The sequence below is a fragment of the Oncorhynchus gorbuscha genome, linkage group LG16 (assembly GCF_021184085.1).
Source record: "Oncorhynchus gorbuscha isolate QuinsamMale2020 ecotype Even-year linkage group LG16, OgorEven_v1.0, whole genome shotgun sequence".
NCBI classification, from domain to species: domain Eukaryota; kingdom Metazoa; phylum Chordata; class Actinopteri; order Salmoniformes; family Salmonidae; genus Oncorhynchus; species Oncorhynchus gorbuscha.
Window position 1 is genome coordinate 33,918,472 of NC_060188.1, and position 113,178 is coordinate 34,031,649.

General features: G+C 44.9%; 2 protein-coding genes across 5 annotated transcripts; one reads left to right on the forward strand and one right to left on the reverse strand.

Moving 5' to 3' along the window:
- Positions 1-40,349: 40,349 nt before the first annotated feature.
- On the reverse strand, positions 40,350-49,917 carry LOC124000441 (trypsin-like). 2 transcript variants are annotated; one of them, XM_046306795.1, is made up of 7 exons: positions 49,877-49,917; positions 49,631-49,732; positions 44,932-44,952; positions 44,647-44,809; positions 43,904-44,172; positions 42,753-42,901; positions 40,350-40,969 (listed from the first exon to the last, which is right to left on the reverse strand). In XM_046306795.1, the coding sequence occupies exons 2-7, from the start codon at positions 49,686-49,688 to the stop codon at positions 40,652-40,654; spliced, it is 978 nt and encodes a 325-aa protein (XP_046162751.1). In that variant the 5' UTR covers positions 49,689-49,732; positions 49,877-49,917; the 3' UTR covers positions 40,350-40,651. The 2 variants fall into 2 exon arrangements, with proteins under 2 accessions (XP_046162751.1, XP_046162750.1); XM_046306794.1 differs by lacking the exon at positions 49,877-49,917 and having other exon boundaries at positions 49,631-49,847.
- A 3,407-nt stretch (positions 49,918-53,324) lies between these two features.
- Positions 53,325-99,888, forward strand: LOC123999244 (serine/threonine-protein kinase TAO2-like). Of its 3 annotated transcripts, none has more exons than XM_046304799.1 (20): positions 53,325-53,412; positions 63,024-63,164; positions 63,374-63,445; positions 63,665-63,766; positions 63,845-63,890; positions 64,035-64,131; positions 66,012-66,125; positions 66,279-66,370; positions 66,727-66,820; positions 67,110-67,191; positions 67,312-67,479; positions 68,771-68,977; positions 71,352-71,480; positions 71,769-72,005; positions 77,860-77,988; positions 79,150-79,353; positions 95,279-95,518; positions 95,678-95,899; positions 96,251-96,433; positions 96,729-99,888. In XM_046304799.1, the coding sequence occupies exons 2-20, from the start codon at positions 63,033-63,035 to the stop codon at positions 97,641-97,643; spliced, it is 3,465 nt and encodes a 1,154-aa protein (XP_046160755.1). In that variant the 5' UTR covers positions 53,325-53,412; positions 63,024-63,032; the 3' UTR covers positions 97,644-99,888. The 3 variants fall into 3 exon arrangements, with proteins under 3 accessions (XP_046160755.1, XP_046160754.1, XP_046160756.1); XM_046304798.1 differs by lacking the exon at positions 53,325-53,412 and adding an exon at positions 53,669-54,218; XM_046304800.1 differs by lacking the exon at positions 53,325-53,412 and adding an exon at positions 53,669-54,218 and having other exon boundaries at positions 95,678-95,890.
- Positions 99,889-113,178: the final 13,290 nt, after the last annotated feature.

The window sequence follows — 113,178 nt, forward strand, 5'->3', positions numbered from 1 at the left end:
ACAGTATGGACTGACTCAGGCTCTGCCCTGGCTGTATTTCTGCCTTGTCATTGTGACTCAGCATTCTGGAGTCTCAAGCAGAGACAGAAGAGGAAGCAAGATGTTCCACTCCCTCAATGGTTCTGTTTAAATGGAAGTCAAGGACTAAGCAGACCGCTATCACGTTGGTGTCTGGAGTAACCCCCTTAAGCAGACAGTGGTAAATGGCCTGAGTGAACTTCCTTCATTTATCCACCATCTTTAGCCTGAAAGCCATTCTTTTCCGCTATCACCGTGACAATGGTGGAAGGAGACTAGGTCTCATGACTATTGAAACAGACTTGAGCGGTGATGAGGGCGAAAAAGTGTTGAGACCAGGAAAAAGGGAAGAAGGAGAGAAGAGCAGTAACATACTATGTAACTTACTAAGGCATTTTAAACAAATAGCTGTAATATGGTGTTTTTGATGAATGTTGGAGGGGAAATACACCATCAAATCAAATCAAATTTATTTATATAGCCCTTCGTACATCAGCTGATATCTCAAAGTGCTGTACAGAAACCCAGCCTAAAACCCCAAACAGCAAGCAATGCAGGTGTAGAAGCACGGTGGCTAGGAAAAACTCCCTAGAAAGGCCAAAACCTAGGAAGAAACCTAGAGAGGAACCAGGCTATGTGGGGTGGCCAGTCCTCTTCTGGCTGTGCCGGGTGGAGATTATAACAGAACATGGCCAAGATGTTCAAATGTTACATTTACATTTACATTACATTTAAGTCATTTAGCAGACACTCTTATCCAGAGCGACTTACAAATTGGTGCATTCACCTTATGACATCCAGTGGAACAGCCATTTTACAATAGTGCATCTAAATCTTTTAAGGGGGGGGGGTGAGAAGGATTACTTTATCCTATCCTAGGTATTCCTTAAAGAGGTGGGGTTTCAGGTGTCTCCGGAAGGTGGTGATTGACTCCGCTGTCCTGGCGTCGTGAGGGAGTTTGTTCCACCATTGGGGGGCCAGAGCAGCGAACAGTTTTGACTGGGCTGAGCGGGAACTGTACTTCCTCAGTGGTAGGGAGGCGAGCAGGCCAGAGGTGGATGAACGCAGTGCCCTTATTTGGGTGTAGGGCCTGATCAGAGCCTGGAGGTACTGAGGTGCCGTTCCCCTCACAGCTCCTGTAACTTCTGTAACGGTTAATCATTTATAGTATTACTATCACTTCTGTTTATAACTTTAACTTAAGAACATTCTTAGTTTGCCTGATAAAATTGTAATGCTAAGAGATGGACAAAAATGTACAGGGTGGGTACCTGAACGAAAATAGGGGAGGTTCATGTAATTTGTAATTGATGAAATTTGAATATTTCTCAGTGTTTTAGAATCAGTTGCTTATTAGGCTATAATATCGATGCCCGATTCCACCTGATTCTCTGCTGGGCGTGAAATATGACGTGTGCCTAAAGGTTATTTAGCGTGGTCTCAATCAAATGATTCATAGACTATAGGTTATAGGCAACAAAGTGCACCCTCAGAGAAGCACAGAGCAAAGTTATATTTCTAAGATAGCTGCTGGGACAGCGTAAATAAAACTAGACTGCATTACACACTGCAACGGATATTCCAACCCTGAGGCCTGCTCTGCCCTTGTCACGTTCTGACCTTTATTTCCTGTTTTGTATTTAGTTAGTATGGTCAGGGCGTGAGTTGGGTGGGCAGTCTATGTTTGTTTTTCTAGGTTTTGGGAATTTCTATGTTTCGGCCTAGTATGGTTCTCAATCAGAGGCAGGTGTCATTAGTTGTCTCTGATTGAGAATCATACTTAGGTACCCTGGGTTTCACTGTGTGTTTGTGGGTGATTGTTTCTGTCTCTGTGATTGCACCAGATAGGACTGTTTTGAGTTTTCACATTTATTGTTTTTTTTGTAGTCAGTTGTTCATGTGTACCTTAACGTATTAAAAGAACCATGGACACTTACCGCGCCGTGTATTGGTCCTCTGATCCGTTTCGCCTCTCCTCTTCGGAAGAAGAGGAGGAAATTCATTACAGCCCTTGCTGATCAAAACCTTCTTTTTTTGCTGCCTTCTTTTTTGCTGCAGTTCAGGAGAGTCAAAGAATTCCTCAGAAAAGTATTTTTAATTAGGCCTCGTCCAAAAAATGCAATATCTTGCGCATAGACTAGCCTATGGCCTATGTTCTGTTCAGTTTGAGAAGGAGAGCATTTGAGGACCGGAGGTCAACTATGATAGCTTGCTACTACTATAATTGATTTGAAGAAAAACAATATGTTTCTTGCCCATGATGTATTTATCCAAGTTATTGACATCACATTAAGCCAGATTTGAGTTACTTACATTGTGGTGCTGAAACTTGAAGCAGCAATCGCAGCACAATCAATTGGAAATGGACAGCTGATAGTGCTGAAAATAGGCAAATTGGAGAAGGAATAATTCATTTAAACCGTCTTCATTTAATTAGACTTTACTAACAACAAGAGGGCTTTGTGTTGGAGCCTATTACTTCCTATTTAAGAAACAAGAGGTAGCTCTACCTGTTTGACAGACAGAATTAGGCTATAGGCTGCTATATCCATAGATTTGTTGTTCAATAAAATAGATCCAGTTACAGACAGTGATGTATAACATCGCTTTGGTCCGTTATGATTTATGCTAAAAACAAGCTGAAAATACCCTGGAAAGACATGACTGCATAGGGGAATATCATTGTTTATTTTCTTTGACATTCAGAGTCTGAGCTACAATCTTCTATAGCGGAGAAGGCAAAAAATGTCATTTGCTTGGGAAGGAATCTAATTATGTTCCTTTAGATTGATTAAGCTATTTACTTTCTGTACAAAATATGTTTAAACCCAAACAGCTTTTTGGGAAACTCTTGTGACCTTCTGTTAAAGAAGAGTAGCCATCTGTTGAATCTTACATTTTTCTGAGTCTGTAGACCTACTGTCTGGGGTGGAACGGTAGGCCTAAATTTTGAAAGTGCCAAGCTCAGATTCCTAACAGGGACAGTTTCATTGCAAACAAGACACACTGATTTGGCATTGGAGAAATATGATAAGATCAGTGGCGATTTCAGCATGTAAATGTTGGTGGGGAAAAATGTATTTGCATGCCAGCAAAGCAACTACACCACACCACACCACACGACACAACACTAAACAATACATGTATTGCACTTTCACGGTGCCCAAACTGTTAGGGCCTACATAAAGCTGTTACAACAGCAGGCTCAACACCTTACTACTGCTACACCCGGCAGCAATACAGTTCATTCAGCCTCAATTACTGCCTTTAAAAAAAACACATATTTTGTTATGCAGGTGAGTGAGGACCCAAAACCGACTTAACAGAAACTGAGTTTATTTAAGTCCAAACAGAAATAACATAATCCTCAATCCTTTACAGGAAATGTCCAAACGGGGATAACAGAAATCCTCTAGTTGTAGAGGGGAATTGCAGGATAAGCGGCAACCGACTGCAGGTCCCTTCGGGTAGGCGCGGGCCGTAGCTGACAGAGACACCTGCTCACACGCAGCATCTGAAGAAAAGACAGGACGGAACAAGTACACAGCGAACAGCAAACAAGGATCCGACAAGGACAGAGGCAGAAACCGAGAGAGAAATAGAGACCTAATCAGAGGGCAAAATAGGGGACAGGTGTGAAAGAGTAAACGAGGTCGTTAGGAGAATGAGGAACAGCTGGGAGCAGGAACGGAACGATAGAGAGAGAGAGGGATAGAGAGAGGGAAAGAAACCTAATAAGACCAGCAGGGGGAAACGAATAGAAGAGAAAGCACAGGGACAAGACATGACAATATATGACAATACATGACATATTTGATATGGCTGATTTGCCATATCAATTGTTTCTACTGACAATTGAAAAGTACAAATTATAGCATAAGGGTACGATGAGCAGACAAGAGGCAATCCGTAATATTGATTAAGACATTAATAATGTGAGTGGTATGACGAACGTAGTCAATATAACTATTTATTCAGCACTTTTGAAATGTACAGCGACAGAATTCAGATCATGGGCCATTCTTACAGTATTATCCCTGTGCACCAAGTCAGAACCATAGGATAAATAAAGGGGACATATAAGCAGACAATGAAAGCTCTGACAATATTTGATGATGACATGTCTCTAAAACTGGCTGTAGGCTACATGTGCACCACCAAGTCAGAACAGTAGGCTAAGTTATGAGGGGGAAAAGGACCCAATTATTAGCGGAAAAGACATGGGCTACTAACAGCTTACTACACAACATACACTTGGTATTAACTTCTTAGCTACAGTATGTATATCTTCCTGGCATATTACATAGTACATATTACAGACATATTACATACATCATTTATGCCTTTCTGGACTCACCTGTTTGTGATGTGCTCACATGAACGGGAAGGTGGAGCGGCGGTCCTTCGTGGGAGAAATTTGTCATCAAATTCTGGCATTTTCTGGATTGATGGTGCTTTCAACACAGAGAAATCTACATCAAAAAAGGTTGAATCATGAAGTCAGTGATCTTCAGGTTGAAATCAAGATATGGGTGGCCTGTGAAGCACAATCCAGCTACGCTTGGAAGATGCAAGTCTACACAGGGAAGCTGACCAGTGGGGGCCCAGAGAAGAACCAGGGGATGGGGGTTGTGCTTGATGTGACAGATGAACTAAGGTGGCACAATGTCACGTGTGACAATTTCCTCACCTCTTATGTACTCAGGCAGCAGCTCATGAAGAGGAAGATCACCGTTGTTGGCACAATTAGAAAGAACAAGCCTGAGCTCCACCTGCTATCCTTGCAATAAAGGGGAGATAGGCCTTCTCTTCAAAGGTTGCCTAAACCCCCACTACCACTCTAAAATTGTGGTCCTCCTAAGCACACTGCAAAAACGGCTGAGATCAGTGATCGTGAGAACAGGAATCCAGCCATCATCCTGGACCTCAATCACAACAAAGGAGGCGTGGACAACCTGGGCAAGGTGATTGGAACTTACAGCTGCAAGAGGATGACAGCCTGCTGCCCCCTGGTAATTTTCCATCACATCATTGCTGTGTCCTCATACATTGCCTTCGTAATACGGAACAAGATCAACCCTACATGGATGCCTGATAAGCAGAACAAGAGGAGGGTGTTCCTGGAGCACCTGGGAAAGGCACCTGTAACCCACACAATCAAAGAAGGGAGTGGCTCCCCCGCACAGCAGTCTCTGCAGAGCTTGTGACAGCTGTTCAGGGGGCTGAATCTTGTACTGATCCACCTGAGGCTGCAGTTGGGCCAGGCAAGAGGAGGAGATGCCAATTCTGCCCGCCAAAGAAGGACTGTAGAACAAATTGTTATGCTGGTGAATGAGGACCCAAAAGCGACTTAACGAAAACAGAGTCTTTATTCCAGTAAATGACAAAAGTAATAATCCTGGAACTATCAAGGAGAAAACAAAACAGGAAAAACTTAAATCCACTCGTAGTAACGAGGACTGACTGGAGACTCGACCATAGACTGCAAGTTGCTTCGGGAAGGCACCGACCGTAGCAGACTAAGACACCTGCTCACACGCAGCATCTGAAGAAGACAAAACACGACAGGGCGAGACAAGGACACAGAACAGCGAACATCATACAAGGATCCGACAAGGACAGAAGCGGAAAACAAGGGGTGAAATAGGGGCTCTAATCAGAGGGCAAAATAGGGGACAGGTGTGAAAAGAGTAAATGAGTGAGTTAGGAGAATGAGGAACAGCTGGGAGCAGGAACGGAACGATAGAGAGAAGAGAGAGAGGGAGGGGGAGAGAGAGGGATAGAAAGAGGGAACGAACCTAATAAGACCAGCAGGGGGAAACGAACAGAAGGGAAAGCACAAGGACAAGACAATATATGACAAAACATGACAGTACCCCCCCACTCACCGAGCGCCTCCTGGCGCACTCGAGGAGGAACCCTGGCGGCAACGGAGGAAATCATCAATCAGCGAACGGTCCAGCACGTCCCGAGATGGAACCCAACTCCTCTCCTCAGGACCGTAACCCTCCCAATCCACTAAGTACTGGTGACCACGTCCCCGAGAACGCATGTCCATGATCTTTCGTACTTTGTAAATAGGTGCGCCCTCGACAAGGACGGGGGGGGAAGACGAACGGGGTCGCGAAGAAAGGGCTTGACACAGGAGACATGGAAGACAGGGTGGACGCGACGAAGATGTCGCGGAAGAAGCAGTCGCACAGCGACAGGATTGACGACCTGGGAGACACGGAACGGACCAATGAACCGCGGAGTCAACTTGCGAGAAGGTTAGGAGTGGAAAGCCACACTCTCTGGCCGCGACAATACCTAGGACTCTTAATCCTACGTTTATTGGCGGCTCTCACAGTCTGCGCCCTGTAACGGCAAAGTGCAGACCTCACCCTCCTCCAAGTGCGCTCACAACGTTGGACAAACGCCTGAGCGGAGGGAACGCTGGACTCGGCGAGCTGGGACGAGAACAGAGGAGGCTGGTACCCCAGACTACTCTGAAACGGGGATAGCCCGGTAGCAGACGAAGGAAGCGAGTTGTGAGCGTATTCTGCCCAGGGGAGCTGTTCTGCCCAAGACGCAGGGTTTCTAAAAGAAAGGCTGCGTAATATGCGACCAATCGTCTGATTGGCCCTTTCTGCTTGACCGTTAGACTGGGGATGAAAACCGGAAGAGAGACTGACGGAAGCACCAATCAAACGACAGAATTCCCTCCAAAACTGTGACGTGAATTGCGGACCTCTGTCTGAAACGGCGTCTAACGGGAGGCCATGAATTCTGAACACATTCTCAATGATGATTTGTGCCGTCTCCTTAGCGGAAGGAAGCTTAGCGAGGGGAATGAAATGTGCCGCCTTAGAGAACCTATCGACAACCGTAAGAATCACAGTCTTCCCCGCAGACGAAGGCAGACCGGTAATGAAGTCTATGGTCCATGTGAGACCATGGTCGAGAAGGAATGGGAAGCGGTCTGAGACGACCGGCAGGAGGAGAGTTACCTGACTTAGTCTGCGCGCAGTCCGAACAAGCAGCCACGAAACGGCGCGTATCACGCTCCTGAGTAGGCCACCAAAACCGCTGGCGAATAGATGCAAGTGTACCCCGAACGCCGGGGTGGCCAGCTAACTTGGCAGAGTGAGCCCACTGAAGAACAGCCAGACGAGTAGAAACAGGAACGAAAAGAAGGTTACTAGGACAAGCGCGCGGCGACGCAGTGTGAGTGAGTGCTTGCTTAACCTGTCTCTCAATTCCCCAGACAGTCAACCCGACAACACGCCCATCAGGAAGTATCCCCTCGGGATCGGTAGAAGCCACAGAAGAACTAAAGAGACGAGATAAGGCATCAGGCTTGGTGTTCTTATTACCCGGGCGATAAGAAATCACGAACTCGAAACGAGCGAAAAACAACGCCCAACGAGCTTGACGTGCATTAAGTCGTTTGGCAGAACGGATGTACTCAAGGTTCTTATGGTCAGTCCAAACGACAAAGGAACGGTCGCCCCCTCCAACCACTGTCGCCATTCGCCTAGGGCTAAGCGGATGGCGAGCAGTTCGCGGTTACCCACATCATAGTTGCGTTCCGATGGCGACAGGCGATGAGAAAAATAAGCGCAAGGATGGACCTTATCGTCAGACTGGAAGCGCTGGGATAGAATGGCTCCCACGCCCACCTCTGAAGCGTCAACCTCGACAATGAATTGTTTAGTGACGTCAGGAGTAACAAGGATAGGAGCGGACGTAAAACGCTTCTTGAGGAGATCAAAAGCTCCCTGGGCGGAACCGGACCACTTAAAGCACGTCTTGACAGAAGTAAGAGCTGTGAGAGGGGCAGCAACTTGACCGAAATTACGAATGAAACGCCGATAGAAATTAGCGAAACCTAGAAAGCGCTGCAACTCGACACGTGACCTTGGAACGGGCCAATCACTGACAGCCTGGACTTTAGCGGGATCCATCTGAATGCCTTCAGCGGAAATAACAGAACCGAGAAATGTGACAGAGGAGACATGAAAGGCGCACTTCTCAGCCTTCACGTAGAGACAATTCTCTAAAAGGCGTTGGAGTACACGTCGAACGTGCTGAACATGAATCTCGAGAGACGGTGAAAAAATCAGGATATCGTCAAGGTAGACAAAAACAAAAATGTTCAGCATGTCTCTCAGAACATCATTAACTAATGCCTGAAAAACAGCTGGCGCATTGGCGAGACCGAACGGCAGAACCCGGTACTCAAAATGCCCTAACGGAGTGTTAAACGCCGTTTTCCACTCGTCCCCCTCTCTGATGCGCACGAGATGGTAAGCGTTACGAAGGTCCAACTTAGTAAAGCACCTGGCTCCCTGCAGAATCTCGAAGGCTGATGACATAAGGGGAAGCGGATAACGATTCTTAACCGTTATGTCATTCAGCCCTCGATAATCCACACAGGGGCGCAGAGTACCGTCCTTCTTCTTAACAAAAAAGAACCCCGCCCCGGCCGGAGAAGAAGAAGGCACTATGGTACCGGCGTCAAGAGACACAGACAAATAATCCTCGAGTGCCTTACGTTCGGGAGCCGACAGAGAGTATAGTCTACCCCGAGGAGGAGTGGTCCCCGGAAGGAGATCAATACTACAATCATACGACCGGTGAGGAGGAAGGGAGTTGGCTCGGGACCGACTGAAGACCGTGCGCAGATCATGATATTCCTCCGGCACTCCTGTCAAATCGCCAGGTTCCTCCTGAGAAGTAGGGACAGAAGAAACGGGAGGGATGGCAGACATTAAACACTTCACATGACAAGAAACGTTCCAGGATAGGATAGAATTACTAGACCAATTAATAGAAGGATTATGACATACTAGCCAGGGATGACCCAAAACAACAGGTGTAAACGGTGAACGGAAAATCAAAAAAGAAATAGTCTCACTGTGGTTACCAGATACTGTGAGGGTTAAAGGTAGTGTCTCAAATCTGATACTGGGAAGATGACTACCATCTAAGGCGAACATGGGCGTAGGCTTCTCTAACTCTCTGAAAGGAATGTCATGTTTCCGAACCCATGCTTCGTCCATGAAACAACCCTCAGCCCCAGAGTCTATCAAGGCACTACATGTAGCACCCGAACCGGTCCAGCGTAGGTGGACCGACAAAGTAGTACAGGACTTTGATGGAGAGACTTGAGTAGTTGCGCTCACCTGTAGCCCTCCGCTTACAGATGAGCTCTGGCTTTACTGGACATGAATTAACAAAATGTCCAGCAACTCCGCAATAGAGGCACAGGCGGTTGGTGATCCTCCGTTCCCTCTCCTTATTCGAGATGCGAATCCCTCCCAGCTGCATGGGCTCAGTCTCAAAGCCAGAGGAGGGAGATGGTTGCGATGCGGAGCAGGGAAACACCGTTGATGCGAGCTCTCTTCCACGAGCCCGGTGACGAAGATCTACCCGTCGTTCTATGCGGATGGCGAGAGCAATCAAAGAGTCCACATCTGAAGGAACCTCCCGGGAGAGAATCTCATCCTTAACCACTGCGTGGAGTCCCTCCAGAAAACGAGCGAGCAGCGCCGGCTCGTTCCACTCACTAGAGGCAGCAAGAGTGCGAAACTCAATAGAATAATCCGTTATGGACCGTTCACCTTGGCATAAGGAAGCCAGGGCCCTAGAAGCCTCCCCACCAAAAACTGAACGGTCAAAAACCCGAATCATCTCCTCTTTAAAGCTCTGGAATTTGTTAGAGCAATCAGCCCTTGCCTCCCAGATAGCTGTGCCCCATTCTCGAGCCCGGCCAGTAAGGAGTGAAATGACGTAAGCAACCCGAGCTCTCTCTCTAGAGTATGTGTTGGGTTGGAGAGAGAACACAATCTCACACTGCGTGAGAAAGGAGCGGCACTCAGTGGGCTGCCCGGAGTAGCAAGGTGGGTTATTAACCCTAGGTTCTGGAGGCTCGGCAGGCCAGGAAGTAACAGGTGGCACGAGACGTAGACTCTGGAACTGTCCAGAGAGGTCGGAAACCTGAGCGGCCAGGTTCTCCACGGCATGGCGAGCAGCAGACAATTCCTGCTCGTGTCTGCCGAGCATGGCTCCTTGGATCTCGACGGCAGTGTAACGAGCGTCTGAAGTCGCTGGGTCCATTCCTTGGTCGGTTCCTTCTGTCATGCAGGTGAAAGAGGACCCAAAAGCGACTTAACAGAAACAGAGTTTATTTAAGTCCAAACAGGGAATAACAGAAATCCTCTAGTCTGTAGAGGGGAATAACTGGAGAAGCGGCCACAGACTGCAGGTCGCCGGGTAGGCGCAGGCCGTAGTAGACAGAGACACCTGCTCACACGCAGCATCTGATGAAGGCAAAAACACGACAGGACAGGGCGATACACAATCACAGCAAAAACACGACAGGACAGGGCGAAACGCAATCACAGCATGGTGAATACTAAACAAGGAACCGACGGGACAGGAACGGAACACAAAGGAATAAATAGGGACTTTAATCAGGGGAAAGGATCGGGAACAGGTGTGGGAAGACTAAATGATGATTAGGGGAATAGGAACAGCTGGGAGCAGGAACGGAACGATAGAGAGAAGAGAGAGCGAGAGAGTGAGAGGGGGAGGGGGAGAGAGAGGGATAGAAAGAGGGAAAGAACCCAATAAGACCAGCAGAGGGAAACGAACAGAATGGGGAGCACAGGGACAAGACATGATAATAAATGACAAACATGACAGTACTACAGTATGGACTGACTCAGGCTCTGCCCTGGCTGTATTTCTGCCTTGTCATTGTGACTCAGCATTCTGGAGTCTCAAGCAGAGACAGAAGAGGAAGCAAGATGTTCCACTCCCTCAATGGTTCTGTTTAAATGGAAGTCAAGGACTAAGCAGACCGCTATCACGTTGGTGTCTGGAGTAACCCCCCCTTAAGCAGACAGTGGTAAATGGCCTGAGTGAACTTCCTTCATTTATCCACCATCTTTAGCCTGAAAGCCATTCTTTTCCGCTATCACCGTGACAATGGTGGAAGGAGACTAGGTCTCATGACTATTGAAACAGACTTGAGCGGTGATGAGGGCGAAAAAGTGTTGAGACCAGGAAAAAGGGAAGAAGGAGAGAAGAGCAGTAACATACTATGTAACTTACTAAGGCATTTTAAACAAATAGCTGTAATATGGTGTTTTTGATGAATGTTGGAGGGGAAATACACCATCAAATCAAATCAAATTTATTTATATAGCCCTTCGTACATCAGCTGATATCTCAAAGTGCTGTACAGAAACCCAGCCTAAAACCCCAAACAGCAAGCAATGCAGGTGTAGAAGCACGGTGGCTAGGAAAAACTCCCTAGAAAGGCCAAAACCTAGGAAGAAACCTAGAGAGGAACCAGGCTATGTGGGGTGGCCAGTCCTCTTCTGGCTGTGCCGGGTGGAGATTATAACAGAACATGGCCAAGATGTTCAAATGTTACATTTACATTTACATTACATTTAAGTCATTTAGCAGACACTCTTATCCAGAGCGACTTACAAATTGGTGCATTCACCTTATGACATCCAGTGGAACAGCCATTTTACAATAGTGCATCTAAATCTTTTAAGGGGGGGGGGTGAGAAGGATTACTTTATCCTATCCTAGGTATTCCTTAAAGAGGTGGGGTTTCAGGTGTCTCCGGAAGGTGGTGATTGACTCCGCTGTCCTGGCGTCGTGAGGGAGTTTGTTCCACCATTGGGGGGCCAGAGCAGCGAACAGTTTTGACTGGGCTGAGCGGGAACTGTACTTCCTCAGTGGTAGGGAGGCGAGCAGGCCAGAGGTGGATGAACGCAGTGCCCTTATTTGGGTGTAGGGCCTGATCAGAGCCTGGAGGTACTGAGGTGCCGTTCCCCTCACAGCTCCTGTAACTTCTGTAACGGTTAATCATTTATAGTATTACTATCACTTCTGTTTATAACTTTAACTTAAGAACATTCTTAGTTTGCCTGATAAAATTGTAATGCTAAGAGATGGACAAAAATGTACAGGGTGGGTACCTGAACGAAAATAGGGGAGGTTCATGTAATTTGTAATTGATGAAATTTGAATATTTCTCAGTGTTTTAGAATCAGTTGCTTATTAGGCTATAATATCGATGCCCGATTCCACCTGATTCTCTGCTGGGCGTGAAATATGACGTGTGCCTAAAGGTTATTTAGCGTGGTCTCAATCAAATGATTCATAGACTATAGGTTATAGGCAACAAAGTGCACCCTCAGAGAAGCACAGAGCAAAGTTATATTTCTAAGATAGCTGCTGGGACAGCGTAAATAAAACTAGACTGCATTACACACTGCAACGGATATTCCAACCCTGAGGCCTGCTCTGCCCTTGTCACGTTCTGACCTTTATTTCCTGTTTTGTATTTAGTTAGTATGGTCAGGGCGTGAGTTGGGTGGGCAGTCTATGTTTGTTTTTCTAGGTTTTGGGAATTTCTATGTTTCGGCCTAGTATGGTTCTCAATCAGAGGCAGGTGTCATTAGTTGTCTCTGATTGAGAATCATACTTAGGTACCCTGGGTTTCACTGTGTGTTTGTGGGTGATTGTTTCTGTCTCTGTGATTGCACCAGATAGGACTGTTTTGAGTTTTCACATTTATTGTTTTTTTTGTAGTCAGTTGTTCATGTGTACCTTAACGTATTAAAAGAACCATGGACACTTACCGCGCCGTGTATTGGTCCTCTGATCCGTTTCGCCTCTCCTCTTCGGAAGAAGAGGAGGAAATTCATTACAGCCCTTGCTGATCAAAACCTTCTTTTTTTGCTGCCTTCTTTTTTGCTGCAGTTCAGGAGAGTCAAAGAATTCCTCAGAAAAGTATTTTTAATTAGGCCTCGTCCAAAAAATGCAATATCTTGCGCATAGACTAGCCTATGGCCTATGTTCTGTTCAGTTTGAGAAGGAGAGCATTTGAGGACCGGAGGTCAACTATGATAGCTTGCTACTACTATAATTGATTTGAAGAAAAACAATATGTTTCTTGCCCATGATGTATTTATCCAAGTTATTGACATCACATTAAGCCAGATTTGAGTTACTTACATTGTGGTGCTGAAACTTGAAGCAGCAATCGCAGCACAATCAATTGGAAATGGACAGCTGATAGTGCTGAAAATAGGCAAATTGGAGAAGGAATAATTCATTTAAACCGTCTTCATTTAATTAGACTTTACTAACAACAAGAGGGCTTTGTGTTGGAGCCTATTACTTCCTATTTAAGAAACAAGAGGTAGCTCTACCTGTTTGACAGACAGAATTAGGCTATAGGCTGCTATATCCATAGATTTGTTGTTCAATAAAATAGATCCAGTTACAGACAGTGATGTATAACATCGCTTTGGTCCGTTATGATTTATGCTAAAAACAAGCTGAAAATACCCTGGAAAGACATGACTGCATAGGGGAATATCATTGTTTATTTTCTTTGACATTCAGAGTCTGAGCTACAATCTTCTATAGCGGAGAAGGCAAAAAATGTCATTTGCTTGGGAAGGAATCTAATTATGTTCCTTTAGATTGATTAAGCTATTTACTTTCTGTACAAAATATGTTTAAACCCAAACAGCTTTTTGGGAAACTCTTGTGACCTTCTGTTAAAGAAGAGTAGCCATCTGTTGAATCTTACATTTTTCTGAGTCTGTAGACCTACTGTCTGGGGTGGAACGGTAGGCCTAAATTTTGAAAGTGCCAAGCTCAGATTCCTAACAGGGACAGTTTCATTGCAAACAAGACACACTGATTTGGCATTGGAGAAATATGATAAGATCAGTGGCGATTTCAGCATGTAAATGTTGGTGGGGAAAAATGTATTTGCATGCCAGCAAAGCAACTACACCACACCACACCACACGACACAACACTAAACAATACATGTATTGCACTTTCACGGTGCCCAAACTGTTAGGGCCTACATAAAGCTGTTACAACAGCAGGCTCAACACCTTACTACTGCTACACCCGGCAGCAATACAGTTCATTCAGCCTCAATTACTGCCTTTAAAAAAAACACATATTTTGTTATGCAGGTGAGTGAGGACCCAAAACCGACTTAACAGAAACTGAGTTTATTTAAGTCCAAACAGAAATAACATAATCCTCAATCCTTTACAGGAAATGTCCAAACGGGGATAACAGAAATCCTCTAGTTGTAGAGGGGAATTGCAGGATAAGCGGCAACCGACTGCAGGTCCCTTCGGGTAGGCGCGGGCCGTAGCTGACAGAGACACCTGCTCACACGCAGCATCTGAAGAAAAGACAGAAACCGAGAGAGAAATAGAGAAATAGAGAGAAATAGAGACCTAATCAGAGGGCAAAATAGGGGACAGGTGTGAAAGAGTAAACGAGGTCGTTAGGAGAATGAGGAACAGCTGGGAGCAGGAACGGAACGATAGAGAGAGAGAGGGATAGAGAGAGGGAAAGAAACCTAATAAGACCAGCAGGGGGAAACGAATAGAAGAGAAAGCACAGGGACAAGACATGACAATATATGACAATACATGACATATTTGATATGGCTGATTTGCCATATCAATTGTTTCTACTGACAATTGAAAAGTACAAATTATAGCATAAGGGTACGATGAGCAGACAAGAGGCAATCCGTAATATTGATTAAGACATTAATAATGTGAGTGGTATGACGAACGTAGTCAATATAACTATTTATTCAGCACTTTTGAAATGTACAGCGACAGAATTCAGATCATGGGCCATTCTTACAGTATTATCCCTGTGCACCAAGTCAGAACCATAGGATAAATAAAGGGGACATATAAGCAGACAATGAAAGCTCTGACAATATTTGATGATGACATGTCTCTAAAACTGGCTGTAGGCTACATGTGCACCACCAAGTCAGAACAGTAGGCTAAGTTATGAGGGGGAAAAGGACCCAATTATTAGCGGAAAAGACATGGGCTACTAACAGCTTACTACACAACATACACTTGGTATTAACTTCTTAGCTACAGTATGTATATCTTCCTGGCATATTACATAGTACATATTACAGACATATTACATACATCATTTATGCCTTTCTGGACTCACCTGTTTGTGATGTGCTCACATGAACGGGAAGGTGGAGCGGCGGTCCTTCGTGGGAGAAATTTGTCATCAAATTCTGGCATTTTCTGGATTGATGGTGCTTTCAACACAGAGAAATCTACATCAAAAAAAGGTTGAATCATGAAGTCAGTGATCTTCAGGTTGAAATCAAGATATGGGTGGCCTGTGAAGCACAATCCAGCTACGCTTGGAAGATGCAAGTCTACACAGGGAAGCTGACCAGTGGGGGCCCAGAGAAGAACCAGGGGATGGGGTTGTGCTTGATGTGACAGATGAACTAAGGTGGCACAATGTCACGTGTGACAATTTCCTCACCTCTTATGTACTCAGGCAGCAGCTCATGAAGAGGAAGATCACCGTTGTTGGCACAATTAGAAAGAACAAGCCTGAGCTCCACCTGCTATCCTTGCAATAAAGGGGGAGATAGGCCTTCTCTTCAAAGGTTGCCTAAACCCCCACTACCACTCTAAAATTGTGGTCCTCCTAAGCACACTGCAAAAACGGCTGAGATCAGTGATCGTGAGAACAGGAATCCAGCCATCATCCTGGACCTCAATCACAACAAAGGAGGCGTGGACAACCTGGGCAAGGTGATTGGAACTTACAGCTGCAAGAGGATGACAGCCTGCTGCCCCCTGGTAATTTTCCATCACATCATTGCTGTGTCCTCATACATTGCCTTCGTAATACGGAACAAGATCAACCCTACATGGATGCCTGATAAGCAGAACAAGAGGAGGGTGTTCCTGGAGCACCTGGGAAAGGCACCTGTAACCCACACAATCAAAGAAGGGAGTGGCTCCCCCGCACAGCAGTCTCTGCAGAGCTTGTGACAGCTGTTCAGGGGGCTGAATCTTGTACTGATCCACCTGAGGCTGCAGTTGGGCCAGGCAAGAGGAGGAGATGCCAATTCTGCCCGCCAAAGAAGGACTGTAGAACAAATTGTTATGCTGGTGAATGAGGACCCAAAAGCGACTTAACGAAAACAGAGTCTTTATTCCAGTAAATGACAAAAGTAATAATCCTGGAACTATCAAGGAGAAAACAAAACAGGAAAAACTTAAATCCACTCGTAGTAACGAGGACTGACTGGAGACTCGACCATAGACTGCAAGTTGCTTCGGGAAGGCACCGACCGTAGCAGACTAAGACACCTGCTCACACGCAGCATCTGAAGAAGACAAAACACGACAGGGCGAGACAAGGACACAGAACAGCGAACATCATACAAGGATCCGACAAGGACAGAAGCGGAAAACAAGGGGTGAAATAGGGGCTCTAATCAGAGGGCAAAATAGGGGACAGGTGTGAAAAGAGTAAATGAGTGAGTTAGGAGAATGAGGAACAGCTGGGAGCAGGAACGGAACGATAGAGAGAAGAGAGAGAGGGAGGGGGAGAGAGAGGGATAGAAAGAGGGAACGAACCTAATAAGACCAGCAGGGGGAAACGAACAGAAGGGAAAGCACAAGGACAAGACAATATATGACAAAACATGACAGTACCCCCCCACTCACCGAGCGCCTCCTGGCGCACTCGAGGAGGAACCCTGGCGGCAACGGAGGAAATCATCAATCAGCGAACGGTCCAGCACGTCCCGAGATGGAACCCAACTCCTCTCCTCAGGACCGTAACCCTCCCAATCCACTAAGTACTGGTGACCACGTCCCCGAGAACGCATGTCCATGATCTTTCGTACTTTGTAAATAGGTGCGCCCTCGACAAGGACGGGGGGGGAAGACGAACGGGGTCGCGAAGAAAGGGCTTGACACAGGAGACATGGAAGACAGGGTGGACGCGACGAAGATGTCGCGGAAGAAGCAGTCGCACAGCGACAGGATTGACGACCTGGGAGACACGGAACGGACCAATGAACCGCGGAGTCAACTTGCGAGAAGGTTAGGAGTGGAAAGCCACACTCTCTGGCCGCGACAATACCTAGGACTCTTAATCCTACGTTTATTGGCGGCTCTCACAGTCTGCGCCCTGTAACGGCAAAGTGCAGACCTCACCCTCCTCCAAGTGCGCTCACAACGTTGGACAAACGCCTGAGCGGAGGGAACGCTGGACTCGGCGAGCTGGGACGAGAACAGAGGAGGCTGGTACCCCAGACTACTCTGAAACGGGGATAGCCCGGTAGCAGACGAAGGAAGCGAGTTGTGAGCGTATTCTGCCCAGGGGAGCTGTTCTGCCCAAGACGCAGGGTTTCTAAAAGAAAGGCTGCGTAATATGCGACCAATCGTCTGATTGGCCCTTTCTGCTTGACCGTTAGACTGGGGATGAAAACCGGAAGAGAGACTGACGGAAGCACCAATCAAACGACAGAATTCCCTCCAAAACTGTGACGTGAATTGCGGACCTCTGTCTGAAACGGCGTCTAACGGGAGGCCATGAATTCTGAACACATTCTCAATGATGATTTGTGCCGTCTCCTTAGCGGAAGGAAGCTTAGCGAGGGGAATGAAATGTGCCGCCTTAGAGAACCTATCGACAACCGTAAGAATCACAGTCTTCCCCGCAGACGAAGGCAGACCGGTAATGAAGTCTATGGTCCATGTGAGACCATGGTCGAGAAGGAATGGGAAGCGGTCTGAGACGACCGGCAGGAGGAGAGTTACCTGACTTAGTCTGCGCGCAGTCCGAACAAGCAGCCACGAAACGGCGCGTATCACGCTCCTGAGTAGGCCACCAAAACCGCTGGCGAATAGATGCAAGTGTACCCCGAACGCCGGGGTGGCCAGCTAACTTGGCAGAGTGAGCCCACTGAAGAACAGCCAGACGAGTAGAAACAGGAACGAAAAGAAGGTTACTAGGACAAGCGCGCGGCGACGCAGTGTGAGTGAGTGCTTGCTTAACCTGTCTCTCAATTCCCCAGACAGTCAACCCGACAACACGCCCATCAGGAAGTATCCCCTCGGGATCGGTAGAAGCCACAGAAGAACTAAAGAGACGAGATAAGGCATCAGGCTTGGTGTTCTTATTACCCGGGCGATAAGAAATCACGAACTCGAAACGAGCGAAAAACAACGCCCAACGAGCTTGACGTGCATTAAGTCGTTTGGCAGAACGGATGTACTCAAGGTTCTTATGGTCAGTCCAAACGACAAAAGGAACGGTCGCCCCCTCCAACCACTGTCGCCATTCGCCTAGGGCTAAGCGGATGGCGAGCAGTTCGCGGTTACCCACATCATAGTTGCGTTCCGATGGCGACAGGCGATGAGAAAAATAAGCGCAAGGATGGACCTTATCGTCAGACTGGAAGCGCTGGGATAGAATGGCTCCCACGCCCACCTCTGAAGCGTCAACCTCGACAATGAATTGTTTAGTGACGTCAGGAGTAACAAGGATAGGAGCGGACGTAAAACGCTTCTTGAGGAGATCAAAAGCTCCCTGGGCGGAACCGGACCACTTAAAGCACGTCTTGACAGAAGTAAGAGCTGTGAGAGGGGCAGCAACTTGACCGAAATTACGAATGAAACGCCGATAGAAATTAGCGAAACCTAGAAAGCGCTGCAACTCGACACGTGACCTTGGAACGGGCCAATCACTGACAGCCTGGACTTTAGCGGGATCCATCTGAATGCCTTCAGCGGAAATAACAGAACCGAGAAATGTGACAGAGGAGACATGAAAGGCGCACTTCTCAGCCTTCACGTAGAGACAATTCTCTAAAAGGCGTTGGAGTACACGTCGAACGTGCTGAACATGAATCTCGAGAGACGGTGAAAAAATCAGGATATCGTCAAGGTAGACAAAAACAAAAATGTTCAGCATGTCTCTCAGAACATCATTAACTAATGCCTGAAAAACAGCTGGCGCATTGGCGAGACCGAACGGCAGAACCCGGTACTCAAAATGCCCTAACGGAGTGTTAAACGCCGTTTTCCACTCGTCCCCCTCTCTGATGCGCACGAGATGGTAAGCGTTACGAAGGTCCAACTTAGTAAAGCACCTGGCTCCCTGCAGAATCTCGAAGGCTGATGACATAAGGGGAAGCGGATAACGATTCTTAACCGTTATGTCATTCAGCCCTCGATAATCCACGCAGGGGCGCAGAGTACCGTCCTTCTTCTTAACAAAAAGAACCCCGCCCCGGCCGGAGAAGAAGAAGGCACTATGGTACCGGCGTCAAGAGACACAGACAAATAATCCTCGAGTGCCTTACGTTCGGGAGCCGACAGAGAGTATAGTCTACCCCGAGGAGGAGTGGTCCCCGGAAGGAGATCAATACTACAATCATACGACCGGTGAGGAGGAAGGGAGTTGGCTCGGGACCGACTGAAGACCGTGCGCAGATCATGATATTCCTCCGGCACTCCTGTCAAATCGCCAGGTTCCTCCTGAGAAGTAGGGACAGAAGAAACGGGAGGGATGGCAGACATTAAACACTTCACATGACAAGAAACGTTCCAGGATAGGATAGAATTACTAGACCAATTAATAGAAGGATTATGACATACTAGCCAGGGATGACCCAAAACAACAGGTGTAAACGGTGAACGGAAAATCAAAAAAGAAATAGTCTCACTGTGGTTACCAGATACTGTGAGGGTTAAAGGTAGTGTCTCAAATCTGATACTGGGAAGATGACTACCATCTAAGGCGAACATGGGCGTAGGCTTCTCTAACTCTCTGAAAGGAATGTCATGTTTCCGAACCCATGCTTCGTCCATGAAACAACCCTCAGCCCCAGAGTCTATCAAGGCACTACATGTAGCACCCGAACCGGTCCAGCGTAGGTGGACCGACAAAGTAGTACAGGACTTTGATGGAGAGACTTGAGTAGTTGCGCTCACCTGTAGCCCTCCGCTTACAGATGAGCTCTGGCTTTTACTGGACATGAATTAACAAAATGTCCAGCAACTCCGCAATAGAGGCACAGGCGGTTGGTGATCCTCCGTTCCCTCTCCTTATTCGAGATGCGAATCCCTCCCAGCTGCATGGGCTCAGTCTCAAAGCCAGAGGAGGGAGATGGTTGCGATGCGGAGCAGGGAAACACCGTTGATGCGAGCTCTCTTCCACGAGCCCGGTGACGAAGATCTACCCGTCGTTCTATGCGGATGGCGAGAGCAATCAAAGAGTCCACATCTGAAGGAACCTCCCGGGAGAGAATCTCATCCTTAACCACTGCGTGGAGTCCCTCCAGAAAACGAGCGAGCAGCGCCGGCTCGTTCCACTCACTAGAGGCAGCAAGAGTGCGAAACTCAATAGAATAATCCGTTATGGACCGTTCACCTTGGCATAAGGAAGCCAGGGCCCTAGAAGCCTCCCCACCAAAAACTGAACGGTCAAAAACCCGAATCATCTCCTCTTTAAAGCTCTGGAATTTGTTAGAGCAATCAGCCCTTGCCTCCCAGATAGCTGTGCCCCATTCTCGAGCCCGGCCAGTAAGGAGTGAAATGACGTAAGCAACCCGAGCTCTCTCTCTAGAGTATGTGTTGGGTTGAGAGAGAACACAATCTCACACTGCGTGAGAAAGGAGCGGCACTCAGTGGGCTGCCCGGAGTAGCAAGGTGGGTTATTAACCCTAGGTTCTGGAGGCTCGGCAGGCCAGGAAGTAACAGGTGGCACGAGACGTAGACTCTGGAACTGTCCAGAGAGGTCGGAAACCTGAGCGGCCAGGTTCTCCACGGCATGGCGAGCAGCAGACAATTCCTGCTCGTGTCTGCCGAGCATGGCTCCTTGGATCTCGACGGCAGTGTAACGAGCGTCTGAAGTCGCTGGGTCCATTCCTTGGTCGGTTCCTTCTGTCATGCAGGTGAAAGAGGACCCAAAAGCGACTTAACAGAAACAGAGTTTATTTAAGTCCAAACAGGGAATAACAGAAATCCTCTAGTCTGTAGAGGGGAATAACTGGAGAAGCGGCCACAGACTGCAGGTCGCCGGGTAGGCGCAGGCCGTAGTAGACAGAGACACCTGCTCACACGCAGCATCTGATGAAGGCAAAAACACGACAGGACAGGGCGATACACAATCACAGCAAAAACACGACAGGACAGGGCGAAACGCAATCACAGCATGGTGAATACTAAACAAGGAACCGACGGGACAGGAACGGAACACAAAGGAATAAATAGGGACTCTAATCAGGGGAAAGGATCGGGAACAGGTGTGGGAAGACTAAATGATGATTAGGGGAATAGGAACAGCTGGGAGCAGGAACGGAACGATAGAGAGAAGAGAGAGCGAGAGAGTGAGAGGGGGAGGGGGAGAGAGAGGGATAGAAAGAGGGAAAGAACCCAATAAGACCAGCAGAGGGAAACGAACAGAATGGAGAGCACAGGGACAAGACATGATAATAAATGACAAACATGACAGTACTACAGTATGGACTGACTCAGGCTCTGCCCTGGCTGTATTTCTGCCTTGTCATTGTGACTCAGCATTCTGGAGTCTCAAGCAGAGACAGAAGAGGAAGCAAGATGTTCCACTCCCTCAATGGTTCTGTTTAAATGGAAGTCAAGGACTAAGCAGACCGCTATCACGTTGGTGTCTGGAGTAACCCCCCCTTAAGCAGACAGTGGTAAATGGCCTGAGTGAACTTCCTTCATTTATCCACCATCTTTAGCCTGAAAGCCATTCTTTTCCGCTATCACCGTGACAATGGTGGAAGGAGACTAGGTCTCATGACTATTGAAACAGACTTGAGCGGTGATGAGGGCGAAAAAGTGTTGAGACCAGGAAAAAGGGAAGAAGGAGAGAAGAGCAGTAACATACTATGTAACTTACTAAGGCATTTTAAACAAATAGCTGTAATATGGTGTTTTTGATGAATGTTGGAGGGGAAATACACCATCAAATCAAATCAAATTTATTTATATAGCCCTTCGTACATCAGCTGATATCTCAAAGTGCTGTACAGAAACCCAGCCTAAAACCCCAAACAGCAAGCAATGCAGGTGTAGAAGCACGGTGGCTAGGAAAAACTCCCTAGAAAGGCCAAAACCTAGGAAGAAACCTAGAGAGGAACCAGGCTATGTGGGGTGGCCAGTCCTCTTCTGGCTGTGCCGGGTGGAGATTATAACAGAACATGGCCAAGATGTTCAAATGTTACATTTACATTTACATTACATTTAAGTCATTTAGCAGACACTCTTATCCAGAGCGACTTACAAATTGGTGCATTCACCTTATGACATCCAGTGGAACAGCCATTTTACAATAGTGCATCTAAATCTTTTAAGGGGGGGGGGTGAGAAGGATTACTTTATCCTATCCTAGGTATTCCTTAAAGAGGTGGGGTTTCAGGTGTCTCCGGAAGGTGGTGATTGACTCCGCTGTCCTGGCGTCGTGAGGGAGTTTGTTCCACCATTGGGGGGCCAGAGCAGCGAACAGTTTTGACTGGGCTGAGCGGGAACTGTACTTCCTCAGTGGTAGGGAGGCGAGCAGGCCAGAGGTGGATGAACGCAGTGCCCTTATTTGGGTGTAGGGCCTGATCAGAGCCTGGAGGTACTGAGGTGCCGTTCCCCTCACAGCTCCTGTAACTTCTGTAACGGTTAATCATTTATAGTATTACTATCACTTCTGTTTATAACTTTAACTTAAGAACATTCTTAGTTTGCCTGATAAAATTGTAATGCTAAGAGATGGACAAAAATGTACAGGGTGGGTACCTGAACGAAAATAGGGGAGGTTCATGTAATTTGTAATTGATGAAATTTGAATATTTCTCAGTGTTTTAGAATCAGTTGCTTATTAGGCTATAATATCGATGCCCGATTCCACCTGATTCTCTGCTGGGCGTGAAATATGACGTGTGCCTAAAGGTTATTTAGCGTGGTCTCAATCAAATGATTCATAGACTATAGGTTATAGGCAACAAAGTGCACCCTCAGAGAAGCACAGAGCAAAGTTATATTTCTAAGATAGCTGCTGGGACAGCGTAAATAAAACTAGACTGCATTACACACTGCAACGGATATTCCAACCCTGAGGCCTGCTCTGCCCTTGTCACGTTCTGACCTTTATTTCCTGTTTTGTATTTAGTTAGTATGGTCAGGGCGTGAGTTGGGTGGGCAGTCTATGTTTGTTTTTCTAGGTTTTGGGAATTTCTATGTTTCGGCCTAGTATGGTTCTCAATCAGAGGCAGGTGTCATTAGTTGTCTCTGATTGAGAATCATACTTAGGTACCCTGGGTTTCACTGTGTGTTTGTGGGTGATTGTTTCTGTCTCTGTGATTGCACCAGATAGGACTGTTTTGAGTTTTCACATTTATTGTTTTTTTTGTAGTCAGTTGTTCATGTGTACCTTAACGTATTAAAAAGAACCATGGACACTTACCGCGCCGTGTATTGGTCCTCTGATCCGTTTCGCCTCTCCTCTTCGGAAGAAGAGGAGGAAATTCATTACAGCCCTTGCTGATCAAAACCTTCTTTTTTTGCTGCCTTCTTTTTTGCTGCAGTTCAGGAGAGTCAAAGAATTCCTCAGAAAAGTATTTTTAATTAGGCCTCGTCCAAAAAATGCAATATCTTGCGCATAGACTAGCCTATGGCCTATGTTCTGTTCAGTTTGAGAAGGAGAGCATTTGAGGACCGGAGGTCAACTATGATAGCTTGCTACTACTATAATTGATTTGAAGAAAAACAATATGTTTCTTGCCCATGATGTATTTATCCAAGTTATTGACATCACATTAAGCCAGATTTGAGTTACTTACATTGTGGTGCTGAAACTTGAAGCAGCAATCGCAGCACAATCAATTGGAAATGGACAGCTGATAGTGCTGAAAATAGGCAAATTGGAGAAGGAATAATTCATTTAAACCGTCTTCATTTAATTAGACTTTACTAACAACAAGAGGGCTTTGTGTTGGAGCCTATTACTTCCTATTTAAGAAACAAGAGGTAGCTCTACCTGTTTGACAGACAGAATTAGGCTATAGGCTGCTATATCCATAGATTTGTTGTTCAATAAAATAGATCCAGTTACAGACAGTGATGTATAACATCGCTTTGGTCCGTTATGATTTATGCTAAAAACAAGCTGAAAATACCCTGGAAAGACATGACTGCATAGGGGAATATCATTGTTTATTTTCTTTGACATTCAGAGTCTGAGCTACAATCTTCTATAGCGGAGAAGGCAAAAATGTCATTTGCTTGGGAAGGAATCTAATTATGTTCCTTTAGATTGATTAAGCTATTTACTTTCTGTACAAAATATGTTTAAACCCAAACAGCTTTTTGGGAAACTCTTGTGACCTTCTGTTAAAGAAGAGTAGCCATCTGTTGAATCTTACATTTTTCTGAGTCTGTAGACCTACTGTCTGGGGTGGAACGGTAGGCCTAAATTTTGAAAGTGCCAAGCTCAGATTCCTAACAGGGACAGTTTCATTGCAAACAAGACACACTGATTTGGCATTGGAGAAATATGATAAGATCAGTGGCGATTTCAGCATGTAAATGTTGGTGGGGAAAAATGTATTTGCATGCCAGCAAAGCAACTACACCACACCACACCACACGACACAACACTAAACAATACATGTATTGCACTTTCACGGTGCCCAAACTGTTAGGGCCTACATAAAGCTGTTACAACAGCAGGCTCAACACCTTACTACTGCTACACCCGGCAGCAATACAGTTCATTCAGCCTCAATTACTGCCTTTAAAAAAAAAACACATATTTTGTTATGCAGGTGAGTGAGGACCCAAAACCGACTTAACAGAAACTGAGTTTATTTAAGTCCAAACAGAAATAACATAATCCTCAATCCTTTACAGGAAATGTCCAAACGGGGATAACAGAAATCCTCTAGTTGTAGAGGGGAATTGCAGGATAAGCGGCAACCGACTGCAGGTCCCTTCGGGTAGGCGCGGGCCGTAGCTGACAGAGACACCTGCTCACACGCAGCATCTGAAGAAAAGACAGGACGGAACAAGTACACAGCGAACAGCAAACAAGGATCCGACAAGGACAGAGGCAGAAACCGAGAGAGAAATAGAGACCTAATCAGAGGGCAAAATAGGGGACAGGTGTGAAAGAGTAAACGAGGTCGTTAGGAGAATGAGGAACAGCTGGGAGCAGGAACGGAACGATAGAGAGAGAGAGGGATAGAGAGAGGGAAAGAAACCTAATAAGACCAGCAGGGGGAAACGAATAGAAGAGAAAGCACAGGGACAAGACATGACAATATATGACAATACATGACATATTTGATATGGCTGATTTGCCATATCAATTGTTTCTACTGACAATTGAAAAGTACAAATTATAGCATAAGGGTACGATGAGCAGACAAGAGGCAATCCGTAATATTGATTAAGACATTAATAATGTGAGTGGTATGACGAACGTAGTCAATATAACTATTTATTCAGCACTTTTGAAATGTACAGCGACAGAATTCAGATCATGGGCCATTCTTACAGTATTATCCCTGTGCACCAAGTCAGAACCATAGGATAAATAAAGGGGACATATAAGCAGACAATGAAAGCTCTGACAATATTTGATGATGACATGTCTCTAAAACTGGCTGTAGGCTACATGTGCACCACCAAGTCAGAACAGTAGGCTAAGTTATGAGGGGGAAAAGGACCCAATTATTAGCGGAAAAGACATGGGCTACTAACAGCTTACTACACAACATACACTTGGTATTAACTTCTTAGCTACAGTATGTATATCTTCCTGGCATATTACATAGTACATATTACAGACATATTACATACATCATTTATGCCTTTCTGGACTCACCTGTTTGTGATGTGCTCACATGAACGGGAAGGTGGAGCGGCGGTCCTTCGTGGGAGAAATTTGTCATCAAATTCTGGCATTTTCTGGATTGATGGTGCTTTCAACACAGAGAAATCTACATCAAAAAAAGGTTGAATCATGAAGTCAGTGATCTTCAGGTTGAAATCAAGATATGGGTGGCCTGTGAAGCACAATCCAGCTACGCTTGGAAGATGCAAGTCTACACAGGGAAGCTGACCAGTGGGGGCCCAGAGAAGAACCAGGGGATGGGGGTTGTGCTTGATGTGACAGATGAACTAAGGTGGCACAATGTCACGTGTGACAATTTCCTCACCTCTTATGTACTCAGGCAGCAGCTCATGAAGAGGAAGATCACCGTTGTTGGCACAATTAGAAAGAACAAGCCTGAGCTCCACCTGCTATCCTTGCAATAAAGGGGGAGATAGGCCTTCTCTTCAAAGGTTGCCTAAACCCCCACTACCACTCTAAAATTGTGGTCCTCCTAAGCACACTGCAAAAACGGCTGAGATCAGTGATCGTGAGAACAGGAATCCAGCCATCATCCTGGACCTCAATCACAACAAAGGAGGCGTGGACAACCTGGGCAAGGTGATTGGAACTTACAGCTGCAAGAGGATGACAGCCTGCTGCCCCCTGGTAATTTTCCATCACATCATTGCTGTGTCCTCATACATTGCCTTCGTAATACGGAACAAGATCAACCCTACATGGATGCCTGATAAGCAGAACAAGAGGAGGGTGTTCCTGGAGCACCTGGGAAAGGCACCTGTAACCCACACAATCAAAGAAGGGAGTGGCTCCCCCGCACAGCAGTCTCTGCAGAGCTTGTGACAGCTGTTCAGGGGGCTGAATCTTGTACTGATCCACCTGAGGCTGCAGTTGGGCCAGGCAAGAGGAGGAGATGCCAATTCTGCCCGCCAAAGAAGGACTGTAGAACAAATTGTTATGCTGGTGAATGAGGACCCAAAAGCGACTTAACGAAAACAGAGTCTTTATTCCAGTAAATGACAAAAGTAATAATCCTGGAACTATCAAGGAGAAAACAAAACAGGAAAAACTTAAATCCACTCGTAGTAACGAGGACTGACTGGAGACTCGACCATAGACTGCAAGTTGCTTCGGGAAGGCACCGACCGTAGCAGACTAAGACACCTGCTCACACGCAGCATCTGAAGAAGACAAAACACGACAGGGCGAGACAAGGACACAGAACAGCGAACATCATACAAGGATCCGACAAGGACAGAAGCGGAAAACAAGGGGTGAAATAGGGGCTCTAATCAGAGGGCAAAATAGGGGACAGGTGTGAAAAGAGTAAATGAGTGAGTTAGGAGAATGAGGAACAGCTGGGAGCAGGAACGGAACGATAGAGAGAAGAGAGAGAGGGAGGGGGAGAGAGAGGGATAGAAAGAGGGAACGAACCTAATAAGACCAGCAGGGGGAAACGAACAGAAGGGAAAGCACAAGGACAAGACAATATATGACAAAACATGACAGTACCCCCCCACTCACCGAGCGCCTCCTGGCGCACTCGAGGAGGAACCCTGGCGGCAACGGAGGAAATCATCAATCAGCGAACGGTCCAGCACGTCCCGAGATGGAACCCAACTCCTCTCCTCAGGACCGTAACCCTCCCAATCCACTAAGTACTGGTGACCACGTCCCCGAGAACGCATGTCCATGATCTTTCGTACTTTGTAAATAGGTGCGCCCTCGACAAGGACGGGGGGAAGACGAACGGGGTCGCGAAGAAAGGGCTTGACACAGGAGACATGGAAGACAGGGTGGACGCGACGAAGATGTCGCGGAAGAAGCAGTCGCACAGCGACAGGATTGACGACCTGGGAGACACGGAACGGACCAATGAACCGCGGAGTCAACTTGCGAGAAGGTTAGGAGTGGAAAGCCACACTCTCTGGCCGCGACAATACCTAGGACTCTTAATCCTACGTTTATTGGCGGCTCTCACAGTCTGCGCCCTGTAACGGCAAAGTGCAGACCTCACCCTCCTCCAAGTGCGCTCACAACGTTGGACAAACGCCTGAGCGGAGGGAACGCTGGACTCGGCGAGCTGGGACGAGAACAGAGGAGGCTGGTACCCCAGACTACTCTGAAACGGGGATAGCCCGGTAGCAGACGAAGGAAGCGAGTTGTGAGCGTATTCTGCCCAGGGAGCTGTTCTGCCCAAGACGCAGGGTTTCTAAAAGAAAGGCTGCGTAATATGCGACCAATCGTCTGATTGGCCCTTTCTGCTTGACCGTTAGACTGGGGATGAAAACCGGAAGAGAGACTGACGGAAGCACCAATCAAACGACAGAATTCCCTCCAAAACTGTGACGTGAATTGCGGACCTCTGTCTGAAACGGCGTCTAACGGGAGGCCATGAATTCTGAACACATTCTCAATGATGATTTGTGCCGTCTCCTTAGCGGAAGGAAGCTTAGCGAGGGGAATGAAATGTGCCGCCTTAGAGAACCTATCGACAACCGTAAGAATCACAGTCTTCCCCGCAGACGAAGGCAGACCGGTAATGAAGTCTATGGTCCATGTGAGACCATGGTCGAGAAGGAATGGGAAGCGGTCTGAGACGACCGGCAGGAGGAGAGTTACCTGACTTAGTCTGCGCGCAGTCCGAACAAGCAGCCACGAAACGGCGCGTATCACGCTCCTGAGTAGGCCACCAAAACCGCTGGCGAATAGATGCAAGTGTACCCCGAACGCCGGGGTGGCCAGCTAACTTGGCAGAGTGAGCCCACTGAAGAACAGCCAGACGAGTAGAAACAGGAACGAAAAGAAGGTTACTAGGACAAGCGCGCGGCGACGCAGTGTGAGTGAGTGCTTGCTTAACCTGTCTCTCAATTCCCCAGACAGTCAACCCGACAACACGCCCATCAGGAAGTATCCCCTCGGGATCGGTAGAAGCCACAGAAGAACTAAAGAGACGAGATAAGGCATCAGGCTTGGTGTTCTTATTACCCGGGCGATAAGAAATCACGAACTCGAAACGAGCGAAAAACAACGCCCAACGAGCTTGACGTGCATTAAGTCGTTTGGCAGAACGGATGTACTCAAGGTTCTTATGGTCAGTCCAAACGACAAAAGGAACGGTCGCCCCCTCCAACCACTGTCGCCATTCGCCTAGGGCTAAGCGGATGGCGAGCAGTTCGCGGTTACCCACATCATAGTTGCGTTCCGATGGCGACAGGCGATGAGAAAAATAAGCGCAAGGATGGACCTTATCGTCAGACTGGAAGCGCTGGGATAGAATGGCTCCCACGCCCACCTCTGAAGCGTCAACCTCGACAATGAATTGTTTAGTGACGTCAGGAGTAACAAGGATAGGAGCGGACGTAAAACGCTTCTTGAGGAGATCAAAAGCTCCCTGGGCGGAACCGGACCACTTAAAGCACGTCTTGACAGAAGTAAGAGCTGTGAGAGGGGCAGCAACTTGACCGAAATTACGAATGAAACGCCGATAGAAATTAGCGAAACCTAGAAAGCGCTGCAACTCGACACGTGACCTTGGAACGGGCCAATCACTGACAGCCTGGACTTTAGCGGGATCCATCTGAATGCCTTCAGCGGAAATAACAGAACCGAGAAATGTGACAGAGGAGACATGAAAGGCGCACTTCTCAGCCTTCACGTAGAGACAATTCTCTAAAAGGCGTTGGAGTACACGTCGAACGTGCTGAACATGAATCTCGAGAGACGGTGAAAAAATCAGGATATCGTCAAGGTAGACAAAAACAAAGATGTTCAGCATGTCTCTCAGTACATCATTAACTAATGCCTGAAAAACAGCTGGAGCATTAGCGAGACCGAACGGCAGAACCCGGTACTCAAAATGCCCTAACGGAGTGTTAAACGCCGTTTTCCACTCGTCCCCCTCTCTGATGCGCACGAGATGGTAAGCGTTACGAAGGTCCAACTTAGTAAAGAACCTGGCTCCCTGCAGAATCTCGAAGGCTGACGACATAAGGGGAAGCGGATAACGATTCTTAACCGTTATGTCATTCAGCCCTCGATAATCCACGCAGGGGCGCAGAGTACCGTCCTTCTTCTTAACAAAAAAAAACCCCGCTCCGGCGGGAGAGGAAGAAGGCACTACGGTGCCGGCGTCGAGAGAAACAGACAAATAATCCTCGAGAGCCTTACGTTCGGGAGCCGACAGAGAGTATAGTCTACCCCGAGGGGGGGGGTGGTCCCCGGAAGGAGATCAATACTACAATCATACGACCGGTGAGGAGGAAGGGAGTTGGCTCTGGACCGACTGAAGACCGTGCGCAGACATGATATTCCTCCGGCACTCCTGTCAAATCACCAGGTTCCTCCTGAGAAGGGGGGGACAGAAGAAACAGGAGGGATAGCAGACATTAAACACTTCACATGACAAGAAACGTTCCAGGATAGGATAGAATTACTAGACCAATTAATAGAAGGATTATGACATACTAGCCAGGGATGACCCAAAACAACAGGTGTAAAAGGTGAACGAAAAATCAAAAAGGAAATGGTCTCACTGTGGTTACCAGATACTGTGAGGGTTAAAGGTAGTGTCTCATATCTGATACTGGGGAGAAGACTACCATCTAAGGCGAACATGGGCGTGGGCTTCCCTAACTGTCTGAGAGGAATGTCATGTTTCCGAGCCCATGCTTCGTCCATAAAACAACCCTCAGCCCCTGCATGAAGCAGCCGAACCGGTCCAGCGTAGATGGACCGACATGGTAGTACAGGATCTTGATGGAGAGACCTGAGTAGTAGCGCTCACCAGTAGCCCTCCGCTTACTGATGAGCTCTGGCTTTTACTGGACATGAATTGACAAAATGTCCAGCAGAACCGCAATAGAGGCAAAGGCGGTTGGTGATCCTCCGTTCCCTCTCCTTAGTCGAGATGCGAATACCTCCCAGCTGCATGGGCTCAGTCTCTGAGCCGGAGGGAGGAGATGGTTGCGATGCGGAGAGGGGGAACACCGTTAACGCGAGCTCTCTTCCACGAGCTCGGTGACGAAGATCTACCCGTCGTTCTATGCGGATGGCGAGTGCAATCAAAGAGTCCACACTGGAAGGAACCTCCCGGGAGAGAATCTCATCCTTAACCTCAGCGTGGAGTCCCTCCAGAAAACGAGCGAGCAGTGCCGGCTCGTTCCAGTCACTAGAGGCAGCAAGAGTGCGAAACTCTATAGAGTAATCCGTTATGGATCGATCACCTTGACATAGGGAAGCCAGGGCCCTAGAAGCCTCCCTACCAAAAACTGAACGATCAAAAACCCGTATCATCTCCTCTTTAAAGTTCAGGTAATTGTTAGAACACTCAGCCCTTGCCTCCCAGATAGCTGTGCCCCACTCTCGAGCCCGACCAGTAAGGAGTGAAATGACGTAAGCAATCCGAGCTCTCTCTCTTGAGTATGTGTTGGGTTGGAGAGAGAACACAATATCACACTGGGTGAGAAAGGAGCGGCACTCAGTGGGCTGCCCAGAGAAACATGGTGGGTTATTAACCATAGGTTCCGGAGACTCGGAAGACCAGGAAGTAGCTGGTGGCATGAGACGAAGACTCTGAAACTGTCCTGAGAGGTCGGAAACCTGAGCGGCCAGGGTCTCAACGGCATGACGAGCAGCAGACAATTCCTGCTCGTGTCTGCCGAACATTGCTCCCTGGATCTCGACGGCAGTGTTACAAGAATCCGTAGTCGCTGGGTCCATTCTTGGTCGGATCCTTCTGTTATGCTGGTGAATGAGGACCCAAAAGCGACTTAACGAAAACAGAGTCTTTATTCCAGTAAATGGCAAAAGGAATAATCCTGGAAAACTCAAGACGAAAACAAAACAGGAAAAAACTTAAATCCACTCGTAGTAACGAGGACAGACTGGAGACTCGACCATTGACTGCAGGTTGCTTCGGGAAGGCACCGACCGTAGCAGACTAAGACACCTGCTCACACGCAGCATCTGAAGGAGACAAGACACGACAGGGCGAGACAAGGACACAGCACAGCGAACATCATACAAGGATCCGACAAGGACAGAAGTGGAAAACAAGGGGAGAAATAGGGACTCTAATCAGAGGACAAAATAGGGGACAGGTGTGAAAAGACTAAATGAGTGAGTTAGGAGAATGAGGAACAGCTGGGAGCAGGAACGGAACGATAGAGAGAAGAGAGAGAGGGAGGGGGAGAGAGAGGGAACGAACCTAATAAGACCAGCAGGGGGAAACGAACAGAAGGGAAAGCACAATGACAAGACAATATATGACAAAACATGACAGGTACGACGTGCATGTTACAGGTCGATATACTGTATGTTGTTATTCTTGCCAGGAGAACTATCATTTCGACCTGGGGCGATAATTGACTCAACATGAAAGGGCTAAGGAGGTTTATTGGCTGTGTCCTCCTCTGCCATTAATTAATTGTCAAACACTGAGCTACTGCTTCTCACTTTTGGGAATTCCAATACTTTCTCTCCTACAAATGGTAATATGGCGATTTACAGTTACAGTTAGCTGGCATTCTAAAGCCTATAATTTCCATTCCCCTTTAACACCAATGTTCTCTCTGAACTGCACGTGTAGCCCCGAGACTGCCGCGCAGAAATATTAGCCCACAGACAGAAGTACTAGATTTAATTTCACACAACCTTCTAGATCAGTGGTCACTAACTAACTGGTCGATCTCCCAAGGCATTGCTAGTCGATGACCAAACATTTCTGCTAAACGATAAAGCCTGGTGTTCCACTGTTGTCAGTTGATGCACCCAATTCAGAAGCCCTGCGCGCCGGGTAGGAGACTGTTGTCATTTTGAACCATTTCAAGTGTCAATGTAAAACACTGCCTTCCGGGTGGTCAAGTGCCCTATAGGACTACCGCTGGCCAATCGGATGGCTCAGATGACAGTGTCTGCAGTAACGTAGCAGGCATAAAAGAAAGCTACAGCAAGGTTGATACTGTGAGATTTCAAAACGTTTAAAACCATGACTAGAGAGAGACTGTCAACGAATACAAAAGAGATGCTGTTTTTATGAGTGAGTTCATGCTTATGTTCTTACTCAGTTCTGTCAATTCATAGTATTCAACACTTTCATAACCCATAAACTGCTCCTTCTTCCGGTTTCCACCTAGTGCTACAACAATCACTGCAGCAGTAATGAATAAGTAGGAAAGTGTATCTACATGCTTTAGTTGTTATTATTAGCGGCTTGGGTCTTTTTTAATGTGAAGGAATATTTTATTTTCTCTGTTCACAGGAGTAACAACATACATTTGTGCATGAGGCAGAAATAATGCGGTGCGACTTGAGTTTCACCATCATCTGGAAGACGTCCCTTTTTGGTAAAGGAGAGCAGATGAGATGTTGAGAGGCAGACCCTCAGTCTGCTGCTCTCTGCCTCCGCTGAGACTGACCATCAGATGCAGGCCCCATCAGTCCAATAAAATGAAAATAAAAAGCAAATGATTTAAATGTATTCCCAAGTAATACAACAATGGATCAATTACAGGTCTGATCATATAGCCTACCTCAAATTTTTAAATATAATTGAAAGAAATGTCCCAACAACAATGCATTGACAGGGCAATTCAAGCAAAGCCAATATGCGGTGTTAATGTATTGGGCCTATAGCTTACTGCACAAACCTCATTGCTCCAGTACTGTTTTTAATTGTTTAATGTTGTAAAGGCTTACGTTTTTTAAGTTATGTTAAAAAAAAATCTGAGCGGTAGATCTCCGCTTGCATTTTGACTCGGCTTTCAGTTGGTCACCACTGTTCTAGAGTTTTTCCTGTCAACCCTATCAACGTTTCCCTTTACTGTGGTAATTGCGATTGAATAAACTTTCAATGCAACATACCGAAATAAAACTAACTCTGCAAGGGATTTTGTAGTAGGCAGAACGCATCGGATTATATTGCATTAACATGCACTACAGCCCGTACTCTACACAGACCGATGTGGCATAAACCATCAGAGCTGCAGTAGGCTTATATGCAAATAAACCATTGCCATATATGGATCTGTGCCATTGACTTTAAACTGGACTGTGTTGACAGCATGCGCGGTGGTGAGTAGATGCACTTGTTTTGATATCAAAGCGAAGCTGCATGTAGCCACGTGTGCCTATTTTGTTCATATCCTTTGCTAGATAATGAGTTATTAGCCCAGTTGAATCCTACATACGAAGAACCATATGTGTGACATTTAAAATACAATTTAAAAAAGAGAGAGATACATGAAAATCATCATCTATAGTGAACCGGTTTCACAAGCTTTCCATGCGCTAATTAACAATCATTTTAAATTTAAAGATAGGCTCTCGTGGAATAACCGTTTATGTGCACCATTCAGAATGGACAGACAAGCGCACAACTTTTCTGTTGCTGATGAAAATCGACGAAATGTGGGAAAGAAACGTAAAACAAAACTAAAAGAATGAAAAGACAGGCAAAGGAAGATCTTACGGGATGCGGGAAACCCCTATACAAATCGTAAGGGTCAAGAAGAAACTGGGAAAAGCTGTCCAAAAGAGGTGTGGAAGAACCGTATATCAAGCTAGCTAGCTATAGGAGTACAGTAACTAACATGTATGTTCTGGGTTGTCTAATTTGTAACTATAGGGAAAACATATTAGCTAAAGTTCGTTCGCTACTAACTTATACATTACCGTTACAAATGTTATTGCTAGATTACAGAAGAAACATAGCTTGATACCTTTTCTCCGTCCACCGGATGATTCGACATGGATACAGTAGCTAGCTAGTTATATCTAACGTTTCACTGTATCCTGCAGGGACTGCACACCGAGGGTCCATTGAGGTGACAAGCCGCATATTGAAGTGGGTGAAGACAAAATCCACGCCACTTCGCAAACCAGAGGTGCGCAAGTTGATCATCTTCAGTGACAGATGCTGTGGGCAGAATAACAACTGGCGGTTGCTCAATCTGATGTCGATGCTCGTCTCTATGGGTTACTTTACCCAAGTTGAGCAGAAGTTCTCTAGTCAATTATTTTCTTCCTTGTGATCGATCATTTGCCACCATCGAGAAGAGGCGCAAGGTGTCAGTCCTTCATACACCTGATGATGTTTCAAAGATGATACTTGAAGCACAACCATTCAAGGTGATGAGGATGCAATGTGAAGACTTCAGGCACCTCCCAGATTCTGCCCTCAAGCCACCAGCTGGACTACAGATGACCTCAGTGAGGTGGTTAAAAGTCACAGGTATTGCACAGAGAATAGTTTACTAACATCCCATCAACATGCAACATGTTGTTCTAACAATACAATATCTTAATGCTTGACTGTGAAAGTTGTTTATTGATGTCAGGAACATAAAATGTTTCTGTTCCAATTTCAGTTGAGGATCCTTGGAATCTGTACGCCAGACAGAGCCACAGTCTATTTGAGGGATGGAAATCGTGGCTGATCTCCAAACCACAACAAGGAACTACACCTCAACCTCCTGATTGTGCAAGTCCCTACCCTAGAACATATGAGACTCCTCTGCCCATAAAAAAAACAAGTACCAAGATCTGATGACCATGCTCAACTACTTGCCAGATGCTGCAGGCTCTTTTTATGAATCACTGCAGAGTGAATCATTTGTTGTTAAACCAAGCTACATAATTAACCGTTTTTTTCTGTGAGTTTACGATCCCCTGAACCTGTACAGTATGTTGAATCTGAATACATTTCAGAAGACATGTCTCCCATATTGTAGGAAATTAAATGTATTGTAGATGTTTTCTATGTGAATCAATTTGTGTATGATTTGAACCAGCGCAATATATTGAATTCATTTAATTTTAAGATGTTGTTCCTAGTGTAGAAAATGTTATGTACAATGTGTTCTGTTGAGAATTATTTTGTGTGTGATCATTTGACCCTTTTTTAATCTGAATGAATTGAAAACAAATAAGTCGTCACATACAGTATGTGAGTATTAATTTGATCTTCATTCCCTTTTTTTATTCATTACAATGTACAGTATTGTATATTGTCACCACTTTTAGCATTAACACAAAGCAGTTAATACGTATTTACTGCTGTCACCTCAGTGCAGAAGGACATGTCTTGCCTTTAGCATGGGTTTAACGCAATTCAAATCCTAATTGCTGATCATAGTGTTAACCGTAAAGAGGATGTTTTTTTCTGAACGTTTTGTAATATTAACCTTGGGGACCTGCATAATGGACATGCATATTGGCACATCACATTGATCCATATTTGATATGTACAAGTAGTGCTTGTTTTGATTGAATTCATTTAATTGTATTCTATTTTTTGTAGTTATTCTATGGTATGTTCACATCGAGGGCTTCGTTTTAAATGAGACTAATATTTCATGACTCAACTTTTAAGAAAAGTCAGCAGTGCTAGTGTTGATAGACCACCTATAAATGAATCTCCATACAAATTAATTAACTACATATTTGCGTTTAAGTTATTTAGATGAAGGGCATCTGTACTTGAAAGTACTTAAAACATCATATCAGGTGTTAAAAAAAGACATCTTACAAGAGTCATGCAAAATGTCACATATACTGTTCTTCCACAAACTGAGATCATCCCTGGGGATAAACTGTTCTTCCACAAACTGAAATCATCACTGGAAATATACTGTTCTTCCACAACCTGAAATCATCACTGGAGATATACTGTTCTTCCACAAACTGAAATCATCACTGGAGATATACTGTTCTTCCACAAACTGAAATCATCACTGGAGATATACTGTTCTTCCACAAACTGAAATCATCACTGGAAATATACTGTTCTTCCACAAACTGAAATCATCACTGGAAATATACTGTTCTTCCACAAACTGAAATCATCACTGGAGATATACTGTTCTTCCACAAACTGAAATCATCACTGGAGATATACTGTTCTTCCACAAACTGAAATCATCACTGGAGATATACTGTTCTTCCACAAACTGAAATCATCACTGGAAATACTGGAGATATACTGTTCTTCATCACATATACTGTTCTTCCACAAAAATCATCACTGGAGATATACTGTTCTTCCACAAACTGAAATCATCACTGGAGATATACTGTTCTTCCAAACTGAAAAACTGAAATCATCACTGGAGATATACTGTTCTTCCACAAACTGAAATCATCACTGGAGATATACTGTTCTTCCACAAACTGAAATCATCACTGGAGATATACTGTTCTTCCACAAACTGAAATCATCACTGGAGATATACTGTTCTTCCACAAACTGAAATCATCACTGGAGATATACTGTTCTTCCACAAACTGAAATCATCACTGGAGATATACTGTTCACTGGAGATATACTGTTCTTCCACAAACTGAAATCATCACTGGAGTTCTTCCACAAATGAAATCATACTGTTCTGTTCCTTCCACAAACTGAAATCATCACTGGAGATATACTGTTCTTCCACAAACTGGAATCATCACTGGAGATATACTGTTCTTCCACAAACTGGAATCATCACTGGAGATATACTGTTCTTCCACAACCTGAAATCATCACTGGAGATATACTGTTCTTCCACAACCTGAAATCATCACTGGCGATATACTGTTCTTCCACAAACTGAGATCATCACTGGAGATATACTGTTCTTCCACAAACTGAAATCATCACTGGAGATATACTGTTCTTCCACAAACTGAAATCATCACTGGAGATATACTGTTCTTCCACAAACTGAAATCATCACTGGAGATATACTGTTCTTCCACAAAATGGAATCATCACTGGAGATATACTGTTCTTCCACAAACTGGAATCATCACTGGAGATATACTGTTCTTCCACAACCTGAAATCATCACTGGAGATATACTGTTCTTCCACAACCTGAAATCATCACCGGAGATATACTGTTCTTCCACAAACTGAAATCATCACCGGAGATATACTGTTCTTCCACTGTTCTTCCACAAACTGAAATCATCACCGGAGATATACTGTTCTTCCACAAACTGGAATCATCACTGGAGATATACTGTTCTTCCACAACCTGAAATCATCACTGGAGATATACTGTTCTTCCACAAACTGAAATCATCACCGGAGATATACTGTTCTTCCACAAACTGGAATCATCACTGGAGATATACTGTTCTTCCACAAACTGAAATCATCACCGGAGATATACTGTTCTTCCACAAACTGGAATCATCACCGGAGATATACTGTTCTTCCACAAACTGAAATCATCACTGGAAATATACTGTTCTTCCACAAACTGAAATCATCACCGGAGATATACTGTTCTTCCACAAACTGGAATCATCACTGGAGATATACTGTTCTTCCACAAACTGAAATCATCACTGGAGATATACTGTTCTTCCACAAACTGAGAACATCACTGGAGATATACTGTTCTTCCACAAACTGAGATCATCACTGGAGAAATACTGTTCTTCCACAAACTGAAATCATCACTGGAGATATACTGTTCTTCCACAAACTGAGATCATCACTGGAGAAATACTGTTCTTCCACAAACTGAAATCATCACTGGAGAAATACTGTTCTTCCACAAACTGAAATCATCACTGGAGATCATCACTGTTCTTCCACATTCTAAATATTTAAACGGCAATAAAAAAAGTATTTTTTGAAATAACAAAAAAATATCAATCGTTGTTGGAAGATATGGGTATGGTGAATTATTTGTCAACCTAATGTGGTACGCACAATTAATAATATAAAAATAACTTGATTATATTCAAATGGAAAAATTGTCACAGAAATGGTTCTTCGTCTGTAGGATTCAGTTATAGATCAGTTGTAGTAAGTAATAGGGCGCGATTGCTTCCTACAGAGCACAAAACATACATTTCTAGACATCTTTGAAAAGCAAATCAGGTAAAGAGATTTTTTTTATTTTTCTTAAAAGGGCAGTGTTGTATTTTGAGACAGGCTTGAATAATCTAAGTAACCAATAGGCAGAGGGTAGCATTTGTCTGATTCTCTGTAATAATGGTATGGGAACAATAATTAATTGTATTTTGTAAAGTGGTTTCTTGCATTAAACAAAACGTTCAGTCACCTTGTCTGAAGGACATTTGGATAAACAGGTTAATGTCAAGCCCTGCATGTTTTTTTCTTCAAAAGTCTCATGGAATGTAGACCTACACTGAACACCACACATTGGGTGCTACTGTAGGCTGAATTATAGAACAGCTATTTCCATGTTAAAATGTTATGGGATGCATTTTCTCCATTGTTTTTGATGGTAGGCCACTCTGTAGGCCTACATTATGATCAAATAGCCACAGTAGGCTACATGGCCACTTTTAAAACTGTAACTTAAAGTGGGTACAGCCTCAGTGTTCACATTAAACACACGCTGGAAGTTGCACAGAATTTTCGATGTTCAAGTTTTCAAATATATACACTATCATTTAAAAGTTTGGGGTCACTTAGAAATGTCCTTGTTTTTGAAAAGAAAGCACATTTTTTGTCCATTAAAATAACATCAAATTGATCAGAAATACAGTGTAGACATCGTTAATGTTGCAAATGACTATTGTAGCTGGAAACGGCTGATTTTTAATGGAATATCTACATAGGCGTACAGAGGCCCATTATCAGCAACCATCACTCCTGTATTCTAATGGCACGTTGTGTTAGCTAATCCAAGATTATATAATTTTTAAAGGCTAATAGTATAAATAATATATATATAATATTTAAAATAATATAATTTCCAATTTCTTTGAGCAAACAATACAGCTCAGCATTGTTGTTGTTTTTAAATAGCTTAGTATTTGTATTATTTCATTTGTAGTATTTATTTGCTCATCTTTATCAAGGGTGCCAATAATTTTGGATCTGTAAATGTATAAACTCAAATTTGAGTTGATGATTGGACACTTGGTTTTCCACTGATTCATTTATGCATGTCATTCCTTTTATTTTAAGTACAATTATGTGATGTATTTTAGCTAAATATAGATGATATCACCTCTCTGGTTAAGTGAGTTTGTATGACCCAATCCAGGTAAGAGGGTTACCAATTGCGGTATATTCACTAGGAACCAAACAAACCAAACAGAAGCAAACAGAACGGAACGGGACCTACCTGAATTTGTCCAATAGGAACTCTTGTTTCCGTTGCAAAACATTTCCCTTCAGAGTAAACGGTTTAACATGGCCTGTGTGGTCCAGTGGCTACAACCCTGGAACACATGTATGCCAGAGTCGGCATGGGTTTGAATCTATCTCACTGTCCTTTGACTCACCCTCTCACTGTCTTATCTCTTTAATAAAAGCAAACAAATTAGTGGGACTGCCCCACTCCTTAAAAAGTAACAATTAAACAAAGAGTAAATGGTTTCGCAACTGTTTGCTACGGTCTTGGTCTAAATGAATACACACTTGGTATTTATGGCAGTCTGATAGTTACCTGCCTGCCACTCCACCATTACATGATAGGAGATGCTTGTTGAGAGGCATTCTCGGCTCAATGATAAATCGCTGTAGTTCACTATAAAGAATGTATCTACAGTATTTGCAGATACAGTATACTCAAGATGGAAAAATATACACAACTTGTAAAATAATTATAAAAATAGCTTTCCATTTAATCATCACGTGTGATGTCTATGTGTTACTCTCTTAACAATCATGAACTGAGCTCTGATGATCAACCAAATGTAATCCTATAGCATAACACAATTACATTTGCTCTCCAACTTAATTACTTACATCACAGGAAGAAAATATGAGTAGATTCAGTAGATTCATATTCATATTGAATGAAACCAATCACTTATTGTTGACAGTTTTAACATACTATTACAGTGCTTTTCACATACAATTAGAAGTGTAGTGGACATAGAATCCACTTTTAGTGTATGCCCTATAAGAAAAGATAAAAAGAAAGGAGAATGGGAGAGAGGGATAGGAGGAGAGAGAGGGAGAAGGAGAGGAGGTGTGTGGCCCCACCGGACAGTGCAGCACAGGTGACAGTGAGGTCAGAGTTATTCCCACTGGAGGAGAAGGTGACGAAGCCTGGTTGGTCCGTGCTGATCTGGCTCTTGATCCAGGCCTGGTACTGGGACACTCTGGCATACACTCCTGGAAAATTTGGTTTAGCACAGCTTACTCCGAAACTCACAACACCAGACTGGATCCAGACTAAGCCCGATTTGCTCACTAGCGGCCCCCCTGAGTCTCCCTGTACAGAGACAAATGTTACATCAGGGTCAGTGAACAATGCAATTACCAGCAGAAGTTCTCATGATTTTGGTTTGTGATCATTTCTAATTTGTCTTTAAAAAGTTCCTACACAGTCAAAATCATGTTTTTCTTGAAATTGGATGATATTTGGATGAAACCAGAACAAACTATTACTGCTGCTTCTACATTGATGAAGTTGGATCATAAAGTTACTGGTCCCCTCCCCCATGTCAAACACTTGGATTCAGGAGGCGGGATTATTAAGGGCTTTATGTGACATCACATAAAGCCTCTCATTTGAATATGCCAATGGTAATGTATTATTTTCTTACCTAATTGGATCTTTGAAGCAGGGCACCTATTCAAGGGTGTTCTCTGGGGTGGCGCTAGAAGTAAATGCAACGTGTATACGTGAAGAATTGGATCAAGCGGTTGATGCACAACGTCTGGCCCGCATGGCGGATGGAGTAAGCCCACCCCATCCGTTCTAGAGTTTTTCTTATGAAGAGTCTCTGCCTTCTCACATGTATTTGGGTTTTATGAGATACCCTGCGAGAGCCTACGTGACCCAAACCCGAGCAGTGTGATAAAGGCAAATTATTTGGTCATGTGTCATGTGTGTGTAGATGGGAGGCGTATCGTACGCCAGCTGAGCCTAAATGCTGCAATTGTGGTGGTGAAGATGCACCCGGATTTCTGAAGTGTCCTGTTAGGCTGAAGAATGGCAAGAATAAGGGCTGTCTAGAATGTCTCCTATCTGGAGTCGTCAAGAAGAGTGGAAGAAAAGAGTGGAGTTGAAGAAGTAATGGTTGCAGGAGTAGAGACACAAGATGATGTTCCTTGTCAACAGAGGGATCCTGACATGTTGCGTGTTAAGAAGGTGGACTTTGTGGCATTGATTATCAAGTGCACCGCACAAACTGAGAGGAAATCGGAGAAAATAGGCATCATTGTGAGTGCGGCCGAGCGTTTTTTGCTCTGTCTACACAGGCACCTGATGTGATTTGAACTACGACGGAAGGAGTGGGATGGTTTTTTAAATGTATTTTCGACGTATGACGTAGCCCCCCCCCCCTTCCCATAATATAATAGTTTTTGTTTCAAACAGCAGGTGGCGGCAATACAGCAATAGTTGTAGTCTACCATAAAACCTTAAAGAAGAAGATATTCATGATATATGAAGATTGCCTGGCAGTCAATATATATATTTCATTAAATATACCCAGACAGCCCTCACCCTGTAAAGTTTCAATCGAAATTGTCCAAAATTAGTTAGCTAGCTAACTTGATAAACAGTGCTGACAATTCCATTTGGGCTAGCTAGATAAATTATTTAGCCAACATTTGGTCTATATTGATGCTGTTACAATAACAAAATAGTTGGACAAATCATTTGTGAAAGCATGATGTGATGTATGACAGGATTGGATGTTGCATGCCATTTCAATGTTGTTTGAGCTGCTTTGTGTGTAAGCAAATTTGCTTGCAACAATGCTCACCGCGACAATGCTCACTGTATCCCTGTTGCTTGACAAAGATATTTTCAAAGAACCGTCAGCCAAGGTGAGCTACTCGCCCACTCAGACTACTAGCTCCCCACCTGGTCTCTATTTTCAGACTTCCTGGTAGTAAAAAGTAAAAAGTAGTCATACAAAGTTATTTAACCGGGGAATCAGAATGACTGTTCGGGACCTTTAAATAATAGCTCTGCAAACCGCAGCTAAAATACAGCTTTAGCTCTGCAACTACAGTATTTGGAATTAAACACAGCCATGTATCACCTGACAGGAATCCTTTCCTCCTGCCAATAGACCAGCACAGATCATGTTGCCTGTGATTGAACCCACTCCAGCATAGAGACAGGTACACTTCCTGTTCCCCACTATTGGCAGCTCCACCTCCTGTAGGGTCTGGGGTGAGGGCAGGGACACTGAGGAGGAGAGGCCATGAGAGACAGGTCACCTTTCACCGATAAACCGTTGTATACATTTCTGATCCTTTGTGATCTGCTCCAACTGTATTGATACAAACTGAACTTGACAAAAAAGTGACATATATATACAGGTAAAGGTTGTACAGTCAGGTCCAGAATGATTGGCACCCCTGATAAAGATGAGAGAAAAAATACTGTCAAATAATACAAATACTGAGCTATATTGAATGGAAAATGCTAAAACAATTGCTCAGAGAACATGTAATAAAAAATTATCTGAAAAATGAAAATGATTAGCTCCTCTTTTTTTCTATACCTTGCCGTGCAAAAATAATGGCACTGAGCGTTTTTCCTAATATGTTTTATGAGATTTGAGTACAGAGAGAGACAGACCTCTTTGGCCACAAACACCAGTGGTGGTATTGGCGTCGAAATAAGGATGCATAAGCAGAAAAGAACCCCAAACCTACTGTCAAATATGGTGGTGGATCTTTGATGTTTGTTATGGGGCTATTTTGCTTCCACTGGTCCCGAGGCTCCTGTTAAGGTCAATAGCATCACGAACTCCACCCAGTACCCGGGCATTTTAGACAAAAACCTTATTGCCTCTGTCAGGAGGCTGAAACTTTGACACAAGTGGATCTTCCAGCAAGACAACAACCCCAAGCACACATCAACATACACAAAGAAATGGTCAATTGACCACAAAATTTACCTTTTGCAGTCACCGGACATTAAACCCATTGATAACCTGTGGTTTGACAATGAAGGATATCAAGGATCTGGAAAGATTATGTCCGGAGGAATGGTCTGAGATACCTCTCATATTAGGAAAAGGCTCAGCGCCGTTATCCTCGCAAGGTGAGGCATTGAAAGAAAGATTTCTGATTTATTTCATTGTTTAAAAAAAAAATCAATCTTTAATCAAGGGTGCCAATAATTCTGGACCTGACTGTGGCTTGACAATGCAAAGTCGGCATTGGGACCATCAGTTCTAACCTCCACTATTGATATTGCCCCAGCCAGTGACCCAGCTAGTAGTGCCATTGTAGTATGTGCTGCCCCCTGCTGTCAGGCAGACCGGCCGAATGTAGTTAGTGAAGGTGACGGATGACGAGAGCTTCAGCAGACAGATGTCATTGTCATTGGTTGCACTGTTGTAGTTGGGGTGGCGGATGATCTGAGAGACCGTTCGGGACACCTCGTTGGGGTTGACGCTTTTCTGATTTTCCCGGCCCAGGTAAACAAGCAGGCCAGACGTGCTGGTGCTGAGAACGAAGGGAGGGAGTTGAGGCCAAAGATTATAAGTGTGCTTTCTGACACAATTGACCTCATTCTGTCATGTATTTTAGAGAGATAATGTCACCTGTCTGGAGTCACTTATTTGACAATCATCGATAGACCCCCATAGAAGCTAGCAAGCACATACATTATTGTTAGGAAATGTAATTTAAGTTTTTAACTCAAGTTTTTGTATTCACATGGTAGAGTTGTCCTCAAATTACCAAAATACATTATAATTTGAATTATCTCTCTGAATTAAGTGATTATTAATGAATACAGTAGATAAAATAGTACATAGACAAATACAGTGTATAGAGACGTTTCAATCACACATTGGCATAATATACAGGTTGGGGGAAAGGGGGTTACCTAGTCAGTTGTACAAATGAATGCATTCAACTGAAATGTGCCTTCTGCATTTAACCCAACCCCAGGTGGGATAGGTTATGTCATTCTACCTGGCGAAGCAGTGAGCGACAGTCAGGACCCAGTCTTTGTTGACAAGGGAGCCTCCACAAAAATGTCTGCTGGATCTGTGCAGACTGGCCTGCCATGGCCAGCTCCCCGCCACTGCATTAAGACCCCCCACGATCTTTGTGTTGAGAGGAGCTGTGCCGCACACTGGAAGATACAAACCCATGAGAGGTGGCTCATGATAGAACACACAAATCCCTCACATTATAAACAGAGCAACAAAAAACTAAAGCTGATTTGAAGTTCTGCAGTTGTATGTAATAACTTACCATCCAACTGTGCATGGCCACCTGGGTGAGGGAAAGTGGATTGGTGTTATTACATTTTTTTTCAGTTGCCAAGTTATAGTACTTAAATTGACATGCTAATATGGGGGAGGAAGATAATATTTAAATACTATGTAAAAACAAAATCCCTGAACTAACCCTGGCTGGAATTAGAAGGTGCCTGTGAAATCTTACAAAACACGGGTTTGTTGTTATCCAGAATGAATGGAGACGAGGGAAAAATAACAAACTGGTCATTCACTGAAACAGCCCACTAACCAGAAATATTCAGTGGTGTAAAGTACTTAAGTAAAAATACTTTAAAGTACTAATTAAGTAGTTTAAGTATCTGCATTTTACTATTTAATTTTTGGAGGACTTTTACTTTACTACATTCCCGAAGAAAATAATGTAGTTCATTATTTACTGCATACATTTTCCCCTGACACCGAAAAGTACGCGTTACATTTTCAATGCTTAGCAGGACAGGAAAATGGTCTAAATCACTCAAGTAAAGAGAACATCCCTGGTCATCTGATCTGGCAGACTCACTAAACACAAATGCTTTTGTTTGTAAATTATGTCTGAGTGTTGGAGTGTGCCTTGCCTGTCCGTAAAAAAAAATGTAAACAAGAAAATCATGCCATCTGGTTTGCTTAATATAAGGAATTTGAAAGGAGTTATACTTTTGATACTTAAGTATATTTAAAACCAAATACTTTTTAAAATTTTACTCAAGTGGGAACGAACGTCGTCAGGGAAATGACCGGACCAAGGTGGTGAGCGTACATTTTCTTTTTACTTTGAATGTCGCAACAGACAAAAAAATTAAAAAACTTTAAAAAATAAAAAAATAAAAAAAATAACGTGAAGCTGACTAGGTCTATACAAGCCACTAACACAGACAACTACCCACAACACCAAAAGGAAAAAAGTCTGCCTAAGTATGATTCCCAATCAGAGACAACAGATAGACAGCTGTCCCTGATTGTGAACCATAACCGGCCAAAACATAGAAACAGAAAACATAGAAATAAAGAAACTAGAATGCCCACCCTAGTCACACCCTGGCCTACACCAAAATAGAGAATAAAAGCCTCTCGATGGCCAGGGCGTGACACAAGTAGAATTTTACTGGGTGACTTTCACTTTTACTTGAGTCATTATCTGTTAATGTGTCTTTACTTTTACTCAAGTATGACAATTGGGTACTTTTTCCACCACTGGAAATGTTACCCTTCTGTTATCGTCATAGGCAAAACTTGTGGTTTAACTCGATGCATTTTTGCCATACCAACCTCCCTTTGCTCATACTATTCAATGACGCTCAGTGGAAGTCATTCTCAGGGCAAAGGGAGGATGGAATGAAAGAAAACAGACATTTCCAGAATTTCAAGTTTGAACCCTCTTACTTAGAAATCAGTGGAGGCTGCTTAGGGGAGGACAGCTCATAATGACTGGAACGGAACGAATGACATCAAATACATGGGAATCATGTGTTTGATGTGGTTGATCATTTTCCACTAATTCTACTCCAGCCATTACCACGAGCCAGTCCTCCCCTATTAGGGTGCCACCGACCTCCTGTGTTAGAAATATTCTCACTCTCATTATCTTAATATCTAAACCAACAACATCACTGTGTACAGTGGGTGAAGTTCAGCAGTGAATGACAGAAGAATGTGGGCTGGGCTAGACTAGTCTATTTCTCATCGTTAAAGAACAAATCAATCATGACGAGAATATACAACAGTAGATAATATTTTATTTATTCTGTGTGGAAATCCCCCCCCCCCCAAAAAAGTAATTTGAAACAATAGCATCGCTTGGGACATTGCTGTGAAGAATATGATGTTTTAATTATCATACTACTTTTTCAGCTACCAAAGTAGCCGTGCTCAACCTAAACATGTGTAGACAATACAATGTATGAACCGGAATGACATTTACTCTGACGGGTCAACCCAATGTGTCTTCTTGTCACGTTCTGACCATAGCGAACCCTTATTTTCTATGGTAGAGTAGGTCAGGGCGTGACTGGGGGTTAGTCTAGTTTATTATTTCTATGTGGGGTTCTAGTTTTGTTTTTCTATGTTGGTGATTTTGTATGATTCCCAATTAGAGGCAGCTGTCATATTTAAGTAGCTTTTTTCCACCTGTGTTTTGTGGGATATTGTTTGTGTGTAGTTGTATGTGAGCACTACATTCTCATCACGTTTCGTTATTGTTTTGTGCGTTATACTTAATAAATTAAGATGTGGAACCCAGATCATGCTGCACGTTGGTCCGAGTATGCTTCCAGCGAAAGTGCCACTTCTGTCCTGTCACGCCCTGACCGTAGAGAGCATTTTATGTCTCTATTTTGGTTTGGCCAGGGTGTGATTTGTGTAGGCAGTCTATGTTCTATGTTCTATGATTTTCTATTTCTATGTGTTTGGCCGGTTGTGGTTCTCAATCAGAGGCAGCTGTCTATCGTTGTCTCTGATTGAGAACCATACTTAGGTACCCTTTTCCCCCACCTGTTTTGTGGGAAGTTAAGTTTGTCTTTGTTCAGGGCACATAGCCCAAAGCTTCACGGTTAGTTTTTTTTGTTCTTCGTTTTGTCGTCAATTTTGAATAAAGAAAACATGTATGCTTCCCATGCTGCACCTTGGTCCAGTCCTTCAGCCAGCCGTGACAGAACTTCCCACCACCAACGGACCAAGCAGCATGGTAAGGTGGACTCCTGGACATGGGAGGACGTTCTGGACGGCAACGGAGTCTACACATGGGAGGAGATCCTGGTGGGAAGGGATTGCCTTCCATGGGAACAGGTGGAGGCAGCTAGGAGAGCAGAGTCAGCCGGAGAAAGGAACCAGCGGTATGTGGGAACACGGCTGGCAAGGAAGCCTGAGCGGCAGCCCCAAACATTTTTTTGGGGAGGGGGCACAGAGTCAGGAAGCAGACCTGAGCCAACTCCCTGTGCTTACCGTGGAGAGCATGGGTCTGGTCAGGCCCTGTGCTATGGGGTGATGCTCACGGTGTCGAGGCGGAGCATTCACAGGCCGGTGTGCTCGGTGCCAGCATCCCGCATTTGCCAGGTGGAAGCTGGCATCCAGCCAGAATGGGTGGGGCCAGCTCTGCGCTCGACCACCAGTGCGCCTTCACGGCCCAGTGTATCCGGTGCCTTGGCCAAGGAAGAGGCCTCCTGGCCAGGTGAGTCCTGTGTCTCCCTCCTGTCCGGAGCTGCCAGAGTCTCCCTCCTGTCCGGAGCTGCCAGAGTCTCCCTCCTGTCCGGAGCTGCCAGAGTCTCCCTCCTGTCCGGAGCTGCCAGAGTCTCCCTCCTGTCCGGAGCTGCCAGAGTCTCCCTCCTGTCCGGAGCTGCCAGAGTCTCCCTCCTGTCCGGAGCTGCCAGAGTCTCCCTCCTGTCCGGAGCTGCCAGAGTCTCCCTCCTGTCCGGGGCCCCCTACAAAGGTCCCCAGTCCGGGGTCGGTGACGAGGGTCCCCGCTCTAGAGGTGTGCCGAGCCAGAGGTGGAGCGGGATCTACGTCCCTCGACAGAGCCGCCACCGTGGAGAAATGCCCACCCAGACCCTCCCCTATAGGTTCAGGTTTTGCGCACCTTTCCGCACCTTTGGGGGAGCGTTTTATGTCTCTATTTTGGTTTGGTCCGGGTGTGACTTGGGTGGGCAGTCTATGTTCTATGATTTTCTATGTGTTTGGCTTGATTTGGTTCTCAGAGGCAGCTGTCTATCGTTGTCTCTGATTGAGAACCATACTTAGATACCCTTTTCCCCCACCTGTTTTGTGGGAAGTTAATTTTGTCTTTGTTCAGGGCACATAGCCCAAAGCTTCACGGTTTGGATTTTGTTCTTCATTTTGTTGTTTTTTTAATAAAGAAAATGTATGCTTCCCATGCTGCACCTTGGTCCAGTCGTTCAGCCAGCCGTGACATGTCCAATATTTACCCAGCACGGGGTTGTTTTTAACCAAATCATGTCAGTGCACTTTTAATCTATTTTTTTTTATTTGTTTTTACTGAGGCAGTTCACATTACTAAAAATATATAAACACAGTCCAAAATAGATTGTGGTCCTGTAATATACTGTTAAAGCAGTAATATCAAACATATTCACCGTTTTAATCCTCTTCTCTTTTCAAACACAAAATATTCACAGGCAGTCTTTTTAACCCCTCAAGGTTTGAGGTCCACGCTCCCACAAAAATCTAATTTGGCATAATAAAAAAATTGCAATAAAATCCTGTTTAAGCTAGAGATATGTTTCCACCAGGCATTCCACTGATTTCAAAACTCGGTTCTCCAGAAAGTGGAGAGTGGAGCGCATTAGCAACATTATCACAGTTCTTTGTGAGATCTTTCAAAAAAAGCTGCGTTAGAAATTATTACACACACATACTGAGCAGCTCATGTTATAGACAGAAGCGTGCTACATGGCACACTTCCAATCATGACTAGTGGAAAGGTTCCTGTCTTTTCCATGGCTAAACGCACTAGGCGTGTAATTTGACAATTGTATCCATATTTACAGATAGCATACAAGTTTGTTATGAAGGCACATGAAAGTTCAAATGTTCCAGAAAGTATTTCCAGAAGGCACATCTTAAAAATCAAATAGCTAAATGATCCTCGGTACGACCTTCTTAAAACAATTCCATATAGCTTAGTTGACTGCATTTGATTTAAAATAATAATTCCCTCTTACCTTTTCCAATGCAGGTCAACATTACTACCACAGCACACAATGCCCACCATGAGTCCATCCTATCAGCTGCTCTGGCTTTCTGTGTCCTGTCTTTAAAATACTCTGTTGAACGGGAAGGTACTGTATGTATGTATGTATGTATGTATGTATGTATGTATGTATGTATGTATGTATGTATGTATGTATGTATGTATGTATGTATGTAGGTAGGTAATTGTTTGTATTGAGTCAGGGTGTGACACTTACCTCACAATACTGGTCATTGTCTCTTACATCCTGTCATCTCTCTCTCTCTCGCTCTCTCTCTCTCTCTCTCTCTCTAGCTCTCTCTCTCTCTCTCTCTCTCTCTTGCTCTCTCTCTCTCTCTCTGTCTTTGTGTGTGTGTGTCTTTCACAACCTTATGTCACCGATCATTTCCTCATTTAGCACTTTCAATATCAACGGTTCTCAATTCAGTTAAATTAAAATCATGATTTGGCAAATCATGTATTTGGCTGTTCTCCAAATAGCATTTTAGAGTTGTTAAATTGTGTAGAAATGCAGTAAATTATTAAAAAATCTATATTATTTCAAGCCTAGTCAAATACAGTAAAGGAGATAAGCTATTGACTGTTTTTATTTTTTCATTGATAAAATTTGTTTGTGGGACCCGCGTGCCCCAACAGGAACCTTTTCACACATGAGAAACGATGCATCACCAAAAGAGAGCATGGATTTCCAACAACTCGTTGCCAGGCTGACTCGGATGCAAGACTACAATACTGTGGCTGATATAAACGAAAGGCTGATGACACCAGTAGCTCAACTATTCCTACAGCAGAGCACTCCTCCAGCACCTGCACTGCCAGTCATTGCATTAACGAGCATTGGCTTGCGAAACCTCCTCTAACTTCCTTCATACTGTAACAATGGGGAGGTGTGAGGATAACTTAATGGCATGTCTCAGGCTGGACGTGTTGGCAGTCAGGATCTCTATTCTCCACCGAGTGTTTTTAACCCTCAAAACGTCGGTGGAGAAACAATGGAAGTGGCATGGAAGTGGCTAGAGTCTTGAGAGGTGTAAGGATAATTAGGAGTCTGAAACAATGGGTATTTGGTGCAGTGATAATGGCTGGAGAACATCTAGTTGATTTTTGGATTTTGCTGTTCTCCAAATATAATTTTAGAGTTAAAAAAAATTGTGTAAAAATGCAGTAAAGAAGCGTCAATAAATAAAAAAGGATGAAGCTAAGAACATAAACAACTTCATAGTAAAGAACACTAGAAGAATATGGAAGAACATTTGACGTATTCTTGTTGCTTTTGTGTATTTTGTTTTGTTGCTTTTTGTGCTATTGCTCTGTCTGCATGCTACGTGATGGTTGTCCTATGCTCTCTGCTCATTGTTTGTCTGTATTGTTATTGTAATTGTTTTTAATAACCCGCCCAGGGACTGAGGTTGAACATTAACCGGCTGGCTAAAACCAGCACTTTTACTGAAAAGTTTATTAATGTGCATTGTCGCTATAAAAATAAATTCAAACTCAAGAATATGTCACTCCCAAAACACACAACCCTATGGAACAATCGTTGGATAGCTTTTCGGAATGCACCAATAAATTGGTCCACCTGCAAAACTAAAGAGATAGAATGTCACCTGCCTTGTGCTTGTCTCCGCCCCCCACCAGTAATAAACTTTTGTTAGTTCAACACTGTCTGCATCTCGGTCTTCCCTGAAACCTAATTGGTATGGCAACTGCTCGGCATCTGACCGCAAGGCACTACAGAGGGTAGTGCGTATGGCCCAGCAGTACATCACTGGGACCAAGCTTCCTGCCATCCAGGTCCTCTATACTAGGCGGTGTCAGAGGAAGGCCCAAAAAATTGTCAGAGACTCCAGCCACCCAAGTCATAGACTGTTCTAATATATATATATATGCCATTTAGCAGACGCTTTAATCCAAAGCGACTTACAGTCAAACGTCACAAGACATATTTGACGTCATAAACAGACAGTTGAGGTGTATAACAATAACCCAACGTATGATTAACTTTCTACATTGGTATTCTTATTCATGCAGTCTTACGTTACAGTCTTATTCTAAAATAGTTTTTTTATCCTCTACAATCTACACACAATACGCCATAATGTTTAAGCAAAAACGGGTTTTTATTATTCTTTAGCTAATTTATACCAATAAAAAGACAGAACTACCTTATTCACATAAGTATTCAGACCCTTTGCTATGAGACTCAAAATTGAGCTAAGCTGCATCCTGTTTCCATTGATCATTCGTGAGATATTTCTACAATTTGATTGGAGTCCACCTGTGGTGAATTCAATTGATTTGACATGATTTGGAAAGGCACACATATGTCAATATAAGGTTCCACAGTTGGAAGTGCATGTCAGTGCCAAAACCAAGCCATGAGGTCGAAGGAATTGTCTGTAGAGCTCTGAGACAGGATTGAGTCGAGGCACAGATCTGGGGAAGGGTACCAAAAAAATTATGCAGCATTGAAGGTCCCCAAGAATACAGTGGCATCTATCATTCTTCGATGGAAGAAGTTTGGAACCACCAAGACTCTTCCTAGATCTGTCCGCCCAGCTAATCTGAACAATTGTGGGAGAAGGGACATCAGGGAGGTGACCAAGAACCCGATGGTTACTCTGAGAAAGCTTTAGAGTTCCTCTGTGGAGATGGGAGAACCTTCCAGAAGGACAACTATATCTGCAGTACTTCACCAATCAGGCCTTTATGGTGGAGTGGCCAGACGGAAGCCAGTCCTCAGTAAAAGGCACATGACAGCCGCTTGGAGTTTGCCAAAAGGCACCTATAGTCTCTCAGATGATGAGAAACAAGATGATCTGGTCTGACAAAACCAAGATTGAACTCTTTGTCCTGAATGCCAAGCGTCACATCTGGAGAAAATCTGGCACCATCCCTACGGTGAAGCATGGTGGTGGCAGCACCTCAGACAGGGGCGAAGGTTCGCCTTCCAACAGGAAAATGACCCTAAACACACAGTCAAGACAAAGCAGGAGCGGCTTCGGGACAAGTCTCTGAATGTCCTTGAGTGGCCCAGCCAGAGCCTGGACTTGAACACGATCGAACATCTCTGGAGAGACCTGAAAATCGCTGTCCAGCAATTCTCCCCATCCAACCTGACAGAGTTTGAGGGGATCTGCAGAGAAGAATGGGAGAAACTCTCCAAATACAGGTGTGCCAAGCTTTTAGCGATATTCCCTTGCAGCGTCATACCCAAGAAGTCCGAGACTGTAATCGCTGCCAAAGGTGCTTCAACAAAGTACTGAGTAAAGGGTCTAAGTACTTATGTAAATGTCATATTTCCATTTTTTTTTAAATATATAAATCAACCAAAAATGTTAAACCTGTTTTTGGTTTGTCATTATGGGCTATTAGACACCTACGTGCATGCTTTTAAATCATGAGCTAAAACCAAATATTAGAAAATATATAAACATTTTCCTTAAAGTATAATTTAGTACAACTGTTACTATTCCCACTACAACAAATAAATACTTCAATACATGTAATTTTGTCCCTAAAATATTTACTTTAAATACTGTATAATTAAATTAATTCTTACTGGCTTCACGGCCTGAGCAACAGGCAGTTTACTTTTGGCACGTTAAATTCTTATTTACAATGACGGCCAATTGTGCGCTTCCCTTCCGGACTCCCAATCACCGCCAGTTGTGAAACAGCCTGTCTGCCTGAACCAGTGTGTCTGTAGTGACGCCACTCCTCCTATCCTCAGTATGTTGAGGATATTTTTCGGTGAGCTAACTGAGTTGGGTGAAATGTGTAACCACATTTTTGCTTGTAAACTATTTTGGGCACAACTGACAGACAGAGCGAAATAAGAAAGTTGTGGTTTCGTTAGTCCACCTGCCTTCGCCTACGGGTGTGAGGCTATTTAGATAAATGTATACTTCACTCTCCAGCCTGAAAGGCAGCAATACGCATTACAGCGTCTAGTGTGCCGGAAGCGGACAAGAAGAAGAAGAAGACACCCACACAGATAGAACAATGAGATTTAGTCATAAAAATATTTGACAACCATGCGCGTTACTTCCGGTTTCCGCATGGCTCCCGCCCCACTCACAGCCATCTTGTTTTTTTTTTCCTGAACAAAAAAAAGGTGTGAGACAGAAAAACACTGACGGGGGAGAAGCATATTAGACATTTTTGAAACTTGACGGAAAGGCTGATGTAGTGATACAATACGATATGAAAGGAAGGGGAGCAGGCGAGGTGGAAGAAGACCAGCCGCACCCCGTATACAGCTAACGTTAGCTAGTAGCTAGCCAGCTAAGCTAACTGGCTAGTGGCTCACCAGTTCGGAACGGATTAAGTAGCTAGTCAGACAGCTAGCTAAGCTAGCTAGCTTCTGCTCAGCCCTACCGATAGCTAGCCTATGAAATTGAGAACAAATCAAATTCGTCGTCGGATGTATGTGAGAAGGAAATCGATGACAATGCATCGTACGTCGATTTGAGATCCCCCCCTCATTGAAGAGACCATCACTAACGTTACTAGTTTTTTTTCTTCCTGTAGCTAGAGCGGGATCATAACAAGCCGTGGTAAGTGTTGCAATTTATTGTCAACAATGATGGCTAGTTAGCTAGCCGTCCATCTTAGCGCTAGTTAGCCAGTTTGCGATTCTGGCCTTAGCGTGTATTTAGCATCAGAATAGTTAACATATCAATTGACTGAAATTAATTGACTTGCGAGCTAACCAGCTAACTGGCATTGCTGGCAAGGCATAGCTAACTAGCTTACTCAACTAACGACGATATGGTGTTTGGATACATCCATTGATAGCTAATTAGCCATCATGCTAAACTCAGCTGACATTGACATGCCTGAGCCAAAAAAAACATGTATCGATAACTATGACATAGTCTAATGTGGATAACTAGCTAGACATCTCAATGACAACCCGAATTTGAGCATAGACATACTTGTAAACGTGTAGTTAACAAAGTTGAAAGTGAGTGAGACTCATTCATGGCGAGGCAAGACCTAACGTTAGCCTAGGTCCGAGTTGAAAATATATCCCCTTCAACCGAGGGCGAGACCCGGGTTCGTACCCCTGTCTGTCACACAAGACCCATTACATGACGACATACAAATAAAATGAATGACAAACACTGGTTTTATTGTAGCCAACCATGACCCAATTAATTTCTTCCAGAATTAGTCTTGCTACAAGGCTAAATCAGTTAGATCATGTTGGGGCGGCAGTTGGCCTTGTGGTTAGAGCATTGGGCCAGAAAGGTTGCTAGATCGATTCCCTGAGCTGACAAGGTAAACATCTTTCGTTCTGCCCCTGAACAAGGCATGTAAACCCACTCTTCCTTGGCCGTCGTTGTAAAGGAAAATTTGTTCTTAGGAAGGTTAAATAAATAAAAATAAATGTTTGTGCTGTTAGTGCCCTTAGTTTAATATTTGTGCCCTTAGTTGAATGCACTGTCCCCCACGATCATTTACCCACAGTTCAGCTACTACCTACTTTACTATGACTCACCACACTGCAAAAAGGGTGAATACATACTGGAACAAAACGGGGGAAAATAGGGAATGGAAAATAGTGTAACATTGGAGAATTAAATAAATTTCAAACCAACAATATAGGCCATCAATTCACATCAGCTGCAATAACTCCCTAGTGTTTATTGCTTGACAACACCTACAGGTGATATGGTCAGTGCAGCCACTGATGACATCGCAGATAACTAGATCAAGCTGTAGGTCTTCTGTGTTAACATGAGTCTTGAATTGAGCACCAATAGACTGTTATTGTGTAACAGAGCATATCGAATATTTGACCCTAAAGTCGTGGGTTTGGTTCACTGGATTTCTATAAAGACCATGAAGTCTATATAATGTACAGACATGGCATGTCCTTTACACACACACCCCTACACACACTCTTGCACGCTAACACAAACACTTGTCTTGCGCAAACATTATTTGAAAGGCTTGATTTAAAGAGAGCATCCAAAGCCCAGTGGGGGCCCTAAGGCGATGTCTTGATGCATTCACTCCAGACTGAATCACTGGAGTTGGTTACGTTAGCTCTGCTAGTTCCTCTCCAGCGGTCACACACTCAAAGTCTAGGCATCCTTACTTCCTTTATTCCTTGAAATAGGCTCATCACTGATCTTGCATGACATGACTGGAGAAATCATCATGATGGAAGGCCATGTTTGCACCTGTACAACCATGTGAGATCAGTGACTATTTCGAGGCAGGAAGGAGGATGCATTTGAATTGTGTTTGAATAGGGACTTGGCTCTTTTTAACAGGATAGGTCACCACCTAAATCTACATTTGTCAGGTGGTTAGGCTGCATGTCATGATATTCCACACCATATGATGTAGCCTATTTGAAACTATTAGATAACTGCAGGCCAGACATCAATCTTGAATTAATGGGAAATATAGGTGTCGGGTAAATCCACTTGAATCCAATCACTTTTTGACAGTATCCCTTTTGATTTAAACCAAACTTTTTATACATGTTTGCCCGTGGAAGACTTGGTCAGAAAGTGTCTTTTTGGACCTGAATGCCAAAACAGTCAGGAGATAAAGGTGCCTGAAGTTAACCCATTTTGTATACTCCACCATACCATGAGACATCTGTCTTCATCGCTGGAAAAGCTTACAAACATGGTTGGCAAACTATTTTATTTGTTTTAATAATATACAGTACTAGTCAAAAATGTTTGGACACCTACTCATTCAATAGTTTCTTTATTTTTACTATTTTCTACATTGTAGAATAATAATGAAGACATCAACACTATGAAATAACACATATGGAATCATGTAGTAACCAAAAAAGTGTTAAACAAATCAAAATATATTTTACATTATTCAAAGTATTCACTATTTGCCTTGACGACAGCTTCGCACACTCTTGGCATTCTCTTAACCAGCTTCACTTGGAATTCTTTTCCAATGGTCTTGAAGGAGTTCCCATGTATTCTGAGCAATTGTTGGCTGCTTTTCCTTCACTCTGTGGTCCAACTCATCCCAAACCATCTCAATTGGGTTGAGGTCGGGTGATTGTGGAGGCCAGGTCATCTAATGCAGCACTCCATCACTCTCCTTCTGGGTCAAATAACCCTTACACAGCCTGGAGGTGTGTTTTGGATCATTGTCCTGTTAAAAAATCAAATTATAGTCCCACTAAGCTCAAACCAGATGGGAATTCTGCAGAATTCTAAATAAATCACTGACAGTGTCACCAGCAAAGCACCATCACACCTCTATGCTTCACGGTGGGAACCACACATGCAGAGGTCATCCGTTCGCTTACTCTGCGTCTCACAAAAACACAGCAATTGGAAACAAAAATCTCAAATTTGGACTCATCAGACCAACGGACACATTTCCACCGGTCTAATGTCCATTGCTTGTGTTTCTTGGCCCAAGCAAGTCTCTTCTTATTATTGGTGTCCTTTAGTACGGGTTTCTTTGTAGCAATTTGATGATGAAGGCCTGATTCACTCAGTCTCCTCTGAACAGTTGATATTGAGATGTCTTACTTGAACTCTGTGAAGCGTTTATTTGGGCTGCAATCTGAGATGCATATAACTCTAATGAACTTATCCCCTGCAGCAGAGATAACTCTGGGTCTTCCCTTCCTGTGGCGGTCCTCAAGAGAAGCAGTTATAGCGCTTGTTGGTTTTTGCGACTGTGCTTGAAGAAACTTTCAAAGTTCTTGACATTTTCCTGATTGACTGACCTTCATGTCTCAAAGTACGTTTGTCTTCGCTTATTTGAGCTTTTTTGCCATAATATGGACTTGGTCTTTTACCAAATAGGTCTATCTTCTGTATACCACCCCTACCTTGTCACAACACAGCTGATTGGCTCAAACGCATTAAGAAGGAAAGGTTGCTACTTTGAAGAATCTGAAATATAAAATATATTGTGATTTGTGTAACACTTATTTGGTTACTACATGATTCCATATGTGTTATTTCATAGTTTTGATGTCTTATTATTATACAATGTAAAACAATTGAGCGTTCTTATTTAATTCCACATTTGCTTTTCATCAGCCAACGAGATAAGTAGGCCTAACGAACAGCAAAAGCACTAGCCTATTTTCACGCAGTAATCGTGGAATGACATTGTATCACAGTAGTACTTACCTGTCAGTGTTGTCATTGACTGTGATGTAGGCCTAATGATTTCTCACGCCCCAGTGTCAAAATGGGAAAGCTGTTCCGAATTTGTGGCTGTTTTATCTAGGCTTGAGCCTTTTCCTTTCGGTGTTGGTCCACCAGCTTCAAACAGCTGTAAAACCCACTATTTTCTGGTAATGGAAATATTTTTCTCAGATATTTTTAGATGGTACAATGATTCCCAACACTATTCATTGTTTGACTTAAACTGAAATTGAGCGAACAGTGTGTAATTTTAGCATCAAGGAAATGACTGAGCGATTTCCACTAGATAACACAGCCACAAAGTCAGAGCAGCTTTCCCAGTTTGACAACAGATGCCGTTCCAGCGGGAGAAATCAATAGGTGACTATCCCAGCCAATCACAACACTGGGATGTGAGTAATACTGTGAAAGACTATCATTTCACAATCACTGCAGATATATTATGGGAATTTTTGAAATTGCAGTACAAAAATACAATTCTGTGTAGCACCTTTTTTAAGTTATGAGTAAGCCAGGTCTCTGCTCTCACAGCAATTTGATTTACACTTAGACAGAGGGACTGTGTTTTATATAGCTGTAGTGGAAGTTTGTGTCCTTCACCGTGATGTGTACGCTAGCGCTCTCTGCCGAGGTTGAGTCGAATAATACATTTTTAATATGGATTTGTTATGAAGTGCTCTTTGTGAGAACTAGCCTCCCTCTTTTTTGGTTTCTCTCGTCTCTCCGCACTTGTTCTCTACCATTCTATCTCTATATACCCTTCTTTACTCCTCTCTCTCTACCTCTATTCCCCTACACTCTCTACTAGGTATCTTCTAAATCAAAGAGGAATAGGCGATGCATGAAAATGTTGGCTATATGGATAAAGATTTAATCTAGCCAATAGGGTCCCCTAGGAAACACAGAACATCACCATGGCATTTTCATTCGTTGTCATGTCGAACAACACAGTATTCAAAGTGCCCACTATTATTAATATTCGAACTTTAGAATTATAATAAACGTTATATTTCCATGATTCCAAAAGTTCATCCAAGTATTTTGATCTAAATCGCAATTACAACATTTGATTAAAAATAAGGCCGAGTATGTTTTGCCCATATCGTGGCAGTGTGGAAATGATCTCAAATAAGTGCAGGAAATGCAGAAATTGATGGAAATGCAGGAAATTATTTTAGGGTGAAGTTGAATTGAACAGTATAAAACAATCAGAATGGAAAGACCCATTGAAATAATTTTTAATATAAACTCAGTAAAAAAGAAAGATTTACAGGATCTTGTCTTTCAAAGATAATTCGTAAAAATCCAAATACCTACACAGATATTCATTGTAAAGGGTTTAAACGCTGTTTCTCATGCTTGTTCAATGAACCATAAACAATGAATGAACATGCACCTGTGGAACCGTCGTTAAGACACTAACAGCCTACAGGCGGTAGGCAATTAAGGTCACAGTTATGAAAACTTAGGACACTAAAGAGGCCTTTCTACTGTCTCTGAAAAACACCAAAAGAAAGATGTCCAGGGTCCATGCTCATCTGCGTGAATGTGCCTTAGGCATACTGCAACAAGGCATGAGGATCAGGCCAGGGCAATAAATTGCAATGTCCGTACTGTGAGACACCTAAGACAGCGCTACAGGGAGACAGGACGGACAGCTGATCATCCTCGCAGTGGCAGACCATGTGTAACAACACCTGCACAGGATCGATACATCTGAACATCACACCTGCGGGACAGGTACAGGGTGGCAACAACAACTGCCCGAGTTACACCAGGAATGCCCTCCATCAGTGCTCAGACTGTCCGCAATAGGCTGAGAGGCTGGACTGAGGGCTTGTAGGCCTTTTGTAAGGCATCACCGGCAACACCGTCACTTATGGGCACAAACCCACCTTTGCTGGATAGGACTGGCAAAAAGTGCTCTTCACTGACAAGTTGTGGTTTTGTCTCACCAGGGGTGATGGTCAGATTCGCGTTTATCGCCGAAGGAATGAGCATTACAGCGAGGCCTGTACTTTGGAGCGGGATCGATTTTTGGAGGTGGAGAGCTTGTTGTCCATTTCAGTTAACCTCAAAGCTGTTCGTTACAGGGAAGACATCCTCCTCCCTCATGTGTTACCCTTCCTGCAGGCTCATCCTGACATGACCCTCTAGCATGACAATGCCACCAGCCATGCTGCTCTTTCTGTGTGTGATTTCCTGCAAGACCGGAATGTCAGTGTTCTGCCATGGCCAGCGACGAGCCCTGAGCACGTCTGGGACCTGTTGGAATGGCGGGTGAGTGCTAGGGCCACTCCCCCCAGAAATGTCCGGGATTTTGCAGGTGCCTTGGTGGAAGAGTGGAGTAACATATCCCACAGCAAGAACGGGCAAATCTGGTGCAGTCCATGAGGAGGAGATGCACTGCAGTACTTAGTATCTGGTGTGGCCAGCTGCTGCATTGACTGTTACTTTTGATTTTGACCCCCCCCCCTTTGTTCAGGGACACATTATTCCATTTCTTTTAGTCACATGTCTGTGGAACTTGTTCAGTTTGTCAGTTGTTGAATCTTGATATGTTCATACAAATATTTACACGTTAAGTTTGCTGAAAATAAAGCAGTTGACAGTGAGAGGACGTTTCTTCATTTGCTGAGTTTGTGTTGCCACCCTAGGGTCACGCACTACTCATAAAGCAAATGTAGAACTTTTCTTAATCAAAAAACATAAAATATTGTGAAATTTAAAAAAAATACCATATATTTTGGCCATATCAAATGTATTTATATAGCCCTTCGTACATCAGCTGATATCTCAAAGTGCTGTACAGAAACCCAGCCTAACCCCAAACAGCAAGCAATGCAGTTGTAGAAGCACGGTGGCTAGGAAAAACTCCCTGGAAAGGCCGAAACCTAGAGAGGAACCAGGCTATGAGGGGTGGCCATTCCTCTTCTGGCGGTGCTGGGTGGCGATTATAACAGAACGTGGCCAAGATGTTCAAATTTTCATTAATGACCAGCATGGTCAAATAATAATAATCACAGTAGTTGTCGAGGGTGCAGCAAGTCAGCACCTCAGGAGTAAATGTCAGTTGGCTTTTCATAGCCGATCATTGAGAGTATCCTACCACTCCTGCTGTTTCTAGAGAGTTGAAAACAGCAGGTCTGGAACAGGTCAGGATTCCATAGCCGCAGGCAGAACAGTTGAAACTGGCGCAGCAGCACGGCCAGGTGGACTGGGGACAGCAAGGAGTCATCCTGCCAGGTAGTCCTGAGGCATGGTCCTAGGGCTCAGGTTCTCCGAGAGAGAGACAAAAAGAAAGGGATAATTAGAGAGAGCATACTTAAATTCACACAGGACACCGGATAAAACAGAAGTACTGCAGATATAACAAACTGACCCTAGCCCCCCAACACACAAACTACTGCAGCATAAATACTGGAGGCTGAGACAGGAGGGGTAAGGAGACACTGGCCCCATCCGATGATACCCCCGGACAGGGCCAAACAGGCAGGATCTAACCCCGCCCACTTTGCCAAAGCACAGCCCCCACACCACTAGAGGGATGTCTTCAACCACCAACTTACCATCCTGAGACAAGACCGAGTATACCCCACAAAGATCTCCGCCAAGGCACAACCCAAGGGGGGGGCGCCAACCAAGACAGGAAGTTCACATCAGTGGCTCAACCCACTCAAGTGACGCACCCCTCCTAGGGATGGCATGGAAGAGCACGAGTAAGCCAGTGACTCAGCCCCTGTAATAGGGTTAGAGGCAGAGAATCCCAGTGGAAAGAGGGGAACAGGCCAGGCAGAGACAGCAAGGGCGGTTCATTGCTCCAGAGCCTTTCTGTTCACCTTCACACTCCTGGGCCAGACTACACTCAATCATATGACCCACTGAAGAGATGAGTCTTCAGTGAAGACTTAAAGGTTGAGACCGAGTTTGCGTCTCTCACATGGGTAGGCAGACCTTTCCATAAAAATGGAGCTCTATAGGAGAAAGCCCTGTTTCCAGCTGTTTGCTTAGAAATTCTAGGGACAATTAGGAGGCCTGCGTCTTGTGCCCGTAGCGTACGTGTAGGTATGTACGGCAGGACCAAATCAGAGATATAGGTAGAGCAGCCCTACTCTCTACCTCTTCTCTATTCCCCTGCACTCTCTACCTCTTTTCTCCTACACTCTCTCTCTACCTCCTCCTCTATTCACCCACGCTCTCTCTACCTCTTCCTCTATTCACCCACCCACCCACGCTCTCTCTCTCTCTTCCTCTATTCACCCACCCACGCTCTCTCTCTACCTCTTCCTCTATTCACCCACCCACGCTCTCTCTCTACCCCTTCCTCTATTCACCCACCCAACGCTCTCTCTCTACCTCTTCCTCTATTCACCCACCCACGCTCTCTCTCTACCTCTTCCTCTATTCACCCACCCATGCTCTCTCTCTACCTCTTCCTCTATTCACCCACCCACGCTCTCTCTCTACCTCTATTCACCCACCCACGCTCTCTCTCTACCTCTATTCACCCACCCACGCTCTCTCTCTACCTCTATTCACCCACCCACGCTCTCTCTCTACCTCTTCCTCTATTCACCCACCCACCCACGCTCTCTCTCTACCTCTTCCTCTATTCACCCACCCACGCTCTCTCTCTACCTCTTCCTCTATTCACCCACCCACGCTCTCTCTCTACCTCTATTCACCCACCCACGCTCTCTCTCTATCTCTATTCACCCACCCACCCACGCTCTCTCTCTCAACCTCTATTCACCCACCCACCCACGCTCTCTCTCTCTACCTCTATTCACCCACCCACCCACGCTCTCTCTCTCTACCTCTATTCACCCACCCACCCACGCTCTCTCTCTCTACATCTATTCACCCACCCACCCACGCTCTCTCTCTACATCTATTCACCCACCCACCCACGCTCTCTCTCTACATCTATTCACCCACCCACCCACGCTCTCTCTCTACATCTATTCACCCACCCACCCACGCTCTCTCTCTCTACCTCTATTCACCCACCCACGCTCTCTCTCTACCTCTATTCACCCACCCACCTACGCTCTCTCTCTCTACCTCTCTACCTCTTTCTTTTTTCCACCTTTCTCTTCTCTATCCACTCTTCTCCACACCCTTTCTCTCTCTGTTTCCTCTACCTCGATCTCCCTTGTCCCCTCTCTCTTTCCCTCCTAATTTTCTCCCTCTGTCCACCAGGCCCTGGCTATGCCCTCGAGTGTGCGGGCGGGCAATCTAAAGGACCCGGATGTGGCTGAGCTCTTCTACAGAGATGACCCCGAGAAGCTTTTCGCTGACCTCCGAGAGATCGGCCATGGCAGCTTCGGGGCCGTCTACTTCGTAAGGGAACCTTTTATATTAGGGGGAGAGGGGAGAGTTTTGATTAAGAAAGCGTCTGTGTGTGTGTGTTAGCTCTTCTTGTCAACGTGTGTGACAAGGTGTTTTGAGAGTTTGTATGAGCCAGAACCTCTTGTTGTTTTTTTTCAGTATTTGAAGGTTTGAATGGAGTGTGTGTGCGTGACTGTCTTTCTCGATGCTGTGTCCGACAGGCCCGAGATGTGCGCAACAACGAGGTGGTGGCCATCAAGAAGATGTCCTACACTGGCAAGCAGTCCAACGAGGTGAGGGAACATGTGTTAAGTTGACGAATAGAAATGGATGTGTTAGTGCTTGGCTGGAACAAAAGCCTGCACACTCAGGACCAGAGTCAGAACCCTTACATAAGGCTATTCAAGAATGGCTTAGACTTGTCCCTGAACCATAGACTTTTAGTCTATTTTCCATGATTCCCTGTGGCCCGATGTTTGGTATGAACCCCTGCTGTCGCTCGTTCTCCTCAGAAATGGCAGGATATCATCAAGGAGGTGAAGTTCCTCCAGAAGCTCCGTCATCCCAACACCATCGAGTACAGAGGATGCTACCTCAGAGAACACACAGCATGGGTCAGTATTAGCAGTGTGTGTGCCCCCGGTTACACGATTTGAGTGTCTACTAATAGTCTGCCCCCCTCTCTCCCTCAGCTGGTGATGGAGTACTGTTTAGGCTCCGCCTCCGATCTTCTGGAAGGTTAGTGCACCACGGAAACAACTGCAGGGATTGTTTTGAGTCATGTTTTTCAGGGCATTTAGCATGTTTTTGAAGCTCTGTGTATAACTGGACTCTCTTGCTCTTTCTTTTTTCTCCTTTTCTCTCTTCTGTCCCTCTCTGTAGTTCACAAGAAGCCACTACAGGAGGTGGAAATAGCTGCTATTACCCATGGTGCACTGCTGGGCTTGGCCTATCTTCACTCCCACAACATGATCCACAGGTAATATAATAAAAATATATGCCATTTTAGCAGACATTTTATTTATTTTTTATTTATTTATTTCCCCCCCCCCCAAAGTGACGTAGTCAAACTACTACTACAACCTCTCAGTCCATGCTGCTGCGTTGTCCGTATCCTGTCACTGTGCATTTAATAATATATGCCATTTAGCAGACGCTTTTATCCAAAGCGACTTACAGTCATGTGTGCATACATTCTACGTATGGGTGGTCCCGGGGATTGAACCCACTACCCTGGCGTTACAAGCGCCATGCTCTACCAACTGAGCTACAGAAGGACCATTTCTGGCCGTTCAATTCCAGTTCTGTTTTCAATGCTGCGTCTTTCAGTCTAGTCTGTCGTCATTGGTTCTACAATACCTCCGTAACGTCTCAGGGATTTTACTCATTGCCGTTTCAATAGTCATTTCATTGTGGCCTTTAATAGCCAGGGCCCATTTTCCCCGATAGCGATGGGAACACGAGTTTTCCAAAACGGCACTACAACGTGTGTCGTCACTGATAGGATCGCTGCTCTGGGATCAGATTTGCCCATTCAAAAATTTCCGCAACGTTCTGATTATTTTTTTTGTAATACTGACTCAATCAGAGAAAGAGCGAGAGGGAGATGCTACCACCTACGGCTGCAGATATTGAGGCAGCTTACTCTAGTGCTTCCCCAATAAAAATGCAATTAATCACAGATTTGGCACATTGCTCACACGTTAGGCTCCACATCATGCAATATGTTGATACAAGTTGTAGACAGGAGCCTACATGTAGCAAAATAAAACTTGATTGAATTTGAAATGTAGTTTAATATGATTGAAATAGGCCTATAGTTTACAGTTTTATATCTTTGTGCAGTCGTCTCGGTTTTTAATTTAAAGCGGTTTAAAAAAATGTTTGGGTCAATTGCAAAGACATGGGCACCTTTTGTATTTTTAGTCAACTTTGTTCTGAGGTTTCCCGCGGTCACAGAGACGGTTAAGTCATGTGATTCTGTTTCAGCGGAGATCTGCTGTGTAGAAAGCGATTCGGGAGTCATGTAATGACACAATTAGCTGTTCTAGTGGTCCGGGGCAGGCATTTAGATTCCGAGCGTTTTCATGTATGACGTTAATAACGATGGCTTGGCCATTTTTAACGGTTCTCCCACCAAGGTTCTTAACGGTGAACTTAGCCTTAAGATACTTTTGGGAAACCGGGCCCTATTCTCTTCTATACCATTATATGCTACATTAGGGTATGTCACGATCGCAAAGAGGTTTCTAGGCTTACGGGTCAAATGACCATGGGTTAAGAAAACTCTTGGATGTCTACAATTGTATGGAAAGTATGGAGAAATTATAATGGGTGTGTGTGTGTATATATAGATTACCAACCCCTGGGAGTTGGTAATCTACTGCATCTTGCCTATGCTGTTCTGTACCATCACTCATTCATATATCTTTATGTACATACACTTGTGTGTGTGTGTATATAAGGTAGTTGTTGTGAAATTGTTTAGGTTAGATTACTCGTTGGTTATTACTGCATTGTCGGAACTAGAAGCACAAGCATTTCGCTACACTCGCATTAACATCTGCTAACCATGTGTATGTGACAAATACATTTGATTTGATATATGTATTTTTTTTCAAACTGCTCATTTTTTGGCCCGCAAATTGCCAAAATCATACCTGTCACCCCCCCCAAAAAAAATCTGTGCGGCCCTCCGTTGAATTGTAAAAATCCTGCTGTGGCCCTCCAGCCAAACATTTGCCCACCCCTGGGTTAAATTAATGTTCAACGTCGTTATCTCTGCGCTGTCAACGTTACCATTGTTACTGTTGTGTCAACATTGTTTTTGTCATGTTAACATTGCTCCTCTCCTCTCAGGGATGTGAAGGCAGGGAACATCCTCCTGACAGAGCCGGGCCAGGTGAAGCTGGGAGACTTTGGCTCTGCCTCCATTGTTGCCCCCGCCAACTCCTTTGTAGGAACCCCCTACTGGTGAGGAGCTAGAAATGCAAACTGTGGACTATTCAATTCCTTGAAGGCCAAAGTACTGCCGGTCCTCTCCTGTGAATCTACAAATCCTCCCCCCACCCCCTGCCCTACACACCAGTGGCTGATTTATAAAGGGAGGGTTCACTCTTTTCCCAGGATGGCTCCGGAAGTGATCCTAGCGATGGACGAGGGTCAGTACGACGGCAAGGTGGACGTCTGGTCTCTGGGCATCACCTGTATAGAGCTGGGTAGGCATCGCACACCACATCAAGAAAGAGAGAGATTTCAGAAGTTAAAACTAACAATGTAGCATAATATAGGAAATATGAAGGCGTCTTAACCCCAGGCCCTCACTGTCTGAGTGGTCTGACCAAAACCCCTAACCCCTGGGAGTTGGTAATAGTCTGTCTGTTTGCTCCGGCATTGTTACTGGGATTTAAGAGACTCAGCGCTAAGCTGCTTTCGCTGCTAGTCAACACGTCCTCTCTCTCCCTTCTCTCTCTCACTTGGTCAATTTCTCTCCATCTCCTTTACCTTCTCTCGATTGATCTCTCGCTCCTCTTCTTTTTGTACCCTTCTCTCGCTCTTCCTTTTCTCCCTTTAGCGGAGAGGAAGCCTCCTCTGTTCAATATGAATGCTATGAGTGCCTTATACCACATCGCGCAGAACGAGAGCCCCATCCTAGCGTCCAATCACTGGTGAGCATCACTCTCCCTCTTTCTCCCTCATACACAACTCTCCACTCACTTATCTGTCTGTCATTTACCTACCCCCCCTCTTGCTTAACTCTTGAACTCCTTTTTTTCATGATCTCGCCTGTACATCACTGTCTCGTTGTCTCTTAACGCTCTCTTTCGCTCTTAACGCTCTCTTTCGCTCACTCACCAGCTCTCTCTCTCTCTCTCTCTCTCTCGCTCTCTCTCTCTCTTTCTCTCTCTCTCTCTTTCTTTCTCTTCTCTGACGGAACTCTTTTCTCTTGCGCCGCAGGTCTGATTATTTCCGTAACTTTGTGGACTCCTGTCTACAGAAGATTCCCCAGGACAGGCCTATCTCTGATGTGTTGCTCAATGTAAGAGTGCAGCTCACACACCTCTTCCTCGTTCCTCCTCTCTAACCCCAATTTCTCTCTCTAACTCGTTGCACTCCCTCTTCCCCGCCTCCTTTCTTCCCCTCCTTCCCCCGTCGGTAGCACCGGTTTCTGTGTCGTGAGCGTCCCCTGACGGCGGTGATGGACCTGATAGCGAGGACCAAGGACGCAGTGCGGGAGCTGGACAACCTTCAGTACAGGAAGATGAAGAAGATCCTCTTCCACGAAGCCCACAACGGACCCACTCCAGAGGGAGGCGAGGAGGAGGAGGTAGGAGCTCCCCATGTTAATAAGGCCCATAATGGACCTCCTCTGGTTGTATGGTGGGGAGGTGGTGGTACGGGGCACACTTGTTAGGGCAGATCTGTGTCGTTCACTTACAGCGCCTTCAAAAATGATTCATACCACTCGACTTATTCCACATTTAGTTGTTACAACCTGAATTCAAAAATGGATGAAATATTTATTTTTTTCTCCCCCAATCTACACATAATGACAAAGTGAAGACATGTTTTTAGAAATATATTCACATGTTAGATTCACCTTTGTCAGCGATTACAGCTATGAGTCTTTCTGGGTAAGTCTCAGAGCTTGAAAATATGAAGTGGTACTCAGTGATGTGTTGTTTGATTTACCCCAAACATAACAATGTATGCAGGACATAAAGTTGGAATTTCTTTGCCACAATTTTACTTTAGTGCCTTATTGCAAACAGGATGTACGTCTTTGAATATTGTATTATGTACATGCTTCCTTATCACTCTTGTCAATTAGGTTAGTATTGTGTAGACACTACAATGTTGTTGATCCATTCTCAGTTTTCTCCCGTCACAGCCATTAAACTCTAACTGTTTTAAAGTCACCATTGGCCTCATGGTGAAATCCCTGAGTGGTTTCCTTCCTCTCCGGCAACTGAGCTAGGAAAGATGCCTGTATCTTTGTACTGACTGGGTGTATTGATACACCATCCAAAGTGTAGTTAATAGCTTCACTGTGCTCAAAGGGATATTCAGTGTCTGCTTTTTATTTTATTTTTACCCATCTACCAATAGGTTCCCTTCTTTGCAAAGTATTGGAAAACCTCTTTGGTATTGGTGGTTGAATCTGTGTTTGAAATTCACAGCTCGACTGAGGGACCTCAGTAATTGTATGTGTGTACAGAGATGAGGTAGTTATTCAAAAATAATGTTAAACCTTATTATTGCACACAGTGAGTCCATGCAACTTATGACTTGTTAAGCACATTTGTTCTGAATATATTTAGGCTTGCCATGACAAAGGGGTTGAATACTTATTGACTCAAGATATTTCAGCTTTTTGTTTTTAATTCATTTGTAAAAATGTCTAAACAATACCACTTTGACATTACGGGGTATTGTGTGTAGGCCAGTGACACCGTCTCAATGTAATCCATTTTAAATGCAGGCTGTAACACAACAACATTTGGGAGAAATCTAGGCGTGAATACTTTCTGAAGGCATTGTATCTTATGTGAACTTTCTGTCTCTATAATGTCTCTTTTTTTTCTTCCCCTCTCTCCTTCCCCCTCCCTCTCGCCCAGGAGGTGGAGCAGTACCTGCTGCGCACGGGCACTGTGGGCAGCATGGAGAGTTCCCAGTCTGTGCCCAGTATGTCCATCTCCGCCAGTTCCCAGAGCTCCTCGGTCAACAGCCTGGCGGACGGCTCCGACGACAGCAACGAGATGGCCATGATGACCGAGGGAGAGCACACGGTCACCTCCAACTCCTCCATTATACACCGCCCTACAGTAAGTCTGAGAGCAGTCTCCATTATACACCGCCCTACTGTAAGTCTGAGAGCAGTCTCCTCCATCATACACTGCCCTACTGTTAGTCTGAGAGCAGTCTCCTCCATCATACACTGCCCTACTGTTAGTCTGAGAGCAGTCTCCTCCATTATACACCGCCCTACTGTAAGTCTGAGAGCAGTCTCCTCCATCATACACTGCCCTACTGTTAGTCTGAGAGCAGTCTCCTCCATCATACACTGCCCTACTGTAAGTCTGAGAGAGCAGTCTCCTCCATTATACACTGCCCTACTGTTAGTCTGAGAGCAGTCTCCTCCATCATACACTGCCCTACTGTTAGTCTGAGAGAGCAGTCTCCTCCATCATACACTGCCCTACTGTTAGTCTGAGAGAGCAGTCTCCTCCATCATACACCTTCCTACTGTTAGTCTGAGAGAGCAGTCTCCTCCATCATACACTGCCCTACTGTAAGTCTGAGAGCAGTCTCCTCCATTATACATTTACATTTAAGTCATTTAGCAGACGCTCTTATCCAGAGCGACTTACAAATTGGTGCATTCACCTTATGACATCCAGTGGAACAGTCACTTTACAATAGTGCATCTAAAACTTAAGGGGGGGGTGAGAAGGATTACTTATCCTATCCTAGGTATTCCTTAAAGAGGTGGGGTTTCAGGTGTCTCCGGAAGGTGGTGATTGACTCCGCTGTCCTGGCGTCGTGAGGGAGTTTGTTCCACCATTGGGGGGCCAGGGCAGCGAACAGTTTTGACTGGGCTGAGCGGGAGCTGTACTTCCTCAGTGGTAGGGAGGCGAGCAGGCCAGAGGTGGATGAACGCAGTGCCCTTGTTTGGGTGTAGGGCCTGATCAGAGCCTGGAGGTACTGAGGTGCCGTTCCCCTCACAGCACCGTAGGCAAGCACCATGGTCTTGTAGCGGATGCGAGCTTCAACTGGAAGCCAGTGGAGAGAACGGAGGAGCGGGGTGACGTGAGAGAACTTGGGAAGGTTGAACACCAGACGGGCTGCGGCGTTCTGGATGAGTTGAAGGGGTTTAATGGCACAGGCAGGGAGCCCAGCCAACAGCGAGTTGCAGTAATCCAGACGGGAGATGACAAGTGCCTGGATTAGGACCTGCGCCGCTTCCTGTGTGAGGCAGGGTCGTACTCTGCGGATGTTGTAGAGCATGAACCTACAGGAACGGGCCACCGCCTTGATGTTGGTTGAGAACGACAGGGTGTTGTCCAGGATCACGCCAAGGTTCTTGGCGCTCTGGGAGGAGGACACAATGGAGTTGTCAACCGTGATGGCGAGATCATGGAACGGGCAGTCCTTCCCCGGGAGGAAGAGCAGCTCCGTCTTGCTGAGGTTCAGCTTGAGGTGGTGATCCGTCATCCACACTGATATGTCTGCCAGACATGCAGAGATGCGATTCGCCACCTGGTCATCAGAACGGGGAAAGGAGAAGATTAATTGTGTGTCGTCTGCATAGCAATGATAAGAGAGACCATGTGAGGTTATGACAGAGCCAAGTGACTTGGTGTATAGCGAGAATAGGAGAGGGCCAAGAACAGAGCCCTGGGGGACACCAGTGGTGAGAGCGCGTGGTGAGGAGACAGATTCTCGCCACGCCACCTGGTAGGAGCGACCTGTCAGGTAGGACGCAATCCAAGCGTGGGCCGCGCCGGAGATGCCCAACTCTGAGAGGGTGGAGAGGAGGATCTGATGGTTCACAGTATCGAAGGCAGCCGATAGATCTAGAAGGATGAGAGCAGAGGAGAGAGAGTTAGCTTTAGCAGTGCGGAGCGCCTCCGTGATACAGAGGAGAGCAGTCTCAGTTGAATGACTAGTCTTGAAACCTGACTGATTTGGATCAAGAAGGTCATTCAGAGAGAGATAGCGGGAGAGCTGGCCAAGGACGGCACGTTCAAGAGTTTTGGAGAGAAAAGAAAGAAGGGATACTGGTCTGTAATTGTTGACATCGGAGGGATCGAGTGTAGGTTTTTTCAGAAGGGGTGCAACTCTCGCTCTCTTGAAGACGGAAGGGACGTAGCCAGCGGTCAGGGATGAGTTGATGAGCGAGGTGAGGTAAGGGAGAAGGTCTCCGGAAATGGTCTGGAGAAGAGAGGGGATAGGGTCAAGACATCTGTGTGAGTGGACCAGATGCCCTACTGTAAGTCTGAGAGAGCAGTCTCCTCCATTATGCATCGTCCTACTGTGTCTGAGAGGTGTGTGTGTCGTGCGTCTGTGCTAGAGAGAAAGAAGATGGTGGTGTGTGTATGTGGTAAGTATATCGGTTGTGTGCAATTTGTTTGTCTGTGGACATTAATTAAACTTCCCTCTCCTCCCGAATTCTCTCTCCTTGTCCCCCTCCCCCAGGGTCAGGATAATATCTATGATGACCCATACCAGCCAGAGATAGACCAGCAGCAGCCCTCGTCAGCCGCCCGCCGCAGGGCCTACTACCGCAACCGGGACCACTTCGCCACCATCCGCACGGCCTCCCTGGTAAGCACATCCCCAAACCCCTCTCTCTGACTCAACCACTAGCACAACCCCTAACCCCTCTCTCATACTATTATGAAAGCTTGTATTGTTTTCTTACAATTACTTTGCCTGAGCTTGATTGAGTTTGCCTGTGATCCAATGGAACTGTCCCACAACTGAAAACCCCGCCCACCTGTCTCTCCAGGCAGGCTCAATCAAAAAGTCAGATACTATTGAGACACATTCCCTCTCTCTCTCGCCCCTTTCTATCTCCCCACTCTCTCTTCCCCGTCTCTTCTCTCTCTCCAGGTTACTCGTCAGATCCAGGAGCACGAGCAGGGCTCAGCGCTGAGGGAGCAGATGTCTGGCTATAAGAGGATGAGGCGGCAGCACCAGAAACAGTTGATGGGCCTGGAGAACAAGCTGAAGGCTGAGATGGATGAGCACCAGCTGAGACTAGACAAAGAGCTGGAGAACCAGAGGAACACCTTCGGAGGAGAGGGGGACAAACTGGGCAAGAAACACCAGGCCATACTGGAGAAGGAGGTGAGGGATGGTGGGACTGGAGGAAAGAAGGAGGGGTGGAGAACCAGAGTTTTGGAGGAGAGGGGGTCAAACCGGGAAAGATTAACATAATTCATTACTTTTCTCCCTTCATCACAATATTGTGGCTGTATCCAGGAAGGCCAAAGTTCCAAAAGCTGGGCCTAAAATAGTGTATAAGAGATCATACAAAATATTTTGCATGATGAAAAAAAAAAATTGTTGGTCTAATGTGATTAATAAGGAGCACTTGATGGATTTAAGAAATTGCTTCTTCCAATTATTGATAAACATGGACCTGTTAAGAAACTGCCGGTTAGAACTGTTAAGGCTCCATGGCTTGATGAGGAATTGAACAACTGTAATGGTGAAGAAGATGGAGCAAAAGGAGTGGCTAATAAGTCTGACTTACTGCAAAAGAAATGATGTGACTAAACTCAACAAAAAGAAGAAGAAACTTTATTATGAAGCCAAGATCAATTTGTATAAAGAATGATGGAAAAAAAACTTTGGAGTATTTTAAATAAGTATAACTTTTTCATTATATTTCATTATATCACAACGGTTTGATTTGTCTTATCTTAGCAATTTCTTCTCAGCTAGCTACATAGCCGTCTTTGTATCAAAGATAATTGCGTAATTATCGTATTTCGCCGTCCTAACGTAGTCTTCACTAGCCAGCTAGCTAACGTCCACTGATTAGCTGCACTGAGAAACTTTTACACTCAACTGAACGACTTGATTAGTTTAGTGTTAGCTACCTACATAGCTGTCTTTGCTGTCTTCGTATCATCGTATCATCGTATCCAAGATAATTGTGTTGTTTAGGTTTAGAGTGTGTAGTCTTAGAGTGATTATCTTAATTTACCGAGGTTAGCTAGCCAGCTATTTGTCGTCCTTAACGTAGGTGACTCTGCTAGCTAGCCAACAGCTAGCCAACGCTAGCCAACGTCTTCTGTATAGAACTCAACTACCCGGTCGCATTCACAGGTTGTATCACATTTTCACTTCATTTCATTACAGTACAACGGTTTGATTTGTTTGATCGTAGCTAGCTACTTAGCTAGCTACATAGCCGTCTTTGTATCAAAGATAATTGTGTAGTCTAGAGCGATTTTCTAGGTTCGCTAGCCATCTATTGTCGTTCTTTTAACGCAACGTAACGTAAACAACACTGCTAGCTAGCCTGCTAGCCCCGAATAGCAACACTGCAGAAACTATTACACTCAACGGAATGACTTGATTAGTGTAGTGTCAACAACGCACCCACTGCCAGCTGGCCTACTTCAGCAGTACTGTATCATTTTAATCATTTTAGTCAATAAGATTCTTGCTACGTAGCTTAACTTTCTGAACATTCGAGACGTGTAGTCCACTTGTCATTCCAATCTCCTTTGCATTAGCGTAGCCTCTTCTGTAGCCTGTCAACTATGTGTCTGTTTATCCCTGTTCTCTCCTCTCTGCACAGACCATACAAACGCTCCTCACCGCGTGGCCGCGGCCACCCTACTCTGGTGGTCCCAGCGCGCACGACCCACGTGGAGTTCCAGGTCTCCGGTAGCCTCTGGAACTGCCAATCTGCGGTCAACAAGGCAGAGTTCATCTCAGCCTATGCCTCCCTCCAGTCCCTCGACTTCTTGGCACTGACGGAAACATGGATCACCACAGACAACACTGCTACTCCTACTGCTCTCTCTTCGTCCGCCCACGTGTTCTCGCACACCCGAGAGCATCTGGTCAGCGGGGTGGTGGCACCGGGATCCTCATCTCTCCCAAGTGGTCATTCTCTCTTTCTCCCCTTACCCATCTGTCTATCGCCTCCTTTGAATTCCATGCTGTCACAGTTACTAGCCCTTTCAAGCTTAACATCCTTATCATTTATCGCCCTCCAGGTTCCCTCGGAGAGTTCATCAATGAGCTTGATGCCTTGATAAGCTCCTTTCCTGAGGACGGCTCACCTCTCACAGTTCTGGGCGACTTTAACCTCCCCACGTCTACCTTTGACTCTTTCCTCTCTGCCTCCTTCTTTCCACTCCTCTCCTCTTTTGACCTCACCCTCTCACCTTCCCCCTACTCACAAGGCAGGCAATACGCTCGACCTCATCTTTACTAGATGCTGTTCTTCCACTAACCTCACTGCAACTCCCCTCCAAGTCTCCGACCACTGCCTTGTATCCTTTTCCCTCTCGCTCTCATCCAACACCTCCCACACTGCCCCTACTCGGATGGTATCGCGCCGTCCCAACCTTCGCTCTCTCTCCCCCGCTACTCTCTCCTCTTCCATCCTATCATCTCTTCCCTCCGCTCAAACCTTCTCCCACCTATCTCCTGATTCTGCCTCCTCAACCCTCCTCTCCTCCCTCTCTGCATCCCTTGACTCTCTATGTCCCCTATCCTCCAGGCCGGCTCGGTCCTCCCCTCCCGCTCCGTGGCTCGATGACTCATTGCGAGCTCACAGAACAGGGCTCCGGGCAGCCGAGCGGAAATGGAGGAAAACTCGCCTCCCTGCGGACCTGGCATCCTTTCACTCCCTCCTCTCTACATTTTCCTCCTCTGTCTCTGCTGCTAAAGCCACTTTCTACCACGCTAAATTCCAAGCATCTGCCTCTAACCCTAGGAAGCTCTTTGCCACCTTCTCCTCCCTCCTGAATCCTCCGCCCCCTCCCCCCTCCTCCCTCTCTGCAGATGACTTCGTCAACCATTTTGAAAAGAAGGTCGACGACATCCGATCCTCGTTTGCTAAGTCAAACGACACCGCTGGTTCTGCTCACACTGCCCTACCCTGTGCTCTGACCTCTTTCTCCCCTCTCTCTCCAGATGAAATCTCGCGTCTTGTGACGGCCGGCCGCCCAACAACCTGCCCGCTTGACCCTATCCCCTCCTCTCTTCTCCAGACCATTTCCGGAGACCTTCTCCCTTACCTCACCTCGCTCATCAACTCATCCCTGACCGTTGGCTACGTCCCTTCCGTCTTCAAGAGAGCGAGAGTTGCACCCCTTCTGAAAAAACCTACACTCGATCCCTCCGATGTCAACAATTACAGACCAGTATCCCTTCTTTCTTTTCTCTCCAAAACTCTTGAACGTGCCGTCCTTGGCCAGCTCTCCCGCTATCTCTCTCTGAATGACCTTCTTGATCCAAATCAGTCAGGTTTCAAGACTAGTCATTCAACTGAGACTGCTCTCCTCTGTATCACGGAGGCGCTCCGCACTGCTAAAGCTAACTCTCTCTCCTCTGCTCTCATCCTTCTAGATCTATCGGCTGCCTTCGATACTGTGAACCATCAGATCCTCCTCTCCACCCTCTCCGAGTTGGGCATCTCCGGCGCGGCCCACGCTTGGATTGCGTCCTACCTGACAGGTCGCTCCTACCAGGTGGCGTGGCGAGAATCTGTCTCCTCACCACGCGCTCTCACCACTGGTGTCCCCAGGGCTCTGTTCTTGGCCCTCTCCTATTCTCGCTATACACCAAGTCACTTGGCTCTGTCATAACCTCACATGGTCTCTCTTATCATTGCTATGCAGACGACACACAATTAATCTTCTCCTTTCCCCCTTCTGATGACCAGGTGGCGAATCGCATCTCTGCATGTCTGGCAGACATATCAGTGTGGATGACGGATCACCACCTCAAGCTGAACCTCGGCAAGACGGAGCTGCTCTTCCTCCCGGGGAAGGACTGCCCGTTCCATGATCTCGCCATCACGGTCGACAACTCCATTGTGTCCTCCTCCCAGAGCGCCAAGAACCTTGGCGTGATCCTGGACAACACCCTGTCGTTCTCAACTAACATCAAGGCGTGGTGGCCCGTTCCTGTAGGTTCATGCTCTACAACATCCGCAGAGTACGACCCTGCCTCACACAGGAAGCGGCGCAGGTCCTAATCCAGGCACTTGTCATCTCCCGTCTGGATTACTGCAACTCGCTGTTGGCTGGGCTCCCTGCCTGTGCCATTAAACCCCTTCAACTCATCCAGAACGCCGCAGCCCGTCTGGTGTTCAACCTTCCCAAGTTCTCTCACGTCACCCCGCTCCTCCGTTCTCTCCACTGGCTTCCAGTTGAAGCTCGCATCCGCTACAAGACCATGGTGCTTGCCTACGGAGCTGTGAGGGGAACGGCACCTCAGTACCTCCAGGCTCTGATCAGGCCCTACACCCAAACAAGGGCACTGCGTTCATCCACCTCTGGCCTGCTCGCCTCCCTACCACTGAGGAAGTACAGCTCCCGCTCAGCCCAGTCAAAACTGTTCGCTGCCCTGGCCCCCCAATGGTGGAACAAACTCCCTCACGACGCCAGGACAGCGGAGTCAATCACCACCTTCCGGAGACACCTGAAACCCCACCTCTTTAAGGAATACCTAGGATAGGTTAAGTAATCCCTCTCACCCCACCCCCCTAAGTTTTAGATGCACTATTGTTAAGTGACTGTCCCACTGGATGTCATAAGGTGAATGCACCAATTTGTAAGTCGCTCTGGATAAGAGCGTCTGCTAAATGACTTAAATGTAAATGTAAATGTAAATAAAATTATGGGCAGAAAAACACATTCAACCCCATCTTTTATCGAATTTGATGGCTTTTTCATCTCAAAACCATTTGATGTTGCCAATTATTTTGCTTATAGAGAAGGGCACTCAACATGTACTACACTGACACAAATTACTGAATAATTGGTTGAAAGAAATTGATAATAAGATTGTGAGCTGTACTGTTAGATTTCAGTGCAGCCTTTGAAATGATTGACCATAACATGTTTAAATAAGGTTTTTCAACCTCAGCTCTGAATCCATGATATGGCAATCTATCTAATAGAACTCAAAGGGTTTTCTTTAATAGGAGCTTCTCTAATGTCAAACATGTCAAATGTGGTGTACCGCAGGGCAGCTCTCTAGGCCCTCTTTTCTATTTTTACCACTGGCATTAAATGAAGCATGTGTGTCCATGTATGCTGATGATTCAACCATATACACATCAGCAACCACAGCTAATGAAGTCACTGAAACCCTTAACAAAGAGTTGCAGTCTGTTTTGGAATGGGTGGCCAGTAATAAACTGGTCCTGAACATCTCTAAAACTAAGCATTTGTATTTTTTACAAATCATTCCCTAAGTTCTAGACCTCAGCTGAATCTGGTAATGAATGGTGTGACTGTTGAATTACTTGGTGTTACCTAAGATTGTAAATTATCATGTTTAAAACATATAGATTCAATGGTTATAAAGATGGGGAAAAAAGAGATGCTCTGCTTAAGGAGATGCTCTGCTTTTTTGATGAACACATTCCAAAAACAAGTCCTACAGGCTCTAGTTTAGTCTAATCTTGATTATTGTCCAGTCGAGTGCTGCAAGGAAAGACCTAGTGCTGGCCCAGAACAGAGCGGAACATCTTGCTCTTCACTGTAATCCGAGAGCTAATATAAATACTTTGCTTGCCAGTCTCTTGGCTAAGAGTTTAGGAGAGACTTACTGCATCACTTCTTCTTTTTTAAGAAACGTGTTTTTAAGAAACACACAGCTCTGGCCCCACCAGGGGTCTTTTCGCAGTCCCCAAATCCAGAACAAATTCAAGAAAGCGTACAGTATTATATAGAGAGCTATTATTGCATGGAAATACGTTTCATCTGATATTGCTCAAATTAACAGCAAACCTGGTTTAAAAAAAAAACATCTCACGGCACAACGCCTCTCCCCTATTTGACCTAGATAGTTTGTGTATGTATTAATATGTAAGCTAAGTGCGCCTTTAAAAAAAAAAAACATGTATTTAATGTTTTGTGTGGACGCCAGGAAGAGTAGCTGCTGCTTTTGCAACAGCTAATGGGGATCCTAATAAAAATACCAAACACCTCCCTCTCTCTAGACCAAGGCAGCCCTAGCTGAGGAGAAGAAGTTCCAGCAGCATATCCTGAGCCAGCAGAAGAAAGAGCTGACCGGTCTTCTGGAGTCTCAGAAACGCCAGTACCGCCAGCGCAAGGACCAGCTCAAAGAGGTACAACCTTATTCCAACCACACCGACAACCTTATTCCAACCATTTCAGGACAACCATACAATTGCAGTCAATTGCAGTCACATGGGACTGACCCAGGAGTGTCTGGTGTCTAACTAACCCTTCCCCCTGTGTTTTGATTGGCTTGTGTCACCCCCTAACCCAGGGTTCCTCAACTGGCGGCCCGCAGGCCAAATGAAATTATTTGGCCCCCCAATTTTTCTTTGCAATGTTTCCTTGTTGCACATAAGACTGTAAAAACACCAGGAAAACAGCTCCACAAATCAGCTTAACATTTTCAGAAATCTGTTCCCAAGTATTCCCACGCATAGAGAACCAATCTAAGCAATGTTTGAAATAGTTTTAATCAAACATTGTATCTGTTCTTGCGGTTCATTTGAAGTCTTCTAATTATTTGTAATCCTACGGATTTTTTTATTTATCACAGTGCAGCTGGCTCGTCTGCTCTTTCTCTTCACTAATGATGCAGGTGTGTGTTCAGTCTTCGGCCTGTTCCCCTGGCCTCATTGATGATAGACCCTACTTTACTGAAGTTGTTTTTACTGCTAGAAATTGCGAGATGCAGCTTTTGATTGCCGATAGATGGGCCTAGTGCACGGTTCAGATTCAGTCTGTCTGGTGGCCGACCTTCCTATACTGTGCCCCTCCCCTCTCTCTCCATCCCTTGCTAGCTTGCTATGGGAGATGCAGGCAGCTCGAGATAATTTGATTGATAGTAAGTTCCTCTTCAGAAGCGGCATTCCTTTACAGACAAGTAAAATACCCGTTCAGTGGCACTTCGAAACCTTCTCTGGAGAAGGTTTTGTCGGCAATTAAAAAGCCTGAGTGTACCCTTAGACACAAAAACATGCCCTACCCGAGGCGCTTTCAATGGTATATGACTGTGGTACGCTTAACTTAATTGCCCGGCCCTAGTGTTCATACATGCGTAATTGGACCATTACTCTGCAATTTTATGAGCCATTTGTCACGTCCCTAGCTTCAACCCTTACCCCTGTGTTGTAATGAGTGGCTAGTGTCACTCTAACCCTTCCCCCTGTTGTTTTATACTAGGAACCGAATGAGAACCAGTCGACCCCTAAGCGGGAGAAGCAGGGGTAGCTGGTGTCACCCTCTAACCCTTCCCCCTGTGTTTCTACTAGGAACTGAATGAGAACCAGTCGACCCCTAAGCGGGAGAAGCAGGAATGGCTGGTGCGTCAGAAGGAGTGTCTGCAGCAGCTGCAGGCGGAGGAGGAGGCGGGGCTGCTGAGGAGACAGAGGCAGTATTACGAGCTGCAGTGTCGCCAGTACAAGAGGAAGATGCTGCTGGCCCGACACAATCTGGAACAAGATCTGCTCAGAGAGGTAAAGCAGACCTATTGTAATACCTATAGTAAAGGTATATTACTGGGGGAGATTGACCTGCTCAGAGAGGTCTCTCAGAGGTTTAATTGGCAGATCTGTCCATCACCATCTAGCATAAGCCTTAGAACACCCCCCCCCCATCACCATTATCGACTTCAAGCAGAAGTTAACTTAGAAATAGTTATTATAGTTAAACTTTATATGCCTCAAATCAGAATCAATTTGGCATCCCAAAACTAATATGGCTAATGTGCAAAAAATTATTTTGATTGACAATTTTGCCATTTTTCGAAGTCACATCTAATACAACTGTTGCCTCGATTTAGAGCCACATGTCATAGTCGTGTGATTAGCACAAAATTTGAATTGATTAGCAATAGGTTTGGGCATTATCCATATTTTCATATCGTCATACCATCCTTCTCTCATCCCGGGATTTACGGTACTACCGGTTTAGTACACAAGGATGCGCCAAACAACACAAAGCCCATTGGGTGTCTATTACTAGAATGCTAACCAAATTAGTATGAGTAATAGCACATTTCCATGGATTCTGCTTGCTATATATGCTAACGAGTGCAAACGAAAAACATGAATTGCAAGACCGGCAATCCAGGTCGTAAAGTTATAAACTCAACAAAAAAAGATATGTCCCTTTTTCAAGACCCTGTCTTTCAAAGATAATTTGTAAAAATCTAAATAATTTCACAGATCTTCATTGTAAAGGGTTTAAACACTTTCCCATGAACCATAAATGTTCAATGAACCATAAACAATTAATGAACATGCACCTGTGGAATGGTCGTTAAGACACTAACAGCTTACAGATGGTAGGCAAGTAAGGTCAGTTATGAAAACTTAGGACACTAAAGAGGCCTTTCTACTGACTCTGGAAAACACCAAAAGAAAGATGCCCAGGGTCCCTTCTCATCTGCGTGAACGTGCCTTTGGCATGCTGCAAGGAGGCATGAGGACTGCAGATGTGGCCAGGGCAATAAATTGCAATGTCCATACTGTGAGACTCCTAAGACAGCGCTACAGGGAGACCAGACGGACAGTTTATTGTTCTCTGGGTGGCAGACCATGTGTAACAACGCCTGCTCAGGATCAGTACATCTGAACATCACACTTGCGGGACAGGTACAGGATGGCAACAACAACTGACCGAGTTACACCAGGAATGCAAAATCCCTCCATCAGTGCTCAGACTGTCCCAAATAGGCAGAGAGAGGTTGGACTGAGAGCTTGTAGGCCTGTTGTAAGGCTGGACCTCACCAGACATCACCGTCAACAACATCACCTATGTGCACAAACCCATCGACGCTGGACCAGACAGGACTGGCAAAACAAGTCTCTTTTGTCTCACCAGGGTTGATGGTCGGATTCTGTTTATCGTCGAAGGATTGAGTGTTACACTGAGACTAGTACTCTGGAGCAGGATCGAGGTGGAGGGTCCATCTGGGGCGTCACAGCGTCATCGGACTGAGCTTGTTGTCATTGCAGGCAATCTCGCTGTGCGTTACAGGGAAGACATCCTCCTCCCTCATGTGGTACCCTTCCTGTAGGCTCATTTTGACATGACAATGCCACCAGCCATACTGCTCGTTCTGTGCGTGATTTCCTGTGAGGGCTAGAGCCATTCCCCCCCCAGAAATGTCCCGGAACTTGCAGGTGCCTTAGTGGAGGAGTGTGGTAACATCTCACGGCAAGAACTGGCAAAGCTGGTGCAGTCTTTGAGGAAATGCACAGCACAGTACTTAATGCAGCTGGTGGCAACACCAGATACATTACATTTACATTTAAGGCATTTAGCAGACGCTCTTATCCAGAGCGACTTACAAATTGGTGCATTCACCTTATGACATCCAGTGGAACAGCCACTTTACAATAGTGCATCTAAATATTTTAAGGGGGGTGAGAAGGATTACTTTATCCTATCCTAAGTATTCCTTAAAGAGGTGGGGTTTCAGGTGTCTCCGGAAGGTGGTGATTGACTCCGCTGTCCTGGCGTCGTGAGGGAGTTTGTTCCACCATTGGGGAGCCAGAGCAGCGAACAGTTTTGACTGGGCTGAGCGGGAACTGTACTTCCTCAATGGTAGGGAGGCGAGCAGGCCAGAGGTGGATGAACGCAGTGCCCTTATTTGGGTGTAGGGCCTGATCAGAGCCTGGAGGTACTGAGGTGCCGTTCCCCTCACAGCCCCGTAGGCAAGCACCATGGTCTTGTAGCGGATGCGAGCTTCAACTGGAAGCCAGTGGAGAGAGCGGAGGAGCGGGGTGACGTGAGAGAACTTGGGAAGGTTGAACACTAGACGGGCTGCGGCGTTCTGGATGAGTTGTAGGGGTTTAATGGCACAGGCAGGGAGCCCAGCCAACAGCGAGTTGCAGTAATCCAGACGGGAGATGACAAGTGCCTGGATTAGGACCTGCGCCGCTTCCTGTGTGAGGCAGGGTCGTACTCTGCGGATGTTGTAGAGCATGAACCTACAGGAACGGGCCACCGCCTCGATGTTAGTTGAGAACGACAGGGTGTTGTCCAGGATCACGCCAAGGTTCTTAGCGCTCTGGGAGGAGGACACAATGGAGTTGTCAACCGTGATGGCGAGATCATGGAACGGGCAGTCCTTCCCCGGGAGGAAGAGCAGCTCCGTCTTGCCGAAGTTCAGCTTGAGGTGGTGATCCGTCATCCACACTGATATGTCTGCCAGACATGCAGAGATGCGATTCGCCACCTGGTCATCAGAAGGGGGAAAGGAGAAGATTAATTGTGTGTCGTCTGCATAGCAATGATAGGAGAGACCATGTGAGGTTATGACAGAGCCAAGTGACTTGGTGTATAGCGAGAATAGGAGAGGGCCTAGAACAGAGCCCTGGGGGACACCAGTGGTGAGAGCACGTGGTGAGGAGACAGATTCTCGCCACGCCACCTGGTAGGAGCGACCTGTCAGGTAGGACGCAATCCAAGCGTGGGCCGCGCCGGAGATGCCCAACTCGGAGAGGGTGGAGAGGAGGATCTGATGGTTCACAGTATCGAAGGCAGCCGATAGGTCTAGAAGGATGAGAGCAGAGGAGAGAGAGTTAGCTTTAGCAGTGCGGAGCGCCTCCGTGATACAGAGAAGAGCAGTCTCAGTTGAATGACTAGTCTTGAAACCTGACTGATTTGGATCAAGAAGGTCATTCTGAGAGAGATAGCGGGAGAGCTGACTAAGGACGGCACGTTCAAGAGTTTTGGAGAGAAAAGAAAGAAGGGATACTGGTCTGTAGTTGTTAACATCGGAGGGATCGAGTGTAGGTTTTTTCAGAAGGGGTGCAACTCTCGCTCTCTTGAAGACGGAAGGGACGTAGCCAGCGGTCAGGGATAAGTTGATGAGCGAGGTGAGGTAAGGGAGAAGGTCTCCGGAAATGGTCTGGAGAAGAGAGGAGGGGATAGGGTCGAGCGGGCAGGTTGTTGGGCGGCCGGCTGTCACAAGACGCGAGATTTCATCTGGAGAGAGAGGGGAGAAAGAGGTCAGAGCACAAGGTAGGGCAGTGTGAGCAGAACCAGCGGTGTCGTTTGACTTAGCAAACGAGGATCGGATGTCGTCGACCTTCTTTTCAAAATGGTTGACGAAGTCATCTGCAGAGAGGGAGGAGGGGGGGAGGGGGAGGAGGATTCAGGAGGGAGGAGAAGGTGGCAAAGCGCTTCCTAGGGTTAGAGGCAGATGCTTGGAATTTAGAGTGGTAGAAAGTGGCTTTAGCAGCAGAGACAGAGGAGGAAAATGTAGAGAGGAGGGAGTGAAAGGATGCCAGGTCCGCAGGGAGGCGAGTTTTCCTCCATTTCCGCTCGGCTGCCCGGAGCCCTGTTCTGTGAGCTCGCAATGAGTCGTCAAGCCACGGAGCGGGAGGGGAGGACTGAGCCGGCCTGGAAGATAGGGGACATAGAGAGTCAAAGGATGCAGAAAGGGAGGAGAGGAGGGTTGAGGAGGCAGAATCAGGAGATAGGTTGGAGAAGGTTTGAGCGGAGGGAAGAGATGATAGGATGGAAGAGGAGAGAGTAGCGGGGGAGAGAGAGCGAAGGTTGGGACGGCGCGATACCATCCGAGTAGGGGCAGTGTGGGAAGTGTTGGATGAGAGCGAGAGGGAAAAGGATACAAGGTAGTGGTCGGAGACTTGGAGGGGAGTTGCAATAAGGTTAGTGGAAGAACAGCATCTAGTAAAGATGAGGTCAAGCGTATTGCCTGCCTTGTGAGTAGGGGGTATAGATACTGACCCCCCCCCCCCCTTTGTTCAGACACATTATTCAATTTCTGTTAGTCACATGTCTGTGGAACCTGTTCAGTTTGTCTGTTGTTGAATCTTATGTTCATACAAATATTTAGTTTGCTGAAAGTAAACACAGTTGACAGGGAGAGGACGTTTCTTTTTTTGCTGAGCTTACATGCACGGGTATGAGCTACTGAATGTGAAATGTTAAAAATAGAATGGCCATGCATCGTTTTTGTTAACTCACTCACTATGAAGCTATTTATTGCTGAATGTGTTGCTCTAATGTATTTTCTGTGAAGGAAAACTATAGTTGGATATCCCTGATCACAACACTGACTTTCGATAAAAAACACAACCCCTGTCAATACACAGCTGGACTCACCTGATCCTGCTTTCTCCCATTGTGCTATGTACAAACACATCACTGGCTGAACTGTTCTGGGGAACTATGGTATGCTTCATAATGTGACAGGTGAAATGAGAAAAGCAAAGTATTGTACATGTTAACTGCAACATTTAACGACTTCACTGAGTTATAGTTCATAGGAAATGAGTCAATACATTTATTCGGCCCGAGTCTAGGGCGGGCATATGCTCACCCACTGGGGAGCAGGACCCAGCCAATCGTAATGCGTTTTTCCCAGAAAGGGCTTTATTACAGACAGAAATACTCAGTTTCATCAGCTGTCCGGGTGGCTGGTCTTAGACGATCCCACAGGTGAAGATTCCAGATGTGGAGGTCCTGGGTTGGCATGGTTACACATGGTCTGCAGTTGTGAGGCCGGTTGGACGTACTGCTAAATTCTCTAAAATGTTATGGTCGAAAAGGGAACGTTAAATGCTCTGGTGGACATTCCTGCCAATTACACGCTCCTTCAACTTGAGACATCTGTGGCATTGTGTTGTGACAGAACTGCACATTTTAGAGTGGCCTTTTATTGTCCCCAGTACAAGGTGTATCTGTGTAATGGTCATGCTGCTATTAATTAGCTTCTTGATATGCCATCTTGGCAAAGGAGTAATACTCACTTATAGGGATGTAAACAAGATTCTGCCCAAAATTGTAGAGAAATAAGTGTTTTGTGCATATGGAACATTTCTGGGATATTTTATATCAGCTCATGAAATATGGGAGCAACACTTTGCGTTGATATTTTCGAGGAAATAGACTGTAGGGTGTAGGGGTGGGGAGAGGCTTAACCCAGTCCCTGGGCCTCTCGCACCTCGCCCAATCCCCGACACGTATTTGGACCCCTTGACTTTTTTCCACATTTTATCGTTTTCTAAAATTGTTTATTATCCCTCAATCTACACTGTAGTGACAAAGCAAGAAATGTTTGCTAGGAACATAATAAATATTCAGACCCTTTACTCTGTACTTAAAATCCCCTTTGGCAGTGATTACAGCCTCGAGTTTTCTTGGGTACAAGCTTGGCGCACTTGTATTTGGAGGTTTTTTTTTCTCTGAAGATCCTCTCAAGCTCGGTCAGGTTGGATGGGGAGTGTCACAGCACAGCTTTGCCATTATGGGGTATTGTGAGGAAATAGTTTAATTTCATACATTTTAGAATAAGGCTATGTGGGAAAAGTCCATGTCTGATTCTTTCCTGAAGGCAACATATTTTCAATAAACAAAAATAGTAATTTTGTTAAACTAGGGTACAAAACGGATCTACTGCTTCTTAAACTTGCTTTCAATGAGAATTGATCAGGCACCCAAGTTACAGAAACATATTTATTAACTGAAGTAGCCTATTTAAAATTAACAATGGTGTGTGTGGTTGTATGCATAGCTGTGGTGTTGAAAGGTGGCAAAAAAAAACAAATCGGCAACAACAAAAATCTAAGTGTGTCTGCATGGAGAGATTCTCCTCCATGAATGGGGTAAAGGCACACACAGAGAACACCTCTGGGGAAACTCTGCGCTCTCATCGGGAATCCCTACAATTGATGGCCTATTGGAAACCACTGGAGATGGAGACACAGGCCATACACGCTCACCAGCCAAGTTATTCCCGACGATAACGTCGATACCCTCAATAGGCAACGAAGGACGCACCCCTACAACAACCTCACCTTTCACCAGTTCAGAATCCCACATCAGTTTTTGCAATGGAACTGACAGAGTTCAAACCTATTCCCCTAATTAAAACACTATTCCCCCGAATCAGTCTCCGCAGAGAAGGGCAACACAGACGATCAGAGGCACTTGTGTCTCTCAAGATCTTCACTGGCACTTGGTCGTTACTTCTTGACAATGACACAAAACCCTCCGTAGTGAAAGGCAAATAATCTGGGTCAATATGGACTTTCACATGCCCCTGGGCATGAGAGTGACAAGAGTGAACTGATGTGGGACAGGCGCTGCTAATGCCTTGGGCTTAGGTTTAACATAAGCACTGAATTTACCCTGAGAACAATCACATTTATTTATAAAGCTATTCTTACATCAGCTGATGTCACAAAGTGCTGTACAGAAACCCAGCCTAAAACCCCAAACAGCAAGCAATGCAGTTGTAGAAGCACGGTGGCTAGGAAAAACTCCCTGGAAAGGCAAGATGTTCTAATGTTCATAGATGACCAGCAGGGTCAAATAATAATCACAGTGGTTGTAGAGGGTGCAACAGGTCAGCACCACAGGAGTAAATGTCAGTTAGCTTTTCATAGCCGATCATTCAGGGTATCTCTACCAGAGGTCGACCGACTATGATTTTTCAACACCGATACCGATTATTGGAGGACCAAAAAAGCCGATACCGATGTATTTTTTAAATTGATTTGTAATAATGACTATTACAACAATACTGAATGAACACTTATTTTAACTTATTAGAATACATCAATAAAATCAATTTAGCCTCAAGTAAATAATGAAACGTTTTCAATTTGGTTTAAATAATGCAAAAACCGTGTTGGAGAAGAAAGTAAAAGTGCAATATGTGCCATGTAAGAAAGTTAACGTTTCAGTTCCTTGCTCAGAACATGAGAATATATGAAAGCTGGTGGATCCTTTTTAACATGAGTCTTCAATATTCCCAGGTAAGAAGTTTTAGGTTGTAGTTATTATAAGAATTATAGGGCTATTTCCCTCTATACCATTTGTATTTCATTAAGCTTTGACTATTGGATGTTCTTATAGGCACTTTAGTATTGCCAGTGTAACAGTATAGCTTCCGGCCCTCTCCTCGCTCCTCCCTGGGCTCGAGCCAGCAACACAACGACAACAGCCACCACATTGAAGCAGCGTTACCCATGCAGAGCAAGGGAAACAACCACCCCAAGGCTCAGAGCGAGTGAAGTTTGAAACGCTATTAGCGTGCTCTAACTAGCTAGCCATTTCACTTCGGTCACACCAGCCTCATCTCGGGAGTTGATAGGCTTGAAGTTATAAACAGCGCAATGTTGACGCACAACGAAAACGAAGAGCTGCTGGCAAAACGCACGAAAGTGCTGTTTGAATTAATGTTTACGTGCTTGCTTCTGCCTACCACCACTCAGTCAGATACTTCTATGCTCAGTCAGATTATTCGCTAGATAATATCTAGTAATATCATCAACCATGTGTAGGTAACTAGTGGTGATTGTTTTTTATAAGATAAGTATAATGCTAGCTAGCAACTTGGTTTACTGCATTCGCGTAACAGGAGTGCAATGAGAGAGGCAGGTCGTTATTGTGTTGGACTAGTTAACTGTAAGTTTGCAAGATTGGCTCCCCCGAGCTGACAAGTTGAAAATCCGTTGTTCTGCCCCTGAACAAGGCAGTTAACCCACCGTTCCTTGGCCATCATTGAAAATAAGAACGTGTTCTTAACTGACTTGCCTAGATAAATCAAGGTATAACATTTATTTAAAAAATAAATGTATTGGCAAATCGGCGGCCCAAAAATAGATTTCCGATTGTTATGAAAACTTGAAATCAGCCCTAATTAATCGGCTATTCCGATTAATCGCTCAACCTTTAATCGCTCAACCTCTAATCTCTACCACTCTTTCTGTCTCTAGAGAGTCGAAAACAGCAGGTCAGGTAGCACGTCCGGTGAACAGGTCAGTGTTCCATAGCCGCAAGCAGAACAGTTGAAACTGGAGCAGCAGCACGACCAGGTGGACTGGGGACAGCAAGGAGTCATCAGGCCAGGTAGTCCAGAGGCATGGTCCTAGGGCTCAGGTCTTCAGAGAGAGAGAAAGAGAATTAGAGAGCATGCTTAAATTCACACAGGACACCGGATAAGACAGGAGAAATACTCCAGATATAACAGACTGACCCTAACCCCCGACACAAACTATTGCAGCATAAATACTGGAGGCTGAACAGGACATTCGTTTTTCCAATGACCAGAACCCTGACAGTAGTAACACTCTTGACTGAAGTCAGCTTTACCACGGGAGCCAGGCTCATCTAGGGCTCAGACAGAGCGACCATTGTAGCAAAATGGGGAGATGGCGAATCCTCGGCAGAGGCTGCCCAGTGGTAACTTCTAGTGTATATATATCAACCTGAGAGAATTTTATGACAAATTTCAACCTGGTAGTGATCAGCGATCTTCAAATTCTTTAGTACATAATTCTAACAGTTACTCTGATGGACAGCAAATTAACTCATCTACATAAGACGCCATATTCACAAGTAAATTCTCAAAATAATCTCGCTCTTCCCCTCTGCTGAGCACACCAGACCACAACAAGAGAAATGCCAATTACACTGGGCAACACGAGAGATGATACAGTTGAAGTCGGAAGTTTACATACACTTAGGTTGGAGTCATTAACTTGTTTTTCAACCACTCGACAAACTGTCGGTTTGGACTACTTCGTACATGATTCAAGTACTTTTCCCAAAAGTTGTTTACAGACAGATTATTTCACTGTATCACAATTCTAGTGGGTCAGAAATTTACATACACTAAGTTGACTGTGCCTTTAAATAACTTGGAAAATTTCAGAAAATGTCATGGCTTTTATAAGCTTCTGATAGGTTGATTTGACATTTGAGTAAATTGGAGGTGTACCTGTAGATGTATTTCAAGGCCTACCTTCAAACTCCGTGCCTCATTGCTTGACATCATGGGAAAATCAAAAGACATCAGCCAAGACCTCAAGAAAACAAATTGTAGCCAAGTCTGGTTCATCCTTGGGTGCAATATCCAAATGCCTGCAGGTACCACGGTCATCTGTACAAACAATAGTACGCAAGTATAAATACCATGGGACCACGCAGCCATCATACCGCTCAGGAAGGAGACACTTTGTCTCCTAGAGATGAACATACTTTGGTGCGAAAATTGCAAATCAATCTCAGAACAGCAAAGGACCTTGTGAAGATGCTGGAGGGAAACGGGTACAAAAGTATCTATTTCCACAGTAAAACGAGTCCACATTTCGACATTACCTGAAAGGCCGCTCAGCAAGGAAGAAGCCACTGTTCCAAAACCGCCACAAAAAAGCCAGACTACAGTTTGCAACTGCACATGGGGACAAAGATCGTACTCTTTGGAGAATGTCCTCTGGTCTGATGAAACAAAAATAGAGCTGTCTGGCCATAATGACCATTGTTATGTTTGGAGGAAAAAGGGTGATGCTTGCAAGCTGAAGAACACCATCCCAACCGTGAAGTATAGGGGTGGAAGCATCATGTTGTGGGGGTGCTTTGTTGCAGGAGGGACTAGTGCACTTCACAAAATAGATGGTATCAGAGGAAGGATAATTATGTGGATTTATATTGCATTTACAATCAAGCCATCAGTCAGGAAGTTAAAGCTTGGTTGCAAATGGGTCTTCCAGATGGACAATGACCCCAATGATACTTCCAAAGTTGTGGCAAAATGGCTTAACTTCTTATGGCTGCAATCGCGTTAACGGGAGCGATATGACAACAGCCAGTCAGTGTAGGGCGCCATTTTCAAAACATCAAAAATCTCATAATTAACATTCCTCAAACATACATGTATCTCATACCATTGTAAAGCTATTCTTGTTGTTAATCCAACAACCGTGTCCGATTTCAAATATGCCTTACAGCAAAAGCACAACCAACGATTGTTAGGTCACCACATATAGTCACAGAAAAACACAGCCATTTTTTCCCCAGCCAAAGATGGGAGTTTCAAAAAGCAGAAATAGAGATAAAATGAATCCCTAACCTTTGATCTTCATTAGATGACACTAATAGGACTTCATGTTACACAATACATGTATGTTTTGTTTGATAAGGTTCATATTTATCAAAATGAGTTTACATTGGCGCGTTACATTCACTAGTTCCAAAAACATCCAGTGATTTTTCATAGCCACATCATTCAACAGAAATAGTAATCATAAATGTAGATGATAATACAAGTTATACACATGGAATTATAGATTTTACCTCTCCTTAATGCAGCCGCTGTGTCGGATTTCAAATAACCTTTACGGAAAAGCCAGCCATGCAATAATCTGAGATGGCGCTCAGAAACATTTGTCACAATAGCCGCCATGTTGACGTCAACATAAACAAGAAATGACATGATAAATATTCCTTTCCTTTGATCTACATCAGAAAGCACTCCAGGAATCCCAGGTCCACAATAAATTTTTGTTTTGTTCGAAAATGTCTAATTTATGTCCAAATACCTTCTTTTGTTAGCGCGTTTGGTATACATATCCAAACGCTCATTCTGGTCAGCGTTGCATCGGACAAAAACTTCAGAAGGTTATATACAGGTCGAAGAAACATTTCAAACTATGTACAGAATCAATCATTAGAATGTTTTTAACATGTACCTTCAATAAAGTTCCAACCGGACTATTCCTTCTTGTCTTCATGAGCCATGGAACTCAAGTGACTACCATGAGGAATAAGCATGATCAGAAAATGGCTGACTGCCAGACACCTGACTGATTCTGCTATCATTCACTCCCACAACACCATAGAAGTCTCATTATAATTTCTATTGATGGTTGACATCTAGTGGAACCCCTAGGCAGTACAACATATCTTAAGGGGATTTCATTGGTGAATACATACAAGGCTCAGATTTCTCACTTCCTTTTTTGATTTCTCCTCAGGATTTTGCATGTCATGAGTTCTGTTATACTCAGACATCATTCAAACAGTTTTAGAAACTTTAGTGTTTTCTTTCCAATATTAATAATAATATACATATATTAGCGACTGAGACTGAGGAGTAGGCCGTTTTACTTTGGGCAACTTATTCATGCAAGCCACTCAATACTGCCCCCCAGCCATAAGAAGTTAAGGACAACAAAGTCAAGGTATAGGAGTGGCTCCGGGTTGCAAATGACACTACCCTACCCAAATCTCCCACTGAGGTACACAGCAGTTTGTACTCACCTCAGACCAATGTCCCAACAGCGAGTAGAGCAAGGGTTTCCAGCCTGGGCAGGGGCCTGGAAACTAACCAATGATACTCTCTCCAACGCAGAACACAACCCAACTATCCACTGCAGTGGCAAGTTTATCAAACAAACAAAGGCAACCAGCACTGGGTACCAAACATTACAACTCAAAAAGCTGTAACAAAAGATGCAAACAAAGCACCTATGGCGTTTCCAAACATTAACTCCACGTTTCCCCCCCCCCCCCAAACACAATACACATACCAGTAAGCCCCAACGACGCTAGTATTAAGCCCACTGGCATACTCTACCAGGCAACACACTTGATTGATGACATCACCGGACAACCAAAATCACTGATGCGTATCTAAAGGCACTATACTAAACACTTGTGCCGTGAATACCAAACGAAGCTCATTCCAATAAGCATTAACCCATCCATAATGCAACAAAATACTACCTATCAGGATGTCTAGGTACCAACCTTATGATCCCGGACGTCACGGACCGGCCCAAAGCCCGAACCAAAAAAAGAGATGAGGAACAAAACAAATATATATTTATTAACTGAAGTGACCTATATACAATTAACAATGGTGTGAGTGGCTGCCTGCATAGATGTGATAATGAGGGGTGTTGAAAGGTAGCAAAACGGCCACAAAAATACCACTACCAAAATCCAAGTGTGTCTGCGTGGAGAGAGTCTGCTCCATGTATGGGGGACAGGTGAATTTATCCCGGGACACACCCGGGCCCAGGTGTCCCATTCCGCTGACGACCCTCCCAGCTCCTTCCACCGACGACATCCTATTAAGGAAAAGAAGAGCAAAGGAGGAGAATATAGCAGACAGACTGGGAGGGTCGTCACACCATCTACTAATAGAGGCCCTTTTGCGAGGCATTAGAAAACCTCTCTGGTGTTTGTGGTTGAATCTGTGTTTGAAATTCACTGCTCGACTGACGGACCTTACAGATATCTGTACAGAGATGAGGTAGTCATTTAAAAAAGATCATGTTAAACACTTATTGCGCACAGAGTGAGTCCATGTGATTTGTTAATAAGCACTCCCCCACTCCCCCCTTTTTTTTTTTTTTTTTTTTTTTTTTTTACCCCTGAGCTTGTTTAGGCTTGCCATAACAAAGGGGTTAAATACTTATTGGCTCAAGACATCCCCCCCCCCCCCCAATTCACCTTCTGAATGGCACACATACACAATCCATGTCTCAACTGTCTCAATGCAATTCTCTACATACATGCATAATACATACATGCATACATACAGTGGGGAGAACAAGTATTTGATACACTGACGATTTTGCAGGTTTTCCTACTTAAAAAGCATGTAGAGGTCTGTAATTTTTATCATAGGTACACTTCAACTGTGAGCGATGGAATCTAAAACAAAAATCCAGAAAATCACATTATTTTTAAGTAATTCATTTGCATTTTATTGCATGACATAAGTATTTAATCACCTACCAACCAGTAAGAATTCCGGCTCTCACAGACCTGTTAGTTTTTCTTGAAGAAGCCCTCCTGTTCTCCACTCAATACCTGTATTAACTGCACGTTTGAACTCGTTACCTGTATAAAAGACACCTGTCCACACACTCAATCAAACAGACTCCAACCTCTCCACAATTGCCAAGACCAGAGAGCTGTGTAAGGACATCAGGGATAAAAGTGTAGACCTGCACAAGGCTGGAATGGGCTACAGGACAATAGGCAAGCAGCTTGGTGAGAAGGCAACAACTGTTGATGCAATTGTTAGAAAATGGAAGAAGTTCAAGATGACGGTCAATCACCCTCGGTCTGGGGCTCCATGCAAGATCTCACCTCATGGGGCATCAACGATCATGAGGAAGGTGAGGGATCAGCCTAGTACTACACGACAGGACCTGGTCAATGACCTGAAGAGAGCTCGGACCACAGTTTCAAAGAAAACCATTACTAACACACTACGCCGTCATGGATTAAAATCCTGCAGCGCACGCAAGGTCCCCCTGCTCAAGCCAGCGCATGTCCAGGCCCGTCTGAAGTTTGCCAATGACAATCTGGATGATCCAGAGGAGGAATGGAGAAGGTCATGTGGTCTGATGAGACAAAAAATAAAGCTTTTTGGTCTAAACTCCACTCGCCGTGTTTGGAGGAAGAAGGATGAGTACAACCCCAAGAACTCCATCCCAACCGTGAAGCATAGAGGTGGAAACATAATTCTTTGGGGATGCTTTTCTGCAAAGTGGACAGGACGACTGCACCGTATTGAGGGGTGGATGGGGCCACGTATCGCGAGATCTTGGCCAACAATGTCCTTCCCTCAGTAAGAGCATTGAAGATGGGTCGTGGCTGGGTCTTCCAGCATGACAACGACCCGAAACACACAGCCAGGGCAACTAAGGAGTGGCTCCGTAAGAAGCATCTCAAGGTCCTGGAATGGCCTAGCCAGTCTCCAGACCTGAACCCAATAGAAAATCTTTGGAGGGAGCTGAAAGTCCGTATTGCCCAGCGACAGCCCCGAAACCTGAAGGGTCTGGAGAAGGTCTGTATGGAGGAGTGGGCAAACCTGGTCAAAAACTACAGGAAACGTATGATCTCTGTAATTGCAAACAAAGGTTTCTTGTCTGAATATTAAGTTCTACTTTTCTGATGTATCAAATACTTATGTCATGCAATAAAATGCAAATTAATGACTTAAAAATCATACAATGTGATTTTCTGGATTTTTGTTTTAGATTCTGTCTCTCACAGTTGAAGTGTACCTATGATAAAAATTACAGACCTTTACATGCTTTGTAAGTAGGAAACACTGCCGATTTTGCAGGTTATCAAATACTTGTTCTCCCCACTGTACGTACATACATACATATGTAACTGATGTGAAATGGCTAGCTAGTTAGCGGTGGTGCGCGCTAATAGTGTTTTAATCGGTGACGTCACTCGCTTTGAGACCTTGAAGGAGTGGTTCCCCTTGCTCTGCAAGGGCCACGGCTTTTGTGGAGCGATGGGTAACGATGCTTCGTGGGTGTCAGTTGTTGGTGTGCAGAGGGTCCCTGGTTCGAGCCCGGGTATGGGCGAGGGGACGGACTAAAGTTATACATACATACATACATACATACATTTATACACACAGTACCAGTCAAAAGTTTGGACACACCTACTCATTCCAGGGTTTTTTTTTATTTTCACTATTTTCTACATTGTAAAATAATGGTGTAGACATCAAAACTATGAAATAACACATATGAAATCATGTAGTAACAAAGTGTTAAACAAAATATATTTTCTATTTGAGATTCTTCAAATAGCCACCTTTTGCCTTGACAGCTTTGCACACTCTTGGCATTTTCTCAACCAGCTTCATGAGGTAGTCACCTGGAATGCATTTCAGTTAACAGGTGTCTCTTGTTAAAAGTGTATTTGTAGAATTTCTTTCCTTAATGCATTTGAGCCAATCCATTGTTGTGACAAGGTCGGGGTGGTATACAGGAAATCGCCCTATTAAAGTAAAAGACCAAGTCCATTTTATGGCAAGAACAGCTCAAATAAGCAAAGAGAAACGACAGTCCATTATTACTTTAAGATATGAAGGTCAGTCAATACATAACATTTCAAGAACCTTAAGTTTCTTCAAGTGCATTCGCATAGACCAACAAGCGCTATGATGAAACTGCCTCTCTTGAGGACCGCCACAGGAAGGGAAGACCCAGAGTTACCTCTGCTGCAGAGGAGAAGTTCATTAGAGTTATATGCACCTCAGATTGCAGCCCAAATAAATGCTTTCACAGAGTTCAAGTAATGGACACATCTCAACATCAACTGTTCAGAGGAGGCTGTGTGAATCAGGCCTTCATGGTTGTATTGTTGCAAAGAAACCACTACTAAAGGACACCAATAAGAAGAAGAGACTTGCTTGGGCCAAGAAACACAAGCAATTGGCATTAGACCAGTGAAAAAAGGTTTTGAGAATTTTGGTTCCAACGGCCCTGTCTTTGAGACGCAAATTAGGTGAACAGATCTACGCATTTGTGGTTCCCACCGTGAAGCATGGAGGAGGAGGTGTAATGGGGTGGGGGTGCTTTGCTAGTGACGCTGTCAATGATTTATTTAGAATTCAAGGCACACTTAACCAGCATGGCTACCACAGCCTTCTGCGGCGATACACTATCCCATCTGGTGTGTGTATATATTCATACATACACACACACAAAAGCTACTTAATTGTATTGTGATCACTTGGTTGACACGTTTCCTACCCTCTCTCACTCCCTCTCCATCTTTTTTTCCTATACATGTTTGTTTCCCTTTCCCCAACTCTCTCTGTGGGCTCTCTCCCTTCTCCCCTCCCTCCAGGACCTGAACAAGAAGCAGACCCAGAGGGACCTGGAGTGTGCCATGCTGCTGAGGCACCACGAGTCCACCCAGGAGCTGGAGTTCCGTCAGCTGGGGGCGGTGCAGCGTACGCGGGCCGACCTGATCCGCACGCAGCACCAGACTGAGCTCACCAACCAGATGGAGTACAACAAGCGGAGGGAGCAGGAACTCCGGCAGAAACACACCGTGGAGGTCCGCCAGCAGCCCAAGAGCCTCAAGGTAAGGCTCCCTCTCGCCTTCCTTCCCCCTCTCTCGCCTTCCTTTCCTCCTTCCCTCACTCTCCTTTCTCCCCTCCTTCCCTCACTCTCCTTTCTCCTCTCCTTCCCTCACTCTCCTTTCTCCCCTCCTTCCCTCACTCTCCTTTCTCCCCTCTCCCAGTCCAAGGAGCTCCAGATCAAGCGTCAGTTCCAGGACACGTGTAAGATCCAGACGCGTCAGTACAAGGCCCTGAGGAACCACCTGTTGGAGAGCACTCCCAAGGCCGACCACAAGGCGGTGCTCAAGAGGCTGAAGGAGGAGCAGACCAGGAAACTGGCCATCCTGGCCGAGCAATACGACCACTCCATCAACGACATGCTGTCCACACAGGCTGTGAGTAAGGCAAGGACCCTACCGTGCACCTCTCATACACCTGACAACTACAACGACGCAGTACTACAAAACGACTACACACACGCAGAGAGACATAACCCACACAAAGACACGCACATACTGCAGATCACACCCACTACACATCAACTATACATCTACATATTAAACCAGCCACACCAAAAATGTATACCAACAAACTTCAGTTCAACAAACACCTACTACGTCCATGCTAAGCTCTAGAACTACTAAAATGACAAATTAGGACTACAAATCCCACATTTTGAGTGGTAGGCATCCCCAAACCGTCCATTAGACCAGGGTGTGCTCTACTGACGTCCACTCCCCCCCTTTCTCCTCTAGCTGCGATTGGACGAGACCCAGGAAGCAGAATACCAGGTGCTGCGGATGCAGCTGCAGCAGGAGTTGGAGCTGCTGAACGCTTACCAGAGCAAGATCAAGATTCACACAGACTCTCAGCACGAGAGAGAAGCCAAGGACCTGGAGCAAAGGGTGTCCATCCGCAGGGCCCTGCTGGAACAGAGGGTGAGAGCGACACGGAGAGATGGAGCGGAGGGGTGTCTGAAGGGAGTGTGTGTGTGTGTGTGCGTGTGTGCGTGTGTGTGTGTGTGTGTGTGTGTGTGTGTGTGTGTGTGTGTGTGTGTGTGTGTGTGTGTGTGTGTGTGTGTGTGTGTGTGTGTGTGTGTGTGTGTGTGTGTGTGTGTGTGTGTGTGTGTGTGTGTGTGTGTGTGTGTGTGTGTACAATATAGATGACACCAAAAAGGAGAGGCCACTTAAAATATTATTTTTCTCTCCCCTCGTCCCTCTCTCTCTCTCTTAGATTGAGGAAGAGATGCTGTCTCTGCAGAACGAGCGTTCAGAGCGTATCCGTACTCTACTGGAGCGCCAGGCACGGGAAATCGAGGCATTTGACTCGGAGAGCATGCGTCTTGGCTTCAGCAACATGGCTCTGACGGGCATCCCCGCCGAGGCCTTCAACCAGGGTTACCCCAATCCCAGCCCCTCCTCTGGCCCCGGGGGCTGGCCCTCTCGCCCTGTTCCTCGCTCCGGGAGCCACTGGAGCCACGGTGTGCAGAACTCTGTGGCGCCCCCTTCGTGGCGTAGCCAGAACAGCTGCAGCGGTGGAGGAGGTTTCAGCCGTGCCGAGTCGATCACTTTGTCTCACGGCCTGGGGAGGGATAGTGAGATGAACATGAGTGGTAGAGGCCACTCCTCCAACTCCTCTTCCTCCTCGTCCTCCCACCACCATCACCATCACCAGCAGCAGCAGCAGCAGCAACACTACCTGCCCCAGCACTACCACCACCACCAGAGCACGCCACACCTGTACCGAGAGAGCCGCGAGCGCGAGGACCGCGAGAGGGAGAGAGAGTGGGGGGGTGGTGGAGGACACCAACACCATCACCACGGGGGAGGAGTTCATCACCACCACCTCTCCCAACACGCCTCAGCCCAGTCCCTGGCTCTCCTGCCACCTCCGCCTCCCCCACCACCTATCTCCCTCTACTCCTCCTCGCCGCCTTCCTCTTCCTCCTCCTCGTCTTCCCAGGGAGGGGGATACGGGGGTCTGGTTGCCAGGGGCCCCAGCCTGATGGCCCTGAGGAACAGCCCCCAGCCCCTGAGGAGGACGGCCTCAGGGGGGCCCGGCGGGGCAGGGGGGGGCGAGGGGGTTCTGAGCCGGAGCACCTCGGTCACCTCACACATCTCCAACGGCTCCCACCTCTCCTACTCTTAAAGGGGAAGGGCAACGATAGGCTCCACCCCTCAGTCTTAAAGGGGCGGGGTGAGAGAACAAACCAAGCCTGCCCTTTCTCTGAGGTTGCCTCTGAAACGATACTCTAACCCTCTCATATGAGGAATAGGGTGTCGTTTGAGATATTCCATGCAGTAAGTGGGGGGGGGGTTGAATGTCCCTGATCTCACTTCTTTCTACCAGATTGTTTGTTCATGGAGGGGGTGGTACTAAAACAGGTTTACCACCACAAAGGGCAGAGCCAAAGCAGGTCCACCATTCCTATTGTTCAAGGTGATTTTTATTGTTGGATGAGGTCATCTCTCTCACAAATTCAGGAGAAGGGTTTAGATGAGGGAGGGGGCGGGGCTATTAAACAGTAAGGTCAGACAGGCTGGCCACCAGTAGGGGTCAGTTGAGCAGACTAGCTGCTTAGATTAGACAGACACCTGAGAGTATAACAATGTCTGCACAGACGGGAGAGATACAAGTGGGAGGAAAGCGGTGTTTTTAAAGGGGAGTTTTTAACAGCAATGGGTTTCTCTGCTGGCATAAAACTGACAGAAATTAATGGATGTGGAGATAAAACTGTTCGAAAGAGGGTGCTTTAAAATACAATGTAAACTATGTAAATAATGCAGAAACGAACACGCGAAGCATACTAGGTAATGATGGGTCGTATACTGTCCATTTTGTGGCGGAGCAAGGAGCTGAACCACGAGAGGCAACTACAGAAACAGTTGTTTTTTTGGGAATAGGATTTTCAAATATATTACAGATGTAACACTGCCATCCGGTGGCTCGGCTGACCCAACACAACTCTGCCACTGCCGAGCAATAACTTCCCTGTGAACATTATGAAAGCGGGTGTGTGTACAGAGCTCAATGCTCGCTTAATTTTTTCACGCTTGACCCATTCCTGGACTCACAGCCTGGTAGGTGTGTAGAAGTACATGTGCATAAAGCAATTACAGTTCAATGCATGAAAGTGCTGTACAGAAAGCATTGTATTCATACGTGTTTATAGAAATGCATATAAGTATATAATACCTGTCCGAAGTTTTGACAGTAAAATTGAAGATTGTTCACTGTCCAACACCTTTGTCCGACATTGTACTTAGTGTACATAAAAGCACTCTGAAACGCTGGTAGAGTAATAATAATGATCATTTTGCCATGTGAATAGAAATTGGAAAATAGTTTTGAGGGAAAATAGATATGGTTGCTATTATTATTATTATTACTAGAGCAGTTGTAATGTTTGTTGTACACTAATTTTTATTTTTTAAATGTTGTTTTAAAAAAAAGTTTTAATTGCCAATTTTGACCACTAGGTGGGGAGTAAGAGCAATGTTACTGTTATGGAGCGCTATGGAAAGAATGCAATTGTTTTTATTATTTTTTAAAAAGGAGAAAAACGACTTCCTTTCCCCAAGCATTCCCTCTATGGTCTCAGGGTCGGAGTCTACTGGGCAGTGCATTACCACGAAAGGTGGTGGTGTTATAGAGCCAGTATTAAATGTGGACGGGCCGTTCATGTTTTTAGCTGTGTGTGTGTGTGTGTGTGTGTGTGTGTGTGTGTGTGTGTGTGTGTGTGTGTGTGTGTGTGTGTGTGTGTGTGTGTGTGTGTGTGTGTGTGTGTGTGTGTGTGTGTGTGTGTGTGTGTGTGTGTGTGTGTGTGTGTGTGTGTGAATATATTGAATTCTAGACTAAAGTCAGCCTCTACTCCAGCACGTTTTGTGCCATATTGTACCTCTCTTCTTGTGGTTCATGTTGACACGGACCAGCCAAGCTTGTTGATTGTACACTACAGTACTCATCCTATACACTACTACACCCCACCAAAAATACTCCGAATTTGTTTTTGGCCTTTAAAGATAGATCCATATATAACAGCCAAGAACAAGCAAGTGCATACATTTTGAAATAGCTTGGTGTGAATGTCATTGTGTCCTTCCTTTCCTTCCTTCCGCCTTCCTTTTTGGAAGATATTTCTGGATAGAACAGGATTTGGATTGAAGCGAAGTGTCTCCGCTTTTTATGCTTTCACCTTCCCCACTCATCCGTAGTCAAGTAGTAGAAAGGATGAGCTATTTGAAAGTATTCTAACCGAGCCCAGGATCTCTTGTGTAGAGAATCATCTACTTTTGGCTCCAAAAACTCACACTGCCAAATCTGAACAGCACCAACATTACAACGAAATGGTGGGGTGGGAAAACATTGGGTCTCCAGTGGTGCATTTCAATACTCTAACCTCTTAAGTTACCTCAAGACACGTCTGGGGTGGTTTACTTCAGTTTACACGTTCACGACGGAACATGCTAGATTCATTTCCAGAGGCTGTGATTTTTAGACTAGGGCATGGAGACAGCGCTGACGGGACAGTGTGTGTGTGTGATGTCGCTGCCCACATGTAGTGCCGATGTACGCTGAGAGGGGGGTGGGTCTCAATAGTCAAAAGTAGTTATTTTTCCTTGTTTCATCCCCCTTCGCCGGCATATCGAAAACAGCACAGGTGAAAGGACTTTGGTGGATGTGTTTTGGAAATTCACTTTAACCTGTCCTTTCACCTCATTCAAACGAAGGAGAGATGAGGAGGGGACTCAAAAGACTATTGAGATACACCTCAGTTGGTGGGGCAACGGTGATGATGGATGAGTGAGAATCTGATAGAAAGAGGAGGAATGGATTTGTGTGCTGGGATATAGAACTGTTGTACAGAGAGAGAGAGAGAGAGAGAGAGAGACAAGTTATGTTCAGGTTCAATGCAAAGTGGAGCGGAGGTCTGCTACAGAATTTGTTGTACAGAAACACAAAAATAATTTTGAAAAATAAAAAAAAGGAAAAAATGACTTCTGATTCTGTCTTCATTTGTACGGACTTGGTTGGAATGTGTATCCATTCAAAGGAATGCCCACAGACTATATTAGTTGGTGTAAATAACCTTGAAAGATGTAAGGTAAAGATGAAATTTTGTGTATCCTTTAAAAGGAAATTGACTTGGGGAAAACCACTCCAGGGCCCATAGGAGTGCTGGTCTCGAATCAAGTCCTCCCTGTCCATGTCATTTTATACATCATGATCTAAATGGCGTAACTGAACCTAGATCAGCAGTCCTATGAGATATTTAGAGTTGATAGTGGAGTTTATTTGCAGGGATTGATGTTTGTACTCATTTATGTGCCTCTGCGTGCTAGGCTAATTACACTGAACAAAAATGCAAATGTAAAGTGTTGGTCCCATGTTTCATGAGCTGAAATAAAAGATCCCAGAAATGTTCCAGATTCACACAAAAAAATCTTATTTCTCTCATTTTATGCACAAATTTGAGCATTTCTCCTTTGCCAAGATAATCCATCCACCCAGTGACGGTTCTAGCTTGTATGGATCCCTGGGCAAACCCCTTCAGCCCCGCCGACCCGCCACAAAATAAAAAGCATTCTGCACGAACTGTAATTTTTATTCAAACATTTAGAACACAAATAAATAATCATAGCATTTAAAACTATATAAATATACAAATATGTACAAAAATAAGACTCATAAATATCAAAAAGAAGCGACAAATACCAATAGAAACAAATTAGTGTTGATTTGGCGCTCGGGCATCAATACATTACCCATTCCCCCCCAACACTCAACCAAGAGTCAAGACTACATTAACCATCCCCCCAACACTCGACCAAGATTCAAGACTACATTACCCATTCCCCCCCAACACTGTCAACCAAGAGTCAAGACTACATTAACCATCCCCCCAACACTGTCAACCAAGAGTCAAGACTACATTACCCATCCCCCCAACACTGTCAACCAAGAGTCAAGACTAAACCAATTCACCTTGGTGTGCAGACTGGTTTTATATTATTCTTAACAATTTTACACAAACCAGAAAAAAATATATGTCTGTGAAACTAGATATTCACAGTATTATCAATGAATTGTGGTTTATTTGGTAGCATTTTGTAGTGTGATTGATTTTACTAATTGCCTTAGTACTGTAGAAAGTTAGAGGTGCGCTATTTGATAGGGGAGCGCAAGAATCTATCTCGGGCTTCCAGTGTGGAGACCTGAGGTCAACCAACCACCACCCCCCTCCCCATCTCGTACTTCGAAGTGGGAGACCTTCCCAGGCAGTAGCCTGCCGAGCTCACAAACTAGAAACGGGGCGCCCTCTCCGACAAGGTTAATTTACCCACAGTCCCACACAGTGACATATCATTGACGTGTGGTGCAAATGAGCGATAGAAAACCGATCGTGCAAATGTCACCATTCCGATTTTTTGGGGTGCGGGCGCTCCGTGCCACCGCCGGCAATATGCTGTCCTGGGTGACTGCCCATGTCGTTTATACCTAAATCCCCCACTGCATCCACCTGAGAAGTGTGGTATGTGAAGAATCTGATTCAACAGTGATCATTACACAGGTGTACCTTGTACTGGGGACAAGAAAAGGTCACTTTAAAATGTGCAGTTTTGCCACAACACAATGCCACAGATATCTCAAGTTTTGAGGAGCATGCAATTGGCATGCTGACTGTAGGAATATCCACCAGAGTTGTTGCCAGATAATTTCATGTTAATCTCTCTACGATAAACTGCCTCCAACATCGTTTTAAGGAATTTGGCAGTACGTCCAACAGGCCTCAACCACGCCAGCCCAGGACCTCCACATCTGGCTAATTCACGTGCGGGATCATCTGAGAGTGGGCTATAATAAAGCACTTTTGTTGGGAAAAACAAATTCTGATTGGCTGGGCCTGGCTCCCCAGTGGGTGGATTTATGCCCATCCATGGCTGCACCCCTGCCCAGTCGTGAAATCCATAGATTAAGGCCTAATTTATTTAATTAAATTCACCGATTTCCTTATATGAACTGTAACTCAGTAAAATCTTTGAAATGTATGCATTTATAGTTTTGTTCAGTATATTTGTTAGCATTTCCTGCTAAATGTTTGTAACCCACCGATAATTCTATGGCTACACGGGGGCTGTTCAGTCTGATGCCATTGTCTCATACTACAGTCCTTATTGTGCAGATAGTTAATCTTTTACTATACACTACACTACTACACTACTACACCCCACCAAAAATACTCCGAATTTGTTTTTGGCCTTTAAAGATAGATCCATATATAACAGCCAAGAACAAGCAAGTGCATACATTTTGAAATAGCTTGGTGTGAATGTCATTGTGTCCTTCCTTTCCTTCCTTCCGCCTTCCTTTTTGGAAGATATTTCTGGATAGAACAGGATTTGGATTGAAGCGAAGTGTCTCCGCTTTTTATGCTTTCACCTTCCCCACTCATCCGTAGTCAAGTAGTAGAAAGGATGAGCTATTTGAAAGTATTCTAACCGAGCCCAGGATCTCTTGTGTAGAGAATCATCTACTTTTGGCTCCAAAAACTCACACTGCCAAATCTGAACAGCACCAACATTACAACGAAATGGTGGGGTGGGAAAACATTGGGTCTCCAGTGGTGCATTTCAATACTCTAACCTCTTAAGTTACCTCAAGACACGTCTGGGGTGGTTTACTTCAGTTTACACGTTCACGACGGAACATGCTAGATTCATTTCCAGAGGCTGTGATTTTTAGACTAGGGCATGGAGACAGCGCTGACGGGACAGTGTGTGTGTGTGATGTCGCTGCCCACATGTAGTGCCGATGTACGCTGAGAGGGGGGTGGGTCTCAATAGTCAAAAGTAGTTATTTTTCCTTGTTTCATCCCCCTTCGCCGGCATATCGAAAACAGCACAGGTGAAAGGACTTTGGTGGATGTGTTTTGGAAATTCACTTTAACCTGTCCTTTCACCTCATTCAAACGAAGGAGAGATGAGGAGGGGACTCAAAAGACTATTGAGATACACCTCAGTTGGTGGGGCAACGGTGATGATGGATGAGTGAGAATCTGATAGAAAGAGGAGGAATGGATTTGTGTGCTGGGATATAGAACTGTTGTACAGAGAGAGAGAGAGAGAGAGAGAGACAAGTTATGTTCAGGTTCAATGCAAAGTGGAGCGGAGGTCTGCTACAGAATTTGTTGTACAGAAACACAAAAATAATTTTGAAAAATAAAAAAAGGAAAAAATGACTTCTGATTCTGTCTTCATTTGTACGGACTTGGTTGGAATGTGTATCCATTCAAAGGAATGCCCACAGACTATATTAGTTGGTGTAAATAACCTTGAAAGATGTAAGGTAAAGATGAAATTTTGTGTATCCTTTAAAAGGAAATTGACTTGGGGAAAACCACTCCAGGGCCCATAGGAGTGCTGGTCTCGAATCAAGTCCTCCCTGTCCATGTCATTTTATACATCATGATCTAAATGGCGTAACTGAACCTAGATCAGCAGTCCTATGAGATATTTAGAGTTGATAGTGGAGTTTATTTGCAGGGATTGATGTTTGTACTCATTTATGTGCCTCTGCGTGCTAGGCTAATTACACTGAACAAAAATGCAAATGTAAAGTGTTGGTCCCATGTTTCATGAGCTGAAATAAAAGATCCCAGAAATGTTCCAGATTCACACAAAAAAAATCTTATTTCTCTCATTTTATGCACAAATTTGAGCATTTCTCCTTTGCCAAGATAATCCATCCACCCAGTGACGGTTCTAGCTTGTATGGATCCCTGGGCAAACCCCCTTCAGCCCCGCCGACCCGCCACAAAATAAAAAGCATTCTGCACGAACTGTAATTTTTATTCAAACATTTAGAACACAAATAAATAATCATAGCATTTAAAACTATATAAATATACAAATATGTACAAAAATAAGACTCATAAATATCAAAAAGAAGCGACAAATACCAATAGAAACAAATTAGTGTTGATTTGGCGCTCGGGCATCAATACATTACCCATTCCCCCCCAACACTCAACCAAGAGTCAAGACTACATTAACCATCCCCCCAACACTCGACCAAGATTCAAGACTACATTACCCATTCCCCCCCAACACTGTCAACCAAGAGTCAAGACTACATTAACCATCCCCCCAACACTGTCAACCAAGAGTCAAGACTACATTACCCATCCCCCCAACACTGTCAACCAAGAGTCAAGACTAAACCAATTCACCTTGGTGTGCAGACTGGTTTTATATTATTCTTAACAATTTTACACAAACCAGAAAAAAATATATGTCTGTGAAACTAGATATTCACAGTATTATCAATGAATTGTGGTTTATTTGGTAGCATTTTGTAGTGTGATTGATTTTACTAATTGCCTTAGTACTGTAGAAAGTTAGAGGTGCGCTATTTGATAGGGGAGCGCAAGAATCTATCTCGGGCTTCCAGTGTGGAGACCTGAGGTCAACCAACCACCACCCCCCTCCCCATCTCGTACTTCGAAGTGGGAGACCTTCCCAGGCAGTAGCCTGCCGAGCTCACAAACTAGAAACGGGGCGCCCTCTCCGACAAGGTTAATTTACCCACAGTCCCACACAGTGACATATCATTGACGTGTGGTGCAAATGAGCGATAGAAAACCGATCGTGCAAATGTCACCATTCCGATTTTTTTGGGGTGCGGGCGCTCCGTGCCACCGCCGGCAATATGCTGTCCTGGGTGACTGCCCATGTCGTTTATACCTAAATCCCCCACTGCATCCACCTGAGAAGTGTGGTATGTGAAGAATCTGATTCAACAGTGATCATTACACAGGTGTACCTTGTACTGGGGACAAGAAAAGGTCACTTTAAAATGTGCAGTTTTGCCACAACACAATGCCACAGATATCTCAAGTTTTGAGGGAGCATGCAATTGGCATGCTGACTGTAGGAATATCCACCAGAGTTGTTGCCAGATAATTTCATGTTAATCTCTCTACGATAAACTGCCTCCAACATCGTTTTAAGGAATTTGGCAGTACGTCCAACAGGCCTCAACCACGCCAGCCCAGGACCTCCACATCTGGCTAATTCACGTGCGGGATCATCTGAGAGTGGGCTATAATAAAGCACTTTTGTTGGGAAAAACAAATTCTGATTGGCTGGGCCTGGCTCCCCAGTGGGTGGATTTATGCCCATCCATGGCTGCACCCCTGCCCAGTCGTGAAATCCATAGATTAAGGCCTAATTTATTTAATTAAATTCACCGATTTCCTTATATGAACTGTAACTCAGTAAAATCTTTGAAATGTATGCATTTATAGTTTTGTTCAGTATATTTGTTAGCATTTCCTGCTAAATGTTTGTAACCCACCGATAATTCTATGGCTACACGGGGGCTGTTCAGTCTGATGCCATTGTCTCATACTACAGTCCTTATTGTGCAGATAGTTAATCTTTTACTATACACTACACTACTACACTACTACACCCCACCAAAAATACTCCGAATTTGTTTTTGGCCTTTAAAGATAGATCCATATATAACAGCCAAGAACAAGCAAGTGCATACATTTTGAAATAGCTTGGTGTGAATGTCATTGTGTCCTTCCTTTCCTTCCTTCCGCCTTCCTTTTTGGAAGATATTTCTGGATAGAACAGGATTTGGATTGAAGCGAAGTGTCTCCGCTTTTTATGCTTTCACCTTCCCCACTCATCCGTAGTCAAGTAGTAGAAAGGATGAGCTATTTGAAAGTATTCTAACCGAGCCCAGGATCTCTTGTGTAGAGAATCATCTACTTTTGGCTCCAAAAACTCACACTGCCAAATCTGAACAGCACCAACATTACAACGAAATGGTGGGGTGGGAAAACATTGGGTCTCCAGTGGTGCATTTCAATACTCTAACCTCTTAAGTTACCTCAAGACACGTCTGGGGTGGTTTACTTCAGTTTACACGTTCACGACGGAACATGCTAGATTCATTTCCAGAGGCTGTGATTTTTAGACTAGGGCATGGAGACAGCGCTGACGGGACAGTGTGTGTGTGTGATGTCGCTGCCCACATGTAGTGCCGATGTACGCTGAGAGGGGGGTGGGTCTCAATAGTCAAAAGTAGTTATTTTTCCTTGTTTCATCCCCCTTCGCCGGCATATCGAAAACAGCACAGGTGAAAGGACTTTGGTGGATGTGTTTTGGAAATTCACTTTAACCTGTCCTTTCACCTCATTCAAACGAAGGAGAGATGAGGAGGGGACTCAAAAGACTATTGAGATACACCTCAGTTGGTGGGGCAACGGTGATGATGGATGAGTGAGAATCTGATAGAAAGAGGAGGAATGGATTTGTGTGCTGGGATATAGAACTGTTGTACAGAGAGAGAGAGAGAGAGAGACAAGTTATGTTCAGGTTCAATGCAAAGTGGAGCGGAGGTCTGCTACAGAATTTGTTGTACAGAAACACAAAAATAATTTTGAAAAATAAAAAAAGGAAAAAATGACTTCTGATTCTGTCTTCATTTGTACGGACTTGGTTGGAATGTGTATCCATTCAAAGGAATGCCCACAGACTATATTAGTTGGTGTAAATAACCTTGAAAGATGTAAGGTAAAGATGAAATTTTGTGTATCCTTTAAAAGGAAATTGACTTGGGGAAAACCACTCCAGGGCCCATAGGAGTGCTGGTCTCGAATCAAGTCCTCCCTGTCCATGTCATTTTATACATCATGATCTAAATGGCGTAACTGAACCTAGATCAGCAGTCCTATGAGATATTTAGAGTTGATAGTGGAGTTTATTTGCAGGGATTGATGTTTGTACTCATTTATGTGCCTCTGCGTGCTAGGCTAATTACACTGAACAAAAATGCAAATGTAAAGTGTTGGTCCCATGTTTCATGAGCTGAAATAAAAGATCCCAGAAATGTTCCAGATTCACACAAAAAAATCTTATTTCTCTCATTTTATGCACAAATTTGAGCATTTCTCCTTTGCCAAGATAATCCATCCACCCAGTGACGGTTCTAGCTTGTATGGATCCCTGGGCAAACCCCCTTCAGCCCCGCCGACCCGCCACAAAATAAAAAGCATTCTGCACGAACTGTAATTTTTATTCAAACATTTAGAACACAAATAAATAATCATAGCATTTAAAACTATATAAATATACAAATATGTACAAAAATAAGACTCATAAATATCAAAAAGAAGCGACAAATACCAATAGAAACAAATTAGTGTTGATTTGGCGCTCGGGCATCAATACATTACCCATTCCCCCCCAACACTCAACCAAGAGTCAAGACTACATTAACCATCCCCCCAACACTCGACCAAGATTCAAGACTACATTACCCATTCCCCCAACACTGTCAACCAAGAGTCAAGACTACATTAACCATCCCCCAACACTGTCAACCAAGAGTCAAGACTACATTACCCATCCCCCAACACTGTCAACCAAGAGTCAAGACTAAACCAATTCACCTTGGTGTGCAGACTGGTTTTATATTATTCTTAACAATTTTACACAAACCAGAAAAAATATATGTCTGTGAAACTAGATATTCACAGTATTATCAATGAATTGTGGTTTATTTGGTAGCATTTTGTAGTGTGATTGATTTTACTAATTGCCTTAGTACTGTAGAAAGTTAGAGGTGCGCTATTTGATAGGGGAGCGCAAGAATCTATCTCGGGCTTCCAGTGTGGAGACCTGAGGTCAACCAACCACCACCCCCCTCCCCATCTCGTACTTCGAAGTGGGAGACCTTCCCAGGCAGTAGCCTGCCGAGCTCACAAACTAGAAACGGGGCGCCCTCTCCGACAAGGTTAATTTACCCACAGTCCCACACAGTGACATATCATTGACGTGTGGTGCAAATGAGCGATAGAAAACCGATCGTGCAAATGTCACCATTCCGATTTTTTTGGGGTGCGGGCGCTCCGTGCCACCGCCGGCAATATGCTGTCCTGGGTGACTGCCCATGTCGTTTATACCTAAATCCCCCACTGCATCCACCTGAGAAGTGTGGTATGTGAAGAATCTGATTCAACAGTGATCATTACACAGGTGTACCTTGTACTGGGGACAAGAAAAGGTCACTTTAAAATGTGCAGTTTTGCCACAACACAATGCCACAGATATCTCAAGTTTTGAGGGAGCATGCAATTGGCATGCTGACTGTAGGAATATCCACCAGAGTTGTTGCCAGATAATTTCATGTTAATCTCTCTACGATAAACTGCCTCCAACATCGTTTTAAGGAATTTGGCAGTACGTCCAACAGGCCTCAACCACGCCAGCCCAGGACCTCCACATCTGGCTAATTCACGTGCGGGATCATCTGAGAGTGGGCTATAATAAAGCACTTTTGTTGGGAAAAACAAATTCTGATTGGCTGGGCCTGGCTCCCCAGTGGGTGGATTTATGCCCATCCATGGCTGCACCCCTGCCCAGTCGTGAAATCCATAGATTAAGGCCTAATTTATTTAATTAAATTCACCGATTTCCTTATATGAACTGTAACTCAGTAAAATCTTTGAAATGTATGCATTTATAGTTTTGTTCAGTATATTTGTTAGCATTTCCTGCTAAATGTTTGTAACCCACCGATAATTCTATGGCTACACGGGGGCTGTTCAGTCTGATGCCATTGTCTCATACTACAGTCCTTATTGTGCAGATAGTTAATCTTTTACTATACACTACACTACTACACTACTACACCCCACCAAAAATACTCCGAATTTGTTTTTGGCCTTTAAAGATAGATCCATATATAACAGCCAAGAACAAGCAAGTGCATACATTTTGAAATAGCTTGGTGTGAATGTCATTGTGTCCTTCCTTTCCTTCCTTCCGCCTTCCTTTTTGGAAGATATTTCTGGATAGAACAGGATTTGGATTGAAGCGAAGTGTCTCCGCTTTTTATGCTTTCACCTTCCCCACTCATCCGTAGTCAAGTAGTAGAAAGGATGAGCTATTTGAAAGTATTCTAACCGAGCCCAGGATCTCTTGTGTAGAGAATCATCTACTTTTGGCTCCAAAAACTCACACTGCCAAATCTGAACAGCACCAACATTACAACGAAATGGTGGGGTGGGAAAACATTGGGTCTCCAGTGGTGCATTTCAATACTCTAACCTCTTAAGTTACCTCAAGACACGTCTGGGGTGGTTTACTTCAGTTTACACGTTCACGACGGAACATGCTAGATTCATTTCCAGAGGCTGTGATTTTTAGACTAGGGCATGGAGACAGCGCTGACGGGACAGTGTGTGTGTGTGATGTCGCTGCCCACATGTAGTGCCGATGTACGCTGAGAGGGGGGTGGGTCTCAATAGTCAAAAGTAGTTATTTTTCCTTGTTTCATCCCCCTTCGCCGGCATATCGAAAACAGCACAGGTGAAAGGACTTTGGTGGATGTGTTTTGGAAATTCACTTTAACCTGTCCTTTCACCTCATTCAAACGAAGGAGAGATGAGGAGGGGACTCAAAAGACTATTGAGATACACCTCAGTTGGTGGGGCAACGGTGATGATGGATGAGTGAGAATCTGATAGAAAGAGGAGGAATGGATTTGTGTGCTGGGATATAGAACTGTTGTACAGAGAGAGAGAGAGAGAGAGAGAGAGACAAGTTATGTTCAGGTTCAATGCAAAGTGGAGCGGAGGTCTGCTACAGAATTTGTTGTACAGAAACACAAAAATAATTTTGAAAAATAAAAAAAGGAAAAAATGACTTCTGATTCTGTCTTCATTTGTACGGACTTGGTTGGAATGTGTATCCATTCAAAGGAATGCCCACAGACTATATTAGTTGGTGTAAATAACCTTGAAAGATGTAAGGTAAAGATGAAATTTTGTGTATCCTTTAAAAGGAAATTGACTTGGGGAAAACCACTCCAGGGCCCATAGGAGTGCTGGTCTCGAATCAAGTCCTCCCTGTCCATGTCATTTTATACATCATGATCTAAATGGCGTAACTGAACCTAGATCAGCAGTCCTATGAGATATTTAGAGTTGATAGTGGAGTTTATTTGCAGGGATTGATGTTTGTACTCATTTATGTGCCTCTGCGTGCTAGGCTAATTACACTGAACAAAAATGCAAATGTAAAGTGTTGGTCCCATGTTTCATGAGCTGAAATAAAAGATCCCAGAAATGTTCCAGATTCACACAAAAAAAATCTTATTTCTCTCATTTTATGCACAAATTTGAGCATTTCTCCTTTGCCAAGATAATCCATCCACCCAGTGACGGTTCTAGCTTGTATGGATCCCTGGGCAAACCCCTTCAGCCCCGCCGACCCGCCACAAAATAAAAAGCATTCTGCACGAACTGTAATTTTTATTCAAACATTTAGAACACAAATAAATAATCATAGCATTTAAAACTATATAAATATACAAATATGTACAAAAATAAGACTCATAAATATCAAAAAGAAGCGACAAATACCAATAGAAACAAATTAGTGTTGATTTGGCGCTCGGGCATCAATACATTACCCATTCCCCCCCAACACTCAACCAAGAGTCAAGACTACATTAACCATCCCCCAACACTCGACCAAGATTCAAGACTACATTACCCATTCCCCCCCAACACTGTCAACCAAGAGTCAAGACTACATTAACCATCCCCCCAACACTGTCAACCAAGAGTCAAGACTACATTACCCATCCCCCCAACACTGTCAACCAAGAGTCAAGACTAAACCAATTCACCTTGGTGTGCAGACTGGTTTTATATTATTCTTAACAATTTTACACAAACCAGAAAAAAATATATGTCTGTGAAACTAGATATTCACAGTATTATCAATGAATTGTGGTTTATTTGGTAGCATTTTGTAGTGTGATTGATTTTACTAATTGCCTTAGTACTGTAGAAAGTTAGAGGTGCGCTATTTGATAGGGGGAGCGCAAGAATCTATCTCGGGCTTCCAGTGTGGAGACCTGAGGTCAACCAACCACCACCCCCCTCCCCATCTCGTACTTCGAAGTGGGAGACCTTCCCAGGCAGTAGCCTGCCGAGCTCACAAACTAGAAACGGGGCGCCCTCTCCGACAAGGTTAATTTACCCACAGTCCCACACAGTGACATATCATTGACGTGTGGTGCAAATGAGCGATAGAAAACCGATCGTGCAAATGTCACCATTCCGATTTTTTTGGGGTGCGGGCGCTCCGTGCCACCGCCGGCAATATGCTGTCCTGGGTGACTGCCCATGTCGTTTATACCTAAATCCCCCACTGCATCCACCTGAGAAGTGTGGTATGTGAAGAATCTGATTCAACAGTGATCATTACACAGGTGTACCTTGTACTGGGGACAAGAAAAGGTCACTTTAAAATGTGCAGTTTTGCCACAACACAATGCCACAGATATCTCAAGTTTTGAGGGAGCATGCAATTGGCATGCTGACTGTAGGAATATCCACCAGAGTTGTTGCCAGATAATTTCATGTTAATCTCTCTACGATAAACTGCCTCCAACATCGTTTTAAGGAATTTGGCAGTACGTCCAACAGGCCTCAACCACGCCAGCCCAGGACCTCCACATCTGGCTAATTCACGTGCGGGATCATCTGAGAGTGGGCTATAATAAAGCACTTTTGTTGGGAAAAACAAATTCTGATTGGCTGGGCCTGGCTCCCCAGTGGGTGGATTTATGCCCATCCATGGCTGCACCCCTGCCCAGTCGTGAAATCCATAGATTAAGGCCTAATTTATTTAATTAAATTCACCGATTTCCTTATATGAACTGTAACTCAGTAAAATCTTTGAAATGTATGCATTTATAGTTTTGTTCAGTATATTTGTTAGCATTTCCTGCTAAATGTTTGTAACCCACCGATAATTCTATGGCTACACGGGGGCTGTTCAGTCTGATGCCATTGTCTCATACTACAGTCCTTATTGTGCAGATAGTTAATCTTTTACTATACACTACACTACTACACTACTACACCCCACCAAAAATACTCCGAATTTGTTTTTGGCCTTTAAAGATAGATCCATATATAACAGCCAAGAACAAGCAAGTGCATACATTTTGAAATAGCTTGGTGTGAATGTCATTGTGTCCTTCCTTTCCTTCCTTCCGCCTTCCTTTTTGGAAGATATTTCTGGATAGAACAGGATTTGGATTGAAGCGAAGTGTCTCCGCTTTTATGCTTTCACCTTCCCCACTCATCCGTAGTCAAGTAGTAGAAAGGATGAGCTATTTGAAAGTATTCTAACCGAGCCCAGGATCTCTTGTGTAGAGAATCATCTACTTTTGGCTCCAAAAACTCACACTGCCAAATCTGAACAGCACCAACATTACAACGAAATGGTGGGGTGGGAAAACATTGGGTCTCCAGTGGTGCATTTCAATACTCTAACCTCTTAAGTTACCTCAAGACACGTCTGGGGTGGTTTACTTCAGTTTACACGTTCACGACGGAACATGCTAGATTCATTTCCAGAGGCTGTGATTTTTAGACTAGGGCATGGAGACAGCGCTGACGGGACAGTGTGTGTGTGTGATGTCGCTGCCCACATGTAGTGCCGATGTACGCTGAGAGGGGGGTGGGTCTCAATAGTCAAAAGTAGTTATTTTTCCTTGTTTCATCCCCCTTCGCCGGCATATCGAAAACAGCACAGGTGAAAGGACTTTGGTGGATGTGTTTTGGAAATTCACTTTAACCTGTCCT

Excerpts from the sequence above, each read along its gene's own strand:
- LOC124000441 (XM_046306795.1), bottom strand. The coding sequence starts at position 49,688 with ATGGACTCATGGTGGGCATTGTGTGCTGTGGTAGTAATGTTGACCTGC. Across the intron at positions 44,953-49,630 it reads GTTGACCTGCATTGGAAAAG|GTGGCCATGCACAGTTGGAT; the intron begins GTAAGAGGGAAT and ends TCCCTCACCCAG. Across the intron at positions 44,810-44,931 it reads TGGCCATGCACAGTTGGATG|TGTGCGGCACAGCTCCTCTC; the intron begins GTAAGTTATTAC and ends TGTATCTTCCAG.
- LOC123999244 (XM_046304799.1), top strand. The coding sequence starts at position 63,033 with ATGCCCTCGAGTGTGCGGGCGGGCAATCTAAAGGACCCGGATGTGGCT. Across the intron at positions 77,989-79,149 it reads GCAAGGACCAGCTCAAAGAG|GAACTGAATGAGAACCAGTC; the intron begins GTACAACCTTAT and ends TGTTTCTACTAG. Across the intron at positions 79,354-95,278 it reads AACAAGATCTGCTCAGAGAG|GACCTGAACAAGAAGCAGAC; the intron begins GTAAAGCAGACC and ends CCCTCCCTCCAG.